Raw genomic sequence first — 119,860 nt, forward strand, 5'->3', positions numbered from 1 at the left:
GATTGGTATTCATCTCACACAGTTGCTGGCAAGGACCAATGACTGGTCAGCAGGCCAAATGCACTGAGTCCAGCTCATACCATCATTCTCAGATTCTGTCAGTGTCATGCACTGACCTGTAAGACCCTGCCTAGTGCTTGAATCCTTAATCTTAGCATCCAGAACTCACGAACAGCGTATGTATTCAAAGTAACATCAACCCAAGATGCAAAGTAAATTCTCAGCATCAGAGATAGCAGTTTGAGAGATCAGCCCTTCTGTCTCGAAGGCAAAATGTATCACTTTCATACACCACTATGTACAAATTGCACTGCTACCGAAGTAATCCTTCATTGTCTCAGGAAGAGGCAATCTGATCTTCCTGGAGCTGCAAGTTCTAGCAACAGAAACTGAAAATTGAGCAGGCTGGGTACGAACAAAGATGCTCTTCAGATATCTATGTTCTGCTAGTGTGACACTAATGGCTGCTCCAAACAGCCTGTATTCTGAGCCAACCCTTGGTCCTGATTACTGCAGCAGAGTTCAGAATCAGCTGGACTAGTTATAGTATAACTAAAAGCTATGAGATAAAGATATAAGCCTAAGTTAATAGAATGCAACTTGTTAATAATTTTCTCCAGGCGGTATCTCGAGTCAGGGCACATCTTTCTGTATATCTTTCACAAACAACTTTTTTTTTTACTCTGAAAAACACTGAGTTTTAGCGTCCCTATATTTTGTCCTGGATGACCGTGTTGCTTTCCAGGAAACACCACAAAGGGTGTTAGTTCATTGGAAACATTAATATTCCTTCTAGCCAAGCTTCAAGCAAAATGTCACTTTCTCTGCGCTGAGCTCAGATTCCTTTTCCAAATTACATACATAAAGCACTAAAAAGTGTAGGATGGGCTTTTTTTTTTCCCCCCTGAAATGGTTGCATTACAAAATTCTTAGCAAAATATTACTATAGTCAAAGTTTTGAATGTTTTTGTCCTTAAAAAGTTGTTTTATTCTACAGCTTGAAAACAAATGATATGGTAATGTATTACAGAGCACTGAGTACGCCTTGAATTTAAAAAACGAAAAGTCCCTGATCATCTTCAGACTTCCAGATACACACAGGAAACTGAAAGAGCAGATGGGGAAAGGCCACTTCCAATTACACCTCACAGTGTATATCCTCATCTTTCATTCCATTCCTTTCACTCTTTGGCTGACAAACAACCCTGCTTGCAGAAGCCATGCAGGGATGCTCCTTCTCCTTGGTAAGAAACTACTAATGTAACAGGAGCACATTTTCACTGAAATCTGCCTGTTCAGTGCAGCTCTTAGTAAAATTCCACCAAGATCTCCAATATTCGCTACTTTTGCAGAGGCCTCAATGTACAGATACAATGTACAGATACAGTTTTTATCTTTCCTGTAATTGTGGTTCACTTCTCTCTAATAAAGACATTTGGACTCATTCTGCAGTTTCCTTTGAGTTACACCTTACATACATCAAAAATGCTTCAGGATCAGCTTTAGCTTACGTACAAATAATCGTACCTGGTACTTTTAGGTATCCATTGAAGAGCTTCAAGGGTTTTCTTCCTTTGTCAACTACACAGAACCTAAGAACAGATCTGTCAAAGTATGGGAAAAGAACCCATGAAAGAAAGGTCAGTTTTATAAGATTTCTCAAGGAGCCTTGAAAAGTACAGGGTTCATTGCTTCATGCAGTGCTCAAATCATTTCAAACTGGTGTTCCTGACCAAGAGTCCCTGCAGCCTTTTCTGAAGGGCTATTTAGAGTCAGATGGAGCCACACAAAGAAAAACTGCATTGTGACACAGAAAACCCACAATGAAAAGAAGCTGTATCCAAAGGTCTCACAGCGTGCAAAGAGCCTGTGGCCTACTTCACTGACAACTACTTTAAAATAATAAGCTATATGTGTGACACATCGCTCAGATCACATTCTTTTGGGTTATGTCAGATTCAGGGGTGAGATAGGGTTAAAAAAATTCAAATCACAGATGGGATTTTGTCACAGCAATTACATTCTCTTTGGGATAGTTTTCACGTTGGGAGACCACAAGTTCAACCAGAGCAAAGAAGGAAAACTTAAAGAATGCAATGACAAGTCAGCAGCCTCTATAATGCCCAATTACAAATGAGCTATGGAAATGATACTGCCCAAAAAGAGCAGTGCAAGATGTATCATTCCCTTTTAACAAATGTATTCGTAACTGCTTACATGTGCAACTGCTTCTCAGTTTCTTATGAAGCTCTTCTCGTTCTCTTATTAGACACAGCACTATATAAAAGCAGGACTGTTGCAAGCATCGAGCTGAGATGTTTTTGTTCAAGTGAGCCTTCTGAAGTGCTATTTCATCTGAAGCACTTTTCAGTTACAAGAAAATTACAAGAAAAGATTTCTGCATCATCTTCGTTTTATTAGTTCTATCAGTTGTGCTTAGCATGGGCTCTCTTTTGCAGCTTAAAGATCAATAACCAATCATTAAAAAATACCTTCCCCGTCATCCTTCAATAATGTTGTCCATACGCTGCAAGCCTGGAGAAACTACACAAGGCAGCCTGACTCTACAGGCTGCCATCAGTAGAATCTTAGTCTCCAACTCATAAAAATGTAATCTTAGCCCCACCCGTCTAAATTACCTCTTCAGCAGAAGAAATGCTAAGAATTTAAAGCATTCTGCAAAGCAATGCAGAATAAGCATTTTAGTGAAAATAGGCCACTTCCAATTACTTGATATTAGACTCCCTTTGGTTTCCAGATTCTATTTCCTTAAGATAACTTTGAAACATGAACTTCTGAGAAGGCCAGCTGATTTAAAAAGAGTACCCTGCACAGCTGAGCCAGCTGACATATTTTCTTGTTTGAATATGGCACGGATTCAGCTAAATCAGTCTTTTCAGTCTTTTTACTGCTTAATCAGTCTTTTCAGTCGTTCATGCCAGTCACCACCCATGTGGTAAATAAAGAGCTTTCAATTGGCTGCCAAAGCTTTGATTTCAAAGTGACAAAACAAAGAGGTCCTCTGTGCTACCATCAGCGATGGAGTCACGTTGCAGCTCTCCCTACCTCGTTTCAACACTGTTCTCCTTGAATGAGACTGCTGAATGCGGCAACGTAACAGACTGTATGAAAGCAACACTGACAATGTTGTACATTTACTGATGAAAAGTATTTTTCCTTTAGTAGTAGTTTCCCATAGTGAAAGCAAATGCTTTTCCTCAACAGCTCACAACATTGTGATTCAAAACATAGGTCTGTAAACTGCCCACTGAAGACTGAGAAAGCACGTCTTCATTTCAGAAGGGATTAAAACAGATGTGAGGTGCATCACAGAACACACTGTACTGCATAAGCCTCACTGTGTTCAGTAAAACAAAAGAAATAAACCATTCATCTCCCTGAAAACCTCCTAGCACAGCATGCTGAGCCTGAGACAAACCTGGATGAATGACACAGATGTTTTTTGGACTACTTCAATAAAACAGGAAAATGATGGAGAAAAGAATGACCAATTATCCAAACTGAACTGCTCAAATGTGTTTGAATTCCCCTGTTGACACACACTGCTCTTCTGCTGGGTCCTACCCATTCACCAGCTGCCATTTGTGCAGGATACAGACACACAGAGCACAAACAGAAATGAAGAGGTAGTAACAGAAATCCTCATAGATCACCTGTATGGGTGGCTAGGAGAGAGTGATCCCTGCTGAGCAATATTCACTCACCTTCTGAGGAAGGGGCAAGAAATGGGAAATATGTGAGAGAGCACACTCTACATCAGATATACTGCATTAGACTCCACAGCCCTTTAAGGCCCAAGCATTGCTCCCTGAGGAACCAAGGCTACAATCCTGCCTTCAGCAGGACCTGGGCTCCCTGGGGGCAGGAATTCCCCTCAGCAGGAATTTGTGCTCTCTCCAAGATGAGGTTTTGCTTCCTCAAACACAGATACCCATCTTCTACTTCCTTCTGTGGTCAGAATGGGATTACAGGAATAAACTGAGCTTCAGCATCCAAAAGCAGGTACTTAAAACACCCGCATCACGCCCAATCTTGAGCAGTGTGTAAACTCCTACACAAATTTTCCCCCTCCTCTTTGTGATAAAAGAGGTTAAGAACTGCATAGGAACTCTTCAGACAAGCAGAGAGATAGCTTATGACTACACTAGGATCACTGCCTGTGCATTTACAGGCATTAAGACAGTCAAAGCCTTTGTTCAGATAATTTCAAGTAAACTGTGCAGACACACAGACATATTTATTGAGTAGTGCAGTGTAAACTTCAGCCTGACATGTAGCATATCTGGAATCAGCAGGAGATACCACCAGTGTAACCTCAGTAAGATTCATTTCTTCTGGATTCTGAAGTATCAGAAACAAATGTTATCGCTGCACTTCAGAATAAAGGAGAAGAGTGCCTCTTCACTCAGCTGGGATCCAAAATGTAGCATCATTTTTCTATAAAAATGTGAGCAAATAATATACCAAGAGGAAAGGTAAGTGCATGTGCTGATATATTACTCCAAAAAAACTCAGTCTTTATCTCTTTTAATTAAAGGTGTAATGCAATTCAATGGAGGACACCCCTTCAAGAGTATTTTCTGCTGCAAGGGGAGAGGGACAGAGACTGAAGGCAAAGCCAGCTCAGTATAAATGCAGCCTTCATATCACCATGCTGGGTCTTCTCTGATGACTCTGACATACCGGTAGATCAGATGGTGCCAGTCTACACTGCACATGGGGGCAAGACAGTATTCAAAAAACTCAAAAATGAGAAATTACTTGGGAAGATTTTGGACTTAATACAGTAAGAAATGAAATACTAATCCTGCCGCCACTGCTGACAGCAATACCTCCACTACAGATTGCTCTTAGGAATGTCTGAGTTCATCAGGTGTTTCCAGAAAAAGGCCTGTATCCTGTGCCAGGCATCTTCTTGTGCTCTGGCATGCTCCCTCCACTGCCCTCCCCACTGTATAAACACCCCAAACACTCTGTGGATTGAAGACTGGCACAGAGGCAGGTATGGCGGCTCCAAGAGATGCCCTGCTCCGGAATAGGAGCAAAACTCCACCTTCCGTCCACACTGATGAAGGCGCTGAACAGCATCCTGGCAGTAGAGGTCACTTTTCCAGTTCTTATCATCCAGCCCTGACAGGAAGAGGAACTTGGCCAAGGACTTCTCCACGGGAATGCGACTATCCCAAGTCGCTGGGTCTCTGTGATCAACGAGGACATCCGAAAAATCTATAAGACCAGACTCCTCACTGGTCTTCATTCTCCCCAAGTCGTATGGGTGGGCAGGAATAGTGAAGCCATCTCCCCTTAGGGGAATGAAAGAATTAAAGCCACTTCCAGATATGCTGACAGCTGCCTTGATGCCAGGTAGAAATGTGGCCATGGAAAGGGCTAGATCAGCTCCTTTAGACAAGCCCAAAACACCAATTCCACAATCTTTCACCTGAAAGACAGTTATGAAACAGCCATTATCAACTGCTCATATCCTGGGCTGGCATAATATCTCTCCTTCGGCTTCTTCACACCTCATCTCATTAAAATATCTTTTTTACCCATTTCCTTTCTCTGTTTGGGTACTATCACTCCCTTATTGATCCCCTCATAAGAGTGACTATGAATTCAACAGCTCCTCAGTATTTCCTCCCCTGTAACACTTTTTCTTCCTGGTTAAATTCATACACAAAGCCTCTTGGCTTCTTCAGCATCCTGGCTTGATGCTTCCTCTCAGTGCTGTACATTTTACTGCTCTTGCCTCCAGAAACTCACCTTAATCTTCTCTCTTCAGGCCCCCTGTGGAAAAACACTCTTCCATAGGTTTACTTGCACTGATCGTCTTTCTTGACATTGTTTTTTCAAACTCAGCTACAGCTGACCTGTTATTTTCTGTTACATCTTGGAACACACAAAGCCCATTACACTTGAGGCTGAATAAATTCAACAACTGTTTAAATTAACTTAAATATAGTGAAGGCTCTTCACAACAAATTGATCTTGTAATGCACCCTGGTCCTGTAAGATACTCTGGAAGTTTCACAGCTCTACGAGAAACAACACAAACAGCAAGGTTGAATTCTGCTCTCAAATCTGACCAAATCCCTGGTATCCATGTGCTAGAAAACAACTGTTTTGTTAAATGAGCACCACATTAAGTAGCACTCCATCCAAAGCTTTAATTATACTTAGTCTCTTATGCTTTAAATGATATATTGCTATAAAAGTATTTTTCCCATTCCAGGTACTTCCTCAAATACAACCCCAGCATATAAAACAAGGCATATTCTCCCATGCTGCAACTTCAAGAGATTCTGTTGTTACAGCATTCTATTACTGCTCTGTGAAACGTGGTCAGAGTCAAGAACCTACATCTCAGAAATAGTGGAAAAAGTCAATGGATTTTTTTCTCTTCTAAAATCTTGTAAAAAAAAAAAATATATATATATATATATATATATTTTATATATATATATATATATAATCTGCCTAAGCAGCAATAATCCAGGAACTGTTTTGATATAAATCATGTACAAATACTGGCGTGCATAACAGCACTCCACAGACGGCCATAAGGTGCTCTGCAAAGCAGTGATCCAACTATTTGCAAAACTGGAGCTGAGGCACATTCTTTTCCATTTAAGATTGTACTGTCTTTCAGACATGCTGTCTCCCTCTTCACCTCAGAAACTCAGCTACACGCAGCGATGTATAGCACTTTGCATTAGGAAATTAGAGAATAGTTTCCAGTAGGAAGAGTACCATGATTTGTCTCCTACCTGCTGCTGCTTCTGCAAAAAGTCTATAGCCTCCCGAAAATAATCCAGTTCGAGAATCTCTGGCATAGCAGGAAGATCTTCAAAGGCCATGTAAGCCAGGGCTAGAGTCACAAAGCCTCTGCTAGCCAGAAGGCTTGCTCTGTATTCAACAAGTCCTCCTCCAGATCCATACAAATCGATAAGACCAGGGAATGGTCCAGGTCCTGCAATGAAAGTTATATATATATATATATATATATGTATACATATACACATAGTTACATATATATATATATACAGACTCACAGAGAAAAGTTTCTAGAGGTGTCCTTCCAGTAGCAACCACTCAAAATCTATCAGATCAGCAGATATCAAAAGGAAATCATCCTCTGAATCTTTACATGTCAGTTCTCAGGCACGCATACAATCAGTGTTGCTGACAAGTACTATTTCCTTAAGGCTATATCATTGCAAGTCTCCCCTATGGATTATCTCAGACATTTCTGTGAGCAGCACAGAGTATGGAAACTGACTTCCAGAGTCTCTCCCCAGTGATCAGTTCTCTGCTAATTACGAAGGTGAATTCACCCTACTGCCAGCTAAGGGAACCATTAACAGGGGCCTTACTCTGGGTTGCTAAGTGTATCCAGAGGCCACAGGGAACACACAGAAAGCCAGAACGGGATTAGGATTACAACTCACCAGGAGGGAGGAAGAGAGTTGCTCTAAGCCGACCTTCTCTGACTGAAATCCTCTTCACTCCCTCTCCTAAAAAATACCGCTCATGGGTGCATTTTCCCAGCAACTGGCTCATGTCCCCATGCCCCTCATACACTTCCAAGTCTACACAGAAAGGGGTCATGACGTTCCTCTTTGCCAGCCGCTTATGTGGCGTTTTGGACTGCAGAGACCACAGCAATCCCATGGGCTCCACTCCAGAATAGCTGCCCCCCAGCGCTGGGCAGCTGGTCAGATCAAGCTCCCCACTGTCGCCAGCCCTGTAGCGAGCGTGGGCTTGGAAGAGCTCCCCACCCTCATCCAGAAGGCAGGCTCTGAGTGTGACTGCCTGCCGCGGGAGGAGTCCGGTCACACGGATCTGAACGGGGTCGTCGAACAGACACCTGGGAGAAGGCAGAACGGTCACCTGCACCGCCATTGAGCTCCGCGGGAGAGGAGAGGAGCCTGCTGCTTTTTGGAGAGACTCAAGCTGTGTGAAACGGGAATGTCGGAAGCCTGCAGCTTCCCAGGCTTAAAATCTGCCAAAGTCCAGAAGGAAGCACGGTGACAGCTTCCTCCAGCCAGCAGGCAAGGGCTGCTGGGAGGTGTAGTTCGGATTACGCTCGGCTCCAAACACATCGTCTCAGATGTCCTGCACAAAATGACCTGCGGGGACAGAAGTTGACGGTTCCTCCTGGCGTGCATTTTATTTCAGGATATATAAAGATTAAACTAATGACCCAGCACCTCAAATGGTAAAAAAGACAATCAAATTGTCTTGTGTCAGCTGTCTTTGTAGACTGGGTTTTTTTCTTCACAGCAGTCAACCTTCTCTAAAGGGAATCCGTATTTTCCTGACCAACACACGTAAAATACATTTCCTGATGTTTCTAATGAATCTTTGAAGATTGGCTGATAAATACCAACCTCCACCAATCCTAAACAACAATATCTGTCTATTTAATAGCCTCATATTCCTGCCCTGCAGGTCTCAGACATGTAGTGAGTGGTCTCAACTTGTTTAGTGGAAATACGGAGCTGAATTAAGGCTACGGGAACAGGCTCCTGGCTCACACAACCTGACTGACTGTGTGTTAGGCTGGTGATAAAGAATGTCCCAGTCGACTCCCCACAGACTGATAAACTATGTCCTGTCACAAGCCCACAGGTGACATCCAGATTTACTGGCAAAAGGAACTCTAAAACCACCACTGAGGGTACGAGAGAATGAAGCTACATTTAAATAGGTAAAATGAAATCAAAACAGGTAACAAAAACATAGATTAACAGGGACTGCTGCCACCACTGTCCTATCCATGTCCTTCTAGACTATTGCATGCATCGCACTGTTTGAAAAATGTCAGAATTAGTACCAATGTAAGCTTATAAACTGACCTTTTATTGCAGAAGTTGTAATTTCTCACCATCAAAACACCACAGCCACTGAACTTAATGAAACACAACCAGACAGGCCATTGGACTTAAGCTGAATAGATGTGTTGGACCGATGCAGCTTGATGCACACAGGGGTAGCAGAGCAGATCCTTCCTTGTTTGTTTGGCTTGTTAGGAAAACAACCTGTAGATGTGAATGAATGCCGTGGTTTCTATTTAGGGATTTCCAAAACCCAGATTCCTTCCCTTCGAATTTTATTTTGCTCACCATCACCAAAGCGATATGCACAGATCTCAAAATTCTGATGCCAAATCTTCTACTTACAAGCCAGAAAACCTGGCCAATTGACCCAAGACTCTGAAATCAAGCAAAATAGCCACGGTTTGTCCAACAGATGTTGCTGAGGATAATTCAGTGCTTAGCTCTTTTCACTTGTATCGTGCTCCAACTCCAGTCACAGACACTGACAACTGCATCACACGAGAGAGAAAGACTGCAAGTTCCAGTGTCCCACCTCTGTCATAACACTGTCACAGCTTTTGTAAGACAATCTAGCAGTTGATAATAGCTGTACTTTAGGTCATATTCCATGTCATACCAATAATTCACTGAGGAAAGAAAAAAAAAAGAAATAAAAGGCATTCCTAAAGCTGTAATGTAATGATTTGCAAGCATGTTTACAGACAGTTTTAGGCAGCTCAGCTAAGTAGAGGTTTTCCATTCTCACTGACCAAACTTTGAAATGAGCAGAACTGTGACTACAGCCAAACACAAGGTAAGCAAACATTTGAGTTCTTCAGTAGCGCTGCCAGTGCAACTCTGTCTTCACCAAACTAACTCCTCTTCAGACTCTATACTGGGAATTCCTTGGAGCAAAAATTTGGCAAACTCTATGCGAACACATTTCTGCTTCTATGCTGACCAAAACCAGCAAATGCACTGCAAAGTTTAATATCTAGATAGAAACTTCTCTTAGAAAAAGCATGTAGCAGATGGCAAACTCACCATTACTTCACAATGGTTGTTAATGAGACAGTGCTATAATTCTGTGTCTCACTTTAAATTGGTGTAACGTCTGCTAAAAAATAATAAGCCAAGCAGTCTAATACTGTACCAATGGTTCTTGAAGAAGAATATACATTTGTTTTGGACTCTCCCTGGACCAAATCCAGATAACACTGACTTTGAAACCACATACAGACTGCAGTGCAGTTAACAGTCAAAAGGCCAAATAAACATGGCAACCCTTTAGTATTTGTTAGACAGGAAATAAAAGAGAGGCCAGAGGCTTTCAGCTGGAAACAGCTCCACTTTTTCTAGGCAGTTTTTAAGGATTGATGCAGCAGTACTGGGGAAAACAAGCAATTGGAAATACTACTTTACAGATAGTTTGTCTTTTTGTCACAGTATCACTGATGCTGAAAAAAAAATGGCCTCCAATATTTGCACTGCAGCACAAATACTAATGTTGTTATTCACAATACTGTATTTACTTTGTCTGGGCAGGCAGGATCACTCTAAAGGGTAGCAAAAAGGCTTCTGCAAACATGGCAAAATATAGAGGACATAATGATAATGCTTCATACTGCCTCCCACCCATCCTCACTCCTTCACTCGCAACACTCAAAATTCTGAAGCATTCTTGAAAAGGAGGGGGAAAAAAAAACAACAGGGAGATGAAGACACAGCCTACAAAGAAAGAGAAGGCAAGACTTTGGATAAGCACAGGGGAAAGGTAAAAGAAGCATGAGCTCACTAGCAAGGCAAGAGACAGAGTCAGAGAAGATTCCAGCTCACATAACCATGGACTGGCTTTCACATCGTGTCTACATCCATGCCTAAAACTCACACTTTCTGATTTCCTTTCCTTTCTCCAAAGCGTTTTGTGTTGACATGCTGATGTCACTCACTACATGCAGTTCCTTTGTGAAAGGTACTTAAATTTGCAGTTAGCAGACTAGGCAACCAAATACTCTCCTCTGAATCATAAACAAAAACTGAATTAGCTTTCATTCTCTTGATTTAACAAAGTCTTTTCTTCTGCCACATCCCTAACAGTTGTTGACAATCCTAAAGATTATACCCAAAACAGACTGCAAGAAGTTAAGTTTCACGGCACAGAGCAGAACCAGCTTCTTCTGAGATCTTTCTTTCTTCCTGAAGGGAGGCAGATGATTTTGTAGGGACCTTTGGTACCGGTTACATTTTGCTATGTGATACCTACCCGCACACCCAGCACAGTCCAAAAAGGTATCTGGCAAAGCCATGTATTTTACCTGCTATACAGCCATGTGATTGCTGAACATGGTGGAACCAGAGAGAAGGGAGGTATAACATCTCACCAGCTTTCACTGTACACTGCAAAGGTTTTGCCTGAGCATACTCTGGATATCGTTCCAGATTTGGGTTCAAAGGGTCCAGAGGGATCCAGGGCACCTAGAAGCAAGAGCATGTTATATGACAATAACCCTGGCAAGCATTTCCAGCAAGATTCCAGTAAAACAACTGACAGCTAAACTTTCTAGTTATGCAACAGGTATTTTGCCTAGAAAAACATGACGTGTTGCAACCGGGAATAGGTCAAGGATGCAAAAATCTGCCTCCTTCAGTGAAGTGTTTCTCATTATGGAAAAGCTGCTAAATGTCAGGTATCAAATTTAAATCTTGTGGCATAACATTCAAAATGCCTTACAAATTTAGGAATTCCTTCTTTTCTTCAAGTTTCTCATCTGCTTTGATTCCTGACAGCTAAACATCCCTCTTCCTGCTCGCACATCCCCATTGCCTGCATTAACTTCTATGCCCAACAGTCACAAACCCAAGCACCGCACCTCAGTGAATTACAAGAAAGCTTCTGTGAGTTCCTAGGAGCACCACTCTGGAAACAGAGAAAACATCCCAGCTCAAGTTCAGCCGTAGCATCAGTGCATAGCACTAACGAGACAAAAGACACTGACTCTTTGTGAAGCGCCTCCAGGTCTGTACATTCTAATCAAGTACATATTGTTACAACTAAGAAGCCACAATCTATTCACTGAGACATGTATGGATTATTGAACTGGGTGATACTGTTTTAAAGCAAAAACAATTTCTTTACTGTTGATTCACTAAAACGTCCTATACTGGATCTATTTCAGATTGGTGCAAGGCAGACAATGTATGACATCGGTGGCTTCAGGAGTGCAGTAATGTGTGGTCTTTTTCCCCCTGGAAACCAGATATCCTTTACAAATAACAAAATACAAGTGAAAAATCTGGTTACTCTTTCAAATAATGAAGAACTTCTAAAAACCTATCAAACACCTCAGTTAGCTCAGCAGCGTCCAAATCTAGCTTTACTTTACAAACTGACTGTGTTCTCTGTGTCATCTTTACCTTATCTGCAGTCTTTTCATCCACAATTTCAAATGAGCCATCTTCTGACACTTTGTAAGTTGCTGCCTGATAGAGCTCTGGAATTACAGAAGGAATTAAATAGTACAATTGAGAGTAGTACTCAGAGACACTGATAGAAGGGCACATCACACACACACAATTAAGAAAAAAGACAGCGCTCTATTTTCTGTTTTCTTCTTAAATCAGTCTAGCCAGATAGCCCTCACAGTTATTCACATCTTGTGGTTAGTCTCACACTTCTAATTTTACCCTATTACCTGCTTCAGATAGTGCAAGCTGCTTTGCTTCCAGTGCTTATGATTTTCCAACCCCTCGAGGAGTTAGAAAAAAGACTGTCCAAAAAGACAGTCACTCTTTTACTGTAAGCTCCCAAATGTAAGCATCACTCCACTCCGTTTTTTAACAGTATCTTTTTTTACAAGGTATGAATCATATGACAACGCTGTAAGCAAAATAGAAGCAGTATAATCTCCAGATCTAATACTGATAATGCTAATAATGAGGCATCCACAACCTCTCTGAGCAATGTCAGTGAACCTACATAGGATGTGAAAACCTGACCTCAGAATAAAGTCTATCTTACAAAACCACATGCTCTATGAAATAGATTTCTGTACACAGTGGAAAGAACAACACTGCTTAAACAGGTTCTCTCTGCTTTCATTTTTATGTCTTTCAGTATTTAAACCTCCCCTTCCAGCCTTCAGACACATAAGCATAGAAATTTAGTACCGTATGGAATGAAGGGACGGTCACTCGGTGGATGCAGTAGAAACTGTTTCTCTCCAGATATCACACAGTACAAGTTCTCATAATGATCTTTATGTACTAAGATTGAGGAGAGAAAAAAAAAAAAGAGATGTGGAGAGAGAGAAAAAAACACCGTGCCCTTTCCTTCTCTACATCAGAAACAATAGTATAACAGCAGTGCCAGCTTCATCAGGTTGCTTCCTCTTTTTTGTGACCATTGGGAGTGGAAATCAATAATATAATGTTGTAGCAAATGTACTCAACCAAGAACATTCCAAACCCCTTTATCAGTAACACACAAGGTAGGTCACAATAACCTGTGTGGGACAATATCACGTGAAGTCATGCAGAAAGATCTGACTGTATTTATACCTAGGTCTTATCACTGAGAGGACAAAAATCATCAGTGCTTTGCATGATGCACACCAAGTCCACTTAACCCTGTTCTGAAAGCATAAAAAAGACTGACAGTGCCATACAATACCTACAAGATGTCACAGCAGTTGATTCCCCAAGCCAGAAATTCACAGCATCAGGCTTCTTCCCTATATGGTTAGGGAACAGAGAAACATTCTCAACAAGAAAGCAAGTTGAAGTGTCATGTTGACAAGGATTTTATCTTATTTTCTGCCAACTTGGTTTATTTCTGTCCTTCAGCTTCCTTCCTAACTGTGACAGCCTCCATTGCAAACAGCACCCTGTAAGTAACACTAACCCCTTTCCACAAGAGAAGCCATCATAGCACCCACCAAACTTCATAATGCATTACTACCCCACACCAAACTCATGGTTACAGCCCTTCATTTTTCCATCCTGAAGCCCTGAGTTTTAGTTCATGGATGAGCCACAACAATAGGAAAAGACACCCGCAATTGTGAAGAGGTGGGGCTGTGTGTTCACTCATTTGTTAGGCACAAATTCATGTCTAAACACGACTCTAAATCAGAAAAAAAAAAGCCACTATATTGAAGGAAGTGCTGCACAGCACCCTCACTGCATTTTTGCACTGTGATGGTGCCAACAAAGTGAGACGCTGATTTTGGAGTAATTCAAACACAAAACCAGAATTGCTCTAAGATTATTTTACCACTTCAGTTTTCTGAGGAGATGAAATCAGGTTGTGCTGTGGCAACCAGCAACAGAAACTCATTCCACGTGTACGTGGAATGATTGTTTTAAAGCTTAATACAGCAGATGTTAGTCAGCATAGGAGAAACAGAAAGTTTACCGAGAGCCTCACTCATCCATGGTATATCGGGCTGCACATCGCAGATCAGTTCAGAGAACTCCTCAGTAAGGTTTGAACACTGCTTCTGCACATAGAATACATTGGGAGAGGTCACTTTCTTCTCCACAATGTCCAAAAAGTCCATGAAAGGCATTTGGCGCTCCTCTGGCATGACAAAGCGGTCGTGGAACACTGCATCTGCGTAACCATTTGGTGTTACTGCCACGCTCACTACTTTGCGGCCCACTACCTCCCTGCAAAATAAACCAGAAGTTTACAGCCAGACCTTCATTCACTCCTATGGACACTACTTACTCTAACAGCTGTCATGGTTTTGCAATTTTGTAATTTTGCTATCAGTATTCCACATCATAACATCATGTTAAGCATAGATAATTTTGACGAATCTGCTGCTCACAGAAAGAAGACTACATGTCCCAGGGAGCACCACGGTCAGTCAAATGACCAGGACTATATAATCTCACTTCAGTGCTGGACTCGCGCTCTTGGATCCTGCCAGCCAGGGGGAGAGCCGTGTGGGAGCGTTCCAGCCGTTTCGCCTAGAGTTACAGTAGGCCTCTCGGATTCGGGACTCACTCTCTCTTATTTTACTCGATTCGTTAGCTTTAATTCCAATTATATTGTATTATATTGTGTTATTCTGTATTCCGATATAGTATTTAGTAAAATAGTGTGCCTCCTTAGATCGCTGCCGCTGTATTTATTTCCTTTTCCCTGTTTTCTTTTCCTTCTGGGCCAGCGGCCTGCGGGCCGACTGCCCCCCTGTCTTGGGTGCAGGTAGATTTTAGGCTAACCCACGACAACAGCTCACTCCATGGACAGCAGAAGTAAGAAACCTGACTTTTCATGGTGTCTCTGGGCAAGATTTTCTACTGCTGACAGCCTGTTCCAATTGCTCTCTGCAGTCAAGGCAAGGGGAATATGTCCTGCCTCTCTGAATTCTCCCATCTCTAACAGGTGAGCCCCAAAAGAGGCTCCCTGGTTCTCAGCAGAGGTAGAAAGAGGGGCCCCTTTGGTTCCTTCCGTCCATGAGCTGTGCCAAGATGCAGTAGGTCACGAACAGGTCAGTCTGTCTTGGTGTTGGTAACACAGCCACAATCCTGCCCTTCCTACTCAGTCTGAGCTGCTGGGGGCACTGTGTTTGTATGATGAAAACTATTCTCCTGTTTCCAATGTTGTGGCGAGTCCAAGAGTGAACACTGCTTTCGTACAGACCCGCACAGGACACTGGGGTAACTGACCAACACAAACAAGAGCACAAAAGGCCTTTCATGGAGGCCAGCTCCCACTGGGCCATGCCTGGAAGCCCTCCCATACCTGAGATATGCCAAGGTCCATTTGCGCAGCGCTGGCCAGTGGCCAATGGCATTCCGGATGATGCAGGGTTTATTTGGGCTCACCCACTCTCGGTAGAACTCCAGCGGGGACGGAGGCCTATCGAGATAGGGCACAGACTCCATCCACCCCAGCTCTGTCCAAGCAAACAAGCAGCAGTTTTAGTGTGTCAGAAAAGCTAACTGGCTTCCAACTCCCAGCCACCAAGAGCGAGCGGTGCCCGGGGCCGCAGTCGCTCTGTTTAAAGCCATAGATGTTACTGCAGAGCACTTCGGTGCCAGGCGGTCCCCGTAGACAAGGCCCGGGTCCCACGAGAGCTGCACCACGTGGCGAGCCGAAGCGTGCTACGGGAGCCGACAGCGCAGATACCGCAATGGATCGGTGCTTTGCTTTAGGGAGGTCACGTAGAAAAGGCCCCTCTCCAACATTTCAGGACACCCCCCTCCGCCCCGCGGCCTCCCGCCCCTTCCCCCCGGCCGATCTGCAGGGCCCGGCCCCGCGCTCACCGCGGGCCTCCCGCGGGAAGGCGGCCAGGCAGCCCCGAACGGCCCGCAGCGCCGCGCCCTCCGCCATGCCGCGCCGCCTCCCCGCACGGCGCCGCCTGCCAGGCCCCGCCCCCGGCGGAGGGGAGAAGCGCCCGCCCCCCCATCCAGAGCAGCCCCGGCAGGCACTGCTGTACCAAATGAGCACGTTTTTATTGAAACACTTCTAAGACACGGAATACAAATGAATACAGAGTTTAAAAACAGCTCCCGCACAGGGCGCCGCGCAGTGCAAAAAAAAAAAAAGAAAAGAAAAAAAAAAAAAAAAAAAAAAAAAAAAGGTTTTTATTTTTACAAATCCAGAAAAAGGACATTCACGTGGATTATTTCACTTAGAGGGAGAAGTATAAAAACATCTATAAATAAATCAAGAGAATAGATTTCCCCCCCCCCCCCCCCATTTTAAACAGGTGAAGGAGAAGGGCTGGGTTGACACCCACAGAGCTCTTGGGTGCCCCCACGACATGCAGAGAGGACATGGCTTATTCCTAGTGTTGCTGCCCGGTGCCTGTCCATCCTTACAGCAAGGCTCAGCCCACGACCTACACTGTATGGAACAGCTCAGCCACAGAACGCAGCGCCTGCTCACCCGCGGGCAGCACCAGTCGCTTGTTTTAATGAGGTTTGTATCATTTAGTGTTCTGGATGCTGCACATCCAAGGGAAGGGGTGGCACAGAGGAAGGGAAACACCATATACATGCATGAATTTACCAATAGTGCTTAAATAACTGTATTTTTTTTTCTTATATATAATTATATACATATCCTTTCTTTAAAAAAAAATTAAAAAAAAAAAAATTAAAAGTTTGTACGTTTCTGCTCCAGAGAATGAGGGTTTCTCTATAACGGTGTGATGGATTCTGCACAAAATGGGAGATTTTGGTGAAGGAGCCCCAAGGCCTGCCCCAACCGTCACCTGGGAGAGCCAAGAGAAAGGAGACACCTGAGAGAGGAGGCAGGAGAAGCAAAGGACCCATGTAAACACACGGCCTGGGTACCCTGAGGGAGGCTGCAGCCGCTGCCCGGGAAGGACACTGCACCTGCTGCCCTCCCCCTGCACCACCTCAGAGGCCTACAAGCAAAGCAAGGGTCCCAAAGCGATGCTATTCATAAGCAAGGTGGGGGAAAATACACAATTCTCATTTTGAGCAGAAATGCTGGGTATGAGAGGACAAAAAGCATCTAAGTAAATTCTTAATACAGACTGTGCTAAACAAACAACTCGTTTTAGTACAGGCGTCTGGTTGTATCTGTTCTAACACCCACACAAACCTGTACGAGGGATCACAAACCAGTACGAGGGATAGGCTCAAGCTAACCACCTCCTCCCAAAGACTTTCTCACTTTCTAAGCTATTACTATTCCACGTTTCTCTGTCTGGCCTAACTGCCAGCCTGTAACAAACCACATTTACAAGGTGCAAGAAAATGTATCCCATTTGTGCTCCGCACTGTAAACTAGGATTTTTTAGGAATATGCCCCACTGCTACAATAGGAACTTAGCAGGAAAGAGACAGTTGCATTCATCTCAAATACGAAGCATCAACACACTTGTGGCACTAGCAGCTCTTCAACTGAACTTCTCAGTTCTTTACTTCCGAACCTTGGGCAAGCAGCTGGCTCTTTTGCCTTTTAATAAACATTTGCTTAGAGGGCAGCAAGCAAGGAAACAAGAAGCCTGATAGAACATTCTTAAAAACACTTTTGGATTCATTCAGCAATTACAGATCACCACCTCCGTCCTAAATCTACTTTCCTGAGGCTTTTCTGTACTTTATCTTAAATGGTTACTGGCCAAACAATGTTCTTTGGACCAAGACCATCTCTACCTCTACTGTTTTCTGAATGTCCTACATATACTATTCTACTTTAAACTACACAACCACCCTCTGTCAGCCCACCCACTTGCCTGGTGCCTCTTTTACCATCATGTCAGTCAGAATTTACCTCTGGTTTCCTGCATGCAGCCACAATGCCCAAGCAAAATCCACTCCAGGAAGCAAAACCTACTCTGATCAGCTTAAAAATCCTATTTGCTTCACACACCTTCTTTCCAAGGAGCGCTGCTTTATATCACTATTCCATTTGCACTGGTTGTTGTTGTCCTTTAGTTCGATGTGAACTTCGCTCTGACCACTGGCTCTCTCCGGCCGTTTTTGCCACTACCTCATAATTGAAATAATGAAATGGATAATAAAACTGCACAAGGAAATAGAATAAGGAACTCTCAAATCATAATCTTCAGTACCAATAGATACCTGGGTTGAAGGGGCTGCTATTTTACCTGAGTGTCTTGAGGTCCCAGCAGAGCAAGAAGTTACTAGGACATATACGTTCACAGTCTGAAAAGGAAGAACTAATCGTCCCAAAAGCAAGTTTGACTCACACTAACTCCATCACAGCCCAGCACAACTGCCACCGGACACTTCACTTATAGCACCTCCAGCACACCTTTTTACTCAAGGAAACCAACAGAAAGTTTCTGTACTTTTCAGTTTGTCTTTTTAAAAACCTCTCTGCCTATGGGACCCAGCACACGCATCAGTTCAGCACAGCACAATGATGAGACAGGACTAGAAGATACCACTTCTGAAGTTTTAGTACAAGTCCACCAAAAGAAAGGTTAGCAAGGACACCTGTGATACTCAATGAGGCAGATTTACGTTAGGGACAAAAGCAGTTGGAAAGCTCTGAAAGCACTCCGCATACTGCCACATTGCAAAGCACTGAGCAGCAGTGATCAGGCAAGGTAACAGTGACAACTGCAGATTATTCAGCCCTGGATTACACTGAAGAAATAAACCACCCTACACCAGTCTGGCTGGCCCAGTAGTAAAAAAGGCTGCACTGCAAATCCCCAGTCACAGAAAGAAAAAGCAAAGTTAATCAACAGACTGCATTTCTGAGTGCCATAGGGCTTCAAAGAGATGACAGCCAGGACAGCAAAATGAAAGAAGACTGCTACAAGCTTTCAGCCCACAGAACAAACTGATGCAGTCTAGCTACCTTTAAGTGAACGCCACAGAAGCTAGCATTCTCTCACTCACATGAAAGCTTGTTACTTGCATTAGTTTTATAAAGTGGGAGTATAAAATAAGAAGCACACTGCTCTGCCTTAAAATAAACACAAGTAAATTAGGAGGTTGTAGAAAGGAGTGAGAATTACAGGGGAAGGTACTGAAGAGTTTTACTGTTGGTTCATCATGGGGGATTTTTTTTGTTAGTTTTATAGCTTATTGTTGACTAATAAAATATCACTGGACAGTTTTAAGTCATAATAAATAAAAGTTGGCGGCATAGTCTTAGAGAAGGTGAGAAGAATACTGTACACACAAACGCAAGAAACAATGATTTTCCATGTCAGTCAAGAAATCAATGAAGAGAGGCTGGGGGTGGGAATGGCAATAATCACATTCAAAAAATATTTTGGTATATTCTTGGAAAACCATTTTCTGTGGGTAGTTGAAACAGAATTAGAAAATGGACAAGAATCCCAGCTCTCTTGGGATGTAAGTATTCTGTTTTCCTGGAACAACAAGGAAAAAAGCTCTTCTATCAAGCCTGTGAAATCAACAACTCATACAGATGAGCGGTTGTACTGAAGATCTCTCACATCCAGAGTTACGCTGTTGGAAACCAGGCTTTCAGTGTGATCTCTCCACAAATAAATCATATCCCCAAATTTCCCAGTACAGATAACATCCAAGTTGATATCCAATTCCTAAATGTGAAAGGTGGCCGAAATGAACTTTCCTATTTGTATATAACCCCCTTTTAAAAATGTCTGCAGAAGAACATCAACGTAATATCAAATTCCAGATTAAAAATATCACTACTGGATTTGTTAGGCAAACTCCAAAGCTTGGCCCAAGGGCTGTGGAGTCTTCCCCCTGGAGGCAAATGCAGATAAAACACAGGTATGAGGACTGTCTTGTGAAACAAAGAAAAAAGCAGACAAGAGTAGTCATAACAACAGCAGAATTACTCCAAGTAATAAACTATGGAAGGAAAAGAAAGAACAGCAAGACAAAATTTAAGCAGAAACCAGTTCATTAATTGCACAGACACTCCAGCCTGTCTCCCTCTTGGAGATTTATAATACAGGGATTGTTCCTCGCTGGGATATGGCAAGAGATTGACATTTTTTTGTTAAAGGATAGATATTGGTCACAAACGTGACACAGAGCAACAGTCAGAAAAAAATAAATTAATAAATAAACCCATAAAAAGTCTGCTTCTTGATTCTCCTAGAGCTTTGGAGAAGGGATCAGCTTCACTTGGACTCCTTTGTTTTCAGTCCGCAGTTGAGAAGTTCTTGGATAAATGAGATTTTCTTTGTTTCTTTAGGTGCCAAACACCCTGATCTCCTGGCTAGGAAGAAATTTCAAGGCAATTTCTCCAAACTCCTCTTTCAGAATTTTGTCTAGAGACAATCTAGAGACAGGAAGTTGAAGACGACTGGGAAAAAAAAAAAAGCATTAAAATTGTGTCCAGCACATTCCTAAGAATTAGAGCAAGCCAACTGTAGGGGCCTGAGGAAATCAGTTAATAAAGGTCACCCCACCAGCTCTAGACCAGTGTGATGACAGCATTGGTCTGAAGATCTCTCTGTGGTCCTCCTCTTCGGATTATTTCTGTGTATTCACAAACACCTGAAAGACACCGCTTTTAGAGTTTCTTGTCCATGCGTCGTTCCACAGCTTGTAACAATAACTCCGAGTACTGTTCCAGCAAAGCTAATGTCTGTTCGTCTCCTAAACTCTTGGGACTTGGTAGATTGGCACCACATTTGTCATTTAGTGACCTAGCAGTATCTTGTGGCTTTGTCAGTACCTCCTTAACCTTTGGCAGTTCTTCCTCATGCTTCAGGGAGTCCAACTCTTTCTTCATTAAGGAAAATGTTTCTGTCAGGAGGCCTGCTATTTTATCTTTGTCAGTAGATGACTCCGTATCATTTAGCACCTGAAAACAGAGAAGGAAAAGAAAAAAGAATACATTGGGTGTCAGGTAGTGCACAAAGCAGCAGTTTCAGCTCTTTTGGAAAGTGAAGCCATGAAAAAGAAATACAGACCACTCAAGTGTCCTTTTCTTCAACACTCCTAAATTGGCATGACTACCAATTTAATCATATAGCAGAGTATGCATCTGATACAACTAGCCGCACAAGAAACAGAGGCATTACTCCAAAAAAGATAGACGTGGGAAGCATATTTTTTGAATGGTGATTCCTTTATACCAGGCCTAGGAGGTGCTGTTGCCCAGCTGCAGTAAAGGGCCAGTGTTTTCTTCCTTCTGTCTACCAAATGCAACAGGTCACAGGAACGCAAAGAGGTCACAGAGCTCATGCAAGCACCGAGACTGAAGCTGCTGAAGAACTCATGGCAGAAGCTCACTGTGGAAGCTCCTTGATCAGTGTAACTTGACAGATTAGCACCAAGCAAAGAAAACAAGAGTTGTTAAACAACTCTGCATGAAACAACGGTCTAGTAGGAAAGAGGAGAGGAAAATGGTTGCACACTGAATTCCCACGATAATTTACTAATCTGTTTCTTGGGCATCAAAGACAAGATAACAGAAGGGGATAGTAAAATGTAAAGTTCCTATAATATTCTGTATCTCTGAAGCATAGTATAAATACTAATTCCCCAATAGCCCTTTGAAAAAGAGCATGCTATTATTTTCAGTTTACAGATAGACAAAACAGTTTGGAAAGTGAATTGATTTGCTCAGAATGCCATAACAAGCCACTGGAAAATGCAGAAGTTGAAAAATCAGGAATCCTGCCTGCCCAGTTCAAGCTTAGGTACAGAGAAGTAAACAGCCAGGCAACTTCTTCCACTGAACTCACAGTACAGAGAATAATTAGAGTGTGTAAGCAGGCATAGTCAGTGCTCGTGGGCTGCAAAACCAATCCGTTAAAATAGATCCCGTGTCAAAGGACACTCACCGCACGGTAAAGATGAATGGCTTTGCGCATGCTGTCCTGGAGCTCAGATACCACATGCTCACATTGTTCCACACTGATGCTTGATTCTGAATGGGAGGAAAAAATAAAAAAATTAAGTAAGGTACAGATACTTCAATATCTGAGACCTCACAGCTGGGTAAAAAGCATTTCTTTACACATATTCAGAAGATCACGTGCACACAGTTCTCATTCATTTTTGTTCTACATGGACTTTCCTTCGTATTACTGATAGATGCTTATTGTTTCAAACATTCCTGTTTTTCCATTGCCTAGTTTCTTCAAAGTCAGTAATGGTCTCTATAGATTACACAGTGCTGTTACAGTCAATGATAGAGATCACATATGCCATTTTCATTCATAGTTACATTCAACTTCAAGTCTTCCAATAGCAAAGGGGTGTGATCTGAGGAGCCTCTAATTTGGCATCCACCTAGTCTGAAACCTACATACTCCCTTTTATATACTGTTCTGCACCATATATAACAATGAGCTATGGGAATGAAGGAGTATGTTGACTTATTACAGTGTTATCTAGTGAGGACTGAGCTCTAGAGGACTGCTGACTAACAAACACAATCATAAAGGAATCACACTTCTTAATGGTTCAGGGTACTGTGACACCGTAATTCAAAGACTGAAAATAAAAGCAAGGAACTAAAAAACACCACTTTCTTCCAGCCTTCACTGAGCAATACTTCCAAAGCATCAAAGCTGAAGGCCTGCAAGGCTTCAATAAACACTTCCATGAGTTAAGACGTAAATCATGAACAAGGACACTGACACACACATACAATCTGCAGTTATCTTCAATTTACAATAGCCTAGACAAAGGGCATTCAACTTCCTCTAGTTACCTAAAAAGCAGAACTTAGTCACATTACTGCTATTATTTCTGCACTTCACGACGGTTATTCTTGAACAGGTGGAAGGGGACCTCGTCTAATTTCATGAATATATGCAGAAGATGTATAAATGCTGCTAGAAGAATATCCACTCATATGTATACGTTGAAAAGCAAAAAGGTACATGAACAAATCCATCTGTATTCTTTTTCCTGAATCACTCAGCCTTGTAGAGTTTGAGCACAGTGGGCTTCAGTTCCATCCAAGGTTCTTGCCCTGCTACCCTTATTGGTTTTTTTTTGCCCTACCCTCTCCCACCTTTTTTCCTCCCAATCCCTCAAAACAGTTCTTTCTTCTCACTATTGTTCCTGGATTTCTCCTCTGACCACGGTTTTATGCTGGTCTCAGCTCTGTGAGATATCAGTCTGGAGAAAGGTCACAAATAAAATACAAATGCTTGAATAACAGGCATTTTCTGTCTGCAGAGCTCTTCAGAAACCATCAGGGAATATTAAACACAGCAACAGTATTCAGCATATCTTCAGCATTTTAACTGTAGTTGTCAAAATGCTTTCACAAAAACAGTCAAGTCTCCTGAAGAGCAAATGTTATGCAAGCAGGAAAACTGAAGGATAGAAAAATTAAGCAGAATCCAGAAGCTACAGAGCAAGTCAGAAGCAGAAAGATCTCTGACTGTCAGCCCTGCAGTACTAGTCTAAATTGACACATTATGTTCCACAGAAATCACAGCAGATTGTCCACAGCAAAAGTCAGCTTTTCCAGCATTTACCACTAAAAATACGGAAAAAGTTATTTCCAAGAAGGAGAAAGCTGACAGCTGTCAATGAGAACAAAAAAAGCGTGGATCCACTGTACTGACTAAAGGATGCTTCTGAAATACCCTGATAGGGCATGCTGTGCGCTGCACTGGGAGCTGCCTTAAAAAGCAAACAACAAAAAAGCCCCTTTTCTCTGAACCATCTGTGCTAACTCCGCAAACAGATTCCTAGCAACCCAACAAAAATCATGTGATACATTCATCGCTTGATTTCCAAGTCTAGAAGAGAAAACTTACTATGAAGTATACAAACAAATGGACTACTATTTTCCCACTGTAGAAATGATTCCACAGCTCTAAGTTGCATTTCTGTTGAAGGACACCTCATCTCAGTAAGGCTTAGAGTTTGGAAGTTTCAGACGCTCAATGTTCAACAAAGCAACTGCCCTATAGCATAACAGTAAGTCCATCAGACAAAACACAATTCCTATTTTGCATACCAGTGCTTCAATCTTACAGTGTTTGATCCCTCTAGAAATGCAAAAAGTTCAAGCAAAACCAGATTCTCTCTCTATAATGTTTTTATAATTGCATTTAAACACTGCAGTGAGTGGTAGAGCAGATTGGGACCACAAAAAGTAATTGATTAAAGTATTCTAGAAATACTCCTTCTCAGATGTGAATAAGAACAAAGCAAAAAGGCTTTTAAAACTGTTCACTGGATAGTCCCCCTAACGTGCAAGGTATCTGTGCATTGGCTGACATCCAGCTTCACACTATACAACTCAGCCGAGTAATTCAGGAAGACATTTCAGGCTTTAACACAAAAGAAAAATCACTGGAGACTTCAGCCTTGGCAGGTAGGACTTTTGATTCAGTTTGAAGTTACCAGCTAGTTTTCATTTGTTTGAAGTACCTTGAATCAGAGCTTGTAACAGATTCAAGAGCACTTTCAGCATGTAAAATAGTTCCCAGCTAGTACCTTTTTCTTCAAATTAGAGATAATTGAAAAATCCATGCAACCTGCAGACATGACAGCAGCACTCACTTTCTTGCTCTTACACATAGCTACAGCAAGGAACTCACTTTTGCTAAGCTTTATCTAATACAACAAATCTGCAGATAAGCAACTCTGAATTCTCCACACTTGCACTTATCAGCAAGTGCTTAGTGATGTAACTTCATTATCACTATTATCTTGCTAGGTCCAGCAATACATATTGGCCTGCACCTTCATTTACTGGTCAGATATACCTTGAGAAGAGCAAAATTGGTGTAACCTACATGTACTACTGGGGATTCCTAGCATGTCACTTTTCAGGACTGACCAAAAGTAATGTTTGAGTTCCTATGTGCAACTGCACAAGGAGCTGCTGAGATCTACCAACCATTCAGATATAAGATTCAGAGGAAATGGAAATTAAAGACTCAGAAAAAGATGTCAGGCTGAAGAAGAGTCTCACCATTGAGGGGATGACTTATGGAACGAGACAGGTGCAGACAGGACGAGACAGGCCAGAAGCTGGACGTAAAGAAATGTGATGGGATCGTGAAGCGGTTCACAAAGACAGAAGACAGAAGGGGGAAGATAAGAGATGGATATCCATGCACACCTGAGACCTGTGCCAAGGCAGTTACAGATGTAGGAGACCTCGGCCTGATGGGGTCTAGTGGGCAAAGTCCAGGTTGGTTGTCTAGCACACAAGCGATGCCGGTGATCCTCTCCTTACACCTGGGCAGTGTGCTTTCAGGAGACTTCAGTTGCCGGACCTCTGAAAACTCCCTCGGTTTTAGATTTGTGACCCCTGGCTCAAACTGGCAACCTGTCCTTGAAATTGTACTCTCTACTGGGCTCTCCTTAGCAAGTCCTGTTGAATTCTCTCTACCAGGAACCAGACACCCAGAAGCTTGATTCTCCTTCTTGGAGGTTCGGACCTCAGGGAGTGAAGGTTTCTTTTTACAGGCCCCAGCAGGTGACTGTGGAGACTGTGGCTCAAGCAGGGTTTTGGTTTTGGTAGTGGGTGAGAAGGAGGCCAAAGTGGGTCTATCTGGCAATGGCTTAGGAATGTCGAGAATCAGGTGTGCTCGGTTTGACGATGCCAACTTGCTGTGAAAGGACTTGGGAGACGAGCAGTTTACAATTGGCTGAAGTGCTGGCTTCACTGGATAATTTTCTTTTACTGTTAACTTCATCTTCTCAGCATCTGCTGTGGGACTGAACTGCGTCTTCTCTGCCGCTGGAGGGCTAGTCCTCCCATCAGTCAACATGTCGGTGGAGTAACCCAGGTACAGATTTTCCCCCACAGATATGCTCCTTGACATCTTAGCCCGGAAGCTGGTTGTAGGGTTCATGTAGGACTTTGGTTTTGCAGCCCTGACATCTTTGGCCAGCAGAGCACCAGATCCATCCATCTTCAACAGACTGGATGATAACGCCCTGCAATTATTAGGTCTGGGATCCTTCTCAACCACCATAAGAGTATGAGGACGCTGCTTGGCAGAAGATACCACTCCAGGACCCTTATCTGTGAAAATTAAACAGACAAACATGCCAAAAACAGACAAGAGCCTGCAGTGAATTCCAAAACTGGAAAGCAACAGAGCTGCTTCAGTCTATGTGCCTCAGCTCAGCCCCCGGAGGAGGTGTACAAAATCACCACTTCAGGTTAATATTACCAAACTTCAACACTTTCTTTTTTCCCCATCCTTCATCCTGCTCACACACAGTTGCTTACCTGCGGGGAGACCTGTTCTTAAAGCATACAGCCAGAACACCTCAGACCACCATGACTGTTAACTGAGAAGGCAGAGGAAGCAGGCAAAAACTGTCGGTTCTCTAATCTACTCACATATGCATGGAGTTGTGGTGATAAGATTCATTTTTTAAAAACAAACTTAGTGCTTAATGATGACTCCATTGAGTTGACTGTTCCAAAACTGGGGTTCCTCCACTTCTTTCACACAGAGTGCATATATACAGTAAGCTCCCCTCTTACTGCACTCTTTTTCCCTTTTTACTCCCCTCCTCACCCTTGGGAGCTTCACTTTTTGTCTGGAGCAACCACTCATGGCAGGAGGAGATTTCTTTGCAAATAGCCAATTTCACCCTTGGCATTTCTCCTCCTAAAGCTGCCAGACAAATATCAGAAACTACTAATTAGTGGACCAGCATCTGTGCTACAAAGCAAAAATATTTTCCCTTGATGGGCTAAGAATTATAAGTCACACAAGGCTTATATCTCAGAACACAAAAGATAGAAATTTAATCTCCACTCAAACCTCCCCATTTCATATATATCATCATTCCAGTTGGAGTCCTTACCCTCATGAACAAGGTCGTGAACTGACTGTGCCTTTCTCATCACTGCATTCACAGGGCCTTCTGGAAAGGATGCAATAACTCGTCCAGGAGCCATACCAACTCTGCTGGTCTCCAAGGCTGACTTGCGTTTTTTCTGGGCATAAACAGCCCGATGCAAGTTTACATTATCCAGGAGGTGGCTGTTTTCCAAAGCATCAGCAGGATGTCTGCTGTCTTTTCTCAGAGGGTCTTGAGTGAACTGACTGGTTGGAGCTAGAGACTCAGTGGACTTTGAATCCAGTATCAGATTCGATGAGGAGAGTGACAAGCGCCTAGAGAAAGCAATGAAGAAATTCTAACTAAAACAGGTAAGTATGGAGCCCTGGACAATCAAGCGTATACACTAAACCAGTTTAAAAGACTTTTCTTTTCATATCTAGACTTTTTAAAGGCACAATAATCCTAAGCTGTTAACAGTACTATTTATTCCTGGATGTATTGATCTTAAAGCATTCTACATCAGGCTACTCAATCACAAGTAGCACTGAGTCAATTTTTCAGGGAGGGACTTGTTAAAAGGTGAAGGCAAGATAGAAGGAAACTTTCCAGGCAGAGGGAAGAATGGGTAAAGTCAGGTCATGTCTCTTCTCTCAGCTCACCTTACTAACAGTAAAGTCTTTTACATTCTAAGATGCTCCAAGACAAAATAATCATAATTTGTAGCCTTATCAAAGTATAGTTACTATGAAAGTTAGTCAGTATCTTCAAGAGAAAAGTCTTGTTTCCTCACCATTTCAGACAAGTACAGAGGGCTTACCTCAGAAAGGAGGCAACGCTTAGTTTAGCATGTTTGGCAGAAAGATTAGAAGTATGGAAGTTTTCATAACCTAGAACTACTTCACTTATCACACCTCTCAAGTGCCAGTAACTTCCTTCTGCAGTTTCCAGAAGCTTATACAATAACTAACCACTGACTTTCTTCTTAAACATGAGGTTCCAATGTAAGACAGACTAGAAGGCACTCCTGACAGCAGCAACAGCTGCATCGGAATAAAGCAATGATAAAAAAATTCCATAATGTGGTGAATCTAGACATAGCTAGTAACACACAGATGTACTTAAATCCAGCTCCATTCTATGCAATTAAATTAAATTAAGCTAAGATTCCATGTTGTTATTTTGGAGGAATAAAAAGGAGGTTTGTGTTTTAAACACTTATTTACATGAATCAACTGAAGTATTTACACCACCATCTTTTGTTCCTCTTTTCTTTTTATTTTTTCGTTTTTTCTTTCTTTTTCTTTTATTCTTTTTTTAAACACCAAAGGAAAAAAGCTCAGAGAGGCCTTCTGAGATGCTTTAGGGTTGAGGACTTTTTGAAAGTATAATATATTCCCATGGGGCTTTGTACAAAACTGCAGTACCCTGTGAAGGCATGGGACTGAGAAATGAGGCTGAGTCAAGAAAGGACTGTAAAACAAAGGAGAAGTTGACAAGCCTACTTTCATTGTCCAAGCTGAATGAAATGCAAAAGAATAAACAAAGCATAAATGGTCAAGAGTAAATTAGATGACAGTGATTCCTCCAGCTTAATAAATCCAGCTATTAATCACAAAACAGTTAATCAGATTCTCAAAAGAAGAAAAAGAACAAAATAACAGTAATGCTTTAGGAAGAAATCAAACAGCTATATTGACAAAGGACAGTCGGTCCAAAACACAACCAACCTGCCAGGTGCAGAAGCCTGCTTTCTAATTTGGCCCTGGGCCTAGTACAAGACCTCACCAAAGACGGACAGACACACTCAAAACAAGCAGAATCATACCTGAGAGCTGGAGACTGGGAAAGAAAGCGAGATGAAATGCTGAGGTTTTCAGTTCTTTCCAAACTCCTGCATGAACCACCTAAGCATTCTGCTTAAATGAGGGGGGGAAGGAAAAAAGAAAAAAAATTAAAATTAAAAAAAAAAAAAAAAAAAGGAAAAAAAAAAGAGAAATTTAGTTACAGAACAAATAAACATTCTGATATACACAGTTTCTCCTCACAGGGACTGTTGAATGCATTTCCCCCTCCCCCCACATTCAAGAGGATTTTTTGAGCTCAAACAACAGAATTAAATTGCCTTTGCCTTTTCTGTTCTACTTAGATTATTCTGCCTTAAACTGCTAATCTCCCTAAAGGGTATGCCTCCTCCTCCTTCTCTTCCTTTGTGTCCTATCCTGCCTGTAGGACTGTGAGGTACTGGCATCAAGCAGGAAACAAAACAATCAATGGGAAAAAAATAATAATACTAGTAAAACTGACAGCTCACACAGATACCGCTACGTGCAACCATTATCAATTCTAGAAAGATACGCTTTGTTCTGGAGTTGGTCAATAGAGATTAACCAGCTCCTTTGCCACTCTGATGTCTCCCCTTATTCTCCCCCTCCACCCAGTATTTCAGTCTTTTCTTTTGTGACATTTGTTATGTCTTAACATACCACTAGAGGCCACTACACGCCACCTATGGGGACACACATACAATTAATAGTCACATAAACCAGGAAAAACTCGTGCTAGAACAAGAGAACCACTCTTCAGGATTCTAAGGACAATAATTAACCCAAACTAACATAGACTTCAATCTGATCCACAGAGAGTTAAACACACACACCAAAAGACTTGCCAGATGCCTCTCATCTTCAGGCATCTCTTCACTAAATCCCTGTTTCCCCCTCCTTGTACATTTCTGCACGGCAGAATGTCCTCCCAGAGAAAGTGCTCCAACTAAGGAGAGAGCCGTACCTTTTCCATCAGTGCTGCCCAGGGTCTCAAAATGCTGCTTGAGGAACTTCTCCTGATCAGGTATCTGAGGAATTTCTCCCACTAGCACGCTGGTACCCACATCCTCCTCTCCTTCCTCTCCCTCCAGATCTGAGATGCCGTCCACACTCAGGGGCTCAGTGCTTTCAGAATCTGGGGAAAGGCACAAACAAAAACAAAAAGAAAATAAAAGCTGTAGCAGCATAATCACAGTAATGATTAAAAAAGATATTCACCAAAGATGCTAAACTACGCAACTTAAACCTGAAGTGCTACAGTTGCCAAGTCAATCAGCATGAAGTGCAAATTCTCCAGTCTGTTCTAACACCCAAACAGCACAGCCTATGGGATAATCAATAGCAAGCCTGTCTCCTCAAGCTAGTGAGAGAAAAAGTCAAAGGTTTACATGGCAAGTGCACTTCAACCAATTGCTTCTTCAGTGGCTTCACTGAAGCACCTGTTCAGATGAGCCTGAATCTTTACAGCACTACTAGCACAACTAACAGGAATGTGACCTGAGCTCAGTTCATGAAGAGGACTGAGTACTTAGAGATCAGGATCACAGTTGATAAACACAGCACAACACAGTTCAACCACGTTCCTGTGGTGTTTCACATCAGGTACAAATTATAACATCTTTGCATCTTACCTTCATTTGGATGGTCTGGGCTGGATAGACGACTGCTGCTGTAATCGACAGAGCAGGCACTGTCTGGACTATGTTTGTCTGGACATCCATTGCTCTGATAATTTCTATTTAGCTTCCCATGGGGCAGTGCTTTTACCTGGAACTCACTACAAGAGAGACAGGAAAGATACAGCACTAGAAGAGATTTGTTTTAGATGTAAAGAAGAGTGCTGTCTAACTTTAAGGCCTTACCTGTGTTAATAACAACCTTGATTACAAAATTAAGGCTTTAAAGAGAAAAAGAAGTTCACTTCTTTCATGATTATACATTTTTTTGCATTTCATTAAGCTTGGACAGTGAAGTCTCAAGGGGATTGTCTGACTTTCTGGGCGTTGTCAGTTTCCCATGATTACAAGGTATCAGCACTACACTACCCTGGCTTGATTTCCAGCACAGCTGGAGAACAAACAGTGGTCTACTTGATGAAGATGAGTCTCACATAGGGCACATGATACAAACTCCAGATTGACAGCCATTTTAGTCCTAATGCAGTAATTTTTTTCATGTTTTAAGCCCATTTCTTTGAGTCACATTAGTGTTACAGAACAGAGAAGATTTGATTGGAGTGAAACTAATTTACTGAAGAATATCATGTAAAAATAAAGTACTGCATGACAGAGTTCCTCATTTCTTTCGTGACTCTGAGTCATACTCTATTGAGTGACACAGATGCTGTTCTTTTTGTCCGATGCCTGAGGGTAATACAAGGAAGACTGCAGAAGTCACTCAGTGGGACTGAATGGCAAGAACAACGTGCAAAATGTGGATACTTTGAGATATGTCCAGCCCATATCCAGCATCAACAGCATGCCTCCACTGGATACACACTGGAACAGCACATGGGTTTGTCCATACTGTTATCGTAGTACAGTTTAAGAAGTAAATCAAGAGAAACTGAGAAAAAAACTAGCAGCTTCAGCTGCAAAATCTTCGCATGTACTCTCTTGTGTAAAAGTCTGCCTAAAGCTATTAGCTCATTCTTTGTAAGAGAGGAGGAAGAGACATAGGAAATTAAACAGTTATTAGCATCAGGTTAAGAGGGGAAGAATAATATTTGGGAAGGAAAAATGGCATGTGAAATAATATGGAAAATTCAGTAAGGTAAAATTAAAACAGAAGAAATAGCAGAGGAAGGATAAAGGTTCTCCACTGTCTCCAGTATCCCTGCAAATTCTAACTCATGTAGCTTATTGCATTTCCCACAACAGCATCATCACATACTACATGTGTTAGATTCTAGCCCAATTACGTTTGAAATCATCACAAATGATAGTGTCGCATCATTTCTCCTGGGCAGATGGTTTTCCAGCTTCTGAATTTTCTTCTGCTTATTTCAGCCCACATGAGGGAGAAAGCAAAATACTGGAAGAGGCTGCTAATGTGCAGCCTCACATGAAAGATCATTTTAATGGTGCTTTCTTCGTTTCAGCCTCCTTTAGCATCAGGATGTCATAAAACCCTCAACTAAATACATCTGGCATCAATTAGACAGTGAGTCAACTCATCCAAGTTACCATACAAGCTGCAAGCAAACTAAAACAAGAAAGGTCTAAGCCACACACAGCAGAAGGCTTATTTTTGTTTTTAACCTGCTAGGGTCTGTGGGATGGATTTCATCTTGTTCAGGGTAGATTACGCACTCCTCACTCTCAGATGGTTCCAGTTCCTGAGAGAAAATCCCCTCTTCGCAAGACAGGAGCCGAATCACTTGAGGTCGTACACAAGATCGGCTGTCTTGGGGAGCTATTGAGCTTCCAACCTAGTAAAAAATACAGATTAGGTATCACCGGTGTTTTTACTTGAAGTCAGCAGCTGTTATGCAGAGCTAGAAAGTACACATTACAGCACAGAATATAATAAAAAAAGTCTGAGATTAGAAGGCAGCACTTCTATGTCTCTCCTTCTCTTCCTCATCTAGGAAATTCAACTGTTGTAGTTTCCTATTATAATCTTGATTTGTAATCCCCTAAAATTCTATAGTGAATGCTGGACTCCTCACACCTCTCTGTCCTCATAAGAGAAGCATAAACTACCCAGAAGCAGTTGCTTCTGTTACCTTTTACAGACTAATCAGGCATAGTTCAGAAAAGTCTGTGGGCCAAAGCTAAAAATCACTGGCTGATTTGCACACAGCGAGTCCTGAAGTCACAAAATTACAACAGAAAGAAAAGCTAATGAGGGTAGGCACCAGAACAGGCTGCTGCTAGAAAACAGGTATTAATCTTCTGAAGTATTAGCACGAGTTGCTTGCTGTGGCCAAGAGACAGATCATGGCTATGTTTCAAGGATGACAATAATCTAGCACAACCCACAGCTAAGGGTTGAGCCACATTTCAATTGCTACTGGAGTTAGTTTTCCTAACAGGAAATTGGGCACACATGCATGTAATTCCATGCTCAGCTTGTTTTAACCACAAATAATAAAGGAACTAAGAGAAAATACAAGGTATTCCCTGTGTCTTTGGAAGGAAACCCTGATCCCCTATGTGCTCTGCACTGAGTACTAACTACGACAGAGCTGAGCACTTTTCTCAGAAGGCATTTAAAGTTCCATTTCAATATATAAAGAATGGCAGCACACAGTAATAAATACACGTAACAAAAAGAGGCAGGACAGATGTACTTGGGGTGGATTCAGCTCCACCGAGAAGCACCACCCTTACTTTGTTGATGTGCACGGGGAGATCTGCCTGTTCTTCTCTATCATCCCCATTGCTGTTTTGAGACAGTGAATCTCGACTTGGAGAACGGGAAACAGAGAAAGACTCCAACTGACGCAAGTCAAGCATGGATTTCACAGTCATTTCTATATTGTTGGTTGGCTGGGACCAGCGCCCACGTTGCCGAGGCACCTTGTTCATTGGTGCCTCTGAACGCTGGATTGCTGCTATCTCTTTGGCCTGAAGGAAAATGAAAGAAAGACGGTCTTAAGGATTCAGCTGACAGAAAAACAGGACAGAAGACATTCAGCCCATAGCAAAACACAATTATGTCAGTTTTCATATAAGCCCCAAAGCTCTCCATCAGTTTAAATTTCCTCTCTTAATCTTAAATTACAGTTTTGTTGCAGTTTTTCACATGACTCAGCATCTAAGTGCCTAACTCACATCTAAGGATATAATGAGGATATAATTCAGGCCAGAAATGAAGGGGCCCAAAGCATAACATCTGATGGAAAGATACAGATGTGGATAGTTGAAGGGAAACAGTCTCTTAACTAAGCATGATTTCACCATCCCAAATTATTCATCACCGAGGAGCTTCTCAGTGTTTTCCCACTGCAGCTGTACCTTTTCCAGTAGTGTAAATAAAGAGTTTTTAATCTACATATGAAATTTCTTTTCCACTTTCCCTGTCATTAGAACTACAGTTTGGAAGTTTAGCAACTCACCCTCCTCATTTCCCAATGGGAAAGGCTTCTTGAGAGGGTAAGATCTGGATCTGGAAAGGGAAAAAGATATATACCTGGTTGACATCCTCGGCTATCAGTTTGCCTTTCTGAAACATCTCTTACCTCATCTTTTCTCCACTGCAGCATTTCTATACCACCTGAACCATGCACCACCAAGACAACGTTTTCTTGTGCACCACCAAATTGTTATACCAAATTTCTAACAGACAATTTGACGTATTGTTTTCTCTGACTCAGCAGAACATTTGCCACTGCGTAGTGGTCCATCAAAGGCTTGGGGGGAAAAAAAAAGAGTTTCTGTGGACATTAGAACTGAACCCCAAAGCACTAGTTCAAAAACTGCCCGACCAGCTGGGACTAGCAGGAGACGTGGCAATTTAACAAGTGAGCTCTGAAATACACCCTTCTTTAGATGCTGGAATTGGCAACGTTACCTACTGTTGCTGAACCATCCATTTCTGTCTTGGACTTTCTCTTTCTGCCCATACCTTATTGCCCCTAACTCAGCATCTTGTCTCTTGCCCACTTCACACTCATAACATTTTTTCTCCATCTCTGCCCATGCCCCCCTTCCATTATTACCTGAATCTCTCTCAGTGTTGCAGTTGGACTGAACATGGAAAGACTGCAGCCCACTTAATTCATCTTCGTCGTTCCCTTCATCTTCACCATCCTTGTCGCTGTCTGATGAAAGTGCTGGCACAGAGGATAGGGCAGAGATGGATTCGTGCCTGGGAGGCAAGAATTTGAAGTATTACAGTCTGTCTCAAGAACTGCTCACCATTTAAAATCTTACAGTTTTCCATCTTATCCCCACCATAGATAACACTCAGAAGGTGTCTCGACACTAACAAACAGCCCTAGTACTAGCAAAATTCATTCTTTGAGAAACAAGGCAAATTAAACCCTACAAAACAGCATGTAGAAACTTCTATTGAAATTATCTCTTGCATGTGGAAGGATCACAGAAATTAGAGCAAAAGTAAGTGAGCCAGAGTAGTTCAAGAGGAATAAAACTTGGCCTTCCTTTTCAGAGCTAGGACAGCATAGCATATTTGAAAGTCAAGTGTTTTTCCCACCCGTAAGCATTTTCTCTCTGGAATTATTCTGCACATCAAAAATGTCATAGCCATATTCCCTGTTTGACAGCAACTAGATACATGGCAAATTATATCACGTAGGAGTCAGTTCACATCAAGGACTGCACCATGCAGAACCTGTATAAACAGCCCACACATTGTAAGAGTTCCATGCTGCAATTTTTAGCCTTAAGGCGCAAGGAATAATGTAAAACATACTTTGGGAAGATCTTCAAACAAAGTAGATCAAACTAGCATTTCCACACAGACCTCAGAGACATGAGCACAGAATTTCCCAACAACTAAGGACACTTACCTGCACCAAACTATTATCTCTTCCTTTTTTTTCACCCTTTTTCCTGTCCCTCCCCTCATCCCTTCATTCAAAGAAACCAAACGATTTAATCCACTTTGGACAACAATTAAACAAATGCAGAATCCCAAAAATAAATTTGAGTAGCATCCACTCTATGGCCTTAAACTACAGTGCCAAACTCATCACTAGTGACGTTTATAAAATATTGCTGGTGGGTGTTGAGTACCAAGCATTATTCACGAGATAAATATAGTTCATTTACCAGATGCAAAGTAGCCTGGCCAGGAACCAAGTTCTCCTGCAGCTGACAAATAGCAGACAATATTAAAACATAGTTTAACACTAGTTAAGGTATTATAATTTTTCCTCTTCCCACATGTGGCATGACTTTAATTTCCATTTTATTAGGAGTGGCTGAGCAATAATTACCCAGTCTTTTCAGATGAGCTTTAAGGTGTGCTGGCAAAAGAAGAACAAACTGACAGGGCAGTCTGTTGAGTCTTCAAGTGAAATGGTTTCATGTTGGCTGCACTATTTTTGACATATGAGTTTGTCAGTCTCTTCATCTTTTCCACCGTTGTCTTATGTGTCCATCTTGTCATTCTCATGTTCTTGTGTCTGAGCAGGGGAATCCCAATGAAGTGAAAGCTATGACGTCATTTATCTTGCAAGGTATATTACGTTTATATATAGTAGGCATTATTAATTTTGTATCAGTGACTCTGACAGCATCTTTCTGCTTGTGCTTATCAGACTTGTATGTGCAGTTTATGAAGGAAGAAGGACTGGATTATTAGACCTCTTAACATCTAACCGGTTGGATGTTTCACTACAAGGAGGTGATGTGGCAAGGTAAGGTAACGTGTTTGCTGAATTCCTGCATGTCCTGTCATTTGTATAAATGGAGAAGGGAGGATTGCTATCAGTGTGTTTCATGTTACAAACAGAAGGACAACCTCTGTTCCTCAGATGGGGACTGAAAAAATTAGCAAGGGGAAAAGAGAAAAAAAATATATATATATATATGTTCCAGCATCCTCAAGGAGTTTAGTAAGAAAATGTAAAACATATTTGGGAAGTTAGATGGGCTTCTTTTTTTTTGTTTGTTTGTTTGTTTTTACCTCATATAAAGTGCCAAACAAGTTACAAAGTCAGATGCATCCAGTATGAAAGCAAGGTTGTCTTGCATTACCCAGCAAAAAATTCAAGAACCCTTCCACATCCTTGTTTTCACAACTCTCATATGCCTTTCCAATTCAGTCCTGTGACTCAAATGAGAATAAATGAATGGGGGGTTTTCAAAAGCACCTTCAGGCCAATTACTTCAATCTTTGATACTCCTGAAAATGAAACCTAGATTAACAATGGTTGAGTGTTGTTCCTGTCCAGGTCAATCCCTCAATTCAGACTTCACTTCTTTCTCCCTTCTTTTCCTGCCTTCCTCCATGTGTGCTGAATTATCTTCTAAGCGCACTCCACACATCTCCTCAGAACACTTCATCAGCTCTCATTCATTCTTAGATGGAAGTCAGAGTAATACAGTATGAAGTTACAAGCATGAGAAGTCCTTCAGAATGAGCTGAAAGCATTCTGAAAGCCAAGGAAGATGACTTCTGGGTTTTTGCTGAATTCTTTTTGAAAGCAGATTCAGTCAACCTCAACAAAGCATCATTATATTCGAATGAATGTTTCACAGTAGGTATTCCAAAGCTGCATGTACAGACATGTCCAGGTCTCACAATACACACAGCTAACTTTGAGCAAGGATTTTATTAGTCCTTGCTCTTCTTCCTTTGCTAAGGAGCTACTCCCTTCTAGCACCATGCCCAGGTCTTGCTCTCTGTGGTTTCTGCAGGGTCCGATAGCAAAAGGTCAAAGGCAGAGCTGGACCTTCAGTTAGACACTTATATAATACAGCTCTAGTTTTAAAACATCCAATGCTAGGGGGTACTCTGTATTATTTTACATGTCCTGAATTTAACCCCTTTTTCTTTTCTTAAAATAACACAAGAACAAAACATAAGAATGTCAGTTATCCATTTAAACAGATGTGTTATCAGTACTGCCACTCTGATCTTGTCCTACTTAAATCATCAGCTTTAGACACCTACTTATCAAACTTTAACACATTATGTGGTAGGGCACACCAGTGGATTCCACCCTCTGCCAAATGCCTCAGAGTTTTCAAATGGAAGTTACCCAACTTTTCCTGACAGAAAGATCACAGTGTCTTCTGAGCTTCCCTGGTGTTAAAACCAAGGCAGCTCAACACAGACTCAGGCGCCACTTTTGATCTGGCATCAAAAGCCTAACCTATTCTGAGACATGGAAACTGCACAGCTTTCCTGGACTGGACTAAAGCCCCACTGAGAATTTGATAAGGAGCAGCTCTTTCCAATTAGATCCAAGGGCACACTGTACTTCTTTGGAAAGCATATGTTAATTTTAGACAATTTAATCTGGATAACATTTCTATCTCCTGCTATTTATACTAGTGCTTCAACCAGTAACATAAAAAGTGACTTTAAAAATCAAAATGTATAAACAAGGCTATAATCCCTCTAAACATTCCACAGTAAAATCAGTTTCAAACTTCCCTTCCAAAAGCTTGAGACAAGCTTTTCTAAACAATAAACGCATACTTGGATCAAAATCAAAACTGTATTAAAAGGATTCTACAAGACTCCTTTGCTGAAAACACAGATGTCTCAAAACCAAAATGCATCAGCAACATCAGCTGAATCCAAGTTCTTTATCCTGAGCAATCAGAGCCCCTTGTGTTCAGCAGATAAGAGGTAAGCATACGTCAGCAATTCTTCAACCAGAGACATAACTGGAAGCTACATGGAAAACTGTGGGTCATACAGGTCACATTAGTTCCAAAATAAACCAACATCCCATCAAAGGAGACAGAGAAACCATTCAGAGCAGCAGCTTTAGTCTCTCCAGAAGTTCTTGGAAGAAATAAAAAAGCTAGAACTAGATTTGAAAGCTTGGATGGGGAGAGGTTATGAGAGAGGATTACAAAACCTTAAAGAAGACAGATGGCTGGATGCAGAACTATAGTTTAAAGCTCACAAAGCCAGAGAACTTTCAACAAAACCAGCGGAAGTGTGGTTTAAAACAGAAAACAATGTTTCTTTCCACAGAGAGAAGTGAACTCCTGCATCTCATCACAAAGTGGGGGTACAGAAGGAGAGATTATTACAAAGTTCCAAAGGGATTTATACAAATTCATTGAACAGTGACCAATTACTAAAGGGAACACACAGATGTACCTCCTAACACCCCAGATGCAACAACTGAGCATAAGGCGAGCACTCTGTAAAGGTCTATATAACAAAACTCTTAGAGTGTTTCACTAAGTAGAGACAGAATACTGAACTTTATGAAACAGTGGTTTGACCCAGAAAGGCATGTTCTGTGTTTACATTCCAGAGGTTATTCACCTGGGTTAATCCCTGCCCTGACAGTTGCAGCTGGACAGAGAGAACGCTCCAGCTCCCCACTGCCTCCTCAGCTCCATTCTTCTTCCCCAGTATTATCCTGGTTATTCATCTTACCATACTCTCACATTATGGAACTAGTAGAATGCTCCCATCAAATTCTAGCAATACCATTCTAAACAAAACCTAGTCAAACAAACATCATACTATCAGGCACAGAGCTTTGTTATGCTACTCTGAGTCTTTTTGAGACAACAGGTTTTATATCACTAAGTGCACTCTCCACTGCAACCAACACATACAGACTCGAAACACAACCGAAACAGATACAAGGCATCTACAAAACCAGATTCATTTGTTTCCCTTCTCCCACCTCAGTAATGCTGGTCCAATAAGCTCTTCCTCCATATTCAGTCCCAATCCAAAATGCTCTGGAGTTACGTTTTTGTTGATCTCCCTTGACCACAGCGGTCGATCAAAACTGAAAACAAACTTTCAAAGCTGATCAAACAAGAAGATTCCAAGCTTGCAAAGAGGTTACCAAACAAGTTTAATAAAGTGCTGAAGTTGGCGTGGCACTAACACCGCCCTTTAGCAAGCATGTGTGACGGAAGCAAGTATCACCTAATGCGGAAGAGAACTGGGATTATCTGTCACAGGCTGAGCCTCAGTAGGGTAAGGCTGCAGCTGCTGGAATAATGGAGTCTGCTATAAAAAGCACATAGCTTGACAGTTCCAGAATTTTGGCTAGAAAAAAGCCTTCACGAGTTCTCTCATATCATTACTGAAAACACTTCCTAGGCAAGAGCTGTTTCAAGAATGAGCAGATCGAGACCTTCCCAAAGGAAACTATGCAGACAGACTTGTTCAAATGCTACTTGCTCCTTAAGGGAGTGGGAAGTTCCTTGTGATACTCTAACAACCAGTATGGTAAGTCTTCCAATGCTTCGGCACCTTTATATCCAAAACTCAAATCGTAGACATTTGGAGAAGAAAACTGTGGGACATAGCATAAGAAGGGTCCACTTATCCTTTCCCCCCCCTCCCCCCCCAGTCTGATCCCACATCAGCTTGGTCAGGACTTCTTCCTGCACTGTTTTTGGTCAAATGAGTCTCAGCTACATACTAACTACAGAGAAACTAAACACATTACACTAGTAAATTATGGTTCTCTGCCACTCATGTTCTGTATAAAAACAGGGTATGTTTTTAAGCACCACTTTTTAAAGAAAGGTCACCAGATAAACTTAGATCTATTCAGTTCGTAGGCTGCTTTTAAGATATGTTGTTTACTTAGCAAAAGTAATAGTATGATTCAGCTGGCAAGAACTTCTCATAGAAATTATTTTTATATTTATTATTTATAATTAAAGGTGACCTTTCTTCAAAGCCTCCTGGAAACAGTTAAAGAAACAGCACAACTGTAAGAACTATTTCGGAATTATAATCAGCATGGCTAATTCATACAGCTCACAGGCATATTTCAGTACTGGCACTGCAGAAAACAGTCTCTAACTTCCATTTCAACCCAGACCCACAGAACTTTATTCATGAAGCAGCAAATCTTCCCTGGTGGGAATCTCAGTACTGCTAGACAAACTGCTTATTAAAAGTTTCTGACTGCATCAGTAAACTAAATTAAGACGCCAGTGGCATTATATGCATACTGCAATCAGTGAAGCAACACTAGGTAAGCCTGTCTGGAAGACCACAGTCAGGTTTCTGTACCCAAAGGAAAGGCACAAATACCACAAGAGATCAGTCAGAACTTTTCAAATACTATTAGTAGAAACAGAAGAAATTTTTCAGTTGAACCCCAGTGCCATACTTCTCACTTTAAGCTCTACAAAGCCAGCAAGCTCCTCTCTGTCTATTCTGCTCACCTCATAAGTCCAGCTGTCTTGCGTGGAGGAGACTTTTCTGCCTGCTTCCCCCTCTGCTTCATGTCAGATAGTCGCTGCCGCATGTTGATAGTCATCTCTGAGCTCAGACGCCAGATGAAGATACAACTGAAAGAAGGAAAGGTGAAGTTGGGTTTAAGTCTCCGTTCAGTCTATTGAAATTATCAATTCCCTTTGCAACAGCAAACAAGACTTTTGAGTTGTGGTAGGGAGAAACAGAGTAGCAGCATCATGGAAACTCAATCCCACCACAAGCCTCATGACAAAAAGGTAAAACCTGCCTTGCAAAGGTTCCCTACAGACCAGAGTAACTGCAGAGATTTGTGCAGACTCATGTCTGATCCTGTACCTTTATTTCTCTATCAGCTTTTCAAAAGAGTTTAAGAAAAGGAAGCAAACTGTCATCTCACTGGTCTCCTTTTCTGCATTTCTTCTTTTCTGCAGAAACCTGGCTTTAAAAACAATTCCACACCATATCAGAGAAAATAGTATTTCATCTTCAGCTAATAGAAAATAAAGCAAACAGTATTTCCTTTGAAATATAATCTCAGCACTGACTAATTCTTTTCATCTCACCCATCTTTCCTGTCTAGCTGGATGTACTTACACTGATGTAGAAACAGAAGTGGTGTTACTTATAACATCCTGCATGATACTTGGGAATCCAAAGAGAATTTAAACAAGTTCTTCGAGAATTGGCAGTGTCACCATATTCATTGGTACTACAGTTGACTAAGGGACCTTCAAACAAGAGCCTTTCCCTGTTCCCTTGCTAGTTCGTAAAAATTCATCTGCTTCACCATTTTGAACAACGACCACGAATTTTTGGTCTCCCAAGCCTAAGAAAAAATGCCAAAAGCAACAGTATCTTTTCCACTTACTTTGTCTCATAGAAAGGTATTTTAAAAGGTTTCATTTTCATGCCACACCAAAAGGAAACAAACAAACAAGAAAAGTCTGTGGAGATCTTTGCAAAAAGCTGACAGTTCTCACCCCTCAGTCCTATTTGTTTATGACAAAGCTCAGGAACGTCACTCCCAGCTATTCAAGCCACATGCAGACACAGAAGCTTCTCATCAACAGCTGTCATTCCCCTCCTCAGATTTTTAGCAAAGAGAAAGTTGTGAGGCACTGCATCTGGGCTCTATGGCAACCCTAGGCAGCCAGCTGCTTCTCCTCAAACAGCAGCTCTCTTGAACATAACAGCAACTATAATTGGCTGCCAAGACAACACCAAAAAGCAATAAACACAATTCAGAAAGCAAATATAGCTCGTTCATTTATCCCACCTCCATAGCAATCAAACCTAGCAGCAAACAGCATGAACTTGTAAATACACTGCGATTCAACAGGAAGCCCTGTGTAAGCATGCTTCTATCTATCCCTTTTACTTTTTCTTCCCCTCCCTTGCAGTAATTTTCTCTCAAGTCTCCCAGTCCTTGTGCCCTTCTTCATCTCCATTTTTCTTTCTATTCTGTTTCATTTTTTACACATGCTATGGTGTGTGAACAAACTATTTTCCTCTGTTCTCTTTTGAAAAAACACAATTTCTCTTCTCCTTATAGCTCAGTTCTTCATTAACCCCTTTCTCGCTTCTCATCCACCTCTTCCACACCCCTCGTGAAGAAAATGACACTCATATGAACGAGGGAACGCTGCACTAAAATCACAAGGATAACCGAGTATCGCAAACCTTCCATGTTTCTGGAACTTATCAGATATCTACAACAAAATAAGTCCTTATTCTGCAGCTTTTCCCGTCTTCTATTTACACACATGAAAGATAAAGCGACCGAAAAACCTAATTATTTACTTTTTACTGAAAGACAGAACTAAATAAGCGATTCAACTTAAGTTGGTTTATAACAACTCTCTCACTCTAGAACCTTTTCTGCTTAAATTGTGTTTTATTAATAAGAGTAGGGAAAGAAGAATAAAAATCGGTGTTACTCTGCCTTGAAGCAACACTCCAGGAAAAATTATTTCTCAAAGGAAAAATCTTATTAGGTTCAGCTGATTTAAGCACTCACGGATTCCAGTAGCAGGGGGTCAACTCACCTCTACAATCATTACATTTGTCATGTATTCTGCTTTTCCCTTAGGCACAGTCTAGTGGTTACTTAAAGTTCTCATGAGGTGATTTAGCTCAATTAATCAATAGAAACTATAGCTGGGGGGTGAGATGGGGCTGATTTGGTGATACACATCAGCTTACTGAGGAGTTAGCCGCAAGACAGCTAACTTAGGGAAGCGGGGAAGAGCACTACGTGGACAGGAGCAGAAAGACTGGGGACAAGTCAATCCCTTTTTCTGCTAAACAGGCCCATTCACCTGACGAAAACTCTAGCCTAAGAGACAAAGTTCTGGCACTACTGTTTATAATATCACAGAATCCATTACACTGCATTATGTTATGGACCTGGGGGTGGTAAGGTAACAAGCCACATCCTTTGTCTCCTTTCTAGCAGGGAACAGTACCTGTACTCAGAAAACCACAAGTAAAATACTTCACATGGATGCCTTGCTTTATGGAAGGATAATCTTTGCCAAGAGCACTTATTTTGGATTCAGGAAGCTCTGATGTTTCTTTGGACTTCATAAAACATTACTCATAAAATAAATCAACCTTCCTTTTTGACAAACTAATTCTAGTGTGAGATGACAAAGCTGATATCACAAACAAGCAATTCACTCTTACCTGTCACCAGAAACAGAGATCAGATGTTTGCAGTCATTACTGAATTTCATCCCAGTCACAATTTCTGTTTGAAATAAAGAACAATCAATAAACCTTTCTTTAATTATTAATTATTATAGGTATATTGACATATAAAATGTCCCAATTACCATAACCAACTAACAAAGAATAGAAAGGGTATCATAAGGCAAAGTAAGCACGAAGACTGAAGTTTCTTCTTGTCTATAATGGAATAGCCTCTGCATGGCAAGAGTATGGTATACACTGAAAAAACAAAGACCACCTTATATAGACTAGTAACTGTGCAAATAAATACATAGCCTAAGAGGCATGCATGTGTGCAAAATTCATTCTAAAAGGGTTTAAATTGGAGTGAAATAAACTACAACTATAACTCAATTACAACCTAGTCCAAAATACCCTCTAGGTAAACTTTGGTAGGGAGGAACCTTCAGAAAGCTTTGACTAGTATCAGATAGTTATATAGTCACCAGCAGAAAAATGCATTCCCAGAAGTCTACATGCCCTACCTGAGTGCCCATACATAGTTGCAACACACTCGCCCGAATAGAAATCAAAGATGGAGAGGTTCTTGTCAGAACAACTGGTTGCAATATAAAGCCCAGAGGGATCCGTTTGCACCTGTTAAGGAAGTTAGAAAAGTGCAAAGACTTGTTGAGAAAGTTTTTTCAAACTGCATGAAAATGGTTTAGAACACCAAAAACAGTTACAGTTGTTGACAGAATTAAATGCAAGTAGTTCCACTGAACTTCAGTTGAGCACCAGACTGCCCAGCATCACAGGACAAATATCCAGCCTCAGTAAGCAGGTAAAACAAACTGACTAACTAGAAAACTATTTCCAACCCAATCAGAGACTAAAGATACTTATATTAAATGCCTTCTTCAAACACTTCACTAGGGCTAAACTACATAGTAAGTACAGCTACTGTCAGCAAATGTTCTGCTTTACATTCCGAAGAACTTTGAGGAATTGAGAGAAAAGTTTGTGTCTTTTTGTAGGAATTATTATATTTAAATAATTATAGCTTTCTTTGGCTAGGCAGTATCTTTGGCTTCAAATGTCACTGTTTGTGTTCTACTTGCTAAACTGTAATGCATGTAATGATCTCAGAGCAACATGACAAATAAGTTTGAATTCCAGAGACAACTATGATCCCTTTGTTATATAACTGTCCTAAAAACAAACAAAGCAACATTAAAAACAATTGAGATTCCCCACTTAAGCTACACATGAAAAAACAAATATTAAAAACAACTCTTTCATACCTCGATGTACCAACATCACTATTAGCACTAGCCCTATAACAACACTTGTTTTACCAGGGGAAGGACAAAGCGGCAGATGCATGCATGCTGCTCCAAAGCCATAGACATACTCAGCAGGTGTGAAAATACGAACAGACTGTCTAAACAGCACTGGGGTTGTCCAGCACTCAAGACCCTAAGAATATGCACTTTTTAAGGCAGATGATGTTTAATTTCATCAACTTATATATACTGAATTATCTCCTGATGAATATTGTTGCAGTTCTGCTCGCTTTTGCAGCATGAGCCTGTGTCGTGCTTTAGACAGAGGACTTAGAGAAGAAGAAGACAGAGAAATTATGATCATCCACCGATTCGTCCTATTTTAGCTTGATGAAATCCACTTTAACTGTCCTTGAGGACAGAGGTAGAAGGAAGAAGAAGCAGGATAAGGAAAAGCAAAGTAGCGAGCAAGTAAGAAGGGTAAGAAGGGTAAAACAAACAAACAACAACAAAAAAAATGGTATTATGTTCAGATTCATATATCAGTTTTTGAGCTCTAAGGCGTACTCAGAAGAGCAGGAAAAGTAAAAAGGGAAGAAGAAAGAAAACAGCTTACTTTGATGAGGGTGCCATCTTCACCTTGGGATCCCTTATACAGCTTCTTCTGCTTCCCACTGCTTATGTTGAAAACCCTGAGGAAAAGGTAAGATAACATCACACATGTAAACCACGTACTGCTCTGTGCCTTCTGTCACCAGGAACCTTCTTCTCCTCATGACAGGCCTCACCCCTGGGAGCTGCAGCCTCTACAAACTATAATCGCCTTTTAAATGGTTTAAGAAACAGGCAGTAATGTGGAGGCCCAAGACTGGATGATTCAGTATCAAGTAGGTTATCTGATTTAAAATTCAGGTTTGATTCTCAAGCTATGATCAAGAATAACTATAGTATCAGGGCACTGCAGAGGAGTCAAGTAGGAGGGAATAAACTTAGTGATACCTTGTAATGGCTAACCATTACATATCAAGAATGGCTGGTAAGCTCCATTCAGTTCCATCTGCTATAAAAATACCAGTGATTTCTTCATACTAAAAGAAATGCTTAAGAGAGCAAAACCATTTATTTACATGAGAATTCAAAAACAAATGACATCTAGCAATGGCACTGAATTAAGTCCAGAACTCTCAGCATCTCACCCAGATACAACAGGGGACACACAACTACAGAGTCTCCTTTGCTTTGAAAGTAGAAGCAGACAGATTGACAAATGGATTAAAAGGGAACAGAGAATAGACTCCACTTGTAAAAAGTGCATCTCGCTCAGTTTTAGGTTCCTTCAGTCCTAGCTACTTCAAAGGAGCTCACGGCTTCTTATTGGACATACCTTTAAAGGCAAAAGTGACCGTAGTACAGTAGCTCTTGTCCCACAGCTCAATGGCATGCTTGCCAAGGAAGGCACACTTTCTCTCCTCAGTAAAAAGACTTTGCTCTGCAGAGCAATGCAGTGAGAAGCCAAGAGCCCAATGGGCATTTTTGCATATCTACACTTTGACCTCTGCCTTTCTCCATGCTGATAAAAGAAAAAACCTCACAGAGTTTGAGGCGAGACCTCAGATCAAAGTGCTGCTGCAAAGAACTAGGACAATGATGGTGCTGGAACTGTCTTGACCTATTCATTCACAATTGCAAGAATATTTTCAAGACAAGAACTGAACTAACCTGATGTTACGATCTTGACAGCCAATAGCTGCGTATTTCCAGCTGGGGTCCACATCCATGTCATATAGAGTGGTCTTCCTAACAATGTGATGTGTTCGGGTAAACTGAACTCCTTCCCCAGTCTAAGCATGTGGGTAAAACGCAATGGCAAAATCAAGTAGTTAACTAATAACTAAAAACTTCTAAATACAGATGAGCCTTCTAACACATACAGCATAAACCAACCCTTCCCACTAACAAGGTCTGCTGGGAAACAGTGTAGCAAACTCCTCCCTCCAGCCCATACTCTTTCACCACTCTTCACGATATCTGGGGCAGCAGAAGAAAAGCAGATATCCTAACAGCTTTCTACTTTGCATATTGCTGAGATGTCATGCTTCACAGAAATAGTTCTCTGATTGTAATCTCTTGTACTGAGACAGAGTAGGAAACACTGATGCTGAAATAGCAATAAGGTCCTACACAAACTCTGATATCACTCTTTAAATTAATTCTTTTGTGGGGAGATTATTAAAAAAAGAAAACACCTGAAAAAAACAATACAAAGCTGCAACGATGTTACCTTCTGTGCAGTGCGGAAGTAGATGCTCTTGTCTGCCCCACAGCTTATCATTCGCACTTTCCCATCATTGGCTAGAACAAAAATGAAGGAGCCGATAAAAACATAAATACAAATACAAGGTGAAAGAAATGCTTCCATTTATACCACTGCCCTTTTATTCCACTCCTAATTAACTAAAACTGGCTCTACCTTAGCCGTAATGATGCTGCAGCAATACAGAAGCCTATTTTAAGGGACAGAATTTGTTAATACTCCAAGTGCATGAGTCCTCAATACAGAGAACTTACATAACAGATTAGGATGTAAGGATGTAATTCTGTCTTCTCTCCCAGTAACATGCTAGCATTCTTATTCCCTATGTGCCATAACCCTCTGTAGCAGTATGACAAGAAAAACTCAGTACACTCAGTATAAGCTGAAAATGGACAATAGGCACATTTCAGTCTTCAAACTCAGTCACATATTTCTTGCTCTCTTTTTTTATTTAAGGGTCAAGATTTTTTCTTCCCTTAGCACTCTGCTAGCACACAAATCTATTCCTTCATCAAAGCAACATCTCAATGGAATGAAAACGTACCCAATATCACATAAGCCCACTTGAACAACACAACAGCACCCACTTAGAGCAAGGCTGCATTTAGCTACAGAACTGCACAATGGCCTTAGCTGCCAGGGCTGAGTGCATTTCCCCCATCTCATGGGAGTTCAGCTCACTGCATTCAAAGCCAACTCACCAAAAAGACAGAGCTACCAGAGGACTTTGGCCAACTTTAGAGCTACTTGAGAAGAAAGCTTGAAAGATCCTCGGCAGTTCTCTGAAGGTATTCTATGAAACTTCAGCAAGGTCCCCACTCTTCACTTCAAAGCTACCTTTAAAGCTCAGGTTCTCATCCTTGAACCGCAACTAAACATCACTGCAACAGCACTGCAGCCACACCTATGCCTGGCTACATACCTACTGATCCAAATCCTGACCCTTACATTCAGTTTCCTGATTTGCACTCAAACCTGCCTTGTAGCTACAGACTTGCTTGGAAGTCACTTTATTGTGATCAGCCCTATTGATCAGACTGACTCTGACTTGCTAACTTGTCTTCCTGATTTGATCTTGGATTTATCTTATCACTATAGATTTGTCTGGTGATCTGAATTGCTGTCTTGATCTAGTTACTGTAACTGGACTCTGCCTGCCTTAAAAAGGTGGAAGAAATAAAAGGGAAAAGAAGGCACCTCCTGTTAGGACTAAAGCTACAGATGACAAAAATGTAGCTGTATCTTTAGTCTGGTCTAACCTAGTATTTAAGTAGATAAAATGTCTTCATGGCCACAGCGAGACAATAGGACAACAGCAGTACTCAAGTCCAACTTTGGAGAGAGACAATGGGTATCTACCTGCAAACTTCACAGAAGTGATGGAAGAAGAATGTTCATCCAGGGTCTGCTGCAGGCTGTAGTCCTTTCCAGCATCCAAGACATGAATCAATCTATCCCGACTGGCTGAGGCTAAGAGCTTTAGCCCTTTAAGAAAGCCGAAAAGAGGGTAAGACCATTACTGAAAATCCATTTTCTCTTCCAGTCACCATTTTACAACAGCTTCTTCTTAAGTCATCTAAGGGACATAACGTTATAGTATAGCGAATTGCATGGATACAAAGAAATGTCCTCAGGTTTCACACAACAACAGAAAGAACAAGTTTAAATCCCAGCCTACAGTATTTCAAGGAAGAGTAAAAGGAACACATATTTTTCAAAGTCTGGTTCTGCCGGCCCAGTAGAGGGAAATAATTGCAATTACCTGTGTCAGGTTTGGAGTACTCCAGGCATAGAATCTCAGAGTCATGGGCTTCTACCTTCAGCATTTCCTGCAGAGACTGCAATTCATATATCCTAAGACATAATACAACTGATTTCAGTATGTTAATAAAACCTGCAAGGTCTGGGTTTGATTTTCATGACTATGCAGCTCTCATCCTGTGCAAGAAGTTCCATGCAATTACCTGAGAGTGCCTATCCTGTCCCCCGAGGCCAGGTGCTCCCCACTGGGACTCACACAGACAGTGCGTATCCCCACCTTTGTGTCCATCACTTGTGTATCAGCTTTGTCTGCACTTCCCCCTGAGTTGTAGTCTGTGTCCAGAAGTACCTGAGTGTTGTCATCTACATAGATTATTTTCATCAAGTCCTGAGGGAAACAATAAACCAGAAAAACATTTAGTTACAAAATATTAAAATGAAGTATCCTTACAAATCAGACTTCTGGACAACATAAAAACTTCTCTGGCAGTAATTCTGTAATCGGTGACGCCTTTCAGCTAAAATCCCTAATCCCTTTCATACAGCAGGGGAGAAGTCTTACAGATGTGGCTCACAACCACCACTTGCAAACCATTCCCCTCTGGGCTGGAAATTAACAGTATCTCCCACATAATAAGAAAGCTCTGAGATTAGTAATTACAACATAGTAGGGGATACAGTAGGAATCCAGAAGACCATCTAAGGCACACCCATGCCTTTTGAGAACCCTCCAGCAGGGATAGCAGAATATTTTTCCACTATAAATTGCTGAGAACAGGCAAGATCAGGGCTGCTTTGCTCACAGATCTTTCAACACAAGTGACAACGGTGAGGGCAAAATATTTCTCATTCAGTTTTCCCAAGTCTTTGTCCTGTTTAATACACCCTTTCCACATAAATCTCAAGGTGGTTACACAACACAGGGATTTGGTAAAAGAGCAGTAGTTTTCCTGATGCATGTGGTATGAAGCAGTTTGGAAAAGACTAAACTTAGTCTACCCTTGGGTCATTTACAGAAAAAGCAACAGTCCCCCAGGGCCATTTCAGACAAACTGTCTTTACACATGATACTCCCTTTATGTTTCTTCAGTTCCATATATTTTACTAAACATTTGCTCTACTTACAGAGAAACCTTCACTGACTTAGAGGTCTAGAGAAGTTTGAGCCTTAACTTGGAAACACTTAAGTATTAAAAAAGAAACAATCCTGAGGGCAAAGAGGAGTTCAAACCCTGGGATCTTACATTGCTCAGGATGTTGCGGTGCAGGGCAGTGCCATGAATGTTGGAGCTCTCAGTGTTCCACAGACGAATGGTGTTGTCAGAGGAGCAGGTGATGAAAGATCCAGGGGGGAGGCATGACTGATTGCTGTCCTTCACCTCAGGATACATCTAAAGGCAGGCAAAATCAACCTCTGAATGTGACTGCCCTGCACTGGCATCACCAGCAGCAAATTTCATAACAAAATTAAAGAACTGTCCTCTCCATTCTGGTACAGCAAGAGACAGACAGAAATCCTCCTAAGGAAAATGTGTTCCCAAACTAGAATTTCTCATTCACTTGAAATGTTATCAAGATTATAAACATGCTTCCCTGAATGTAGAAGCCTGCAGTGTCAGCGTCTTTTTGTTTCTAATTATTCAAAAGCTACACAGAAATGTTTGAGAATTTCAAGTACTAATGTGGATTTCTAAACCAGGAGGAGAGATGTAATTACCCAGTATACAAGAAGAGTTCTCAGCCTCTTCCCACTTACTTTCCTTCCACTTTTCTCTTTCCTGACCACTGTCAGGATATATACCATCATACCAATTGTACCGTTTCCTCTATCCTCCTTTCCTATGTCCATTCAAGGGAAGTCAACTAGATAAAATGGAAGGCAATAACCACTTGAGAGACTAATGCAAGAAGTATTGGTTAATGAGGATCAGAGCTGAGACCTGATTTCTTGTTTCATTCCTCTGACTTCGGAGCACTTCCTCCCCCACAGACCTTAAGCAGCTTTTTTTGAAGTCAGCAGTAAACTCTTGGGCACTTGTGAAAGAAGCCCCTCCGTCCAGCTCTGTACAGTTCAGTCTCTTCTCTGACTTCTCATCTTTTAGTAGCAAGATTTAGTAGCAAGATGCAGTAACACTGAACTCCAACACAAGCCCCATAAAAACCACAATAATCACAGATGGAAAGATCAATCAATTTTCTTCTCTCTGCATTCAGTGTTTACATTTAAGTTTGGCAGTTCTTCAGATTACTTCCCCAGCCACAATTTGCAACCCAAGTCTTATACCTGGAGACAACATCCCCATCTGTCTTTACCTCAACATTCCACACACAGGAGGAGTGATACAAAGCCGAGTAGACCTTGCCCACTTTCTTCGGGTCTTTGACATCCCATACATACAGGCTGTGGTCATTGTATACACAGGAAAGCCACTGGTTGGTGGGGTCAAAGGTCAAGGCAATTGTGTCCGGATACTTCGCATCAGCCGTACCGGAGAAAAGACGACTGTGCAAAGAGAGGAGAGCCTGGTTAACTTGTGCTTTCCTGGAGTTTGAGCAAGGAGGTCAAGCACAGGAGTGCAGATTCACTGCAGGGATTTGGAAAGTACAGTTGTTCATACACATACAAAGAGCAGTTGGCTGGGAAGACCTGTCTGCTGAACAAGCAAAGCCCCAAGGAAAGCCAGGAAGTGCCATAACAAAAGTCATTCCCCTTACCATGCAACCCAGAGTCCCACCACAGATAGGCATTTCACTCTCCCTGAAGGACCACCAAAGAGGATACTTAATCATCACTGGAGGTCATCATCATTTACCAGTGCATAACCAAGTGGCAAATCCAAGTCAAGCAACCTCAAAAGAAAGGAAGGTTCATCTTTTGGTGGGTGCTACTTTTTGTTTATTGATTGCAGAAACTGCTCCTTTGCAGCAATGTGGGGAAGACTGCCACATTCAAAAGACAGCATACCAGCATAGTGGACAAAGAATGATTCATTTCAGTTGCTGCCTATCTGTTATGCTTCCCTTTCACCTCTGCCCCACACAAAGGCTGCTTGGAACACTCATGAGATAGGAAACTGAAGACAGGCAGCCCCTTCTAGGCAGGCAAGCAAACTCAAATACAGAAAAATTCTGCAGAATAAGGAAATGTGCCCTTTACCACATCACAACAAGATCATGCTACACAAACCCTGTATCTCCTCAACAGGAGCCTCCTATTAATTTCTGCTGGCATGCGCATAGAGAAGAAGCTATCTCCCAAGTCTCACAGTGATGCTAACAATATTGAGTAAGATAATTATTGCAGACTGACAGAGTGTCAACAATAGGTAATTTAAAAGGACTGATGGAGATGCAAGAATGAGGGCCAATGTATCTATTACAACAGACAACTGGAGCCCTGCTACTGCAAGTGCAAAGCTTTGAGGTCTGGAGGAGTGTAGCCCAGATCCTATCAAAAAATCAAGTCATGAATACAGCTGAGGGCAGCTGCAGTCAACTAAAAGCTGGCTTTGGCATTCACATGGATATAAAGAGTCCTGTGTTTTCAAGCTTCTTTGGAAGTAATAAAAAAATTAAAATTGCAGCCTACTCTAAGAATGCATGTTGAAGAATCACACAAATGTTTCAGCTTGACTGACAAAGAGAGCAGCAGACAGAATTCTTAAAAGATCTGTGTATGCAATTGCTTGGTTTAGCACTTCCAAAAAATGATAAACTTTAAGCTGAGATAGATCTCTTTCCAGCTCAATTACTGGACCTACCGCCACAATTCACTGATACCCTAAAAGAGAGCTACACAGTGCATTATTTAAACTTGTTCCTCAAGTTACCAATAAGTTTAGAGGAAGTCTGTTGAGACACCCAAGAAAAAATTGTTTCTGTCTCCAAATATCCACAAGAATGATGGCTGGATTCATACACCCTTGGATTTCCTTCCCTACTAGGGACAGCAGTGGAAAAAGTGATAGGAAAAAAAAAAGGGAAATAATCCATCTATCTCAGAAGGTCAGAAATTGAGAGACAGGACAGAAGATACTGACACAAGGGAAGAAAACAAGACAACAATGTACAAAATAGAGAGGAGAAAAACCAAAGGCAACAGTAGAAGATCTTGTTCCATAAAAGACTGCAGGGAAGCCTTTGAAATAACATTCCATGAGAGCCTGGGATTTCTGTTAATAAAAGAAAGCTGCTACAGAGGAGAGTCTTCAACATTCACCAGTGATAAGCAAAGGATGTGCCATGGCACAGGGCAACTGAAGTGTGGCACAGCATCCCATATCTTCTCTGCCTGTCTGCTCACTGCATCCACTGCCAAAAAGCTGCCAGATATTAGCAATTCCAGGGAGATGAGAAAGAAGACATGCTGTGTGAACCAGCAAACAGCTTTTGGCTGTAGCCCAACCCATTCCAGGCAAGGCTGTTACAGTTCTAGGGGGGTCTGCCACACACTGCCTATTTTAGTCCATAGAAAGAGCACTTAGCAGATGGCAAAAGTCTGGGGAACAATTTTAACCCATACAAGCCTTCCTTGCCCACTTCCGCCCTCTCCACAGTACCTGGCTTCAGTCACACTCGCGATGTCTGTTCCTAAAAAATGCGGCTTCGGCAGTGTGGTGACAAAGTGAAGGTTCAGAGGGTTAAAAATCCGCACGGTGCCATCAGCGCAGCCACAGAAGATGTAATCATGATTCACAGAGATGCAGTTTGCCACAGTAGTCTGAGGAGGACATAGCACACAAGGCTTGTAAGAAATGTGCTCTCACTTCAAAGGTCACCAAACACACAACAAAATGAACAGTAGCTTGACAGACAAAGGAATCATGGTTGGAGAAGTGAAATGAACTTGAACGCTGGGAGTAAGGAAAAACGTAATATTCAAAGTTTCTTTTCTGAAAAGCTTCTACTTCAGCCTTGCTCTGAACTTTGCTCTGTGACATCCAGCACTGCTGGCAGGCAAGGAGGACCTCACCCTGTACTACTGCACCAATACATTACCTGTCCAAGAGGTCAAGAAAGAAAAATAAAATCATTCTCTCCCTTCCAATGGTATCTATACAAAGGGCAGAAAATGGAAAAAATGGACCATGATGATAAGGGGATGAGTTCAATGCAAAACTGTTTTCCAACTTACTGTGAAGCTGTCTGTATTCTGAGCAAGAGTGAAAGGCAGAGTTTAAAGAAGAAAAAGGAAAGAAAAGAAGAGGCATTTCACTTGAGAGAAAGTATGGAAAGATTTTTGTCTTGGTTTTAACACGCTGGATCCTTTCAGGTGAACATCCTACAATCAGTGTGAATGAAAACAGACCCTGTAAAATTCTTAACTATGGGCCTGCTGGTTTAGAATAGCCAAATTCACTACCTACTACTTAGGAAACCAAGAACTGAGATGCAAGCCAGGTTAGACACTGCAGAGAAAGCAGAAGTTAGAATCCTTCTAACGCTATTTCTTACACAGAAAAATCCAGGAGGGACAACACAGGGGTTGCCAAAGCTACTTCAGGACATTGCTTTTTCAAAAGGCAGTGGCTGTAACACAGAGTTAAGAATGAAAGACCCTCAGTGATTAATAAGGTCCCTTTGACAATAATCAATGCCATTTTTGTCTGGCTTTCCAACTAACATAAGCCACAAAGTGGCAGAGACCCAATGACTTTCACTAGCTTGTGCTCTCCAAGTGTTCTTACTATCTGTTGTTCCTGCTCTGCTTCAGCAGGCATGAATATCACAGAACATGCAAACACAAAACTCACCCTCAGCTCCACCCATTTGTCTAACAGCCTTTTTTCATTGAATTCACACAGCAGGCCTGAAGATGTGATACAGAAGGTGCTGTCAGCTTTTTTGCCTCTTCCACATGCCACATCTGCAAAGAAGTTGTTCCTCAGTTCTCCAAGCAATCCCGAGCGACCTAGTAAGGGGACTGTGGCGTTGACCTATCAATAAAAATACAGTTTGTTAGAAACAGTGAAGCACTCTAGGAAGACTTTTTTTTTTCCACCCAAGAAAAGAGAAACAGCATCAAGCCTTAAGTACTGAAAGGCCTCAAAGAAAAAGAACTGCAAACAGCCCACAAGAATATGCAGTGACATGCTTTACCTGCTGTAGGTGGACCCACTGGTTGCATTTTATAACCAGTATTAACAATTCAGTGGGACAGAACATGATTAATGCCACCAAAAATGGGCTTCCAAACATTGACCTTTTCATGGTCAATCTGTGATTTATACCAAATGTCAACAGGTTGTCCAAGCATGAAGAAGGAACATCTGTTCATAAGCACTCAAAAAAATAAGCATATACTGACTCCTGTTCCCCAGGTTAAACACTTATTTGACTGCTCAGAAATACAATCACAACTTCTTAAGATGCTTGTACTGACATCAAACAGCTCTCCCTACTTCTGTGCTGCAAGGATATCAATAGCTGCAGCTCTTTTCTACCTTTTTTCTCTCCTTTTGTACATTTGACTACCATAGAACAAGTAAAATGCTGTACATCTCTAACAGCCATGCCCCTGCCTCAGCACAGGGTAAAACAAGCTGCCTTAGCAGCATGCATTTGCTATCAATCTACAGAAAGATAAAAACTTGACAGCCAGGGATGTGGAGCTGTTCCTGAATTTGTTTTCCTTTCCTTCCCCCTCTTCTTTCTAAATTTATAATTTTCTATTCCTTTTCTTTCCAAGTTTCAGCTAGATCCTTCTTCTTCAAAAAGGTGGTCAGGCACTGGAACAGGTTTCCCAGGGAGGTGGTTGAGTCACCACTAGAGGTGTTCAAGAACCATCTAGATGTGGTACTGAGGGACATGGTTTAGTAAGGAATATGAATGGTTTAATTGGATAATCTTAGAGGTCCTTTCCAACCTTTTCCATGATTCTGTGATTCTAGCAAAATCAGAGAATTCCCAGTTACTGTGGCTTATTGAGACAAAATCCACCCTGCCATAAAATGAAATTACTTGTTCACAGCTTGTCTTTTAATGGCCTTTTTCTTACCTTGGAAGTCTTGCTGTCATCCAGGTACCAGAACTTGATGTGTCGATTTCCAGCAGTGACAAAGTAACTGCAGTCCTCTGAGAATGATACGGCTGTCACTTTACTTGAGACTTTGTTGGCTGCCACTACAATGTTTTTCTGGAAATACAATCATTTAGATAGCTTGATTATTTATTTATTTATTTACTTATTTTGCTCAGAAGCAAAGGAAACTCATTCCAATTACAGGTACATATTCATTACAAGTGCTGCAGTAGCACCATTCAACATTTTTCACTTCTGAATACAACTTCCTCAGAGGAAGCTGAGAGGGCTGATTTGGCAGGTAGAACAATTCACATTTACATTCAATTCCCTCTTTCACATGGACTGAGACTGAGAAAAAGTCAGCAGTCCTGCACTATTGCCTACAGGAACTTGCCGTTTGAGTCTTGATATGCTGGTTGCCCCATCACAGAGAACTCAGAGCAAATCCATTTCCCTTTCTAAACAGGAAGGCAGGCCATAAACCAGCACAAGGAGGAGCTCTCCCAGCCTCCAGACAGTAATGTGGGCAAACCATTTGAGCTGGGGGACAGGTATTTTCCATAAGGAAAACAGTACTTGTTCCTTCATGAATTCTCTCTTCTCCTTCAAGACAGGAAGCTTTATGGAAAGATCCAAAACACAAAAAGACCATGTCTGTACTGCAAAATACAAAGCAAAACCTGCTGCACTTCTCTATGCACCTCAAAAGGTCAAAGAACTTTAGTCTACCTTCTCCTCGCCTTTCTCCAATGATGAGAATAGTGAATTAAAAAGTTTTCTCCTCTGTCTGTGGTGGGTTTTCAGTGCTGTAGCACACAGCTGGCAAAAGTGTACTATTTATGACTGCTGCTTTTAGGAAGAGGTTGTTTTGCTTTTTTTAATAGACAAGCAAGCAGCACACACAAATATTTTCTAAAGGATGAGACACAGTTTTTCTTTCCACAGACTGTTGCCCCAACCTAATGGCAGACATTTGGCCTACATCAGCTTTCACCCACCATGCCTTCTATAAGTTCCCATTCCAAATCATCAACAAACGAATTAAAGTATTAAAAACCCCAAAACAATGAAAGTCAAATGAGCCAGGTGCATCCACTATCACAAGGAGGAATCACTGGCTGAAGAAAGTTTCCTTCCTCAATCTCATGAATTGTTTTTCTAATAAGCTTTTAGGAAAGCACAAGGCTTTGCCAAGGCTTCAAAGTTCAGGCTCTTCTGACAGGACAGCAAGATGTCACACGTCTCCAAGTATAGAGAATACCCCTTCAGCAAAGTGATTTAGACCACCCCCAAGGGATTGGAGCTCCGTCATGTCCAAACTTGTCTGCATCTATGAATGTCAAGAAGATAATAATAAAATAGAGGCTGGAAGCAAGATGGAACCAAAATAGGTTACTGACAGACTGTCTGCTCTTTTTAATTTAGCAATACTATTGCCCACCCAGCCTCCTGGAGAGCTTACCTTCCATGACCACACGTTGACTATCATGTCATGTTGGTACCCCACGGACACAATGTACTTGGAGCTGGGAGAGAATGCCACACAGGCCACCCCGTACTTGTGCTCCTGGAGCTCCGCCACCTGGGTTCGTTCGGCCACATCCCACACCCGAACAGCTGGCATGTGCCCGCTCTGGAGGGGAGAACAACAGAGAACAGTAAACATTAACTTCTGAGGTGGGTTCTGATACATATGGGGAGGGTGGCTTGGAAAAAGATGTCCATATACTGAAATTGCAGGAGGTTGAGATTAGACTTGAGTTCCTGCAAATCTTTAAAGCCCATATTGAGACTGACAACCAAATGAAAATATGCACTTGAACAGGTGTCTGAAGTGTCTTAAAAGTAAGACTATATCTCCTGCTTTAGTCTTTTTCTTACTCTTCTCACAAAACAGCCAAAGTCTGTAACACTACTTTTCATGCATATCCCTTATGTTTGCAATGGGAATTCACAGCCAGTCTCTGATGAGGATGATGTGACACAGCATCTCTGGACTCAGTGAACTGCCTAATGCAATGTGGACATCAGAGATCTCAAATCAGGTCATGCCACACAAAAACATGACGTGAATGTTCATATTAATTATCATATAGCATTTCAGGAAGGCACCATTTCTGTCACGAAGGTAACAAACACAGATGAATGCAAGCTGGTAGAATGTAAGCAAGGTAGTGATGAAGAAAAAAGACACTGAGGTAACAGACCCTCTTTGTTTTTTACACTTCTTCTCCAGAGAAAGAAAAACTCACAGACTTCAGAAATGTCAATTCAGCAACTTCTGCCAGACAATTCTTTTTTTTTATCTGTTATTAAACCAAAATAAAACAAGAAGCAGCAGATGAGCTGAAACATTGGCCAAGAATGTGTCTGATTAGCAAATTCTACTCCAGAACCTATTCATGATTTCACATTGCAATCTGCCAAACCAGTAGCTTGCAAAATAATATTTCCATGGCAACGAGGCAAAATGGTACTTTTTCTGATCATGGCTAAGTCATCTGATTGTGTAGCAGAGGCAACTTTTATGACAAGAAAGAGAAATGAAAGCTTTGATAACTCAGAACTGTGAATGTTTAATTGTCTTGTCCAAAAGCTTTGCCAAGTGACTGTGTGTAGCCTGGAAAAGTGCTATGGTCAGATTTTGCTGCATTTGTTACAGTTCTTTCCCCTGCAAGACAGAGCTCAGGTCTCAAGTTGGCTGTCAAGATGTTACTGTGAGATAAATCAGTTGCTTTTCCAAGCAATTACTGCCCTTAAACACATATATACATGTATATATATATATGTACACACACACACACATATATACTTCTCAGCATCTTAGAAGATACTTAGAAACTTTAACAAATTGAATTCATATTCATAACAAATGCTCACCAAAAGCAAGCTCTGTATGGTTCCCATACATGAGGAATTTATGCCACCACAGGAAGAAAGTTAAAAATATGTGAAATATATATGAAATATTCAAAAGACATTTGATGCATATGGAAGGCCAAGGATAAGCCTCTGTGCTCTCCTTCCTGAAAAGCCAGTCACGCAAGAAGTTGAAATGGAACGAGGCAGTATTAACATGAGGCTGCTAAAAGCCAGTTCGACATAGTTAATTCAGTATGCATTTCCCTGTGGGACCGCCCATAGGACAAAGTAAGAAGAGACTGCTGACACCAGCAGGGGACACTACTCCACCAAGTAATATCTCAGATGGGAGGCACGTGGGAGGATACCAAAAAGAGAAATGGTCCTATGACAGAGTGAGACATGTTTTGCAGCAACACTGAAAAAAAGACAAAATTTTCACATATAACTGGAAAAAAAAAAAAAAAAAAAAAACAAACACAACCAACCAAAATAAAAATAAAAACTTGTCATTTTCCCTAGTAAAGTGTTGAGCTGAAAATCTTAGGTTGTCAGTAAGAAAAATATCCACATCATTTTTCATTTCTCTTCCTATTCCACATGAATAAATAGAGCAGCAGAGAGGTACAAAAAACACGGATTTTTATTTTTTTTTAAATTTCCTTATGCATACAGAAAAGAAAATTACATGTAAACATACAACGCTTTTATATACTTACCTTAAGACTTCTAGAGTATAAGGAGGCACTAAGAACACACTACAGTATAGAAGCTCTGATGGAAAATCTTGGGGGGTGGAGGGGCTGGGGAGATATCAAGTCTGCCTCTGTCCTGAAACACTACTGCTTCCATCCTTGGCCCTGATGGGGAGTCACCCACTGACATGACAGCTGCCATTGCAATGACTGCTCTAGGGACACCTGAAGTGCACAGCCACCTTCTTGACAGCCTGAACACAGAGCTGTGATATATTTCTTCCTTCTGTGGCCAAGGCTCGGGAGGGGACCTGTTTCACACATGCTTGCTTTCCATGTCTTCAAGAGGCACAGACTAGTGGTAAACTACCATTAATCTCAAAAAAGAGCAAACTGAGCCCAATCCTAAGAGAGACAGTGAAGATTTCTGTACATTTCTAACATCCAGCAATTCCAAATTCATGACACACACTCCAGGTCTTGAGCTTCCAATGCACAACACACATGCAGTGCAGTTATCCATATTCCCCCCCTTAGGCATGTTTGAAAAGAGGAAGCAATTGTCACCTCCAGTCAAACATACAATGCCAAACCACAGGCACTCAGATCTTCTGTCACTATTCCAAAAGCTCCAGTCCATACGTACTTTTCACTTTTTGCACAACACAGTTCAACCTCAAACTCTGTTTAAGATTAAGGGCCATCCAAGTATTCTTCACCGTGCTAGAGTAGAGCCACACTGTGTGTGCCCTCTCACTTATTTCCAGTCTACCTTCAGCCCACACAAGCCACTGCAGAAGATTCATCCCCTAAGCTAATGAAAAAAAAGCACACTAAAAAACTGCCAGCAAGACCATCCAGAGCTGCCCATAACCTGATCAGTCCTTCACGAGATGCAATATTAAGATAAGTTTCTCTTGGCAAAGGCTGTTGTTCACTGGTTTGTTTTTTCTAACACTCTCTGCCATGCTTTAAAATGGGCTAGACAAGGTGTGCCTCTCTTCTCCCACACTTACCTCTCCTGTAACCAAATATTTTCCATCTGGAGAGAAAGCGAGTGCTGTAATTGTTTTCCTAAAACAGAGAAAATGACACTGAGAAACATTTCCAACAAATGATTTCATTTCAATACATCATGATTGGGGAGTAGGCTGGGACAAACTGGAAAGAGACTCAAATCATACATACTAGCCTGACACAATAGTTTTGCTTTACTAGAAGTCTTAACACTTGCCCTGGGGATTCCCTGGTGCCCAAATCTCTAGCAGTATGCCTACAGCACTGGACACACTCCAAATATTGAGGTTCACCCTCATATTCGTGTCTTTATTCTAGACACAGGACCAGTGTGAGTTCTGACTCCAATAATGAGGCCACAGTTTCACATGAGGAAAAAAAAAATACAAAAAACCATACAGATACCAAAATAAGTTCCTGCAAGGCCTCTTCCAAGTTGTGCCTGATGACAGTTCCTCATGGGGCCACAAAATTTATGAGCTGTTGCCTCATCAATAACAGCACCCTACATCAGAAGGAGGTAGAGTTAAGCCAGCAGGCAACTCTCACGGAGGGGATTAGCTGGGAGCAACAGAAGTTCCTATACTTTGCTCAAGCCTTAAAAAACTTGAAATCCACTTCCTACAGAGAGCCAAGTTAGCTTGAAACTTTACTCACCTGGAACTGTTTAGAATATGGTGTTGCTTATTTTTTCTAGGGTTGAACAGCACAACAACACACCTAGATGGAAGAAAAAAAGTTTGAGTAAGTGTATCTATAAAGAAAAACAAAGAGCTGTCCTTGCTGACAGAACAGCAGTGTACAAAGCTTCAGAAAGATGTTCCATCCCCTAACTTCACAAGCTGAGCTTTGGCCTTCCAGGAAATACAAAGGAAGAATCACAAATCTCTCCCATATGGAGGTGTTCTGTGTGCTAGTATCATAAAAATTACCTTTCCTGCATTTGTAAGCCGTAAGTCTCTGATTGCTCATGCTGGACAGAAAGGTTAATGATGAGTCTATGCAATGGCTCTAATAGATTAAGTCCCCTGCCATAAAAACAACCATATGTACCAACCCACCACAAGCAGCCTGAAACATTTCCAGGTCAGGCATCTTCTCCACTCCCCATAAGCACCCAACAAAGTTTCAAAAATCCTCATGTAACAGCACTTGTTTGGTAGAAGAGAGCAGTAGCCACTGGTTACATTTAAAACAAAAAAAAAAACAAACACCACTACCAAAGTGTCTTTCCCACTTGCTCCTGAGAGCATAAAAGGAAAGAAAAACTGGCCTCAGGCAGAACAGCAATTGCTCTAATGACTCTGCGTCCTATCTCTCACTTCATCTCTAAAATAGAAATTGAGGGTTTTGTCTCTCACACTGTTAACATACACTGCCAATGCTCAGAGTCCTGGCTCCTCCTTCACAGCCATGCCAGCAGAGCACTGCCAGATATCCAAGGTCCGCTGCCAGCGGCCCTAGCTGCCAGGGACTGCATTTGTATCACCATCACACTCAGGCTCATCCACAACATGTGCCACAAACATCAGTCACAGGAAAAAAGGAACCGTACAGAGAAGTAGCACAGTTGGTCCAAAGTAGACAAGGGATATGACAAAAGCATAAGCATTATGGTAACAATATCCCAACATAGGCAGCAAACAAGTGACACAGCTTGACACCACACTGCCCAGGACCCTCTCTGGGATCCCAGCAGCACTTGGTGCTCACAGTGCTGTAGGCCCAGGTTTGGCAGGGTCTCACCTCTGCCATCTCTGCAGAGGCTTGCATCTCCTTCCCTGGGCCAGGCAGCATCCCCTTTACATGGTCTGGCAGGGCTACCTGCCAGAAGCAACTTACATCTTGAAATGGCAAAGAGAACAGGAAGGAGTACTGACACACCAAGGCTTTGAGCTGAAAGTCCCTGGTGGAAGCAGTCATATTCCATTAACTTCACTAGTTCAAAGCAGACCCAGTCAGATGCTACCAAAGCTTTAACCTCCAAGTCACCAGCCATTCACAAGAAATGTCCCAGAGTGGACTACTCTACATTTCCTCCCATCATTCTCCATTCATGCCCCATGCAGAAGGCCATGGCAATACAGGCATCAAGCTTTCTTAACAGTAAAGGCTAGCAGCCATGACTGGAAATACAATCCTGTGCAAGAATGCAGAAGAGGAAATAAGGAATCTGTTCAGACTGAGATTGATCCTTCCATACTTATTATCCTGGGGAACCAATCTGGAGTTTCAAGTCAAAGCTATGCTATTAATTTCTGAAGGATTACTGTAAAGAAGCAGGTGGTTTGTGATTCATTAACAAGCCCAGTGAGGTTAAGCCTTGTAAATCATCAGATATAGAATAGGAAGTTAGCGGATGTGAATATCTGTCTAATCCCAAATCTCCAACTAATCAGAAAAGCAAAGTAAAACTCCACTATGTTAAGTTTGATACGTTTAATGGTCTAAAATACTGTTGGGTTATTGACAATGATTAATTTTGCTAAAAATAAGCTTCAAAGAAAATATCAGAAAGAATAAAGGGAAGACTCAACATCCTGGAAAAGAATTTCCTACACATTCTGCAGAAGAAAATGACTTCACAGAACTGAAGGCAGTCTAAAAACACAGGAAAGATATAAAAAACAAACCATGGTCTTCAAATCAGGTAAATAAACAAACTACTTCCTAGTATAGTGAGCCACTAAGATCCAGTTCTTTGCTGTTAGTAGCTTCCAGAACAGAGCCTTTGACCACTCACAGTCATGAATTTTAGCTCAGCTGAGCTCCATAGTTGGTAGTCCCCCTGTGAACCTGCCTTCATTTCTCCTTATTGGCTCCCAGTGATGACCAGATCTCCAGTGGGAAGGTAAGGGACAACCACCTCAATACCAGGGATAACTGACAAACTACTACAAGAGCCGCACAGGTTAGAGTCCCACAGCAGCAGTCACAGACATGGGTATTTTAACTCTGTCCTAAGAAACACTTTTTGCTCACTGACTTGAACTCATAATGAATAAACTCTAGCAAGAGGAGGAAAAAAGAATTTTAGAAATAAGAGTATCTCTGTACTAGCCTGCAAATATTGACTAATGCCACAAAAAAGTATCTTTAACCCATAGACTTACCGAAAAAAAGATTGCACATGGTTATGTTGAGCTGTAAACTAGACTTGCTAATCAGTTATGGACTCATATTCCAATTAAGTCATTTGGCTAAGCTAAAGAAGCCTCTTCAACTTTCTTTCTTGCAAGTTTCTTTCTTGCTATCCAACAAAAACCACCCCACTGCTATGCTTTCCACCATCACCTTCCTGTCTGCTGCACACAAGAGCAATGCAGGCTCCAGCTAATGCCGCAGATATCTTATGTACCAGGATGGGAGGCCACAACCCATAGATCTTGCAGCAAGACACAAGTACTGACTAGGGAGTGAGGAGCACCTAACATTGACAAATTGCCCCATCTCAGAATCTCAGAATGCCTGGAAAGGTGTGTAGTCCTCTCCACTTCAGAGGACACATCCACACAAAGAGCAGAGGTTAACTGCTTTTACCACTTCAGCCTCTCCGGAGCGCTCAGGGCAGCCTCAGTGCCTGTTCAGGCACTTGGCAGTTCACAGCCCCACAGCAGTTCCTCCACCTCATATAACTTGGCAAGTCATTCTTCAGCAGAACCTGCAGCAGTTCCCAAACAATGGAGATGAGAGTTCATGAGTACTCTGGCTGTGCTTTGTTTTAGCAAAGTAACTTGGTGTAGCAAAATAAAAGGAATGGAGACAAGGAATGGTCAAGATCATTGACCCACCTATTCTAGGCTTCCTCCAATTTCATTATTGCTGCCAAGCCCTCAGGAGACTCAAAATACCTACTCCATTCTATTCAGGTCAGCTTTAATCTTAGTTAAAATAATAAAAATAATTACCATGGAAAATTAACTGCACACAAGAGCATACAGTCATCTATCTGTCCTACCCCCCATTTTCTGCAGTTTTATAAGACTTCACTCAGCATTTCAGTGACAAAAGAGGTGCAAAGGACATAAGGGAAGAGAGTACTGATCTTTTTGTTCCTAGCTTCCAGCTGTGAATGCAGACCAAGTAAAATGCTTCAAACATGCACTTCCATAATGGTCACGTCACCACTTCCCAAACTGAACCTGTCAAAACAAATTAAGTTCAAGACACCTTTGTCAGAAGAGTACTTTTTAAATGCTAGTGACAACATGAAAACTAACACCAGCTCCAAAAGCACTTGATCTGGGACCTAAACCAATAGCCACCATGATGCACACTAGCTGTTCCAAAGGTCAGTGCTGCTAGCAATCTTGTTTCAGCACAAACTCCACTACCTTCTTCACAGCTGCACACACAGCTCGATGACAGCATCACCTTTTCATGCACTAGTACAGTCTGATTTCCAAGACATTTATAGAAGCTGTTCATTGCCGTACAGATTACTGTTGTACAAACCATCTAACCAGCCAGCTAAGATCAAGTGTCCTGCTTGTTTGTACACTGGCTCCTACAGAGACCATTGACAATTGCATACATATTTAAAGGTTTATTCCTAGATCCACAACGTCACCCACAACCTTCAAGTAACACCATCCTGATGCAAGCAGCTTTTAAAGACAAAGCAGCTGTGGAATCTCTCCCAGGTCTCCACTTCCTGGTGGAGCAAGCACTCAGGTAACCTCAACAATTACAAAGGCCAGAATTGGCTATCACAGCTATGTTAAAGGCTTTTGCAGCAACAGGGAGGTCACCCGGGTCAGCCAATAAGAAAGCAGGAAAAGGTTTCTGGCAGTTTTCTAAACCTCCTTGAATGCACAAACCCCATATTACATATGCACAACCATGCACCACATACGCAGATAAAAAGCTGGTGTTGCTTCAAAGGAAGAGGGAAATGTCTGAACAGTTCCCGCTGGCTCCAGTGGGAAAAATATATATATATATTTTTATATATATATGTATATATAAATATATATAAAAATAAAAGAAGCAATTTCCATACGCTAAATATAGAAGCAGGAATGAGGAGGAATTGAACGTCAGTATCACATTTACATGAAGTATCTGACTCACTATGCAGAAGCAGATCACTCCATGCCCTTCCCTCCCCCTTACTTCTGGTCTCTCCTCCTCAGAGTTCTACTCCGATTCTTCCCCAAATCCTAGTTTGTCAACATTTTACTCTTTCCTCATTGTCCCTTTGTTCCCTGCACACCTCACTAGTCATAGCTGCCTTCCCCCCATCCTTCTTTAGCAAGCTAGTGTCAAGAAGATCTCTTCAGAAGTCAGTTTTCTTCCTTCCTTTCTCTGCAGGACATCCACCTCTCCAAGGAGATAAGGAAAACGAGAAGTCAGTGACAGTATTCCTTTACCAAGTTATTCATCAACTCACTGTTGCCATATATTGCAGAACACAGAACTGGAGCTGGAGTTCAAGGGTCAAGTCCTTCTCTCCCACAAGTATATAACCTATGCTGTAAAGAAAATGCTGTGTGGAGAAAAAATTCCATGAAGTTGAGAAAACAAATTCTGGCCTTCCCCACAAGCAGCCTCTTTCCTCAATGCTGCAAGAATAAACAAAAAGAACAAGCAATCCCATTCCTTCAGAATCGGTCCATTTCTCAATTTCTGGTTCAGCCTCTGTTCTCTCCCCTAAAGTTATTCAAATGAGACTGCAACAGCTTCCTACGCACAAAACTCATGAAAAAGAAAACAGGCATTGATAAGAACAAAATCTTTTTTTTTTTACACTGCACTGGTTGCCAAGGGAAGCTCGATCAGAGTGAAGCAGTATCTACAAAAGCTGGTGTTAATTTTCTATGTGGCAACTCTTTCCACCAAAAAGCTGCTTTAATTCACAGCCAGTACTGGGCGCGGGTTAACAGTGATGAGAGAGGATGTGCACACTGGCTATGTAACTGAATAGGTATTTTCATTCAGGCTATATTAATTAAATGCGTTCTGAGAAGAAAGGCGTATCTGTTGAAAGGTTAGGAACTGGGTATCACTGCCTGAGAATAAAAACCCTCAGAACTCCCTGCACCAAACCACAACCAAGAAGGCTGGGAATCAGATGCAGAGAAATTCATACTTCAGGACCAAACACACACTATTGGAAAGACAAACAAGAAATCCACTGTAAAAAAGAAAACAATCAATATACTTAAGAGTCTCTAGGCTAAAAGCATAGGAATTTCTGGTTGCTAACCAGGAACACACTTGTTCTGCTTAAAAGGTTGGGTGACACCCCAAACCTGCAGGACTGGGAGCAAAAATACAGGACTAAGCAGGCTCTGCTCCAAAACCACACAAATGGCAGTACTAGAACAAACTTAAGTTCAGTATCTTGCCTCTAACAGGGGAGGAATGCACATGCCTAGGGAAGAAATTAGCAGATTGTAAAGACACTTCCTAGACTACTCTTTCAGCCTCCAGAAACTTTCAGAGCCATCTTTAGGCAGTGGGAGAAAGATTTCTGGTTTTAACCTGTCTACCAGCATCAGCAGGGCCTCATCCACACTAACCTTTAGCCAGTTAGCTCCCTCCTGCATAGTGGTCTCTTAAACATTTAGATTGAGCTGTAAAAATTTAGTTTTGCACCTTTAGACTTCTCCATTCCAAAATTCCTGAGAGAAACTGAAGAAGTTACTGGGGGGGGGGGGCTTCAAAACATTAATGGATCTAAAACAGCAGTGGACTCACCATGTCATCCCCTGCCACATAGCCACCACAGGGCATTTCCCTCCACAGTTCTTCCATGCCTAAAAGAAGCAGGAAAACTGAGGAAATCTGGTTGCACCAACCCACATGAAAAGGAAAAGTAAGTTTGGTCTGCAAGGCAAAGCAGAACTGACAAGATGGATTTGTAAGGATAACCCTCAAATGCACAAGTGCAGCCTCTGCTTCTCCACCAGTCAGCATGTGCTGAACTCACATCATTCACTACTGATAGGCCAGACAAGCCTGGTATGAGAGAACACAAGAAGAAGGAGCCTAATAGCCTCTTTGTCCAGCACCATTTGCTTTGCATAACCACAGGACAGTGTTCTGATTACTGTCCTCAGCTGAGGCAGGGTAATTCTAGAGACAGCTCACTTCCCAGTCATCCTTCAGTGCATCATGATAAAAGAACAAAGAATGCAAGAGAACGACTTCTGCAACATCAAAACATTAAATACTGTGGTTTCAAAATGCTCCCCCACAAAAATCAGGGCCTGCAGGACCTGATGGCCTGCACAGAAACAACTACTTCGCTCACCACCTGGCAAGGATGCTGTCACCTCACCACCTTCTGTCAACAGGAGCTCAGCCTACGTGCACAGGCTGCACTGCAGGGAAGGGGACAGAGCTTAGTGCTCCTGCCTCTCACATTGCCAGCGCTAATTCATGCTGCACACAGCTAGCAGCTTAGGCTATCTCAAGGTTTGTTTTCCAGGTACAGAGCAGAAGGAAGAAGAGTTTTAAGACTGGCACCCTTTAATTGTTCAAGCCTAAGTGCAGGATAATGGTTCAGGAAAACAATGTTTGTAACCCCACAAGATGAATGCAGGGACAAGAAACATTCCAGGCCTGCCACCAAGTGACGTACACCAACAGCTGTGCTGGGGACATTGAGGATGTCCACAGAGCAGGAGGCACCCTCACTGGGGGGCAGAGCTGGGCCAGGCCACTATTGTGAAAGATGTAGACAAGAAGTGCATGTGTAGAAAATGGGAGAAACAGGCTCAAAAGGAAAACCACAAAGTATAAAGCAGCTTACCAACTGGGAATCATTGCAGCAGCAAGAAAGTCGAAAACAACTCCAATCATTATGGCTCAAGGCTGCCTAGTCACCAATGATTCAACAGGAACTTACCTTCAGAACATCCTGATTCCTTTCAATGCTCCACAAACAAGAGAGGAAGAAAAACCTCACAGATGAGATCCATGCTGCTTAGGAAACTGGATAAAACCCTCTCCTGGAGTGACTGAGGAGAGGCCATCTCCTCTGCCTTGTGGAACAGCCCATCTCCTCTGGCCTATGGCAAAGAACACAGCCTGGCATACCAGCAGCTGCACATACATGTGGATTGTACATTAGTCTGCATGTCTGACAAAGCTTCACAGGATATAACACATAGGTGACAAACACACACACACCAATACACATACCCACACACGCATACACACACAAGACTCATGACTAATACACACAGAACCTCCAGTGCTCTCTCCCAGACCACTCACTTCCCTTCAGGCAGGCAAGCAATGCCAGTAATACACCTACATGAAGTTTTAAATCAACTGGGCTAGGCGTAGGAGTTGCAGAACTGTGTTTTATTTCAGCACTCTTGACAAACACCCACTGAACACTACAAATCAGCAGCAGCCTCGAGGGCTGGAGCAATGAGCAACTGACGATAGGAAGGCTGGGGAATAAAAAGGCTCACTGAGACAGTTCATGACATAAAACCACACTGATCATCAGTTAGACAGGAGAGACTGAGAAGCAGTAGAAAATGGAGCCTTGAGCAGAACCTGACTGGTGCTGCTAAGATGACTGAAATAGAGAACCAGAATGTGGCTGCATAGCTGAAAAGCTCTGTGACAAGGCAGGGAATGCAACTTTTTCCAGGATGGATGCTACAGAATCACAGCATATTGCGTTGTTAATTCTTGAGAAAGGGCTCATCTCCATACACTGAGGGTTTCACCCAAAGTTACAGCTGCCACAGGCATCAACAAGCAGAAGAGAGCAACTCTAAATCTTTACAGAGCAGCCAAGGCACCTGCCTCAGGGATCTCCTGCTCCCCAGTCATGCTCCACCCTGCCACTTGCTTGCAATAGCCAGTCCCTCTTCCATCAGCATCTGGCTGACAGATTTGTCCTCCACAGCACAAGTAAAAAATCAGAGGTGCCAAAATCCTTGTGTCTGGGGGAGGAGGATGAAGAAGTTGCTAATGATGTAGGCTCTGTAGTACAGTACTGCTGCAACAGTACAGCCTCAGCATCAGGCTGTGAGCTATACACAAAGTCTGAAAGGCCTCAGGCTTGTCAGATCTGCTGTCTGAACTCTTGACTTGCCCATAGTTTTGTTTTACTCGGTTTAGCTGTGACAGCAATTTCTCTAACTGGCCAGGTGTCCGTGGCTAATTTGTTCTACCTCTGTTTTGGGGGTTGGTTTTGTTGTTTTGTTTTGTTTCTGTGATATGCCCACAGGTTATATAAATAACAGTAAGAAGCAGTTACTTTATGTAAAATGAGATATTTACAACCAATACAATCATGTAGTGGAGATAAACACAGGTGCACCACAATAGCAGAGGCCTTGATAAGTGGACAGATAAGGCACCGCACAGAAGAGCAGAGGCACAGGCTGATAAGAGGTAAGGCACATGCTTGGCAGCAGAAACTTGCCCAGCTGGGACCAAATCACGAACAGTTAAAAAAACAGAGACATGGGAGCTGCACAAAACTGGAATAACAAAGAAATCAAGGAACTAACATCTAACATGCATAAAAAGACACCATAAAAAACTGATTCAGAAGTAACGTGGAGCCGCAGACAAACTAAGAGTGAGAAAAGTGTAAAAGCGTGTTAACATATCAAAAAAACCACCCCAAGTGGACACTGGAGTGAGGAAAAGCCATCAGCAACATCCACATCAAAATCCTTCCAGTGAAGAGCTACAAAGGCCAGAGATTTACGGTCTTACCCTCTAGCTACTGACTTTGAAGATCCAGAGAAGCCACACAAGGGTGAGCATAACACCATGAAAGAGGGATAGAAATGAAGAAATGCGTTACACTTTTAGTTGTGTTATTACCATTACTGACACTTTCTGTATGGAAGTATTCTAATGCACTATTATTCTTTTTTTTTCTATAATGATCTATAACAATTAGTAGTTGACTGATAATTCTTGAATTAGTGTTAAGATTTCAATTAAATTAACAATACATTCCTGCTTTTATTTGCACACACTTCTTATATATATAAATATATACACGGGGTACAACTTCTGTGCTCATAAACATTTAAAGCATAATTAAGTATGGGGGGGAGTGGGTCTAAGAGAAGAAAAAAATGCATCAATCTAGGGGAAAAGGAAACAATGAAAGACAAGTTTAAAAAAAACAAAAAAAAGAAAAGGTGGTGGGGGTGAGGGGGCATTTGTTTTGGTTCCTTGTTTTTTTGCTTGTTTAATAAAAAACAAACCCATCTAGAGGAAAAGGCAAGAATGATACAGGTAAGGAAAACTCAACATTTACAAGAAAATTACTGCAGAATTATCAAATTTGCCATCAGGCTCCAAGCAAATGCAGCTCTCCAGCCCAACTGTACATCAAGGAAGGATGGAAGCTCTCTCTGAAGGCACCCTCCCTCCTGGGAGGGAGCAGCTCCCACATAGACCTAGCTAGGCTGAAATGGGAACCTCTGGCTCCACACTTCAGGTCTGTGCTGACCTGTCAGCAAGAGTAGCTCCTGCCATACCACAAAGCCTTGAAAGCTGAAGAAGTTTCTTGCTTTGAACTCAAGCCATATCCCACGTGTAAGTAATATGCCAACGTCTGTTTCTAGCAGCAAATGCAGCCAGAAGATGCCCCCATCATGCCAGAGCAGCTCCCAAGCACCAGGGAGAAGGCACTATGCATGAAACTCATTATCTGGGGCAAATGAACACGACAGCTTATGGCAGGGGCCTCAGGGCTTTGATTCTCTTACCATTAGCAATCAGCACAGTCAGTATCAGTGGCATCGATCACAAGAGCAAACAAGCAATAATACAATTTAGCTATGCCCTGTTTCCATCTGATTAACCTCAGGAGGAAAAGGCAGCAGCAGGGGTGCCCTGCAGCCACTTCTGGCAAGGACATTGGGGTGGGCCCAGGCCCACTGCCCTGTGCTGCCTTGTCTGCCTTCCTGATCAGGCAGCAGGAGCTCCAATGCGGCAGGGAAACTGGAGCAGCTTTTCCTCCTGAATGCTTCAGTAAGCACAATTCCTGCAGTATCTACACAGACGCACCAGAGACAAAAAGCATTCCTGCTGCTTCAAAAGTGTGGCGTAAAGGAATTGCCTGCTCCCAAGGGCTTGTTGGTTTCATCTCATCTCAGCAGTGGCTGAGCTCAGGGCTGCCTCAGTCTGCCAGGGACTGCAAAATGCCACCAAAGCCTCCTGCCAGTCCAGCCTGCCCCAAAGCTCAGCGCTGCAGCCAGCTCTACCCAGCATGGCTGCTGGGCAGGAACAATTCTATCCACACTGTCTTTGGGAGCCTTCGGACAGCAGTAGCTTTAATGGAAGATGAACATTTACCCCTGCATTGCCTAAAATGCAGAGCATTTTAACTGTGCTTGCATTTCTTTTGGCTTTTTTTCCTACAGAACAGCTAACAAGCATTGGTGGACACAAGACCTGAAAGGATAACTTTCCTGGAAGGAGAAGTAACCACAATAACACTGGCCTACTCTCTCATCCCTCAGAAATATGGTGAGGTTGGAGTCCAAGAAGCACTGGGTCAGCCCTGTCAGGGCACAACAAGTGATGTTGAGGACAGGCAGAGGCTGATGCCAGTCTCTGGTTGCTGGCTGGAGGCACCAGGTATGTACTCAGAGCAGGATGGTGCCCACAGGCAAAGCTGACAGTGCTGCCAAGTCCTATGTCCAAGCTTCAGCAACACTCACTGCACACTTGGGTATGCTTACAACAAACAGAATGCACTGCTTCTTGGCACTGCTTAGCCTAACAGAATGCTGCCTCACCTTTAGCTTGTTGCCTCGCTGACACCGAGGGAAACTTGAGTCCATCTCAAAGTGCCAGGTCTTCCAGGAAGGAGAAATTCAGCATCTCCCCTCATTCACACCTGGCAGTAGGGTACACACTCTGGACTGTATGTACTCCTTTCGAGTCAAACTCTGGGATTTGTGTGAAGGTTGCCAGGAGACACAGTGCTTGTTTTGAGATTACAGAGGGTAGAGCCCAGCTGAGGCAGTTGGTATCTCATTTTCAACCCAGACTTTGCTTTCAGTCCCCATTTCCCTCCCACTTCCCCACCCCCCACTCTTATGCAAGCTCAGGACTTGGCTCCTAAGCAAGTCCCACTGCAGCACCAAGGTGCTGGCTGCTGGAGGCACAGCTGCTGCAGGGGCATGGCAGGACAGGAAGGAGGCACGCTGTGACCTGCAGATTCCCTCTCCCTGCCAGCCCCCTCCTTTCTCAGGCAATGGGCAAGCCCCAGGGGCTGCACAGTATCAAGATGAGGAAGGCCTTGTACTCGACAACAACCAAGGCTTTGCAGCCATTCCTCCTCCCTGTTCCATAAACATGCAACACATTTCCAAACCTGTCAAAGCTCCCTACCTGCAGAGCTCTACTAGAGAATTCAGCGCTGTTGTTAAATAAAACAGACATGCTTGTTCTCTCGCTCCAATTTCTTTGTGCATAAACTGCAAATGATCCTCACCACAGGAGCGTTTTCTTCTTCTTTCTCCTTTATTTTATTTTTTAAATATATAATGACTTCCCTTTAGTTCACATACTGGTTAATGAGGTCAGAGCACAGAGTAACAAACCAGCCATCTAATCAGGATTACTTCCCAGCTTTCCTCACAGTTTAAAAATCAAATGTCATTGGCACATTTAGGTAGATAGTGCAAAACTCAGGACAATTAATGCTTCTATCAATAAGACAGGCTGAAGTCAGGTATAACCAATATAGTCCTTTCAGCAGTCTCTGCTGTAGCTACTCTAACAAGCATGACAATGCTGTTGTGTTCAGGGAAATGGAATGTTTACTCCGGATCTGCAGGAACAAGTGCATATTACACAGTTTTCAGTTTTCCTTAACATGGTAAGTCAGGTAACCAAAACAGCAGCAAACTCACAAGACTCCTAAAAGACACCCTACTTATGCCCTACTTGCAGCCTCTGGAATCCAGCACGGGAAAACTTTAAGGGCAATTAAATGTTTTTCTTTGTCACAAAAATTTTCATTGCAGTCTTGCACAGATAAAAGTGTTCCCATTTCCCTCCTCTCTTAATGCTGAGCTCAGCTTAATGCAGGGCTGCCCAACAAGGGCATTCTCCAGCAGTCTGCTTGGGGAAAAGGTAGCTGTTCCTACACATTCACTCCCTCTTCAGAGAATCGCTGGCAAATAATTTGTGAAACACTTCCCAAAATGGTTCACTGCAACTGAAACATTCCCTTGAAAAATTCTCTATTCCGTCTAAATGAGAAAAATGAAGGCTTGCATATAGGATTTTGTTTTGGGTTGTTTCAGGAACCTCTGCTACCAAGGGTCACCGGATTTCAGCTACACTTCAGTCTCTGAGCTTGCTGACAGGGGAGCATCACCTGCTAACAGCATGCTTCCTCCCACTGAAGGTGTTAGAAGAGGAAGCACAGATTACTGCTTCACATGTAGGGGATTCTAACACCACACCGGGATGTAAGCAGCATGGACATAAGCTGCACTGAGCATAGCCACATGCTGCAACCCCTTGCTGGCACCTAGCAGAAAGGAGGAAGTAGGCAAGCGTGGATGAGCACAGGCTCACCCAGACAGGATGGCAGCAGAGCTTATGTGCAAAGGATGCACTTTGGGAGAGAATGCTCATACTGCATGACTGCCACATGACTGTGGAAAGACAGGGGATAAGCAGGCATGTTGGTACCTGGCGGCTGAAGGGAGTATGCCACCAGAACTACTGCTGCTGCCAACACCCTGAATAGTAACTATGGGACAGCATCACATTTCAGCTGTGTTTGTCCTAGGGCTGTAACAGCTGGCGGCTTTCTGATGCACAGGACAGAATAGTGATCCACCACCCGCTGGTAACTTAGAGGCTAAATTAGCATATGGCACTCTGGAGAATTATCCTTTCCCTGCAGTGGGTAATTCAATTACGAAAGAGTATTTGTGTTTCATCACTCTCAGGGATCTGCTGTTAATGGAAGAGAGAGAAGGAAGGGGTTGGCTTCTTTTTGGACTCTTTCAGAATGCTCCATTGGGTTGTAATGGCCCAACTCAAACTCAGGTGCAGTCACAGCTCTTCAATTGGGATTGTTTTTAACAATCTAAATGGAGGGGATTTTCTTATCTTTCCCTCTGGGTCCACAAGCACAATTGTGCCAGCTGGAAAATCTCCCCAGCTAGCATGTACAAGCACAGCATCCTCACAGAAGAAAAAAAAAATCACTAACAACAGTCCAGATTCCTGAGAGGTACGGAGAGGAAAGCAGCACAGCCCTTACAACATGACTGTACCATTCTGAAAAGGACTAACACTGCCTCTGGAATGGCTAAAGAAGCTGAAAGATGCTTGAAATCACAAATGCTCATTTTAGGGTAGGCTTTTATAATCTTTACAATATTGCACATTCTCCTTTAGAAATAAATATACAAAGAAGGTTCAAATTCTTCAAAAGTCTGGGTGAAATAAAATTGAAGGAGCCAGCACCAGCAGAACTGCGTTTATACACTTGTCTCCCAGCAGTTCAAGTACTGTAGTGTCCCTGCACCTATTCAAGCTGCACATGGGACGGGGTCCAACAGCGTTATCATTTACTGCTAACAAAAATAAGTGAAGAACTGTAGTTGCACAGTGCTGCAGAGCTTTGCACAAACCACACATATACGAAGAGGTAACAAAAGAAGTGAATTCTGCAGCTGACCAGTAATGTGGCATCCAAGCAATGTCATCAATTAGTTAAGAAAATTATGCCCTGAAGTAAGGCGGTAATGTCTTAGGATTTCACTGCTCCTCGTAGCCTTCAACTCTAACCTGGCCACGTTCATAAGTCTTAAAGAGACTGCCATTTAGAAAAGAATCTTGCTATGGTCATTAGTGGTCTACTAGGTCTGCCTCTCAAATTCATTCCAGTACCACAGTGTCTAAACCCTTCCACTTAACACAGGAAAGAAAGCAAGGCAGCATCTTCATCATGCCTTGTAACTATGCAATGTCTATCTTAAGTGTTATTCTTTCATTGTGGGATTTATGCAGCTCAGGGTAAAAAGAAATTCTTCTCAGTTGATAGATTACCACACAACATAATAAATTATCTATAGAATGATGGAAAATGATGACTAAAACATTCCAAGAGACTCCATATGTGCATGGCTGGAAACCACTTGTCTACCGGAATTGGAAAGAGGTGTTTGGGAGCAAACCAACAACCACTTCTGGAAAAATAAAACAAAGTCCTTGCTCTTCACAGAATCACAGAATCACAGAATTATAGGGGTTGGAAGGGACCTCTAGAGATCATCGAGTCCAACCCCCCTCTTCTGCTTCCAGAGGGAGTTACTGCTCAATTATGTGAGACAGCTCCACACGTGCTGAGCAGACTCCTGGAAGGATTAAAACCGATTCACTCATTTCCTGCTGTGCTCCTCCCCTTCCTCCCACTGCTGTGACACACACACCGTTGTCACTGCCTGTTGGTGCAAGACCTGGCATTTACTTCCCTGGATCCACATGGAGAGAGTGCCAGGAGAGTTATGACTTAGAAGGGCTAACTGAATTCAGGGTTTCCACTCAGTACTGTGAATGCACAGGGGATGAGTGGAGGAACAGAGAGATGAAATGAGAACGAGTGACTGGGGCTCAATACTGCTGCAGCACAGGCTGGCACATGAGAGAGCTGCAGCAGCATCCAACATAAATGGAACCGTAGCAGTAAAATAAAATATGAGTTAGCCATATAGTTTTTCTGTTTTGAACTCATCATAGCAATAGTCACTTCTGAATATTAGTTGTCTTGTTTAAAAAAAACTCAAGGCAATAAGACTGAAGGAGAAGATCTTGTGGCAAAATAGCGGCAGGAGAAGAAACAATATCTTCATTTAAGTTTGATCACGCGACTTCTTTATCATCTTCCCTTCCCACGTGCAAACAAGAACGTTACAGTATTAAATGTTTGCAGTATAAGGGAGTGTCCAACTCACTTGTTCAGCAGATGCACTGCATATGCACAGAGCTAGCCAGGGGCTGTGTCTGTACTGGCAACAGCCAGTTCTGAGAGAAACCCAAAGATACTCAGTTTACTGTCTCAGTGGAGTCTGTGGATTAAACCCACACCTGATTTTAGATCTGTACCATGTAAGAAATCATCCCTGAGAGCTGAAGGCTGAATCTCAACAACTCATTCCAGGTACTCTGTATCAAACACAGATTTCCCCAGTGAGGAAGACTGCTGTGACTAACATGAAAAATCCCTGACTTTTATCAGAATAGCTGGAAATTGATAATCAGGGCCAGACAGAGACCTAAGCTGATGAGAACATAAGAGTGTGTTTAAAAGACACTGTACACCGAACAGCGCAAAGCACTACTTTTCTGCATCAACAGAGGAAAAGCATGGGCTGTTCTCTCCAGCAGGCAGGTACCTCACATGAGGACGAGGTTCTCAACCAGCTCAAACGATCAACTGTGGGTCAAGGAACAAAGAGAAGTAAAATAAATCAGCCCCACCAGCCTACAAGGCTTAAAAAAAAATAACAATCCCCCCCCCACATTCATCTTCCCCTCACAAAAAAAAAACAACAAAAACAAAGATAAAGTGATTCAAGCTGTCTGAGCAGTTGGTGTGGAATTTAAATGGTAGACATTTTTCCCCTTAAGAATTTCTCTTTTTTTTTTCCCCTCCCCTTTTTAATGTTAGTCATTGGTAACCTCAGAGGATTTTCTTAGCTTTGTTTCCATTCTTGTTTCTAGGAAACAGAACCTCAACGAGCTATTGGGAAGAGAAAAAAAATTTAAAAAATTAAAAAACAAGAAAGGTGAAATAAACCAGGGAAAAGAACAGGGAAAAAGGAATTGGAAAAACCCGGAAGAAAAAAAAAAAAAAAAAAAAAAAAAAAAAAAGAAAAGAAAAAGAAAAGAAAAAAAAAAGACAAAGTACCGGGCCTGCTATAAGAAATAACAGATTTCTGCTTGTTCCTCCAAGGACGACTTTGTCACTGCATAACACTAACAGAGATCAAATCAGGCAGCGCTGGGTTTATTTCGCTTGTCAGCAGGAGAACAGGCAAGCATGGATGGCAGATATAAGACTTTCAGAGAAGGAGGGGGGTAGTTTTCTCTCCTATGTTGTCTTGTCTCCCAAGACAACAGCCTTATATGAAAGCAGTGGCCTAAAATATCTAGAGCACTCTGTGCCTTTGGCCTTCTTGGCAGACGTGAAGAAAAAAAAAGCCTCCTTTAACACAAGCATCACTTTAAAACAATACCAGGGCAGCAAAGCAGCCAGTGGAGAAGTGATAGCCTCATTAAAGTCAAAGGAGAGAAAGAATAAAAAGTTCAAAAACCAGCAAAAAGGAAACAAAATAATAATGCAGCGTTCAGTCCATAGGCACCATTATGGAGTTGGAACGAGCTTGCTTCTTTCAGGAGAATCAGAATCACCAGAAAAGACAAAATCCAGAAAAGCAATCATTTAATAAACAATAATAATAATACTTTAGACAAAAATAAGAGACCAGAGTAGAATTCTGCTCAAAGAAAGTCTAAACTTCTAAGTCCTCGCTCAAACAAACATTCATGTGCCTGGTTTGAATGAAGTCAGGACGCCTGTGGCAACTGTTTTGATCTCAACCAAATTAATCCAGGTATGTTGAAAGTGTTCTTAGGAAAACAGAGCTGTTACCTAAGTTAGCTTTCAGGGGCACAACAAACTGGAGAAGCAAAACTTCTGCATTGCAAAACTTCAGTAGATGAGTAGAGAGCTGAGGAAATCACTGGAGTACCTTGAGCACCACTGAAGGATGACCAAATTGCATGGACAGGTCATGAACTTTACCCAGTCTGTAAAAATCAGCCGCATGTAAGAAGCTTCCCTGTCTGGTACATTCAAATAGGAACAAAATATATACAGCCAATGAACTAGTAATGCCAGGATTCTTGCAAATTATCCATGTGAGATAAATTCACTAGAAATAAGGCGATAAAGACAAATACTAACAAACTGAATTTCAATCACCTTATAATAAGGTCTGCACCCATATCTTCCTCATGTTTTGACTTATTAACAAACGCTATATTAATCCAGGACAAAAGGATAGTATGGAGTGCAGCAAATCACACTGGCATCACAAGACAGGATAGCTAGGGCACAAAAGCAGCAAGTAACATAAATCACTACACTGTTATAAAACATCTGGCATATTGCCTGGGCCATGAGATGATACCACCACCAAATGAGAACAAGAATTCCTCTGTGAAGTCCTAAGAAACCACTTAGGCTTTTAATTATCCAAAGGAATCTCCAGGTGCCCTCATGCTTGATTACATTCATGTTTGGCATGTACCAGCTCATCAGAGAAGGTCACTGTGATTAAAACTCACCTATCTACTCACCTATCTTTAGCTATCCAAGGGTCCAAAACATTTCAGTTTAGTGCACTTGTTTTCTTCTCTCCCTCTCCTCCTCCTCCTCAAGTGCCAATATATTCAGCATCAGAAAAGATGCAAAAGATGAGGCAATACATACTGTAATCTATCTGCTTGTCTCTGAAGAGTTCAAGCATAAAGAACACTGTCAAGTGCACATGCAAATCATAAACTTCCATTTAACAAAAACAATAAGAGGAAAAAGCCCATGCTCCACGACAAGAGAATGGCCTTGTAAGACTCAACACACTGCAGAAACCCAAGGAGTCAAACAGTGATTTGTTCACCTGCGTTTACTTTCAGGACTCTCTCAGAAGTCCATGTGAGGTTCCTTTGGAAGGTTTTTTTTCTTTAATATTGATACAGCTCAAATGATGACATGGCTCTGAACCACAGCTAATGAATGCTAACAAGGAATAGAAACATTGCTGCCAAAGGTTCCCGACAAAAGTGGGAATATACTGGAGACAACAGAATAGAGCAGACAGGATGACCTGTGGACACTGCAACTCAGAAGTTCCTCTGACCAGATGCAGCTTAGACTGCATCCTCATCATCTTTGGATCTTGAAAGGCCTAGGCATAACAATCAAAATGGCCTCTTCATAGATAGGACTACTGACTGATGTCACTGCAAGGGCACTTAGTTGTCTTTGAAAGGTCATGGGGACTGGGAGAGATTCCTGAATAATGCAAGAAGGAAAACGTCATTTCCATCTTCAAGAAGTGCAAATAAGATGTCAGGAACTACAGGTTGGTCAGCCCCATCTCAATCTCTGAGAATGTGGCAGAGCAACTAATCTTGGAAATGACTGCCAAGGAAACATGAAAAACAAGATGATAAAGTAGTCAATATAGATTTATGAAGGGGAAATCATGCTTAACTAACATAACTTTCCACAATGAGGTGACTAACTTGGCATATGAGTGGGGAGTGGTGGATGTTGTTTACCTTGACATTAATAAGGCCTTTGGCATTGTCTCTCATAACATTATTATAGACAAGCTGGCAAAGTACAGGTTAGATAAGTGCACAGCAAAGTAGATTGAAAGCTGTGTGAATGTCCAGGCCCAGAGGGTTGTGATCAGCAGCACCAAGTCTGGTTGGATGCAAGTCCGTAGTGATACACCCCAGGAGTTGATAAAGAGGCCGTTACTGCTTTATCTCCATATTAATGAGCTGGACAACAAGGAAGAATACACACTCTGCAAGTTCACAGATGATACAAAACCAGGAAGAGTGGCTGACACACCTGACTGCTGTTCTGTCATTCTAAGCAACCTCAACAAGCTGGAGAATTGGACCAGTGGGAACATAATGAAGTTCAACAAATGGAAATGCCAAGTCCTGCACCAAGAGAAGAGTAACCCCAGAGAACCAGTACATGATGGAGATTTATGGGCTGCAAGTTCTAAGAACAACTATGGGGTCCTGGTGAACAATCTGACCATAAGCCAGCATTGTACCCTTGTGATGAAAAAAGTCAATATTCTTCTGGGAGGCACTAGGCAAAACATTGCAAACAACTCAAGAGAGGAGATCCTTCCCTCCAGCTCAGCTCTGGTCAATCCAAGCCTCGGGATTATGTCCAGTCCTGCACTCTCCCATACAAGAAAAATACAGACTTACTGGAACAAGTCTGGTATAGACCCACAAAGGTAATTGAGACGTTGGAGCATCTTTTATATGAGGAGAGGCTGTTCAGTCTGGAAAATACTCAGAAGAATGTTATCAATGTGTATGAACACCAGATGGAAGGGAAGGAAGAGGGAGCCAGACTCAGTAGTGCCCACTGAAGGAACAAGAGACAATGGACAGAAATGAAAACAGATTAAATGTAATTTGAACAACAGGGGAAAAAAGATCCACTGTGTAAGTAACCCAACACTGGTGACGTGCTGCCCAGAAATGCTGTGGTGGAGATATTCAAAAGCTGTCTGGACATGGTACTGGACAGTCTGCTCCAGCTGACCCTGCTTCAGAAAGTCACTTCACAATGATGCTGTGGATTTTGTGAACCAGGATATCAGTGAGAAAAGGCAAAAATTTCTAGCCAGCCTTATTGACCCCATCTCTTATTTCAGCAAGAAATACAGTATCCTTAGATGTTGTTAGCCTGTTTCTTGAGTGCTTATAAACACCATCCATAATTCTCATGTAAGTTCCTTTCTTTTAATTCCACCTTTTACATGTGGAGAGTATGCCTATGCAACGCCACTAGGAGATACCACCCTCCTAGTTCTCCTACAGCTTGCTGACCAGCAGATTAATCTAGCTTCAAAGAACAGCCAAGCTCATATGGTCTTCAGGAATCCAGTTTGGAGACAGATAAAGTATCTCCACATAGCACCACACTGGGCAGTGAAAACTTCTTCTGAAGAGTCATTCTTCTGTCTTTGCAATTTCTTTTTACTACAGTATTGTAACTTTCCATCTAAGCCATAGTCATTCCCCATCTCAATAGCCATGTCTCCACTAGCAGGGTAAACAGAAAATGTTTTTCCTCCCTTGCTTTTTCAATATACCATCTATTATGAGATATCAATCCAACTCTTTCACAGTCCCTTTAAAGCTTTTCAGGTGCTACTTACTTTCACACGATTTCTCATCCCACAATCCAACAACTCTGATGTGATTTACTTCTCTACAGACACATGCTCTGAGTGAGCTTTACCTTCAGCAAGATCAGGATCTGGTCCAGAACATCTACAGTTTTGCTAAACATGCAACTCACAAAGCCACCTCTACAGCCCTCAGCTATCTTCCTCTAGATAGCTCTTTTGCTGCCCAATATCTCTACCTAGATATCTCAATTTGCAAATTCAATGGGTTGCACTTCAAAGAACCTTCAAAGACAAGGAAAGAGCTGCCAACATGACGCCTGAGATCTTTCTCCACATTTGGATAAGGAACAAGTTATAAACTGCAGGGCATGTACAACAAGGGTTTGTCAACTCACTGAAAGCATCATTTGCTCCATTGGGTACTCAAAGGCTTGAACATTCATCCCACTGAGTTATGAGCAAGGTCAGTACACTACAGACCACAGTTAAAAAGCCCACAATGTATTTAACATCTAGCTTGGAGCAAGAGGAGAGAAATGAATTCAACAGAAAGAATATTATTAAAACTTGACAGGTAGGATGTAGTCCTTCTCCTTTACTAATTACACTAGCAGTGCTGATGCTCATACTTGACCACTATGTTAAGGGACTAAAGAATGGTGAATTCTACCCATAGAAGACCGTACTGGAAACACCTTGGATCTTACACTGTCATCCCAGTCCTGGTTAATCTCAGATTTGAAGAATGTGGTTAGTGACTCACCCTGCTGGATAAGCAACGAGGCCAGTTCTGGGGTCGCAGGCTAATCCTCTGCCTCCCGACACAGTTATCCCCAGCACCTTCTCCAAAGTCACCTAGTACATGTGAAAAAGAAAAGAAGTAGCATCATGAGATACAAGTACAGTTCAAACGGACCCATATGCAGACACTAATGGTCTGGTATTTCACAATGGCTCTGAGAAGAATCATATCTCCTAGAAATTCACTGACAAGCACCCAGGCACAGAGTAAGGTTAAACACAGGTTCAATTTTCAATGCAGACACAGTAAAATACTGCTGGGGTACAGAGTTATTCATCTACTGATTATTTATCTGTGCCAGAGCACTGCCATGCATTGCAGAGGACTGCAAGCAACAACTAGTATGGAGCAAGAAGCTGGGGTGCACATTCACCACCCTGTAATTCCCACCTTCCCACCACAAGCAGCAAAATACTTTCTCTACAGTTCTTTCCCTGAAGTCTTTTCCAGGTTGACCCATTCTCTTTATCTTCTCCATCCACTGGTAGGTGGTTCAGTGTGGTTCCAGCTCCATATTCCTAGGAACTGAATAGTCATTTTTTCCCCACAGTGCTTAAACTGGATACCACATCCAGTGGACTGCATCTCTCCCCAGGAATCTCAAGAGACAGAACTGCTCATATTATTGGGTTAAAAAACTCATATATACCAATGACCCATTCAAGAGATGATAATTCAAAACGCTCGCTTTGCCCCCAAGCAAAGATCTCAACTATTTTAGGAAAGAAAAGACAACTGTGTAGAGCTTCCTGAAAGATAAAGAAATTCATAACCAGACCACTGCGACAAGAAGCCAGGATAAGCATAACACAAAAGCTGCCAAGACAAGGGAGAATGGGAGAGGAAGCACCAAAATTCAGCAGTTTCCCAAAGCAAAAAACTGCAGTGGGATTACACTGCACAAAATCTGGTACGTGGCATGAAAGGACTCAGCATCTGAACACAAACCAGCTTTTGCCTTGGGATTCTTCTGACAGACGTAAAATTATTCCTTTACGTTTGCACAACTCAATTTTATTTATTATATATTTTATGCATACATTCCTCTGCAAGACTGCTGTCCCTGCCAAATTCATGGATTTTACTGGGTCACAGTCTTCTGTTTTCAATTATCATCATCTAAATTATATTTGGTTAAGGCCTTAAGGCATGGACGCTGCATAAGAAGGCACCATTGTAAAATTACCACTACCATTAATGGCTGCCCTGAAGACCAACATCTTGTATTTATACCAACATGAAACATAAAAGGTAAGGGCAGGGCAGGCTTCCCCATGCTACCCTGACAACACAGCTTATCAGATGAAGATTTCAGCTGTAGGGTGAAGAAATTAGTCTCATGGCTCGGGTCACTGGAGAAGGTAACAAAAGTAAGCCCACTTAGGGAGCCAACAGGTAAAACAGGGCCAAGGTGCCAGGAGCTCACTTAAAGCAGGCAATCCATGTCTCAGTGATTTCCAATTTGGACTGGCTTCAACCCATAACACAGAAAATGGAAGTTCTGGAGAGCTCAGTGGTTGTGGTTTTTTTTCCCTTATTAATAATAGATCCCAGATGCTTTGAGGCAATGTGAGAGAACACCAATTGTCACCTTTCCTCATAAAACTAGCATCTCTGGAATCATGGCTTTTGTAAAATTCATACGGGTTTATGCTTTGTATAAGAACATATAATTAAAAATGCATTTACCAGTTCACCAGCATAGCAAGGAAACAGTTTAATGATCCTTAAAAATGTTAGGGAGAACTAAAGGAGGCTAGGAGGATGCCTGCTTTTCCAGGTTTGTTACAATACTTCTGCATAGGTTTAGTTTCACAAATGCACAGAAAGAAGAACTTGCTGAGATTCAAGCACATATCAGTCCCCAACCCATAACACTGAGAGAGGTTTAAATTCCCATAGAAACTGCATACTTGACAGCAAAGGAGGAAGTGGAAGAGACATGTGCCATTCAAGTACTCCAATCTAGATACTTGATGCTGTCAGCAAACATCAAATTTATCAGTGCTGTGCTCACGCTGCTCAGCACAGGCTTTAGCTCAGGCTGCCTGTAATCACAGCTGTCCTGGAAGGCACTGCCCGACCTTGGATATGCAGCTAATAGCATTCAGCAGCAGTTCAGCAACCTACTTTCACCAACAGGTATGTTCTTCTCCCACAAGGACATACATTATCCCTGCAGTGCCATGTTACACCGTCACTGAGTTGATCCCACAGCCACCTGCTCCTGAGACTCCACCACTCTCCTTTCCCCCTTATCCCAACCAACACCCTCCCTTCCTGGCACTTCCCTTGCACCAGCACTGACACGGCAAGCCAAACAAGCAGAAGAAAATATTCTGTGGGTTTTGTTCTCTGTTTGCCATCCTGGGGAAGCCACAGGGAGCTGAAAGACAGGGAAAAGAACTGGCCTCTTTTACTGGCTACTAGATCTGTCTAACTGTACCACCAAAATCCCTTCTGTACATGGCATTATGGGGAAAAAAAAATAAAAAATCCACTCCCTCCTAGTTTTGAGGAGTGTGAGAAACTGAACAAGAGCACTCATTCATCTAGGCACTATCACCCAATCACCAGCAGTACATCATGCTTTCTCCAGCTTCCTCTCTTGCTCTAGAGTCTGCAGGGGCCCAAGGCTGTTCTGCCAATTAACTGTACTTGTAGTTACAAGAGGAGGTGGAAAGTCTACCTTTCTCACAAGGCCAGCATTCACCTTGATACAAAAGGAATAGTTCAGTCTTCAGGTCTAATCTTCAACCACCAGCGAACATCATCTGACCCTCAAAAGACCCTTGGTCCCATTAGAAAAAGACAACCACTACCAAGGTCATACTGCAGAGGTTGCTAGACCTACTGCCACAGAAATGGATACCTGCATCAAGAGATCTACAATTAACTCTCTGAAAAAGATTCTCCCTCTTTTCCTCCTAGGCTTAGCTTTAAAACTTGCCTTGTGTAAAGAGTCTGAAAGACAACTCTATAAGCTTCATTCAAATGGACGTTCTTACAACACCTCAGCATGTGTAGTAATAATCCTTAGGTGTTAAAAACAACTTGTCTTGAAAAGGAGGATAAACATATTTAAAATTGGGCCTTGTGAAACTTGTGAACTCCATTCCTACCTCCCTGCCCAGAAGGGAGCTTTATCTCCATGATCAACCTCCAGCCTAGGTGACATAAAGGCTCAAGATAGTCAATCACCCATCAGAAAACGTGACATAAGAATAAACAAACTTTGGGGAGAAAGGGGGGTGGAGGGAGGGGGAGGCAGTAATGCAGTACAGACTGGATTCCTCTCAACATGCCAGATAAAAGGAATGATTAGTTAATTAAGGCAGGAGAACACCATCATTTATTCCCATTTATTTCCAAATCTCACATAAAGATCTGCTATCAAAGGGCAAATACATCAAGACAGGTCTGACATTATGCCACTTCTGAAGTTCTGGCAAAATGAGGTAGGAATTCACGTAGCAAACTCAGTTTCCCAGTTCCACACAGACACTGCCATTCATATAAATTAACCAGGTGGTACTTCAGCATATCCCAGTCACAAAAGAATTCCCTGATCTGTTTCCAGCTCTGATCTGAGCTAACCACAGCTCTGGAGAGTACCACTGCAGACCTGGAAAACCGGTGGGTTTGTTACCAATAATGGCCCAAACTACTTCCCACAATCATCAGACGTGTCCTTGCTTGCTCAGGTCATCACATCCAATAAATGGGCCACCTCACCTCCCTCACCCAAGCCAGGAAACAATTGCAAGACAAAACCTGTAATTCTGTGCTTCTTAATTAAAGGCCCAGAAAGGAGGCTGGCTATCCACGTTTATTACTTCATCCCGAGGCTTCTATTAATAGCATTTGGCATTTTCAGTCACAGTTCCCTATGCGATTTGCAAGTGCTATCACATGGAATCACATGTAATATGCTTCTAGAGCTCATTTTGTATTGTAAGAGCTCATTTTGTATTGTAATTGCCTACCTGTTAAATAAATGAAGATGAGGTGGTTAACATCAGCTTTTTTTGTTTTTTCCCTTCCAAATTTGGAGGCTCAAAGCACACTCATAGTCAACAGAAATAGAACTTCAGGTATGAACACTGGTCTTGCAACTCCTGATATCCATCCATTTTACACACAGATCTAAATTTAGCTGTTCAGAGTTGCACAGATGGGTAAAGAAATTTCAGTGCCTAAGTAGGTCACCCTATTCCTTCCACTTCAGATCCAAGATCATTAGGAAGCTCCCACAGCCCCTCTACCTGGTAAGATCGGATCAGCAGAGTCTTGAGTTGCAGCTACCAAAAGGTATTCAATACAGCCAGGCCTTGCAGTAGAGGGGAAGAAATTTTGCTGCAGCGCAATACCCACTGGAACTTAAAGGGCACATCTGAGTTGCTTCCCTCAGGCATGGTTCCTCCAAAGTACAAGGGGGAGCCCATACCTGTGTGACAAAGCCAAACCACCTTCGCTTTCCTGCTGCTGTTCAGATAGTCCTTTCTGAAAGGCTGGTCTAAATTAGCCCCTGACAATTCTGTCTGTCTTTTCAGGAAACAAGGCACTTGACCAGCAGCTCCTGGCTCTCAGAGTATGAGTTTCCTACTTGTTTCAGTTCTTTCTGCTGTTTTGAGGAAGTTGAAAGACATACCACGAGCTATTGTTTCCACGTGTAAGAAGGACAACACAGAATCTTTAAGGAAAGCTTTAAGGATCAGTCCCATCCCACTCTTCAGCTCCTAGTAAACCCTCTCCTCATCCCTACAGTTTGCATGCCTTGGGACCATCTACACATAAAGTCACACTTCTGACCAGTGCACCCAGGCCAGATAGTACTAGAGAGTAGTAGCAGATCTCAAGTCACTCTTTGAAAAATGGCCATTGAGCACAATAATAATTTCCACAAAAAATGGATGCCAAAGAAGGCAAATCAGCCAGTGACACTGCTGCCAGATCTACAGCTCACAAGCTCTCTCCATGATGCTTTTTTACTCTTGATGCCAGCTTGCCACCGCTCTTCTATGCCTGCTTGCCTACCAGCAAAGTTCCACAGCCTGGAGTCATCTTAAAGGAAGGTATAAAAATTAACTTCTCAAGAGAAAAAAACATTCTTTACACCATTCTTAACACAGTGTTTCACCTGTAGGCTGTATGATGCTGTTATCCCATCACTCTCTCGGGCCAGAAGCAAAAGACTGATGAGCCCAGTAGTTTATTAGCCCCTCTTCCACACAGTCATATGCTCTCAGCAAATATAAGAGGGCTTTTTTGTTGTTTTCTCTGATTCAGTCACTTCACTTCCTACCTTCTAATAGTACCTGCATTCTCTTCCGGGCACAAAAAAAATCATCATTCTCTACAAATAGAATTTTTTAAATACAGAAATAAAGAAACAAAGCTTCTTTGAGAGGGTACCTGCAACTTTCCAATGCTCAAAAAAGCCACTGAAATAAGAAAAGCAGTGGTATAGGGCTTTCTGCATGCTCACTTGTCAACAGCATCAGGCAAGAGATTGCAGTCTACAAAAACCATGTCCAACAAGCAGATGCATCTGATCCAGACTTCACAGAGAAAGTTTTAGAGCAGGAAAAGCAAATCTGAGTCTCTCTCATCTGCTGTCTCCCACTCAAAATTTTGGCAAGGATCTTCAGCACTGCGTTACATTGTTGCAAGAACCATCTCTTATTGCCTGCTTTAAACTTGACTCCTATTAATGTTATTTGATGCCCCTTAACTCTTGTGATGGAAGAGAGACTGAACAGACAATCTCCATATACCATCTTTAGGTCACGTGTGACTTTCAAGGAGCTATTCTGTCACCCCAGAGTCATCTGTGTTCCAAGTAGAAGGATCTCCACTTACCCAGCAGCTCCCCTGAACACCACTTTGTATTTTTGATCAGTTCTACCACCCTTCTTTGAAGCAATTTTGAGGCCCACTATATCCTTCCTAAGATGGAAGAGGAAACATCCAGACTACACACAGCTTTCAAGTTGTGAGTGCAGTAACTGTTTATAGAGAACAATAGGGTCTTCTGGTTTGTGCTCAGTTTTCTTCTCCAATTAATACCTTATACTTTATCTGCCTTTTTGATACCTAGATCATTTACAGACAACAGTCAAGAGGTCATCCAGTACCATAAAGTCACAGATAAGAACTCTACCTGCTGTGCACTTGGAAATAAAACCACCGTTCTCTTTGCTCTCCTACAGTATGACAAATCCTATTCTTGAATCAATGGTCTTGTTTCAAATCCACTTTTTCCACCCATGCCTCTGTGAGCAATTATTCATGAACAAGAGCATCCTCAAAGGGAGTTCCTGCAGTGCAATTATTCCATTACACTCCAGAATGGCTACTTCAATAAATGTCCACACGCAGACAGGATCTATTTTAAAAGCTCTCCCGTGGGCCTGCATGTAACACAGTTAACTTTGAATCCACTTAATTAACTAACAGCACCGTCTCAGCATGAAAAGACAACATCCATCAGAGTTCATCTCTCATCCACTGCACAGTGTGCCTGCCCTCATCCCTCTCCCAACTGAGCATGGGTCTATTAATAATGTACTTGCAAAAATATGGGTTTCCGAGGAAGTGCTGCACACAGAAATCCCAGAGATACAAACTACGTGGAGTGCTTTAGAAAGCCTTCCCTAGCATAACACAGTGGTCATCAAGTAATCAGTCACCACCTTGTTTGAGGAGCAGCCACGTAAAGACCTGTTCTTTTTACTTCAGAAAAAATATTTTCATAGCCAGATTTGAAACCCCATTATTCTTCAGCTATGTCAATACACCGACACAGAGAACTCCAACATCAGAACTACATTTCACAACAGCGTGGTGGCTTTCACATCCAACTCCCCATACAGTGTTCCCAAATTTTTTTCTAGCAGTGCTGCACATGGGACAATGTATTTTCCATGCAACACAGCAAAGTTCTATCTGTTCACTCCAGGATGTGATAGATGAAAACGCACTGTAGCTGTACATTGTCAGGATCTAAGAAATAGCTATCTATTTCTTACATAAGTGAAATTTGATACAGAATGCCAAATCTCACAGCTGGCCCTGTTCATACATCTCTTCTGCAGCCCCTGAGCCCCACTACAAAAAGAGAAAATAAGCACATTTAACTTCCAGGGACCAGCACACAAGTTGTGGGCTCTAATCTACTGTCTGAACACACTGTCTGATCTCTTGTTACTGCTGTACAAAAACAAAGGCTTGAAGTTTTACATTTAGCTCTGCTGCGTTTCGTCTGACACATTAAACACAGAACACTAATTACAGTATACTGTTCTACTTAAGGGGCTGTCAGCATTTCCACCGTAAAGCCTTCGTTTCAGGGCTTTATAACACAGCTGTGAAATATTCATTTTGTATTTGAGCTTGACACGCAAAGGTCTGGCTTGGGCCCAGGTTCCTCTGTCTGTTTGTTTTCTGGGAGCTGGAGTTTTTGGGTTTGATCTGGCACAGAGAGGGTAGAGAAGGGGGGGATGGAATTAACTGTAGGGATTGTCTTACTAGAGCAGGCAAACAATAAAAATGCCCAGCTCCACTGTTGGTTTCTGCCCCTCGTGTACCCAAGAGACCTTCCCTTATTTGTCTGAATACACACACATTCTTTTTTTATTGAAAAAATAAATAAATAAATAAATAAATAAATAAATAAATGTTGTCCTCTCCAGCCTGAACCTTCTGTTCCTCAGTACTCATTGCTAGCACCAGGTGCTGCCTCAACAAGCCTGGAGATTTATAATATTCCACCTGCAAAAGCTCCAACACAAGACCAGTTCAAGACGCCTCTGTCATAAAAGACCAGTCTACATGTATCCTGCAATAAGTCCCACAAGCCTTGCTTACAGCTATGGCTGCAGGCTTATACCAGTGGCCTCCAGGAACCATCCCAATAGCACCAGATGCAATTCACACAGCACAAACCTGATACAACATTCCAAGGTGCTTCCAGACTGTTCAATGTGGAGCAGCACTAATGAAGTAAAGGATTCAGAGCAACATCTGGCCACCGTATGAGCCTTCATATTTTAATCAATTTAAATATACATATATATATATATATATGACCAGAATATCATTATCTTCAACAAGCAGTGGCCATTTTAAAATAATGTTGATATCCCAAGTAGTCATTTAAACAACAGGGAATGATTTTCCACAACACAAATCATGACCAACACACCTTAGCCTAAGGATTAGTTGGTACAAACTGACCTTCCCAAAAGGTTTGAATATTGAATTACATGAAATATTACATTTGTGAGCCTGCGTAAAATTGGAGTGGGTGGGTTTCACATGGAAATGCCAAGCCTTGGTTCTAATGGCTCTGCCTGGTGTCACTACAGTAGTTGTGAATGTATATTTATTAAAAATGATCCTGGCAGCTGAGAGAACAGGGAACGAAACATGGACAGAGGTAGAAAAAAGGGAACATGAGCAACACAGGGTCCCTGCAGGCTGTCTCCTTACACGTGCCTGAACACAGTGTGCGTGCATATGTGTGTCCATCTCGCCGCACCCCCTCTCTTGCCTGCTCTCCCCTCTTGGCCTCCCCTCCGTGCTGGCTGCTTTCAGTCCAATTCCAGCTGTCAAGACTGCATTCCTGACCCGTCAGCCCCAGCTGTCAGGGGCTACGTGCTGAATCTGCACTCTGCCTTCTTCTTCATGCACCTGGAATAAGGCAGGCGCAGGGAGGCCATAAATGTCGATGCATGGCCCTGGGGAAGTGGGAGGAACACTATTAAAAGCACTTCTAGCAGTAGCCATAGCAAAAGAGCTCATGTGCAAATGTCCCTGCGGCCTGCAAAAGAGGATACACAGACAGTTGATTTACTACCAGTTTCTGCAGCGTGACCTAGTTATTATAGAATCATAGAATGGTTTGGGTTGGAAGGGACCCCAAGGATCATCAAGTTCCAACCCCCTGCTACAGGCAGGGCCACCGACCTCCATATCTAATACTAGACCAGGCTGCCCAGTGTCCCATCCCACTTGGTCTTGAACACCTCCAGAGAAATGGTACCCACAGCCTCTCTGGGCAGTATGTTCCAGTGCCTCACCACTCTCCGTGAGGTTATCCTTAATTATTTTGTTTCTCCCCACTGCTGTACCGACACCAAGGTCCAATTTCTGCCAAAAATATTGCATGGTGAGGAAAGGCCCATATAACATAGCCAACCCTGGCTACAGGCATAGCAAAGTAGCATCTTCTCCCATTCAGCCATCACCATAAAAGCTGCCCAACTCAAACTTCCATGGCATTACACAAAAGCTTCAGAATATCCAGGCTTCAGAGATAAGGGGTGGAATGTTTGCGCAAATTATCCACCTTTGTCAACGTTATGATTATACTACTTTGATTTCTGTGAGGAATTTTTTGTTGACACAAGAGAAGATAGTGTGATGAATGCTTATTTTAAATAAGAAAAAAAAAGAAATAGAAGAAAAAAACAGGCAGCAGGTTTGCTGGCACATCAGGAGTCAATCCTGACTTATTCCAGACTAAGTGTATACATGTGGAGTCAATCTGACCTTCTCCAATACGCAGGCAAACCCTCTGGGAAACAGAAAAGCACCCTGTGTGGGCAGCCCGCAAAGAAGCCATACTCCAAATTCTCAGGACTTGGACTCGTTCAGGGTCTTCACAAGAAACAGATTTTTCCAATTTGTAAACGTGCATTAAATTTTCATACAGCAAAGAGAGCAGGTGACATACCAGACTTTATGTAGGGGGGGTACTTTTGCCTCCCACTTAGACAATTCTTCACTGTAGAAAAAGGAACCAGTCCACCTGCCCTAGCAGGGAGAAATATCTGGGAGAGGATTAAGTACAGGCGAAGACTTGCAATGGCCCCCCATGAATCTGTCCCAACAGTGGAGATCAAAGGAATTAGGATGACTTTGTGACAGTGCTATGTTAGCCTTCTCCAAACCCGGGCACAAAGCCTGAATATAGGCAAAGAAAGTGCTTCAGCAAGAGGAAAATGTGAAAAAAAAATAAAAATAAAAAAATAAATTACTACAGCTTGCTCAGGCAGCATTTCAGTTACTCATATAAGGGTTTGAAGTCAAGCAGGAGCAAACGGCTCTCCAAGTGAAAGGGGCACTGTTTATCATCGTTAATCATCACTTCTCAGATGGGAAAGGCTCTCTTTATAGTCTTTTTCCCCTCCATTTCACATCGGGTTTAGCACTGACAAGAGGTGAGACAAGGGAAAGGAAAACAGCCAACCAGGGATTCAGGCAAAGGCTGGCAGGATCTCTGCCACCATGGCTCTGCTATAATCCCTCCCCAGAGCCCCAGACCTGAGCTGGGCTGCCCCTAAACACAAACAGCCAGGAGTTAAAAGTCCACAGCTTCACTGCAGGACAGACACCAGCTCCAAGGGAACTGTGGCAGCTTTGCATAGCTCTGGACTCCGGGGAAGTTAAACACATGGGTCGTAACACAGTGTTTCCAACACTGATATCGCCGTGGTGAGGAGCTCAGTCCTAAATCACTCCGTGCTGAACTCTATAAACAACACATACATTCAAACTAAACATGGACACGGGGCAGACACACTGAAAGGGAGGGCTCCAAGAGCCCTGTTCACAGTTAACCCTGCTGAGGGAAACCAGAACAGGAAAACCACTTCAGTAAAGCACCACACTGAGATTTCTATCCCTGGTTTCCTCTGTTTCTTCTCACTGGCATTTATTTTTGGTTTAAAAGCATCAGTGTACTGTTTGTCCAAGTCTGTAAGGATGTGGGGAAAGACCTGGTGGCAGAGCTGGTTCCTACAAGAGTAGGAACATGCAAGACAGAGCTACACAGGGTAAAGGAAAGTATCTTTATCGGCTTGCCTGAGGTGACACTCATAATTCATTAGTGATTTCTTCATTCATTCATAATATGCCATGCCAAATCAATTCATTTTATCCTTCATCACTGATTTACACAGCAGCTCCACCTAAGAAGTCACCAACTTCCATTTCCGAGCCATTATTAAAAATCTTGTCTATACCCAGCCCTCACTGGCACAAGGGCAACTTTCAGGTTTTTCATAGAAGGGGATAGCTCTAAGCAGCATAACTAAGTCTCTGGGAAAGAGCTAAAGAGATTCCCTGTAGACAAAAGCATGAGCTTTCTATGTTCCAATACCTTACAGAGAGCAGATATCCCTGTCTTCCACAGGAGGTCAGGGCTCACCTTGCAGCACCTGGCAGCTCTTTCCTCAACACCAGAACTTGTGCAGGGCTGGGCACTTTGTCCTCCCACACATGCGTTGCCCCAAGACTGCTGTGACTTTACAGGGGAAAGTAAATTCTTACATCCTCAGGAGATTAGAAAATGGTTTTGCTGTAAGCATATTTAAATTACATTAAAAAAAAAAAAAAAAAAGAAAAGAAAAAAAAGAAAAAGGAAAACTCTCACATCAGCAATTTAAAAGATGCTAAGGCTGGAAAATAAATACAAGAGGAGTACACAACATTTATCATACAGACAACACTCACATGGAAAGAGGCAGGTCGTAAAGAGATTAGCATTCAATCTCTCCCTAAATGCATTTTGGACTATTTATTGTTAGTTTCACGTTACTTGTGAGAAGTCACAATGAACAGGAAGGTCTCCTGTATTCACAGCAATATGTGCTCTCACACAGCTTGCAATCTATAACCAGATTTAAGAGGATTGGATGAAAAAGAAAAAACACACACACCGAGGAGAAACATCTTGATAATCATTGTGTAACAAACAAGTGACAGAGCTGGGAATAACCTCAACTCCCTCCCAAATTCCAGCAGCTCAGACCATGCTGCACTATTACTGTACCTCCCTCCTGCTTAAGGCTAGGGACAAGAATGTAAAAGAATGCTTAAAAACGAATCAAAGGAATATGAGAAAGCATTTTTCTCCCGCACCAATCAGGATATAAAGAAGCAGCCACCCAACTCCCTCCCTACCCCGAGCTACCACTCGCTGCCTGGCTCTCTGCAATCCCTTCCTCCATTCCCTGCCCTCTGCCCTGAGAAATAAGCTTCTTACAGAGAGCCTTTATCATCAACAGCCCTTTATGCACACTAGAATTAAGCAGCATTTCACATCTGCCAGCCAACATGCCTACCAAGCACCCAAGAGATTTCTCCTGTTGGCCAGAAAGGAGACAACGTCCTCCAGGAGGAGGAATCCATATGAACAAGGGACAAAGACTGAGAAAACAAACAGCAGAAAAACTGTTCAAGCACCAATTTCCACTTTTTCCTAAACAACCCTTAGTGCCCCTAGGTGCCCTGCTGAGATGTCCCTGCCCCAACAGTGGAGTCAAGGGAACCAAAAAGGTCCCAAGATTAACTAAGAGAGACTAATGATGTAAAAATGAGCAGGAGATACGGCAGGAACTTTGTTTCACTATTTGGCCCGCTTGGTTCGGCATTAGAAAGACAGTTTACAAGCCCAATTTATAACCACTACAAGAAGCTGCTCAGGCACAGCTGTGGAGGAGCACAGCGCTGATAGAACTCCAGGCTCCCAGCATATCCATTTCCCTCCTCAGAACACCACCACTGAGCCAGCTTTCTGCTGAAAAGATGCACACTGCTGCCACAAGAGAGACTATCATCACTCTGTGTACACCTACCTCAGATGCAGAATGTCGCTTAGCCTTTCCCCAAAAAATAAGAATTTGTTGCAGATTTCATGGACTAGACCCAACACCCTAAAGATCTGAATAACTCCCCACACAATTCAGCAGCAAGAAGCATCACCCCACTGTCTCTCCTGCCACACATACAGAGGAAAACATCACTAGACAAAAAACTGCACCGAGACAAACAAGTTACCAAGATAGCTACAAAGTATTCTGAGAAATGCATTAAATCATTTATTCAGAACGCTTCACCTTCTCTACATTCCTCGCCTTTCAATCACTTCTGCCTGTCATTTTCCCCAAGAGCTTCTTCAGTTTCCTTTCTGAATGAAACAAAGCCTGTAAATGAGAGGCACAGCGGTCCAACACAAGCTCACTTGTCTGGGGAGTAAAAGGTAACACAACAACAAGTGCATGGGCTGCTATCTCAGTGCAGAAAACCAGGAAACACAAGACATAACACTGGCAAAGCAGGTTCCCTTTATTCTGTACTTGAGATTCAGGAGCATGGGTAACTGGTAGAATTGTCAAACGTGAGAACTGAGGAAGTAAAAGCACACACAGAGGAAGCAATTTTATTCACAGGCTTAAAACCCTCTTTGTTTGTGTTGCCACCTAGAGCTCCTGCCATACTTAGAGAAAACAGAACATAAAAAATACCACCATTTCTTTACAGCCCTTGTTAAGAAATTCAGAAAGCCACGGATCCAGGCACACAACCAACTGTTCTTTCCTCAGCAATTCACAAAGCACTTCTGGTTTTGTGTGTTTAACTCTTAACAAAATTTTCTGCTGCCAAAAGCAGAACATGAAGAAAGAAAAAAAGATCGTGGACCTTCACACTTAGCAAAAAGTCATTACTCTCAATTCTCATCTTTCCAGTCAAAAGTTTAAGATGCATTCATTTACTCAGAAACATTTACCAGCATGTCCTCGCACAAAGTACCTGAGTGACACATGTAGTTCAGAAATACCTGAACTACCGGCCTTAAGTATGTTTGTCCAAGGATAATAAGAAACAGATGAGCACTTGCAGGACAGGCAGTAGGACTGAACAGCAAAGTGATGCTTAGAGTCAAAATATCCCCATTCACTGTCATTTGTACCGAACCACTTAGCCTACCTAAACAGTGCTCCAATTGTTTCATGTTCTCCACCAAAATAAAAAAGATAGCAATAAAGTTTCTGCACAGTTTCCACTTCTTTCTTGCTGCATGAACTGCAAGTAGGCTACAGCTGGAGACCAGCTTCATCATGTGTGACACCAAGCTGCAGTCCCCATCAACAACCGGAAAAGAGGAGCGGGATGAAATAAGGCTGACCATTTGACTAAAATCACCCTGCAATGCAGCAGAATGGATTGATGGTAACCTTGCTCATGGAGCACTACACCCTAAAATGCTATCTATACCCACAATGTTGCTGCTTTTCCTGTAACAGTTGTTTTAAGAAAAGACTTCACTTCTACCTCTAAATTTTGTGCCTCATCTCCTTAGATCATCTCAGGTATGATAACTGCAATGAAGCCCTTAAAAAGACTCTTTTCACAGTCTGACAGTGGTAGGACAATGAGGAATGGCTTTAAACTAGAAGAGGGGAGATTTAGGTTAGATGTTAGGAAGAAATTTTTCACTCAGAGGGTGGTGAGGCACTGCCACAGGCTGCCCAGAATGCTGTGAATGTGTTCAAAACCAGGTTGGATGGCACACTGGGCAGCCTGAGCTGGTGGGTAACAGTGCTGCCCACAGCAGTGGGTTGGAACTGGAAGGTCTTTAAGGTCTGTTCCAACCTAAAAGCCATTCTTTGATTCTGGAAGGACCTATTTACAAGTTATCCAAGACAAACAAGCACTTACAGTTCTAAGATGGAAATAACAGCAGCCACGAGCAAAGACTAAAACCACATAATCAGCACATTTTGCTATTTCTACAGTGGTCACTTCCTACATTTCTTTTGGGCGAGATAAAAATCTATTACTAACAGAAAACACCACAGATATCAGCCCATGCTGACCAAGCAGAGACTTCTACTAATCAGTTTTATACAAAGAACCAGACAGGTACTTAGAAGCTGCAGGAGGGTTTGTTTACAGACATCACCAAATGAAAGTGCCAAGCAGTGATACTTTACAATATTCAGAAGCTGACAGCAACACCCTCATGCACCTGAGAATCCCAGCTACACATCAACTTCATTTCAAAACATCATCACAACATGACGATCATGGCAAACAAGTGCCCAGACTTCCCTCCCTAGTAACAGGAACAGGGAAATAACAGCCAGAAGGAGTTAAAGAAAACGGAACAGTTGTTTTGGAGTCACAGAACAAACTTGTGGCTTAAGTCACTACAAAGTGAACTCCATGGGATTTCTGACAGGTGTTCCGCCACAAGAGAAAAGAACTGAGCAATCACCACAGAAGAACCCAGTGTTTCACATACAAGCACTTTGTGTTTCATGCTCTCCTCTGAAACCTGGCCATACAACACTGTGTTACTGCTTTCAGCCACCTTCCCCCATCTTTTCAACTCATTATGGAGCACAGCGAATTCCTCCTGAGCCAGCTCTATGGAAGGGAAACCCTGGTGCTACCCCTTTCTTATATTTACACCAACAACATTACTGCAGCAGTTCCAATATAATTTATATATAGCTCTATGGCTTATTTCCAGGCAGAAGTAACTCAATGCTGGTGTACATGTGTTTAGACCACAGCAATTGGAAAGAATGTCCCATAAACACTGTCAACTTAGCTGTTCCACTGTGACCAAACAGGCTCTACCACAGCAGAAACACAAGCTGTGCCAGGAACATAAAATTTAAAAAATATATATTATCCAGCAAGAAGCTAATTGAGCCACTCGCCACCTGCACAGCACTGACAGACTTCCACTGTGGTCCCAACAGATTTATAGCTGTAAGTTAATAGCCAGCTCCTATCATATCAAAATATAGCATCTGACTGCCAAGAGACCACGCAGAAGTGACCAGGGCGTGTGACAGCGTAAGGGCAGACATGCAATACACAGAGCATCTGCCAAGATCCTCTTGCATTTCAAAGTAATCTTATGAACTTATGGTCTGGACAATACTCAGCTTTGTACAGTGCTATTTGTAAACCCTGCTTGTACTGAATATGCTTGCAGTGCCACCATGTATTAACAAGTCTGACTTGAGCCCAAACACCACAAACTCGGGGCCTGAAACAAAGGCAGGGTGCAGGAGCTGTGGAGCCAGCTCCATGTAGGTGAAGGAGGTGCCTGGCACAAACACAACACAAAGAAAAGGTGTTTCTTGCTGATCCCACCAAGAAACAACAAAACACTTTCTCCTCTCTTTAGCTCCGAATCCAATGTGACTGAACTCTAAAGAGGAGGAAAACACTCCTATTTATGCAGTGTGGAAAAATCAAGGACCAACATCTCAGACTGAGCAGAGACAGGACCACATCTATTTTGCCCTGGGCTAACAACAACCCAGCCCTATTTTTCCATAATCCTGTGCATAACTTCAAGGAAGAGCCTTCCTGAGCACATTAGGTCAGCATTTCACTTGGATCACAGGAGGCTCCATCTGGGAGCCTCTGACTGGGGAGAAAGGAGAAAACTATTTCCACATTGTGGGGACGACAATAGGGGTACAAAGGGAAAAAGAAACAGTGCAGAATTTCTCTGGTTGACTGCTCACTCAGTGCATGAGATTCAACAGAAGTCTCTCTGTTCCAAACTCTGCAGAACTTGTTAGCAACGCGACCAAGAAATATGGATTAGCAGACAAAGTGCTGCTGAGATGGCAAAAACAAGTGCATAAAGACAACCACATAATATACATATAAGGCATGCAAACATCTCGTGTGCTTGAGATGGATCATCATACATGGACACTGATCTTGCCATCAGCCACAGAGGTACTTATCTCCTCATCCATTGGGTGAAGTGGAACCACTCACACTGCCTCATACACAATTAAGCACATGCTTTTTGTTTTTTTTTAAACCTTCAAGGTCATCATCACTGTAAAAGCATTACACAGAGTTGTGCAAGACTTTATGCATTTTACAGCTGTAACACAACACCAGTGTCTCTCCATAGAGTGAGAAGGTAAGTTACTGTACTAATAGGCACATTAAGAAGCATACACTCAAACAGAAGAGAGTATGCTCCTCCTATTAAACACACACACACACACAGAGAAAAATAGAAACATACTCATACTGTCACCCAGCCAGGCCCCAGTATTTAAATATCCTCTACAACACAAAATCCTGCTTGGCAGTTGTTTATAGTACTTTCCTTTCTGGGGATACAAGGAAAGGCATCCAAATTAAACCACCCTAGATAGCAGGAGGAAAGGACTCAGGTCAGAACCCAGGCAGGCCTGGAAGTAAATCCCTCTGCCAGAGGGGTGGCCACATTCTACAGGCAGCAATTCCTTCACTTCCCATAGGCAACACCCCTCCTCCCCCTGCAAGAGAAAACACCCGCTTTGACGTTTTATAACGGATTTTGCTTCTAAGCCCTTCGTACTGCCCAAACCACTTCAGCAGCTTATGCTGATCACTGATGAGCTACAGCTCTGCCATCACTTCCAACGAGAGCATCCCAGTTCCAACAACTCCCCAGTCAAGCTGCAGACCCCCAGCTCCCTTTCCCACTACCCAGGGCAGACCCCCAGCTCCTGCCTGAACCAAGTCCTGGCTTCACTAGCATACTCTTGTCATCTCCAAGGGCTGTGGCTAGGGCAGGCCGGCAGCTCCTCCCTGTACTGCAGGCCCCAAGTACCAGAGAAAAACACCAAGAGAGTTCGCCTTGCTTGCCAACAAACCTCCAGGCAGTAGGTGATGACTATTCCCAATTGTTTTAAACCACTGGAAAGTACTGGCAGCAAAATTACATGCCTTCTTGCAACAAGTACTCTTCCCAGGACTCTCATTCAACAGGATTTCGCCATCCCTGGTTACCTCGGGAGCTCCTCAGGTTTTGGGTGCTCTATAAAACCCTTTTGTTTCCCAACAGAGGTAAGTTTTTCCAAAGTGACAAAAGCGATTCATTTCTCTTGGCAGAGTTGCAGAGCTGGAAGCTGCCCACTACATCTCATTCAACATCACCTGACAGTGAGGATGGTGTTATTACCTAGTGCAAACCGGTGCTCTCCTCCAGCCCTGCTGGTTAGCTTGAAAACTAGGACACCAGAGCTGCTGCCACCCAGGATCACCGCCTGGTGACGGGGTCTCTTAGCACACTATGGAGGATGTGTCCAGACTGGTGGCTAGGCTTGCTGCTTTTTCCCAGCCCCTTGTTCCAACTACCTGCGAGCTCACCGAGGGCACGCACATACCACACGCTCCCCACGCAAGCCCCAGATCCGCAGCACGTGGCGTGTCAAAACCCGCGTGGGAAGGCGGAGCCATGGCGCGATTGCCACGCCCCCCCTCGCGCATTGGCCGGCTACGTCTTCACTGCAACGGGAGGCTGCAGGCCCCGCCCCCGGCCGCTCTGCACGCAGTCACCTCGTAGCGAAACGTTGCGTGCCGAGAGCTCCGTGCCGGACCCTGCGGCATGTGCGGGGTACGGTGCGGCGTCCCGGGCACCTCCGGGAGGCGCAAAACCGCGCTTGGGATCACCGTATCTAGTGCAAAACTGGGAGAAGAGCCAAATACAAGGAGTTTACACAGCTGTCATAAACCCCTGGGCGATGAGACACTTTGCAGTAAGTGGATAAGTATCCTGTCTGTTTTACATTGAGGGAAAAACCACACAGAGACAGTCCGAACTCTGTCGAGAACAGAGCTCAAAACCATGAGCTGCATCACAGAACCACACAGCTCTGCTCCAAAGCTGAGCTGCCTCAAAGCTCTTCAGCAGCGTGGAAACATGGCGTAGCAGCATGAAAAATGTCACTCTTAGCCCAGCCTTGCAGCAAAAACACCAATACTGATGCAACAAAACTGGCAGAAGGCAGCCCCTTGGATGGTATCGCCCTCTTCTTTGAGGGACAGCCTGCAAGCTCTGCACCTAGATTGCATTGTGGGCCATCCAAGGAACTCAAGCTCCTTTGGAACAGAGTCCTGGGCTGAGCAATGGGGTTTTTTGTTTGTTTTCCTTCAAATGAAAGCACCTCTAGTACAAACAGGCCTTCAAAGGCACAGGGCCTCCTCTGCGCTACTCCAAAGGTAAGCACCAAATTTCAGAGCCTACAGGAGAGCTCAAAGGCTAACACTTGAGCACAGGAGACTTCGCCAGCACTTCAACACACTTCACCCACCAGCTCCCTGCGCTGTGCCCACCAGGCAGCAGAGAAGGGTTTCTGAGCAGGCAGAATTGTGTTTCACTCTGCCTCCTTGGAGGAGGAAGCAGAAGCAGAGCTTTACTAACCTGTACCACTGAGTCCACTGACAGTGCCATCAAGTCATTCTCTGTCTTTCACAAACTCCATCTGTCTGCTCTCAAGGCATTTCTTAATGCCGTGACTCTCTGTTGCAAATACAACCCACAATAAGCTGCTTTCTTGTGGGGAAATGAGTCTCTCTGGATCCATGATGGGGGACACTTCAGCCTAACTATGCAAAGTGCTTGGGAGGGGCACAAATTAAAGGACCATCACTGTAAGAGTAGCGCCTGTAATGAAGGAATGGCACTCTTCAAATTCCATCAGGTAAGAAATTTCATAGTAGTTATTAACTCATCTCACTCATCTTGAACAATTGTGAATCTTAATAGTGTATTTTGCAGAGCAAGCGGGACTGGCTTTTATTGCCGCTGGCTTGGAAACACTAAATACACCAGCAGTTCATAGACTTTTCTATAGCACTATTTTCAGTCTGAGTTTCTCCACAGTAACTAACAACAGTCCTGGTCTCCTGGGATGTTAGCAAAATTACAAGGCTTACTTGGGTTTCCACAGCTCTAATTCATACGGTTCTTCATCTGCTTGTGCCTTGCTGGAAAGGAATTATTGCTAGAGCTACTGAAATCATTAATGACAACAGAACCAAATCAGTATTTCCAACAGCATCGTTTGGGGACTTCTAAGCAAATAATCCTCAATGAACATACAGGCCTCCAGCGGGAGAAGTGAGAAACATCCCTGGTAATCTCCAGAAGGCGGGGGTTCGCAGCTAAGGCTAAAATTTGGTCTCAGAGGATCAAGATTCAACGTCTGGTTCTGCTTCAGACTTCCTGTGGGAGTTAGGAGCTGTGGCTGTATAGAAAAAGCATTCTTTCCTCCCCCCCTAAAAAAATAAAATAGGGGGTATTTTATCTTTTTAAAGCCTAAAACTGCTTTGGTCTAAGTCGACTTCATCGCATCTGTTCAGTGCTCACTGAAGCAAAGTAAAGATGGGATGCTTGAGTAGCCTATGGTCATTCAAACACAGTGACTCACCTTTGTACTAACATTTTTGAAGACTGCTCACATGACACAGATCCACCTCTGGTCACAACAGCCACAGGCCTCAGCTGTACTTTTTAAGCACAACACACACAGACACGCACAGGGCAAGGCTAACCAGTGCCATGAAAGGAAAGAAAACACTGGGAGGTTTTCTAAACTGCAGGAGCCACTCTTTAGTGGGCACAGCCTCAGCAGAGTTGCAGGGTTTCAGGAATATGGAGCAGCCCACACGTGGAGCTGGAATCCAGAGCAGAGCACGCCACAACCCTGCTGAACCTGCAAGGGGCCCTCAGAAGCATCAGCTGTGTGGGGAGAGGTACAGCAGACAGAAGAGGCCTGAAGTGTCTGAGACTGGGCTTGGCACTAGTGAATTATTCAGACCTTAGCTCAGATCACTCAGCACTAATATCAGGGCCCATTCTGCTAAGCACCGTTTGAGGGCCATGTAAGCACCACTCCCTGCCCTGAAGACTAAAACAAGAGACTACTATAAAACAAGCCAAGGGCTAGCTAGCACGGTATCTGCTTTCAGTCTTGGAGAGAAATCTGTTCCAAGGCTCACCAAGCAACTTCTCCCCATGACGAACAGAAGCAAGCTCTGTCAAACCAACGATACGCTGAGTGCCCCTGTGCCTCAGCTAGAAATGGAGGTGAGGCCCTGCTTTACACCAAACAAATGTAATAAATATACATTTTATTATATAAAATATACATTGTATTAGTACGTGACATTTCCCAGGTGTCTGCAGACCCCTTCTGCCACAAAAACAAACAGTGGTCCTGCCTGGCCTGACTCCCAACCCACAGTTCGACTGTTTTTGTAACAAACCAGGTGATACACCACAGATGCATACCCTGCAAGCACAGATAGCAAAACAGACGGTGCACCATGGAAGAAGTCTTTTCCCACTGTGTCCATAGATGATTTTCTTCACAGCCCCCAGCATGCTGCAGTGAAGAACTGCTCTGACCAGCAAGAAGCAAATACACCACCTGCAGCACCACTGACCAACCCTGAGTTCTACCTTCCTACTGTTCTGGCCAGGCCTTTAGCAAAACACATGCATCAGCCTGCTGCAGAAAAATGGCCCTCAAGCAAAAGGGGGTTGTCAATCTGTATATGCATGGCTTATCCAGCACAGCAGGGACAGAATAAAACCTGCTTATGGGTCTCTGCAGCCAGGTTAGATTTCTAAGTCCCACGTGCCTTCTCAGAATACCCAGCTCATCTGAGGGAGATGAACAACGTGCAATTCAAGACCTCAGCAGCTTTGAGAGGCCACCCAGGCAAGCAGCACATGACTACCCAGGGGATGCAATAACCAGGCAAACCCACTCAGCAAGATACTGTGTTACTTACGCTAGCTACAACTCAGCTGTTGCCAAATCATTGCTCCCACCCCTCTGCGTGTGTCTTTCTGCTGCTCTTCATGCTAAAGACAGCATGACAGCATGTTATGGAGAGGTGGACAGACAGGTGGGATCTTCCCAGCAATCCTGTGTTAGGTTTGGCAGGAAGGATCACAGTGGTTCATGGATACAATTGCAGGATACAAAACCAAACACAGTGAATTGCTATACATTCTATCTATCCACAGAACAAGAGGCAACTGGTGCTGCTGATGAACAGCAGAAAAGCTTTGGCTTTGATGGGCCTCATGGCTATAAATCACATTCAAAACTCACTGTAGGCTCCAATTCAGACCAGAAGACTGAGTCTACTGTCCCCGTAATCTCAAGAGAGGGTGTAATGCAAACAAACGTAGCCTGGAAAATCTTTGCATGTAATTGTTAACAAACACAAGGTCATCTTGAGCACCATGTACTTGAGGATGAAACAGAAGGGACAGAGCAGTTCAGTAGGAAAGGATTTAGCCCTTGAGCTCCAACACTCTCGATTGCTCCAATGACACCATCCACAGACGTTGAAGAACAGGTCTGGCCATGGAGAGGCTAATCAGCCTTTGTCTTCTGCTTTAAGAGGCACTGTTATAAGCCTGACTAGAGACACACAAAATCCCTTCTATCTCCGGATGGCAGCTCCTAAGCTGTTGAAGCAATTGAGTGTGTTTAGACCAAGCTGCTGTGCAGAGATCCCCAGTTATCAGGTGGGGTGAAGCAACACTCACAGATATTGAAGCAGAGCAGGCCAGATCTAGGCTAGAAACATCCCCTCCACTATGCCACTGGCTCTACTGGTCCCAAAGCTGGAAAACACTGCCCGTGAGGAATCCAGCAGGCTTTGCTGAGGTGCGACCATGTTGTTCATGGAAACTTACAAAGAACCGTACTCTGCAACAAGCCTCTGTGGCACCTTCAACAGTTTAATAAGAGGCAATGATTTTTGAAGGATACATACCACTGATTCAAACTTATGTGTGCTTTGGTTCTGTTCCAGTTCAGGCTCAGCAACTCTCAGCTGATCCAGTTAAGACCAGCAGTAGCAGCCCAAACTGATTCATCTTTAAAGCTGTAATGTTTTCACATAAAAAGGACTGGGCACTGAAGGCAGGAAGCTACAGGCAGGCCAGAAGTATTGCTCTATTCTCTGTGTCCAGGATGGCTTGTGGTCCCAGCCAAATCCTGCAGCTTCTCAGGGGAACTAAGGAGCTGGAGAAGAACTACATTGAGAATGGGCCATCAAGCTGCCACAGAACTGATTTCCTCATAAACCCGTGCCTATGCCTACTCCACTCACAGGTAAGACACAGAGGTGCCAACAAGCCAATGGAAAACCACAGGCTGGCAATAGGAACAGACATCTCCTCAGAAGAGGACAGGAAGCCCCATCCCACTAGGAGTAGCACAGGGCTTATTTTCAGAACAAAAGCTCTCAAAGAGGATTTGCAGCCACCCAGTCCAACCCAACAGCACGCAGCAGGAAAACATCTTCCAGATGCATGTGTTCACATGACATCTGATGAAGGGGAAACTACCGTACAACAGTCCCTGTGCTGGAAACTTCCTGCTGGGAAATTTCAGGTTTCATTCAAAGCATTAATCTAAACTTACAACTTGAAATATTTCTAGCTTAGAAGAAAGCAGGAGAGATCAAAGATATAAGCTGCAAATTTGAAGCATGTCTTCTTGACTCTGGCCTACTCTTAGAAGAAATCTTAGGAGAAATCGGTAAGCAGATTTTGTAACAATTTGTTTTCACACTGACACTCATGATCTGGTTTAAAGACCCCCCCCTACACACACATTAATAAAACAAAGATGCGAGCAGAGCTTATCAATATGAATGTTCCCTGCAGGAACTGCATCTGCTCCACTACACTACTTCAGTAAGCAGAGATTTCTGTTGCCAAGTTGCAGGGTGCTCACAGCAACCAGAGCATTTTAGCAACAGGAGGTAGCTCACATCTGCCCTGCTTCCTTACTGCCCTGCCACTGCCTCCCATGCAGCATAAGCAAAGGCACTCAGTTCCCAGTTTTTAACTCTCTACTGGAATCACAGGCATGATGACCAGATGTGTAGCTGGGTTTCTGGTAGGGCTAATATTCCTCTAGAAATTGAACACAAGCCATTCAACTTCTGTGAGGAAGTTTTAGCTTCTAGATTGCATACTAATATGCTACAGTCCCAACCTCAGCAGGCCTAGAGGTAAGTCACCATACTCTGAGCCTATATTGGTTCAACATAAAAAAGGAGTTCTAAAGAGAACAGGAAAGAGGGATTAATCCATCTAAATCACAAAGAAAAGTTTAAACACAGAGCTAGTCACATGGCAACAGAAACTGAAATTCCCACAAAATAGAAGTTGTTTTCAAAACGCCGCAAGAAAACTAGCCACTGGATCCAGTCTGTCAACAAGCTTTACTTAGGCAGCTTCTCTTTCTTTCCCTTATTTCTTATATTTTTAAAATATCCATGATTACATGCAAGTTCCTTAGTTTCACTTCTGTAGAGATCTCCTCTGGGGAGTATGGAAGAACCATGCATTAATTACAGTCAAGGAAAAAGTCCTAATAAAAGTCACAAAACAAGTTCTCTCTTGCATAGTTCCCAAGTAACACACTGCATGTCCTGAGCAGCCCTCATGCAAAATATCTGTACTTACCCACACTCCCCCATCCAGAGCAATGAACAAACAGATCCTTGCAGAGCCAGGCTCCCACAGCCTGCCCCATCCAGCCCAGCAGTACACAACTGCTTGGCTGCTTCGCTGAAAGGAGCCAAATTCCACAGAGCTTCTCTTCAGCAGGACCAACTGCCCAAGGGGTTCATCCCTAACCACAGAGACAGCCTGACAGCACTCATGCAGCCCAGGGGTTATTTAGGAAAGAGCAGAGACACTTACCACAAATTGAAGAATAAGAAAAGAAAAAGCAAAAAAAAAAAAAAAAAAGAAAGAAAAAAAAAAAATTACAGCTCCCAGAAGTCAAGGCAGTGCCAGTGGGGATGTTTATCCAACTTAAAGTGAATGGCAGGCTCTTTTTTGCAACCAGCAAGACTCAAAAGAAGCACAGAGGTGAAGAAAGTTTGTTCTTCGCCTACATCCCCACATACAAAATACCACCTTCCATGCATTAATCTAAGGCAACAGTCCTGCTCCACCCCATGTAACTAAAGGAGCATTAAGCAGAGATGACCAACCAAAGCTGCATATTTCATAGGCTTTTTCATACTGCCAGGTTCACCTCATTCACGTGACACACACCTCACAGAGCAAGTCAGAGAGTCCAAGAAACAAAAACAGCAGAAGCTCTTCCTGCAGGTCAGCAAAGATCCCTCAGGTGCAATGTGTGCAAGGCTCAAATTTCAGTGGCAAGGATTTACATTTGTTCTGAACTGCAGACCAGCAGGATCTTCTACTGCTGTTACAGAAAGGGAGAACTGCTTCTCACCTTGGAAGGCAGAGGAGCACATGCATGGCAGAGAGACGGTCACAGATTTCAAACAGGCCAAGGAAGCGCCTCTGCTGGATCTTTGCTAAAGGGCCCACTCTTTGTTTGTCTTGCTGGTTTGAAGAAGGCAGACAAATTCATTGAGAGAAATTCAGAGCAAACTGTGTTGGGAAACCAACACCAGCACCTAACACCTCATCAAGAGGAATTGCTTTTACCAGCCAACTCCCTCACTGATTAACTGCTCTTACTAGGAAGACACAAAACCCAGCCCTTAAACCCTAATTTTGTAGTGTGGAATTTATCCATCACATCCCCAGGGAGTCAAGACAGCCCTGACTGCAGAGCTGATACAGTGGAGCTCTTCCAAAACATACGTGCAAGACAAAACAACAACAACAAAAACAATTAGGTACAAGAGAAGGCCTGGGATTTATAGCAGCAGCCCCAGTTCTGAAACTGAGCAGGCTGAACTCGGCCCCTTTTCACAGAGCTCGAGTCCAGAGCCCCTGTACATGGTAGTATGGAGGCTTTAGGCTGTTCCTACAGTACAGGTCAACTACCTGTTCTTCAGCAACAGGCAAAAAAAAAGCAGGTTTCACTGGCAGCACCCAGGCTGCATTACTTGCAGTGCATGCATGCACATGCACACACTGAGGCCAGGCACAAGCACCAAGGACTCTCTTCTTGACAGCTCTGAGGAAGCTGAGCAGATTTTTCTCTCTTGTGGCAAGAGAGGAGCATTGTGCTCCTCAGTAAAAAAGAGCCATCTCCAGAACTTCCAATCAGAAGCAGATCGTCAAGAGCAGGGTTTCATGCTGGGACAGGCCCTTTAAACAGAGTTATTTCTTTCTCCTGCAGTTTGACATACATCCTTTACTCCAGAGGCTAACGTCCCAAGCACTACTGTCCTGAGACAAACGAATGCACTTTGCATTCATGTATTACAAGCATTTCTTATTTATTACTGGGGAGGGATTAACCTTTCTATTTATGGAGACAGAGCAATGCAAGCACTGGGTGATTTGCCTGGGGTTACAAGTGAATCAGTGGCAGGGACAAAACCAGGTGCCCTGACTCAGATGTGCCTGCTGTCAGCATAAGGAAATGCCACCCAGCTCCTCTTCTACCCACAGCTGGAGAGAAGTCATCGTCCTCTCCTCATGACAACAGTCAGTTCCCAGAGAGTGACTGTCAGGAATCCTCTGCAACACCAAGAGGAGCCACAAATTTTTTATATAGCATCAACTACACCTCAAACTAAGCGCCCCCTAGAGAAGGGAGAGCTTAATCTGAAGCAAGGCAGAGAAAGAAGATGGAAGAAAGCACATTCAGGATGGCAAAATGCAAACCCCATCTGAACAGTCACTTCAGAGACACAAATCACATCTTTCAGAGCATCCCACCCTTCCCCAGGTGCTCAAAGAACACGCCTTTGTGGAGCAAAGAGACACTGCTTACATGAAAAAACAGGTCTCTGTTTCTTGTTAGTTGCCTGTAACACCAGATAGCAGTTGGGAACATGGAGGAAGGGACAGCATTACATTCCTCCTGCCAGTCATCTGTAACAACTCCATATGCTAGAATGAGGAAAACCCTAAATGCTTTCCAATACACCAGGACTTTAGACTGGGTACTTCCAGTCACATCCAACACGAACAGACCTTTTCAGACCCTGCCTAAAGCTCACAACTAAAAGACAGATTATAACTATGTATCAGATTCTCTGGTTGCCCCAGGTCTCCCACAGAGGTATTTTCAGTACAGATGGGACTGCAAGCAACAAAGTTAAAGCAAGCTGGCATCACCAAGCAGCACTCACCTTATTGCCTATGTCTTCACGCTTGCTCCCAGGCTTGCTTCTTCTCAGCTTAATGGAGGGGGAGCGAAGGAGGTTTTTGATCCGACTTGTTATTGTAGACCCTTCAACCGACATCATCTCCAAGTATCGGGAGATACTTACACCCCACGCAAACTGTGCCTGGGGAACAAGCCCAGGTCTGAGGCAGAAATACTCGACAGCTCAGCTGTGCTTACGCGTGTTCACACATCTCTCGGTGATCCTGCTCCAGAGCTCCACTCCTGTTACTCGGCTATTCACAGCGGCTGGCTGACCTTCCTTCTGCAGATTCCAGAGGATCAAATCAGCAGTAACCTAAACTGAAAGATGCACTTGAGGGTCAGTAAGATATCTGCAAGATTTTTTAAGCTTCATTATTTGCAAGAAATGACAAAATGAAAGATTTAATAATGAGGGTGGCTACAGAATTATTCCTTCTCAGAGGCTTTCACAAAAGATTATCCTTCTTTTACCATCAATTAGCAGATTTAAACCAATTCAAACCAGCAGACAGCTCTTCGCTATCAGTCGCTATGAGGTCTGTCCATCAGCCCCTTGCTCTCGCTCGAGACACGCTGGCCCCACCTCGGGCTCTGCAGCCCAGCAGCACAATGCCGCACTCGGTTATTAAGCGCAGAGAATAAACGTGAGGGAGTTTTTAACTCCCACAAATTGAGCTCCGCTTTAGGTACGCAGGCGGAACGGGCGACACCTGGTAATAAAGGTACGTGACAGCCCCCATCCCCGCTGCTCCGCTCATTGAGGGGCTCGAGGAGCCGCTGCTGGCGAGCAGCGCGGAGCTCCAGCCAAAGCCCTCCCCACCGCACACCCCCGGAGCCGGCCGGAGAGACCGGGGCAAAGCCTGCGGCAAATCACCCTCCCGGCTTCCGTGCGAAATGGGGGCGGGGGGACGACGGAAAAGGAGCGAACCGAGGGACGGCGGAGCCTCCCACCACCGCGACCCCGAGCCCCGCTCCGCGCCCACGGCCGCAGCCTCGCCTACCTGGCACCCGGGAGCAGCTCCGCCGGCGAGGCCGGCGACCGCGGCGTCCCGCAGCGCTCGCCCATGCAGCCGGCCTCCCCGAGGAGGGGCCGCCGTGCGAGCCGCCCCCGCGGGCGGGGCGGGGGCGGGGGCCGCTCCCTCAGCGGCGGCGGCGAAGGGGGCGGCTCCGCGCTTTCCGGCCTCGGCCAGAAGCGGGGGATCGCCCTCCCGGCACCGCGGCCGTCCCGGGCCGAGCGTCCGCCCGCCCGCGCCGCCCAGCCGCCGCCCCCAACGGCCGCAGCGCCACCCGCATCCCCGCCGCCCCCGGGCCGCCCGCCCGCGGTCCCGTTCGCGCTACGGCGCCTCGCGCGGGTCAAGCGGGGAGAGACGGGGCGGCGCGCGCCCCTGGCGGAGGGATCGCGCGGCGCGAGCGCGGCCGTTAGTGCGGCCGTTAACGGGCGGTGCAGCCGTGTCGGCGTGTTGGGCACCGCGGGGCGCCTGCACCGTCGGGCTGCGGCGCTGCCCACAGCGGGGCGGGCGGCCCCAACTGCCGTGAGAGGCGGCAGCCGCCGCTCAGGTGGCGGCCAGCGAGCCCCAACTGCTGCCTCCGGGCGGGGATGTAGGGTGAAGCACGCTCTGGGGGTTCAAAGAGACTGCGTGTGCGCTCTGGCCCAGCGTGCATCTCCACATCGACAGCCTAAAGAAGAAACGAACCGGCGTTTCAAAAATCCTCCCCCTTTCTTAACGCGGAAGGGGGCTCTGAGAAAGAAGAGTAAAGGCTCTTTAGCAGGGTCTGTTGTGATAGGACAAGGGGAGATTATTTCAAACTAAAAGAGGGGGGATTTGGATAGGATGTAGGGAATCGGTTTTGTACAGTAAGGGTGGTGAGGCACTGGAGCAGGTTGCCCAGAGAGATGGTGGATGCACCATCCTTGGAGATGTTCTAGGTCAGGCTGGACCGGGCTCTGAGCACCTGTGGGTGTCCCTGTTCATAGTACGCAGGTTAGAATATGTGGCCTTTAAGGGTCTTTTCCAACTCAAACAATTGTATGGGCCCATGATTTTAATTTGCCCTCAGCGGTGACCGCAATGGGCAGCGCCCTGCCAGCATCATGGTGCATGGCTCTGTGACCCTGAGTGGCCTGTACTTCAGGAAAAGGTTGTTTGCATTCACAGCATGCACCCTTTGGTGCTAAGTTCTATGCAGACTGGGATGAGTTGTGGTGAGTGGGACCACTCCTACTTTCCATGGAGTTAACAACACGCACCAGTCTGTATGCCTCTGGGACCTGACATTGCACAGCTGTGGGGAAAGCACTTAATAGTTCTGAAATTTCTGCTGTTCAGCAGGAAAAACAACAAAGTCACCACATCAGTGAGAAGCACGCAAACATTAGGGAATGATCTGGGAGATGTCTCTGCAAACAAATGTGAGAAACACTCCAGTCAGTAAGTTTGACTCCAGCAAGAATCTAAGTGAAGCAGCATATTTGATTTGCAATTGCAATGGCAGATGCACACTCTCTTATGGCAAGAGAGAAAACACGCACCTTGCTGGTGAAATACACACTGTTATATACCCTTTCTCACAGTTCTCTCTCCTAATTACTCATCGGTTGAGCATCCCAGGCTCACAATCCTCTTGATGCAGCTACTAAGGAATATTTCCATATTAGGTCTGCTACCAACCTGTTGTTTTTAAGTATATCTTGTATTTCTTTATGGAGGTAGGAAGGCAATATTTCATAAGATTATTGCACTTTTTCTAGGGATTAAAGTTATCATGATTGTTCTGTCCTGTGCTAGGCCTACCCTGCAGATTTGCCTTATCTTGGATGAGTCAGAACACTCTGGCTCTGTTTTTAAGCTAAGTATTTACCCTATCTTGTGCTGGTATCTGCCTCAGCAACTTATTGTGAGAAGCAACTTATGTAGCCATTTTATAAGAAGGTTATAAGTTTAGTAAGGGCTGATACTTTAATATTAGAAGCTTCTACTACAAAAACACAATCTAACTCTTACACAAGGGATGGCAGAGATGTTTACCTGGGAGACGCTGTTTAACTGCAGCCCAGTGTTGTTCAGGTGCTGGATGCCGAGTGCATTTTATGATGCGTGACTACAGATCTTTGTGACTGTGAGACTTGAAGAGAAGAAAACTACTTTTGTTTTGCCTGTTGTTTGTGTAGGGCCCACGGCAGCGGTCAGCACCCTGACTGAGATCAGGGAATGGTAATTGGAGGCAGCAGGATTTTCAGCTTCACTCTGAGGTCACGAGTCCTTCCAGAAAAACCAATCTACCATAAATAAATGATATCATTTGTCTTTGGCATTTACTCTTCAGTGATGTGCTCTTAAAGTAGTCTTGTGGGAGGTGCCACAGATAATGAGAGCAGATGCCTCGTAAATGAAATGCCCTATTTTTAAGCATTAGGTAATTAACTATCTGAAAACGTTTTCCGCTGTTGCAGAAATCCTCTGTGCTTTCCTAGGAAATAGCATCTTGCAAATAATCCCATAGGCCTCCTGTAGGGGCTCAAAGCAAAAGGAACGGTTTCAAAGTGGCTTTAATCAGAATGATTTTCCTAATTAAAAAAAAGTCTTGATAAAAAGGATGTGGAAGAAGACATGAAGCAGCAGAGCACCTCTTGGTGTGATGGTAAAATGTTTCCTTGAACTTGCTCCCTCACAGACCAAGTTCTCCCTGGGGACCTGTGGGCTGGTAGGGAACGCAACGTAGCTGACCTCACTGTGTGATGAGGATGTGCACGGTCCCCTCAGTGGATGTGCAGAGCTGCACAAGCATGGTGTAACAGGGTCAGTGAGGGGCTCCATGACTCCACCGCATTGGCACCACACTGCAACCACAACCCAGGTGTGACAGGATTTATATTTTGCAGACACCGGCAGATGCTTCTGTTACTACAGTGAGCTCCTGACTGAAAGCCGTGGCAGCTGGTGTGAGGAACTGCAGCCAGTTCGGAGACCAGGTGTGCTAGTCAAGGGTTGGCACCACACCATTGCAGACCCACAGCTTCAGACAGCGTGGAGCATGGGTTGAGCTTGCTCATGCATGTCTGTAAAAACTGTGTGGACAGACATTTTGCTCCACTGCCACTTTCCTGAGCAGCTTTCAAGCTGGTTTAGCAAAGGTCAAAGGAAAAGCAGAGAACACATTTTACCCACTAGTTTTGAAACACTGGGGACAAAGAGCACTCAATCATCTGTAGGAGCTACCTACCTTTCCAAGGGACCAAGGTGCTGCTTTCCACTTGGACCATCAATTTAGCCTTGCAGGATGTTGATTCTGCTGGATCACAATGTCTCTTTTTGACCCGCTGACTTGTTAGAACAACAGGCACTTGGGGGGGGGAGCAGAGGAGGAGAGGTGATGAGCTTTAGTCTACTCCAGAATCAAAGCAGCTATTTAAGAACATAGGAAAGTAAGGTACAAAGGAGAAAAATGTTGGGTTTTTTTCTGTATAGAGAATATTTTACATCTGATTTTGCTCCAAGTAGGAGAATGACTTAAAGCTTAACAATCATTTAATTATTAACCTTTTCCTCAGCTATGAGTTTGCCCTGGCAAAAGACACTAAGGATCCTTCACAAGACATCCAAAGGTCTCCTAAGCTCCACATACAGCATCTCAGGTATGAACCCCCACCACAGCTGATTTTGTTGACTTGTTCTACTCAAGTGATCTTTGTTCCTTTCTCGACTTTATTGTCTACATGGGATAAGCAAAAGGAGTTTCTGGAAGTTGTTTCCAGCCCAAGTTTGGGTCTTTTTAGGAGGCTCCTGGTACCTGGCTTTCAATGTTTAGTTTCCAATCAGCAGGATCTTTTCTTTACATGTTGCTATAGAAAAGTCATGGAGACATCTGCAATTAATAATGAATCCACACAGAATATGCTTCTGTCACAGATCTCAGCTTAGTTTTAAGAAAATAAAAACATAGACACGTGATTGATAGAAACCTGGAGAAGTAAGAACAAAATGTGTGGTATGGAAAGCCCAAGTGAGAGTAGAAAGATGCTGCTAATAAAAGGCTTGTGACACTGAGGATGGGTAGTTACTGTAGTAAGATAAAAGACGCACAGGTGTATTTGCAAATCCCAGCATAGTTACACCAGTATTTATTTTCTAAATTAGAAGAATGTACCCTAAACTGAAGGAAAAATTTCAAATCCATTTAAAATTTGACTCAGGCAAATAAACCCACTTATGTCTTACTCCTGTATTTCAAGGGATCAACAAAATCCATGCCCTCATTTTAAAATGCTTTTAACATAATTAGCAAAGTACGCATGTGTGTCTTTTCAGCTCCCCAGCCGAGACTGTGCATCTACCCTGTACTGACCTACCTGGTGCCTGAGGTGTACATACATCTAGTATGCAGCCAACTTTGAAGCTCACTGAGAGGTACTGAGTGTGACAGCAAAATACATTTTGGGACAGGTGGTGGAAGAATGGAGGAATGGGGATGGAAGCAGCCACGTGGATAAAAAAGGGCTGTCTCTCACTATACTGGGAGGCATGCAGAGGTCAGATGTTGGACAGAGGTCCCTACTTGCAAGGGGCACCCAGAGCTGAAAACCACATTATAGGTAAACCACATTTGGCCAAACTGGTGCTTAAATAAGAGATGCCAAGTCCCTGTTCCCATTCCTAAGAGTTATTTGTGTTCCATTGTTCTCCTTAATTACTGCTTTCTGGAACTGTGAAGCACAGGATGAACTTACCATTGAACTCCAGGGGATTGATAAAAACTTCCCCTAGAGCAGTCGTTGTACACCATTCCCAGCTTGGGGCCTGCCAACATTTCTCCACAGAGGCATGTGCACCTCCACACCTCAGCCTGCTGGCAGTGGGGTGCCAGCGGGTTTGGGGAAGGTAGCCCAGAACAACCACGCTCCACAAACTTAAAAGCACTCATAAGGGCTGACTGAGCCACTGCCATTCTGCTGTAGCATCACCGCCAAGGGCCCACTTCCCAGGAAAAGGTTGGGCTGGGTAAGGCTATGTTGGGTCAGGTTGGGCGAGACAGAGCTGCAAGCATGGAAGGATCCTGAGAGTTTTTCTGCAAGTGTCCAAACAGATCAGGATGCAGTCATCCTTTATTTGTCCTCCCTCTGGCAGGATAAGCAGAGCACACAAACTGTGCTGTTTTCACTCTGGGGCAGTTCTGCATGCAAAAAAAAAAAAAAAGGGGGGGAGGGGGGGTGTGGATATGCTGCCATTTTCCAGCTCTACCCTGAGGCTCAGGGACACCTGAATACCACAAGGGAATGCATTCCTTGCATCACCCAGCCAGCAGCTTCCCAGAAGTTCTTATCTTTGGGGCCAGCTCAAGTGACACACCTCTGCCACAGGGACCCAGGAGGGAAGTGTGCAAACTCCCCTGGTGCCGACCTGCATCCTCCCCAGCGCCTGCTGCCCCACTGCTATGTAGGTCACTGGGGAGTGTTTGCCTCTGAGCCCATCTGCCCCTCTTTTACTGCTCTGCCCACCATTAGCCCGCAGTTTGGTAATTGACCTAAATAAGCCTGTTTGTTTCGTTCTAATTCAAACCATGCTTTCGAGAGAACAGTAATTAAGGAGAATAATGTAGTGCAAATACCTTCTGCAAACTCAAAGGAGAGTGTGCCCTGGTTGGAGATGGTCTTTCTCTTGCTGATGGTCAGCAAGATGACAGCACAGAGAAACACTCAGCTAGCATTGGGTTTAGCTCTGGGAAGCCAGCAGCTCCACGGAGGTTTTGGCTTAAACATGCCATACAACCCTCACAGATGCTTTTTATTGTTACTTACCATAAGCAAAATCAAGGACCTATAGCAAAACAGCAAGGAAGCAAAAACAAAAAACAAACAAAAAAAACAACACCAAAACAAAACAATCCAAAGCAATACATTGCAAGCCATAAAATCCACCTGTTTGTATTAGCTTTCCCCAGCTGGGCATTGTCTCCTGTAGCCACAATTCACTTGTTGGTGATGTTCTGAATTTCCTTTCATGTCACAGCCATGTGCTCCCTGGTAGGGCTCAAGCACAGATCTTGGCAAATCAAACAGTAGGGCATGCAAGTCACTTCTCTTAGCTGGCTGAGTTTCAAGCACTGCTTTTTTGCCTCAGTTTCCCCATCTGTTTCCATTCAGTCCTTCCTACAGGATGTCATCTTATGAATGTCACTTCTACAGGTTCTACTTGTTGCATTTCTCTTCCTTACAAACAAAAGTCTATGTGTTCCTACTCAGCAAGCTGTGGCACTGCAGTGACAGCAGGTCCTGGTTGCATTTGGTATCTGAACAGGACTGCAATTGCAGTTTTTCAGATGCACTGCCTGTACCCAGCCCAACCCTACTCAGGAGCAGAAGCCTGTGGCAGGTTCCCCGAGAGCCTCACTACAAGAACCCTGCTAGGTATCAGGCAAAGCATGACTCCGTTGCAGATTGCACCCAGGAAGCAGCGTGCAGGCACGGAGATGGGCACAAAAAGAGCTGTGGCACTCTGCCACAAAGCCAGGGCTTCCCAATGAGCCTAGGTGTGGTACTCAATTCCTGCTGCATTTCCTTGGGAAGCAAGGCAACAAATTACAGTAAACTCCTCTTAAAATCTCATTCCGTTCAGCCTCAGGCTCCTTGACGCAGCCTCTCAGGCTCTCAGCCTGATTCCTGAATAACGTACCTTAGCTTGCAGACTTCACCATGCAGAATGAAATTTGACCTTCCCGCTACCCATAGCAACGATAATTCAGTAGAACACCACAAACCTTGGACGGCAGTTTCCCTCAGGACATGGTGCAGTAATACAAGTCAAGTAGAGGAGGAGTGAAACACAAAACTCATGAAACAATCCTGTCAAGAGACAGTTGGCAAAGGAGTGCCCCCCTCGGGACAAGGACACACACGTGCACTGTCCCCTTCCTTTAGGGCAGAACACTTTATTGAGGTGACATCAAACAGGAAGACTAGCAGCATTTGCACGGGTAAGACTGTCTGGAGAGAATTTAAGTGCGCATCTAAGTGGTATGTATGGATGTGCTCATTTCCATGCCAATGTGCAACACTGTTCTGATGAGGGATGCTTTCCTATAAGCAGTGCAGTGTGGCTCAAATGCCAGCCACAAGAAAATGCAGCCAATTAGTCATCTGGCAAGATGAGTGACTGAAGGAGATGGGAATAGAGAAATAGACCCCAATCTTAAGCTCATGGTATTCAGGTGTCATGAGATAGCAGACACAAGAGAGCTCAGGGCAGCCGTGTGACTGGAACTGATGTGTTTGTGAGCAATGAGGTGCAACAACCCCAGCAGAGAGAGTAAGAAATTGAAATGGAAGGGAAGATCCTCCTATGGATAGAATCAAGGTGAGGAAACAGACGTTATGTCAAAGATGCAGCAAACCCACAGGGCTACTCCCAGTGTGACAGCTGTTGGGAAGGCAGGAAGGTAGCAGCAGCAGCCTGGCAAAGTCCCCCAGGCATGTGGTGCAGCCCCCAAATCTTGGGGCTTTCAGGTCCTGGCTGGAGAAAGCGATGAACAACCCAGCTTGGACTGATGGCTGCCCTGGGCCTGAGCAGGAGACCGAGCTGCTCATCTCCAGAGGTCGCTTCACACTTGAGTTCTCCTTTCAGCCCACAAGTGCCTACGATTTGACATAGCGATAAGGCAGCTAATGAAATTGCCATGACAACAAACTGGGTTTACGCTGGCTGTTGAAGCTTCCTGCAAAGAGAGTCTTGAGAGAGATGTTCACAAAACCCAATGAGATTAATGGAACTAGACTCATTCGAGCTTGGCTTTCAACCTGACAAAAAAATTAATGTGTTATCAGCTTGTTACACAGCTCATTTCTGCTTGTGCTGCTTAATTATTTTATTTAAGATTAATGGAAGGAAATTACATGCAAACTTGCAAAAAGAAGATAATTGCATCCACCCCCTTGGGCAGACAACCAAAATGACTCCAGCTGATACACCCTGCATTTGGTAAGGCAGCCACACCACAACCAGAACCAACAGCACACAGCTGAGCACAGCCAGCCCTGTGCTGCAAATCCTATTCCTTAAATACCCGCCCTGTCATCCTCCTAAGTAAAAACACATGAGGCAAAACGTCGCCATCGCTCTGGGCCCCGAACACAATGCGGCTGCACCAACACCTCCCCTGTCAGGCTGTGCTGTCCTCATCACTCATGGCAAACCCTGCGTCAGCCAGGGCCAGGAACCCAGTCCCAGGTTCCTGGGACACCCCCCTCCCAGGAGCAGCTGCTGGCTCAAGGCCATCTTTGTAGGTCACCGATGCTGCCGGCTGGCTTTTCCCTTTGGCAGCGGTATCCCTCTTCCCCGCCCTAAGAAAATCAAGTTTTCTTCCAAACATGAATGTACCCCTTGTAAGCTGATCTGCAATATAATTATTTTCTCCCTTGCTCAGCAAAGTTTGCAAAACTGGACATTTTCCCCGTCGAAGTCAGACAATGAGGCCTTGTCTGCTCTGGAGCACGGTAGTAAACAATTCTCACTGTGGCTGCCACCAGTTCGGCTCTCCTGATGGGAGCTGCTTATTGGAAACTTCCTGGCGCAAGCTGACAGCCCCCGTGTCAGAGCCACTAAACTTTGGTGGGCTGCAACTGCAGGAAGGAGGGCTTTATTTTATCGTATTGCCTCAGACATCCAAAAGCTGAGGAAGCGACTTTAGAGCTCCACAAAGCAGTCTTGAGCTGCAAGTCTGATTGCCTCATTTGTTAAAAGCAAAAAGTCCTCATAAGTCAGAAGTGAGAGTGTCAGCTGAGGAACGGGAGCTAATCATCACCTGTTGCACAAGGTCTGCAAGAACCTCCTTTTTCCTTTTTGCAGCCAGTCACCCAAATACAAGTTGTAACAAGATCTCATCAGATCTACATCGTTTAAAAAAGTGTCAAGCTAACTAGAGCAGGAAAAAACCTACCTGCTGCGTCATCCACCTTGCACACCTCATGCCCACATGTGCTGGCCCTGCTGCTTTCACAAGGCAGAACTCAGCTAACGTGGCTCCCAAAGGGATGCAGAAGGTTTGTTGGATCACGTTTTACCCTGGCTCCATAGCTCTGTTTTACAGCAAAGCCCAGTCTGTCCCAGGAGCAAGGCATGTCAGCCAGCTCTTTTCTAAGCCCAGCACTGCCAGTGCCTGAGGCTTGGGCAGGGACCAACGGAGCTTCCTGATGGAGCTGTGCCCCATGTGTAAGGCCCAGGGCCCCCCTGGCTGGGTGCTGCCCAGCTTCATCCGCACCCAGCAACAAGTGGCTCCCGAGGAAGGGCAGCTCTAGCATTTATCCCAACGGCTTCACGCGTCACGTGACACCAAACAAAACCAGACAACTTGTCACTGGCCTTACCTGTGAGCTGGGCTACATGGAGGAATGCAGTTCTGGTTTTAAGTGGTTTGTCTCAAAGCAGAAGAAAGGAGAAGCACCGGCCTCTGGGGCTGAGAAGAGCTCCTGCAAGAGGAGCCAGGTGCCCTGGTAGCCATGCTACTATCGCCTCAAGCACAGACTCCCTTCTCTGGTTGCTACCATCCTACAACAGCCATAGAGATGTTATGGTTCTGCTGATTGGCCACTTGCCAACGAGAGCAGTCAAATAGCTCCAACTGAAACAAGCCAGCCCAGTCCCCACCACTGCATGCCCCTCCTGAGTGCCTTCACTACCACACAAGTTGTGAAGTATTCTACATCCTTGCATCAGTCAGGAGCCCTATCGAATGCGAATTCATTAGAGCCATGATGCACACAGTCCTTACCCAAACCCTCTGTGCTCACTGAGACCTCTGTGCTGGTGTCACAGCTGCAGAGCCACAATGCAGCCCCATGGTTTGCACCATGCCACAGCAAGCATTTTGCCGCAGGAGCTGCTCAAAAAGTCCAGCTGTTGACTAAGGAGTTAATGAAAAAGGGAAACCTCTAAAAATGGTATACTGCTAATGTTTGTGTTGCATCTTTTTTTAGCTGCTATTTAATTGCCTGGCTTTAGCCCACGAGACACAACAAGCTGCGATGCTTGCATGGGGCACCCCTCTGTGTTGGACAGGGGAACTA

General features: G+C 43.4%; 3 protein-coding genes across 4 annotated transcripts; all 3 read right to left on the reverse strand.

The window, feature by feature from the left end:
- Nucleotides 1-1,535: 1,535 nt before the first annotated feature.
- LOC140252555 (acyl-coenzyme A thioesterase 1-like) lies at nucleotides 1,536-8,040 on the reverse strand. Its single transcript, XM_072337393.1, has 3 exons — nucleotides 7,470-8,040; nucleotides 6,789-6,991; nucleotides 1,536-5,461 (listed from the first exon to the last, which is right to left on the reverse strand). Exons 1-3 carry the CDS (start codon nucleotides 7,921-7,923, stop codon nucleotides 4,859-4,861), a joined length of 1,260 nt encoding a protein of 419 aa, XP_072193494.1. The 5' UTR covers nucleotides 7,924-8,040; the 3' UTR covers nucleotides 1,536-4,858.
- Nucleotides 8,041-8,879: 839 nt separating this feature from the next.
- JMJD7 (jumonji domain containing 7) lies at nucleotides 8,880-16,217 on the reverse strand. 2 transcript variants are annotated; one of them, XR_011903674.1, is made up of 9 exons: nucleotides 16,116-16,217; nucleotides 15,592-15,745; nucleotides 14,254-14,507; nucleotides 13,514-13,570; nucleotides 13,008-13,103; nucleotides 12,255-12,331; nucleotides 11,156-11,315; nucleotides 9,147-9,487; nucleotides 8,893-9,062 (listed from the first exon to the last, which is right to left on the reverse strand). XR_011903674.1 is itself a non-coding variant. In XM_072337394.1 (8 exons), the coding sequence occupies exons 1-8, from the start codon at nucleotides 16,180-16,182 to the stop codon at nucleotides 9,399-9,401; spliced, it is 954 nt and encodes a 317-aa protein (XP_072193495.1). In that variant the 5' UTR covers nucleotides 16,183-16,217; the 3' UTR covers nucleotides 8,880-9,398. The 2 variants fall into 2 exon arrangements, 1 of the variants encoding a protein (XP_072193495.1); XM_072337394.1 differs by having other exon boundaries at nucleotides 8,880-9,487.
- A 66-nt stretch (nucleotides 16,218-16,283) lies between these two features.
- Nucleotides 16,284-108,925, reverse strand: MAPKBP1 (mitogen-activated protein kinase binding protein 1). Its single transcript, XM_072337677.1, has 31 exons — nucleotides 108,788-108,925; nucleotides 82,031-82,122; nucleotides 60,989-61,051; nucleotides 60,331-60,388; nucleotides 57,220-57,390; nucleotides 55,731-55,868; nucleotides 54,487-54,669; nucleotides 53,868-53,885; nucleotides 53,293-53,453; nucleotides 51,047-51,236; nucleotides 49,978-50,124; nucleotides 48,937-49,121; nucleotides 48,735-48,826; nucleotides 48,332-48,457; nucleotides 46,940-47,010; nucleotides 46,378-46,499; nucleotides 45,275-45,350; nucleotides 43,918-44,029; nucleotides 43,388-43,451; nucleotides 40,672-40,797; nucleotides 34,530-34,678; nucleotides 33,927-33,976; nucleotides 33,199-33,435; nucleotides 32,125-32,294; nucleotides 30,496-30,641; nucleotides 29,829-29,999; nucleotides 28,867-28,954; nucleotides 27,063-27,373; nucleotides 25,354-26,265; nucleotides 22,100-22,185; nucleotides 16,284-21,114 (listed from the first exon to the last, which is right to left on the reverse strand). The coding sequence occupies exons 1-31, from the start codon at nucleotides 108,902-108,904 to the stop codon at nucleotides 20,821-20,823; spliced, it is 4,926 nt and encodes a 1,641-aa protein (XP_072193778.1). The 5' UTR covers nucleotides 108,905-108,925; the 3' UTR covers nucleotides 16,284-20,820.
- Between the last annotated feature and the right edge of the window lie 10,935 nt (nucleotides 108,926-119,860).

The sequence above is a fragment of the Excalfactoria chinensis genome, chromosome 5 (assembly GCF_039878825.1).
Source record: "Excalfactoria chinensis isolate bCotChi1 chromosome 5, bCotChi1.hap2, whole genome shotgun sequence".
In the NCBI taxonomy this organism is placed as follows: domain Eukaryota; kingdom Metazoa; phylum Chordata; class Aves; order Galliformes; family Phasianidae; genus Excalfactoria; species Excalfactoria chinensis.

Excerpts from the sequence above, each read along its gene's own strand:
- LOC140252555 (XM_072337393.1), bottom strand. The coding sequence starts at position 7,923 with ATGGCGGTGCAGGTGACCGTTCTGCCTTCTCCCAGGTGTCTGTTCGAC. Across the intron at positions 6,992-7,469 it reads AACTCTCTTCCTCCCTCCTG|GACCTGGACCATTCCCTGGT; the intron begins GTGAGTTGTAAT and ends CTTTCATTGCAG. Across the intron at positions 5,462-6,788 it reads TTTTGCAGAAGCAGCAGCAG|GTGAAAGATTGTGGAATTGG; the intron begins GTAGGAGACAAA and ends ACTGTCTTTCAG.
- JMJD7 (XM_072337394.1), bottom strand. The coding sequence starts at position 16,182 with ATGGCGGAGGGCGCGGCGCTGCGGGCCGTTCGGGGCTGCCTGGCCGCC. Across the intron at positions 13,104-13,513 it reads ATCAACTGCTGTGACATCTT|TACATAAAGATCATTATGAG; the intron begins GTAGGTATTGTA and ends CCTCAATCTTAG. Across the intron at positions 9,488-11,155 it reads ATCACATGGCTGTATAGCAG|TGAATTATTGGTATGACATG; the intron begins GTAAAATACATG and ends TTCTTTCCTCAG.
- MAPKBP1 (XM_072337677.1), bottom strand. The coding sequence starts at position 108,904 with ATGATGTCGGTTGAAGGGTCTACAATAACAAGTCGGATCAAAAACCTC. Across the intron at positions 32,295-33,198 it reads TCCCCGTGCACATCAACAAA|GTTGGAAGCTCAATAGCTCC; the intron begins GTAAGGGTGGTG and ends ATTTTTTACTAG. Across the intron at positions 30,642-32,124 it reads CATCCCACAGACCCTAGCAG|TGAGTTCCAGGTAAAAGCAC; the intron begins GTTAAAAACAAA and ends TCTCTCTTGTAG.